Source organism: Podarcis tiliguerta, assembly GCF_965153285.1.
Source record: "Podarcis tiliguerta genome assembly, chromosome: 6".
Classification (NCBI taxonomy): Eukaryota; Metazoa; Chordata; class Lepidosauria; order Squamata; family Lacertidae; genus Podarcis; species Podarcis tiliguerta.
Genome location: NC_139539.1, coordinates 21,998,144 through 22,100,084, shown reverse-complemented (window position 1 = coordinate 22,100,084; position 101,941 = coordinate 21,998,144). Strand labels below are relative to the sequence as shown.

At 44.2% G+C, this 101,941-nt stretch overlaps 3 protein-coding genes and 1 long non-coding RNA gene across 17 annotated transcripts; 2 read left to right on the top strand and 2 right to left on the bottom strand.

Annotated features, from left to right (window-relative positions):
- The first annotated feature begins 9,219 nt into the window (after window positions 1–9,219).
- SERINC3 (serine incorporator 3) lies at window positions 9,220–20,368 on the top strand. 3 transcript variants are annotated; one of them, XM_083446995.1, is made up of 11 exons: window positions 9,522–9,729; window positions 11,834–11,886; window positions 13,291–13,452; window positions 14,244–14,404; window positions 15,092–15,171; window positions 15,761–15,898; window positions 16,485–16,654; window positions 17,077–17,167; window positions 17,521–17,704; window positions 18,278–18,502; window positions 19,553–20,368. In XM_083446995.1, the coding sequence occupies exons 2-11, from the start codon at window positions 11,878–11,880 to the stop codon at window positions 19,689–19,691; spliced, it is 1,359 nt and encodes a 452-aa protein (XP_083303121.1). In that variant the 5' UTR covers window positions 9,522–9,729; window positions 11,834–11,877; the 3' UTR covers window positions 19,692–20,368. The 3 variants fall into 3 exon arrangements, with proteins under 3 accessions (XP_083303120.1, XP_083303121.1, XP_083303122.1); XM_083446996.1 differs by having other exon boundaries at window positions 9,538–9,729; window positions 11,837–11,886; XM_083446994.1 differs by lacking the exon at window positions 11,834–11,886 and having other exon boundaries at window positions 9,220–9,729.
- A 302-nt stretch (window positions 20,369–20,670) lies between these two features.
- On the bottom strand, window positions 20,671–29,911 carry TTPAL (alpha tocopherol transfer protein like). Of its 4 annotated transcripts, none has more exons than XM_083447061.1 (5): window positions 29,773–29,911; window positions 26,622–27,076; window positions 24,814–25,007; window positions 24,159–24,269; window positions 20,671–23,343 (listed from the first exon to the last, which is right to left on the bottom strand). In XM_083447061.1, the coding sequence occupies exons 2-5, from the start codon at window positions 27,058–27,060 to the stop codon at window positions 23,068–23,070; spliced, it is 1,020 nt and encodes a 339-aa protein (XP_083303187.1). In that variant the 5' UTR covers window positions 27,061–27,076; window positions 29,773–29,911; the 3' UTR covers window positions 20,671–23,067. The 4 variants fall into 4 exon arrangements, with proteins under 4 accessions (XP_083303187.1, XP_083303189.1, XP_083303188.1 ...); XM_083447063.1 differs by having other exon boundaries at window positions 29,703–29,800; XM_083447062.1 differs by having other exon boundaries at window positions 29,067–29,790.
- A 13,902-nt stretch (window positions 29,912–43,813) lies between these two features.
- On the bottom strand, window positions 43,814–75,162 carry HNF4A (hepatocyte nuclear factor 4 alpha). Of its 7 annotated transcripts, none has more exons than XM_083446988.1 (12): window positions 74,929–75,162; window positions 67,747–67,921; window positions 65,368–65,462; window positions 62,062–62,168; window positions 58,430–58,588; window positions 56,210–56,297; window positions 53,894–54,049; window positions 52,929–53,165; window positions 51,743–51,868; window positions 49,708–51,153; window positions 46,046–46,115; window positions 43,814–44,647 (listed from the first exon to the last, which is right to left on the bottom strand). In XM_083446988.1, the coding sequence occupies exons 1-10, from the start codon at window positions 75,047–75,049 to the stop codon at window positions 51,011–51,013; spliced, it is 1,407 nt and encodes a 468-aa protein (XP_083303114.1). In that variant the 5' UTR covers window positions 75,050–75,162; the 3' UTR covers window positions 43,814–44,647; window positions 46,046–46,115; window positions 49,708–51,010. The 7 variants fall into 7 exon arrangements, with proteins under 7 accessions (XP_083303114.1, XP_083303115.1, XP_083303116.1 ...); XM_083446989.1 differs by having other exon boundaries at window positions 49,784–51,153; XM_083446990.1 differs by having other exon boundaries at window positions 49,834–51,153.
- A 10,211-nt stretch (window positions 75,163–85,373) lies between these two features.
- Window positions 85,374–99,995, top strand: LOC310680432. 3 transcript variants are annotated; one of them, XR_014512748.1, is made up of 4 exons: window positions 85,374–85,548; window positions 92,736–92,821; window positions 93,835–93,907; window positions 99,920–99,995. It is a non-coding gene; the product is annotated as an uncharacterized lncRNA (long non-coding RNA). The 3 variants fall into 3 exon arrangements; XR_014512747.1 differs by lacking the exon at window positions 92,736–92,821; XR_014512749.1 differs by lacking the exon at window positions 99,920–99,995 and having other exon boundaries at window positions 93,835–95,893.
- Window positions 99,996–101,941: the final 1,946 nt, after the last annotated feature.

The window sequence follows — 101,941 nt, the reverse complement described above, 5'->3', positions numbered from 1 at the left end:
GCAAGCAGGAAAAGATAACGTTAATCAGATTAGTAAGTAGAAACGTTGCCAGGAAAACTCCCAATGGAGAAACAGAATTTCCCCACAAGTGTGGTATTTCCACCCAAACCTGAGATACAGACTCTGCTAACCCAGAAATAGTGCTTCAGGTTAAGAACTTTGCTTCAGGACGAGAACAGAAATTGTGCTCCGGCGGCGTGGCGGCAGCGGGAGGCCCCATTAGCTAAAGTGGTGCTGCAGGTTAAGAACAGTTTCAGGTTAAGAACGGACCTCCAGAACAAATTAAGTACTTAAGCCAAGGTACCACTGTAATGATATTTTAAAATTAACAATACGGGAGATGACTCAAGTCATTTTTTGTGCCTGGGTCAAACAAATCTCAGTGTCACACACACACACACACACACACACACACCGGTGACAACTAACAACAGGTTAACCTCTTAATGGTATCCCACAATCTGTTCTACCCTGTGCTAGACCTGGCCCTACACAGTAGAACTATGGAACCATTGTCCTTTAAGATGTATTTATTTAAAAGACTTATGAGCCACACTTCAGGGAAAGAGTGCAGGAATAATTGTTTTGCAAGACTGCAGCGATAATTGTTTTGCAAGAATTTCTGCACCCCACTTTGATTAAGCAACGTGACCCAGAGGTTCCCAGGTGTCTAAGAAGGAAAGGAATTACTGGTACAAAAGTGCCTTAAGAAACACATCCTATCCATCTTGGGTTTGTAAGTTTTTGTCACCAGGGAAGTGTGGACGTGCAAAGAGAAAAGATGGTCACTTTTGAAACTGCACTAAAGACGACTCCAAAGAGCTCCCCGCCCCCGCCCCAATGTTTACTCTGTCAAATAGTTATTTATAGCTCTAATAATCTGTGTGGAGATAAAACATTTGTGGGCCCAAATGCTTTCCATCTCTGGGGAATTTCATTCCACAACTATATCCCAGCTACTTCCCAAAGAAAACTCACTCCCACACTGCTTAACCAGATTTGTTTTAAAATGTGTGTCTCGGATTATTATTATTATTATTATTGTCACCTAATAAAAGCGGTCTCTAGGCAACTTATTATTACCAATGGTATTATTAATTTGATTTTGAAGACTATAAAGGAGAGAACTTTTAAAATTTATCTGCCACAAAACATGTTTCTCAAATTTTAGTGTTCATCATTCATATCTGGAAGATATGACACTGAATTGTGTTTGTTCTGAAAAAATTGTTCTACTTTAATTTACTTCACACTTTAAAATCAAATACCCCATAAAACACGTTGGTATAACATTTGCTGTAATAGCAAGACTGTAAGGCGATATATGTTTTGTGTGCTTTTTTTGTGTTTTGTCTTAATATCTCACCCAATGGTGTTGAGCACTGGGTAATATCCTTTTGCTTTTAAAATAAAACCTGAAATAATGATTCTGAAATAGACACCATTCTGTATTGATAGAGTCACAGAACTGTGGGGTTGGAGGGGATCCAACCTTCTGCAATGCAGGCTCACTGCATATTTTACTAACCAGGACTTGTATTCAATGCTACTAGTGTTGAGATCAGCATCTTAAAAAGCAGAGACATCAGCTTGCCAACAAAGGTCCGTATAATTAAAGCTATGGTTTTCCCAGTAGTGATGTATGGAAGTGAGAGCTGGACCGTAAAGAAGGCTGATTGCTGAAGAATTGATGCTTTTGAATTATGGTGCTGGAGGAGACTCTTGAGAGTCCCATGGACTGCAAGAAGATCAAACCTATCCATTCTTAAGGAAATCAGCCCTGAGTGCTCACTGGAAGGACAGATCCTGAAGCTGAGACTCCAATACTTTGGCCACCTCATGAGAAGAGAAGACTCCCTGGAAAATACCCTGATGTTGGGAAAGATGGAGAGCACAAGGAGATGGGGACGACAGAGGACGAGATGGTTGGACGGTGTTCTCAAAGCTACCAGCATGAGTTTGACCAAACTGCGGGAGGCAGTGGAAGACAGGAGTGCCTGGCGTGCTCTGGTCCATGGGGTCATGAAAAGTCGGACACGACTAAACGACTAAACGACAACAATTGTTGAGATTTCTATTCCACCTTAAGGAGCAGACGTGTGGAACTGTTACGTGTCACATGTCTGTTTACATTCCAGCACAGCTTGCTGGGAACTTCCGTTGTTTGTATAGCTTTTGCTTTTCCCATTTTCTCTGAGAAAACAAAGAAAGAGAGAGATGACATGTTTCTTTGTCCTGATTTATGATTAATAAATCTGTAGTTGTAGTATGCTTTCACAAGCCTCACGCTTATTCTGTGTGAGCAGTTCTATCTGCTGATAGTGTGCCCTGGCTTTGAAGCCCGGATCACTGATTTACGTCGGAGCAGAGGCCAATGAGTCTTCACAGCAGGATGGCTGGAAGGAGACGGTCCAGCTGGGGCTAGCCAGCTGGCCTCCTGGCCCTCTGCATGTTGACAACAGTTCCCTTGTATAATGGTTATTATTATTGTTGTTGTTGTTATTATTATTATTATTATTATTATTAAAACAGCATTTTCAGAACGGTTATTATATGTGTGTAGATTCCACCTTTGTCATCTCATTATTCATTTCTAGCTCCAGTTCATTCAACATGAACAAGCTAAAAAGCACATGCCCAAATACAGAGCTTTGAGACTGAGTGGGGATTCGAATCCTCTCACTAACCACTACGTGGAATTGGCAAGTAGTTACAGTGACAAGATACATAAAACAGAGCCACAAGCTGAAATGCAGACATGAGCCAGTCTGAATTTTTCTGCGGTGTACTTAGAAGCATTTCTGGAATTTTTGCCTTGGAACCAAGCCAGTTTTGGGTAAACAAGCCCAACCGCAAGAGAAATACTTCATGTTGATATTGTGGTCAGGAGTGTTTGACTGCTAAATTGTTCTGGATTTAGGTTTTGATTTTAATCACTAAGTAAGAGGGATGAGAGAGTAGAGGGTGAGGAATGAGAGAGTCCCCAGATGTTGTTGAACTACAACTCCCATCACCCCTAGCTAGCAAGGCCAGAGCTCAGGGATGATGGGAGTTGTAGTCCAACAACATCTGGGGACCCAAGGTTGAGAAACACTGTTAAATGATTCCCCCTCATCTTAACAAAATCAACAAATTTAGCAAAAATCATGGGAAGAGATGTGACTCCTAAGGAGAGCATGTGAAACTATTTCATGGGGCGGGGGGAGAAGCATCCTCTTTGCAAAAATATAAACAACTCAAAGAAGTGCAACATATTAAGTGCTTCCAAACATTCCTTCAAAATTCTGGAATCTAAAATGTCAGTTGTGATGCCAAGGACAGCGTACATGATTAAATTACTTACAGGGGCAGGGTGACTATTAACTGTTTAAATGGTTCTGTTTGGAAAGATTAGAGTGATCTGAAAAGCAAATGAAAGACCAGCATTGTCAAAGATAAAATGGCCATTGCACTGTAGTTATTTAAAACCCGATGCTAGTTCTACGTTGGTTGTAAACTGGCATAAGTGCAGCCCATGTCATGTATTGCCTCTACACAGAAAACTCTACACATACATATTACTTAAGTGGAGAATTGCATTGCAAACTTTGGAGAATTTTGAAAGATTCTTTGAAAGCTTTGTTTTAGTTCTTCTATTGTTTCACAAAGTGTGAACTAGTTTTTAAATGTGAAATGAATCGAATTTCCCTTCCGTCGCTAATTAGGATTCTTATGAAAGAGTTTTGAATATACCATACTTTAATTAGGGTTGCCATATTTCTAGAAGTAAACACAAAAGTTGTTGAGCTTTTTGGCAGGAAATCACCTAAAAAGTTGTTGAGATGGTTATTTTTAAAATATCCCCCGGATACTATTTTCACCATTTGAATCTCAGGACGTATGGCAACCCTACTTTAATGCAAAAGCATATTATGAAGGAATATAGATCTAAAAGCACTAACAGCAGAAATTCCAAAGCTTTCATTTTTGCATCTTCCCTTCATTCTACAGTTGACTGTGGATTGGAGCTCAGTTCATTCTGTCAAATAGGAATTCCTGTCTGACAAGCTATTTATCACAGGCTTCGTAGATTGGGATAACCTTCTGGCATATTCTGGTTCTTTTCCCACAACAGTCAGAAAGCTGATTTCACCCTTATCTCTTTTTAAACACGTGCAGCTGGAGATGATGCAGAACAGAAGCAGGATGCCTTGTGTTGTTGGGAAAGAGCCATTAGAAGGTTCTCTGATGATGTTATCTTTGGAGGCATTTCCCCATAGCCATTTCCTCCAAGCTTTTGACAGAACCGCTCTTTCACCTTTCCAAGCATGCTGTTCGTCACTACCAAGGTGGAAATCTTATGCACACTTCTCTGGGAGTAAGCTCCATTGAACACATTAATATTTACGGTACTTCTGCTCTGTAATTTGATAACCATGGTGAACTTCATATCAAATCATATCTGATTGCATTTATTAAACCATTTGAATTTTTTTCTTTTTCTTTTTGAATCCATGTCACTTTGTTATGAAAATGCCAGCCCATACTTCTTTTTTACATTTCATTTGGATTTTTTCCTCACTACAGAAAATGCAGTAAGTAAAAATAACCCATTTTATATCAGTAGTCACTGCTGGGTGGAAGCTCTTCAGATGTCAAGGCAATAAACAACTATTTTGCTTTTAAAAGACAACTGAAGGCAGCCCTGTTTAGGGAAGCTTTTAATGTCTGATGCTGTATTGTTTTAAATATTCAGTTGGAAGCCACCCAGAGTGGCTGGGGGAACCCAGCCAGATGGCCAGGGTATAAATAAATTATTATTATTATTATTATTATTATTATTATTATTATTATTATTATCATCATTATTATTACAGTCATACCTCGGGTTAAATAAGCTTCGAGTTGCGCTCCTCAGCAACCCGGAAGTAACGGAACGCATTACTTCCGGGTTTCGCTGTTTGCGCATGCGCAGATGCTCAAAATGACGTCATGTGCATGCGCAGAAGCAGTGAAAAGCAATGTGCACGTGCACAGACATGCCTTAGCTAGCTACGTTTACCTCTAGATGCGAACGGGGCTCCGGAATGGATCCCGTTCATATCTAGAGGTACCACTGTATTATTATTATTATTATTAGTGCTCTGTGAATATGCGGTTTTTCACATGTCAATGGGTGGCCTCTTAACACCATTCGTCTACTTCCCACTTTTTAAAAGAACAGGACTTTTTGTGGTTTGCAAAGTGATGGGAAAATGCACCAGAAAGCGTGGGATGAACAAATGGCTAATGGTAAGCGAATAATTGTTATATAGCTGCCTCACAAATGATTCAGAACAAATGTTCAATAGAGACTGGATATAATCTAACCTGCATAGGCTTTGTGCAAGCAAATCAGGATGAATGCTCAATAACCAGGTCATCTGGAGGGACCCTAAATGGGGAGCACAAATGGGAAACAGTGCTTTTGCACCCAGGTCCTGCTTTCTGGGCTTCCCAGAGACATGTGGCTAGTCACTGTGGTAACAGGATGCTGGATTAGATGGGCCTTAATAGATAGATTGTTCAAGGTGTTTCTTATGACTGCCAATAGTTTAACAAAAGCAACAATGAAAACCCCCCTTTTCTAAAGCAGGTTGCATGATACGAAAGGTGTTTAAGGGAGAAAAGACGAGTGATTTTTGTCTTAAACGCCATTCTGGTGCTGAAAACTATTTTCTCGGCTTGAACATGTTCTTTAGAGGCACACTGTTCTTTAACTGGGTATCCCCCATACACCATGAGCCACTATTTAGCACCTGGCAGGGATGGTTGGATCGCAGGACTCTCAACATATTATGTACAAGCAGTAACAGAAAGGAGATTGTAACTAAGGAGTGTAACCACACATAAAAAAGTGTTGACTTCCTTTTGGTCTAAGATCTTTAACAGTACTGGAGACCTATAGGACCAATTCTCCTGGGGTGTCCCACGGAGGACCTTACATGCTTGCAAATAACAACACCCTGAAGATTCCGGACCCCAGGGAGATTAGACTGGCCTCGATCAGAGCCAGGGCCTTTTTGGCCGTGGCCCTGGCCTGGTGGAACGCTCTCTCACAAGAGACCAGGGCCCTGCAAGATTTGACATCCTTCTGCAGGGCCTGCAAGACGGAGCTATTCCGCCAGGCCTTTGCTCAGGGTTCAGTCTGACTCATTTTCTCTTTGTATAAGAACAAGCACGAAGGAGGTTTCCCAGCCCGCTCACAGGTCCTTATAATATCAGTGGAAACAGTTGGTCCTGGCGAGTATTAACCACTTTCAATTTTAACCTGAGGATTGTCATTTGTCCAGTTTTAACTTTAACTTTAATTCATTTGAATTAATTTTGGGATGTATTTTAATCAACTGATTGCTTGTTTTTATGCATATTGTATTATTTATATGATGTTAGCCACTCTGAGCCCAGCTCCGGCTGGGGAGGGTGGGGTACAAATAAAAATTTATTATTATTATTATTAAGATTTACTAAGCTGCACATATTTCTGAATTACCGTATTTTTCGTCCTATAGGGCGCACCGGCCCATAGGACGCACCTCGTTTTTTGGGGGGGAAATGAATAAAAAAAATTTATTTCCCCCCCTCAGCTGCGGCTGCTGCCCCAAGCCTTGCGGACACCCGCCAGAAGCAAGGGGAGCCCTCTGGAGGGCTCCCTGTGCTTCGGGCGGCAGGCTGCCGCCCCAAGCCTCGCGCGCTCGGCGGGACCTCCCGTCGGGCGCGCCAGGCTTGGGGACACTCGCCCGAAGCACGGGGAGTCCTCCGGAGGGTTCCCCGTGCTTCGGGCAGCAGGCTGCTGCCCACAAGCCTTGTGAGCCTGTGGGAACTCCCACAGGGCTTGCAAGGCTTGCGGATAGCTTCCTGAAGCCTGGACAGCGAGAGGGGTCGGTGCGCACCGATGCCTCTCGCTCTCCCGGCTTCAGCGAAAGCCTGCATTCGCCCCATAGGACGCACACACATTTCCCCTTCATTTTTGGAGGGGAAAAAGTGCGTCCTATGGGGCGAAAAATACGGTACATTCCAGTCATATGGCAGTTATCTGGTGAACACCACAAATGGCTGCTGCAAGCTTATGATAGCATAAAGGGTACTGTTGTAAATGAAATCTGCTCATTTTGCCTTATGGGGTATGCAAGAGCCCATATAGAGTCCTTACACGGGTTCCCTATTGGTAGGAGAAAATAACGGAGGCCAACCAGAGAATATTGAGAAGCAAAGCAGCTAGTAAGCCTGACCTTTATTGATCTGTTGCAACGGGGTCTTCACTCACCACACACAGGAGGGAGGAGGAACCCAGAACAATGGTCTGCAAGCCCTTCTATAGACTTTTGAAATTGCCACAGTGTAGATCAAGACCCCCCCCCCCGAAACATCATACATACATCACAGAAGGGGTGTAGCTCAAGACCCCCCCCCCATACATCATACCTACATCACAGAAAGGGCGGTCTACATGAGAAATCTGAGTGGTTTGTTTACCTCCTGTCTGCCAGGTTACCTGTTTAATGGTCACTTGACTGGATTGCCTGGGGAGCCTGGCCAGTATTTTGTAATGATAAATACTTAGTTCCTGAGCCAGGTCAGGCTCATACCCTTTTCATATCTTAAATGTGCCCTTAAGACAGGATTTGTGAAGGAAAAGACAGTGGGGAGGCTTTTCCATTTTCCTTTGACCTTGCAGAGAAAACATTTGCTCAGTTTGGGAATCAAAATGGTTTCAGGTCGGTCTTCCTGTGCTGATCTATGTACGTGCTTGGTTGGTACACTTATGAACATTTAACATACATCTAAGACCTCAAAATTCCTATCACAGTACTTACTGGCAAATGAATGTTTATTATGGAATCGCTACTGTTCCTGCATGCAAAGGTGTTTGTTTGTTTGTTTGTTTGTTTGTTTTTTGCAGCACCCACACATTTTGCCAGCCCATACTCCTCCACCCACATTTAATCCGGATTTACCATTTCTGTCGGAAATCCAAAAAGGAAAACTGTTGTCATAGACCAGCATTAAATATCTTAACAGACTGCTTGCAAATTGAGGCCACCATTTTAGTGGCTTATGAAACGTTTGACAACTTAGCAACACAAACACATTTTTATATCATAAAAGTTGTTAACGAATTTTGGACACAGTTTGGGTGGAGATCATTTCAAGGGTTTCTGTACCTCCACCGGGCGTTGCATTACAAGTAAGCAGAAATGTGAGAGCAACTTTTTATTTATCTATTTTAAATTTTATGCATTTGGTTCTTGAGATTAAAATTTTACTTTGCTTTTGAGCAAAACTGGCTGAAGCTAAGGAGCAACTGCAAAAACAACATTTAGCCTTGTTAACAGAGAAATCTGAGGGCTCCCTTGGACAAAAAACAAGGACACCAGCCAGGAATACTAGAGCAAAACAGCAGCCAGTAGGCTTGGTCTTTATTGAAGACTGTCGCGACAGGACTCCCACCTGCCACAAGGTGGAACAAGATGGAAGCCTGAACAAAAGAGCACCCAAACTTTTTTTAGCTGCTAATCCCCATGTTACTCCCCCCCCCCAGCAACATCATGGTTACATCATGGTCACATCTTGAAAGGGGAGGTCTGGTGGCAGTAATCTGAGCATCCTGGACCTTGCCCCAGGGTTCTCCTTGCCCTCCACCAAACACCCATCAAGTGTAACAAAAGAGATATTTACATTTCCCTGTTTCCCAGCCAAGTTAATCACACCCTTTTGTCTTCATCTGGGTTTGTTATTTCTGGAATGGCTACCTGTCTGGCACTCAGGTATCATGCCAGGAATTATCACTCAGGCAGAGGGGCTGCTGAGTAGCTGAGCTCACATGTCTATATGAATTTCTGAGTCAGTACATAGATACATTTATCAGTGAATTCTTACATTTGGTATTGTGCAGCAAAGGCCCTTTGAATAGATAGGAAGAAACTGTGATGAACTGTATTGTGCGGACAAATCACAAAAATCACAAAAGTGATTGTGCTGATTTTTGTAGTGGGCTGCATGTGCATGATATCTGCTGGTGGGGCAACCCCCCCCCCCACCTATACATAAATTTCTGCAACAGCCTGCAAAGCAAGGCAGACGACAAAATAACTGCCTGGTCCCGGGTAACGCCATCCTTCAGGCGCAGCCCATCCATCAACCAAGCTCTAAAGAGCCTGTTGCCAAGGCAACCGTTCGCACCAACGACGGCTAATCCCATTGAAGACAGGCGAGGGGGGAAGCACCCTTCTCCTCCGTCCCACCCCCTCGAAGGGACTAAGATCTCTAATAGGCCAACCGCTGACAATAAACGCTTGTCCTTTAAAAACCTTATAGCCAATCACCGTCGCTCATGGTCAGTGCGTCACCGCCAACCCTGCTGGCACATCCCTCCTCTCTTGTTTTGTGTTTTTTCTGTTTTTGTTTTTTCCCCTTTTCCGGCTTCGCGACAGGCTGGGCCTCGCCTTTCCATTGGTCGGCTGCTCAGACCCCACCCCCGATGATCGGGCCTGCGGCGCCCGGCCAATCAGCGCGGCCCGGAAGGGTGGCGGCGGCGACCGCAGAGCCAACAACAACAACGGCGGCGGCAGAAGCGGCTGAGGCGGCGGCAGGCCCGGAGAGGAAGGCGACGGAGTGAGGCGGAAGCGCCCACGCGGGGGAAAGAGAGAGCGGAGGGGCTGCGTTGCCGCCATGGGGGCCGTGCTAGGGGTTTGTTCCTTGGCCAGCTGGGTAAGTACCTGGGGGAAGAAGGTCGGGTAGGGCCCGCCGGGAGGCGGCTTCCGGACTGAGGGAAGTAGGCCTCGTCGTTCCCCACCCCCTGTTTCCGACCTCCGGTGGGTGTCTGGGTTTCCGCCGTTTCCCACGGAGGCTGAGAGGGTGGCCTCGACAGACGTTCCCAGGTGCCTTTTGCGGCTCTGGGGTTCAAAGCGAAGCCTCCATGTCTAGGAGCACTATATCTCTATAAATACCGCGGCAAATAACTCATTGTCCAGGTTTGGGGCCTCGCAAGAGCCCTTGCATGATGGCTGCTGGTCTGAACGGACCTTGAGGCCACATTCCGATGCCCGTTTTACCCGCGAGTAAGCCCCACTCAAGCTCAAGGAGGCTTGCTTCTGTGTAGATAGATGCTTTCGTTTCGCCCTGCTAGGCCGATCCAGTTTCGTTTGTATAATCGTGCCTTTCTTCGCTTCAGGTTTATTTATTTATTTGGGTTTGTATACCACTCTTCCTCCAAAGATCACAAGGTGGTTTGCAACATAGATACAAAGTTCAGCACACAAAATACATAATAAGAAGAAAAACAAACCAGTAACACTTCCCCCTCCCACCAACACATTTATAAGGCCATGTAGAATGTTGGTCAGCCTAAAGATATCGTGAAGGCGCCAGACAAGCCTCCCTTCAGAGAGTATTCCATAAAGGGAGGGGGGAGCCATCCTATTCTTATATTGCCATGCTCCAGAACTCCTGTGGTGAAAAAAGGCCTCAGATGATGATCACAGGATCCAGGGCGTTTTGCAATACTGGGCTTCCCCGGTATTACAAAAATGAATGAAAACTAGTAATGGCAGGTTAACATCAAATCAGAAACGGGATAGGGTATTTGGATCTTCACTCTTGTAATATAGCAGCGGTTCTCAAACTTCTTTTTTGTGGGATACTTTAGAATTGCTCAAATTTCAGTGGATGGCTTAATAAAACACACCTTGCTTAAATGAATTCACCCGCCCCCCTCAGTGCCAGCTTCATTGTGAAAAGCAATGCTATCACTCTCCTTGGACTAGGTTGCTGAAAGAGGCCTGGTATTTTGTTTAGTGGGAAACTGCTAGTCTGCACCAGTGTTGGAGCAAGAAAATCGCAGGTCACAGTTTGAAAACCTCTGATGTGCTACGTTCCTGTACTGTATACAAAGTAGTATTACACTCTTTTTTGGCATATGTTTAATATTTCTTATCTATAGCTTTAAAAAGAATAATTCTGGAAGTGGTTGCTGTCCACTTTTTGGGAGTGGGCTGTGTTTTTTAAAAATTATTTTTGCCTACTGTTTGTCTTTATGGCAAGGAAGGAGAGTTCATTTGGACTGTGGTTCTCTTTCCTCTCTGCGCCAAGACCTGTGATTTCATCTCTAGGAATGATGTTAGTTCCTAATCCAGGAAGTGGTGGCTGAGTCATAGCCTTCTCAGCACATTGACAGCTAACATTTATCCATGAGCTTTTTCCTGTGTAAGCAGGTATTACAAATCCAGTATTAGGTGACTGTCCTTTTTTATCAACTTTTTTGGTCTGGCCCCATTTGGCTGTTTTGGATGGGTTTAGTAGATCACCCTAAATTTGTATTAAAAAATTTTTTTGGGGGAAACTAGGATCTCTACAAGCACAACTGTGGTATGTTCGAATACGGAATGTGTGTTCATCTGCAGTAGCACTGAGGCATTTAGAATAAGCAAGCTTAATTCAGATTAAGTGATGGTAATAGGCAACATCTCTTTAAATAAGGGAGAGCTGTCATAGCCAATTGAACAAAGGATGGTTTCTTATTTCTTATCAGAGAGGGCCTGAAGCTTAACATTAGCAGCTATAACTCCCTCCAAAGTACATCCAAATATTAAGACTTTTTATTACATAAAAGTAAGCTTTTTTGTGCTGCCAAGTTATCAAACATTTCATAATTCACTGAAATGATGGCATCCATTTGCAAAGCGGTTCCTTGCGCTTGAAAGAACAGATAGTTGTACGAAGATATTCCTCAGCGTTTCCATGACCTCTCAGAGTAGTGCAGAAATGAGTTCCCCTCGCCACCACCAGTTTGAGTTGCCTATTTTTCTTTTTCCAGTAGTAGTTTGGAGTTAGTCCCTATCAAGAGAGAGTTATGTGCATATGTGCAAGGTATTGTGTTCCTTTGTTTTCAGGCATGAGTAAATGGAGTGTGCAGTGTGTGTGTGTGCATGAACCTGAGGCATGAGTCGTGGGCATGTGCAACTAACAATAAACATGCAGTACAATAGTTTTACAGCATCCACTTCATTGATTCTTAAAGTGGCTGCTGGGATATTCCAATGTACCTGTGAGAACTGATAACATGCCACTAGAAATAAGTTTACTCAAAAGCTGCTGTAAGACGAAGGCACTCATCTGTTCAGGTAGCAACCCATAGTGTATCTGCATGGTTCACTGGTCTGCCTTTGCTTATTTCCAGCCAGCTTTCCACTAGGAGTAGAATTAGCAATAAAATATATGTTAAGCAGCACATCCAAGGATAAAACAAGATGGATAAACTATAATCAACAATTTAAATTGGAACTAGTGGTTGCTTTTTTCCTCTTAAATCAGCCAAAAAGGCTGCCAGACATTGGCTGCTCTTTTTATGAAACACGAGGCTTAAAGCGCATGTTTGTGGATGAACCAGTTTGAGTTTTCTTTATTTTCTTGTGACTGCCCAGATATATAACTTGTTATAGAATATTTTAATATATTTCAATTTTATTTTTGTATGGCTCTAAGAATTTTCTACAAACCATCTAGTTAGGAGTGCTCCTTGATCCAGTGTGCAGATGGAGTCAGTAGCAAATGGCACCATTTTTTAGCTCTGGCTGGTTCCCCAACTACAACGCTATCTGACAAAGCTACAGTTTGAAAAGCCATTTTAAATTTAGAGAATGGATTATGTGTAGAGAAATAGCACAAACCATTCTGAAAATCTGTCAGCCATTAAGGAACATGTTGTGGTTTATGATTATTTTACGTACACAATTTGGACATAGTGCTAAACCATATACTCTTTCTCTTTCTAAAAACTAACTATACTGGTTTATAAGGTGGTGATCGATTCATGGTGGTGATAGATTGATAGATTTAGTGGGACGCAGGTGGCTCTGTAGTCTAAACCACCAAACCTCTTGGACTTGCAGATCGGAAAGTGGGCAGTTCGAATCCCCATGACAGGGTGAGCTACCTTTGCTCTGTCCCAGCTCCTGCCAACCTAGCAGTTTGAAAGCACTCCAGTGCAAGTATATAAATAGGTACCACTGTGGTGGGAAGGTAAGTGGCATTTCCGTTGCGCCAGAAGCGGTTTCGTCATGCTAGCCACATGACCTGGAAAGCTGTCTGTGGTCAAACACCGGCTCCCTGAGCCTGAAAGCGAGATGAGGGCCACAACCCCATAGTTGCCTTTAACTGGGCTTAACTGTCAAGGGGTCCTTTACCTTTTAGATTCATGTGACTCTATACACAGTATGTACTTTGTATGTAAGAGTTAACACTTAAGATAATATTTTCATTTCCATTCTACAGATACCATGTCTGTGCAGCGGTGCATCATGTTTGCTGTGTCGCTGTTGTCCCAACAGCAAGAACTCTACGGTGACTCGGCTTATTTATGCCTTCTTGCTTCTACTAAGTACAGTTGTTGCTTGTATCATGCTGGCACCAGGAATGGAAATGCAGCTGAAAAAGGTACTGAGACTTTTTGTGACTGTGTTTGTAACACAAGTCACGGTGCACAGATTCACCTACATATCATATGGCATGCAACAGAAACTGAAATACAAGATGATAGCATTTTCATTAGACTCTTACTGTAAGAAGGGAAGGGCAAGTGGATTGTTTGACTGGACTCATATTCCAGTGTCCTATCTCAGCTAATATCGGAAGAATGTTCCATGTATAAGCTGAAGATCTTTAGATTTATTTTGCTAAGCTTCAGTCAGCCGCCTTATGCAATCTCTCTTCAAATGCTATTTCACTAGGATTCTCTGGTTTGCTGCAATAGTAGTCTTTCCCTGCTTAGGTGTGTACCTCTTTTGCATGTTGGTGGTTGGGGGCCCTGGGGCCTTCAGCTGATCCTGCTTTATTGTGTTATGTCACTGCATTAAAATCATACGAGTTGGAACGGTCACCTGGTCCGACCCCTTGCAATGCAGGAATCCCAACTAAAGCATCCATGACTGATGGACATCCAACCTCTGCTTTAAAACCTTCAATGAAGGAGAGTGCACAACCTCCCGAGGGGTTTTGAAACTTCTAGTCTGTCTGCCATAACACAGGGTGATTTATGTGGGCCACCCATTTGGTAGTGCAAAGAGAACATCAGCTTTCATTTTTCATCACCATTTCAAATCTTGTTGAGCAATGGAAGCATATGCCGAAAGTTCACTAAAAGGTTGTGTTGTTATTATTTTGTAAGGTGCCTTCAAAGTCTGCTTCAGCTGAGAAAAATCTTGGGATTTGTTGCTCTCTTCTTTCAGGTGCCTGGATTTTGTGATAAGGTGGTTCACTGTGAAGAATTGGTTGGATACAGAGCAGTCTACCGAGTCAGTTTTGCCATGGCGGTGTTTTTCTTTCTCTTCTCACTAATCATGATACAAGTGAAATCAAGTAAAGATCCAAGGGCTTCTGTACATAATGGGTAGGTTGGGAATGTGGCCTGGTCTCTTCTTTCCTCTGCCCAGAGCATTAAACTTATAAGCATAGAAAATGGCCAAGTGAATATGTTCGTGTTTTACTGAGTGGGAGCTATTGCCCCCGTGAGGCGAAATAGAGGTATAACCCCTAGATTCTACTTTTAAAAAAGATACTCATAGACTAACAGCAAAGTCCAGTTAAATATATTCTAGCATTTGTGGGGCAGGGTGGGCTTTATGTCCACTGGATACTAGGCATTAAATGGGCAGCTTTGATGGGGCTTCCCTTTGAGATGTTAACCTAACACTTCCATTTGGGGCTCATCAGTCCTTGGCTCCTGGGTGCTTCCCCATTCTCCTGTGAGATGGAGCAGGTAGGCAGGCCTTGGTGGAGATCTGGGACCATGTTCTCACTCCTAGGTTAGGGTCTCTAGGAAGGGATCACCAAGGGGTTATTTACCAGGAGCAGGCGAAACGTACAGTATGTAAAAAGACAATACACCATGAATCTCTTGAAGTAGACATGGGGCTTCCTTTTAGCTAAGTGAGATTAAGATTGCAACCCAAGTAACTATGCAGGCATATACATGACCACCTATCTTTATAATACTTTGGCACACCCCTTAAAGGTGCTTGACTTGGTTAGCTTAGGAGAAATTATTCTAATCAGTGTTCTGTTTTTTTACAAACAGGTTTTGGTTCTTCAAAATAGCTGCCATTGTTGGCATCATGGTTGGAGCATTTTACATTCCAGAAGGACCTTTCACAACAGGCAAGCATTGATGGATGAGGAAATAGAATTTCCCTTAGCTGTTGCCATTAAGTGAAGCATTTGGTATTCGATAAAGTGTCTTATTAAGCGTTGATTCAGTTGTGCTCATGCCTTGGGGGGTGACTTACGAGTTCCTAGAGTAGTCACAACTATGGTGACAGCTCGTATTTTGCTGAACTGTTCTTTGTAAAAGAATTGGGTTCTTGAAGAGCTAGGGGTTATTAAATGCAAGAGTTCTTAGGAGCATATACGCTTGCCCACTCAGTTAGCAGATAAAGGGCTGGATTCACCTAATGAGCTCTGTAAGCCAAAGTTTAGACAACAGGACTTTCCTCCTTTTGCCCTGTGTGCCCCTGTTACCCAAAATTGACTCGGAAGGGGGTCAGGAGAACACCAAGAATAGTGTACAGAGGACAGAAAGGGGGGGGGGGATGGTTCTGTCTGGCAAGCTGAAATGCTTGTGGGGAGGAAACATTCATCATAGCAAGATGCTGAATTCCACCCAAAGGCTCTATAACTTCCTTTAAATATATTCATCCAGAGGTTGTTAAAAGTTAAGAGGTTGATAACATTCTCCTTTTCTTTCTAGCATTGTTTGCTATTGGCACTTGTGGTGCCTTCTGCTTCATTTTAATCCAGCTGGTCCTGCTTGTTGATTTTGCGCACTCCTGGAATGAATCCTGGGTTGAACGAATGGAAGAGGGAAACTCCAAATGCTGGTATGCTGGTAAGTGCCTCTTTACTATTGAGTAGCAAAAATCCGCAAGAGGCAAGAAGTTTAGTATGAAACTGTTTATTGGCCAACCTGTCAGCATTGTTGATAAAACAAGTTCATGCCTAGTGAAAAAATGGGATCCACCAACATCTGCTAAACATTGTTGCTTAAATGCTATCACTGTAGCAAGGTGTGTATTGGGTGTTGCATAAGAAGTTGTGACATCCGGAATGAAGGATATGACATTTAAATCTTAACTTTGCCAACGTCTTGCCTGCCTTTGAGCAAACCAGATAATTGCTCTTCTTTCATTATGGAGAAAATACATGAGATGTTGGTGTGATTGCATAGCACTTTTGAATATTAAATATGTTTATTAGTAAAAAGTTGCGAAGGCAGCCATATAAGCTAAGAAAATGCTTTATAACTAATTTGTGGTATTATGTTATGCAAGCCCTGTGGAATGTCAGTATTTCCCATGGATGAGAGGGATAATATTTTCCTATTTGAAACAGAGTCTTAATAGGTGTTCTGATAATCTTTTGAAAAACTGCATTGTAATTTAACAATTCAATGTTTAAATGTGCTTTTTCTTTAGCTCTGTTGGCATGTACTGGTCTTTTCTACACCCTGTCCTTTATTGCCGTTGTGCTCTTCTATGTCTTCTACACAAAACCTGATGCCTGTACTGAGAACAAGTTTTTCATCAGTTTTAATATGCTTGTCTGCATTGCTGTGTCAATCACATCAGTCCTTCCAAAAGTCCAGGTATGATGAATTCTGCATTGGATTATTGTGTGGGATATAGGTTAGGCTGACTTAATGTTTAGCTGACTGCTTTGAGATGCAACATGACAGCAGACATTTTATGCGAGGGCTGGGGAACACAACTAGCAAGATTGCATAGTCATTCATAGAAGAGTTGCTTGCAAGAAACAGATTTGGATATTGAAAGGAGTCTGGAGGCTGAAATGATGTATGTGGGTAGGGGTGGCATGAGAAAAACATCAGTTCCCCAAGTAGTTCTTGTGCCTCTACTCATGCTTCATATTCCCCTCTGTACAGAAGCCTTAAGTTGTAGTGAAAGTGAAATCTTTCCAGTCAAGGCTAACCAACATGGAGTTAAACAAAAAGCAATCTACATGGTTCAGGTACAATTCAGTTATATAAAATTTGCTTGTCTCAAACAGGAACACCAGCCTCGTTCTGGCCTTCTCCAGTCTTCTATCATTACTCTCTACACGATGTACCTCACTTGGTCAGCCATGTCCAATGAGCCTGGTAAGCTTTCATAAGTGCAGATAATTGTGCCTTCAAAACAATAATGGTAGTGGAGACAGTTGCGAAGGAATAAAAATATACTGAATCTTTGAGTGTATTAGGAATTGGAACCCTGCAGGCTTCTAAGAGAGTTTGGTTAAGTATGAAGGCAACAAATAATCTCTTGTCCGGCTACTTCACATCTGGAAATCATATATAATTTGTGAGTTCATGATGGGGGAAGAATTAGATCGAATTCCAAGTTTTTTGTAGAGCATTTTCACTATAACAGGCAAAGAGATTCTGGGTTTATTACTAAGCTATAAACTCTCCTGAGAGCACTATTTTATAAATCTGTGGAATTTATTTTCCAGAACGCATCTGTAACCCAAGTCTTCTGAACCTCATCAGCCAGATAGCTGCTCCTACTTCCATCCCAGCAAATGTAACTGCTATTGTACCTGTTGTTCCTACACCTGGACCACAAAAGCTGCAGTGGTGGGATGCACAGAGCGTTGTTGGACTTACAGTCTTCGTACTTTGTCTCTTGTATTCCAGGTAACATTTGATCTCTGTAGTTTCAAAACTTCAGGCAAATTCTTGAGAATCGCATCTTAGGTTTAGGCGTAATGAACAGTTAGCTGCTGTGTTTTGAATCAAGGGAAACATTAACTGAACAAACAGGCGCATTTCATCAAATTGTTGGAGCAGTAGGGCATCTTATGCCATTAATAAAGTATTTAAGCTAGACTTCAACTGTAATGGAATTCCATGAATTTTTATCTCTTCCCAGCATGGCTGGTGGTCAAGAAAGTTGGGAGTTGTAGTCCATCCATTTCTAAAGGGCCATAGTTTTCCCACCCCTTCTAAGGATTTTCAATGTATTTTTGACACTTGTAATTCATTCCTCCTCCCAGAGTTGAAAGCAGATTATATGGTTTCCAGTGGTCTCGTTTCCAAGCAGTTTAGGTAGCCAGGTCTACTTAGCATCTGTGGTAGAATTGTATTACATACTTAAAGACTCAGGTGTTCTTGGGCACTTTGAATAAGGCTAAACTATTTTCTGGTAGATTTCAACTTTCTTATTCAGTCTGAAACATTTAACACCCTCTTCCTTTAACTGTTTTGCAGTATCCGATCTTCCAACAACAGTCAAGTGAACAAACTGACTCTGTCGACAAGTGACAGCGTCATTTTGGATGATACTACCGGAACTGGTAGCGATGTAGAAGATGGGGAAATTCGCCGGGTCCCTGATAATGAAAAGGATGGTGTCCAGTACAGTTATGCCTTCTTCCACTTCATGCTGTTCCTTGCCTCCTTGTATATCATGATGACTCTTACTAATTGGTACAGGTAAGAATAGCCTAGTGGAGACTTAATCAGATAGTATAATTTTGTTGCTGACAAGTACAGTGAGCTTATCTTAATCATATCAAATATTAACTACTATTTTTAAATTTACTTTCTTAAAAAATGGGAACCTAGGAATCTGCCTTATACCGAGTTGGACATTAGTCCATGTTGCTCAGTATTGTGCACACTGACTGGTAGCATCTTGCCAGGCTTTCAGATTGTCTTTCCCAGCCTTGCCTAGAGATGCAAGGGAAACTATCTGATCTTCCACAATTACTGAACAATAGTATTCTTTGACTGCTTTAATGCCGAGAGCTTTACATGCATTCTCTGTAATCTTGCGACAGCTTTATAATGAAAGTCAGTTACTTGCATGTGTGTGTGTGGCTTACCTAAAGTCACCCTGTGAGTAAAGCCAGAAGCTTCCAGCTCATAACGTGTGCTTTAATATGCTGATTCTAGTTGTGTATCAAAATTGTAGGACTTGCATCTCTATAATAAAGTAGGATAGGTACTTGGTGTATCTGAGCCCTTTTTATAGTTCATAGTTCAAGATCGTTATCTGAATGTAATGAATTCATAAGTATCTAATGAAGTATATTAGTAGTCTCATTTCCCAGCCTTTCTGATTGTTGTAATTAAAAGAATCACTGTCTCTAGAATTCCTGAGTGTACAATAGATATGCACATAGCCAAATTAAGTTTGAAATCAAGGTAGTGGCATAGTACCTGCTTCAGTCTTTATGGCATATCTTGTCATACAGCTGAATCTCTTTTTGTTTTTCCTGTTAAGCCACTGTAATATTCCAGCTATGACTATTAACTCATTAAGCTAGATAGTTCTCTTATGCTTCAAACTGCATGACGTCTTGTCAACTGCTATCCTGCTTGGGCACTGACAGGAAGAAACAGTTGCTTTCATGGGACTTACTTCTGAGTAGACATGGTTACAATGCTCCTGTTAGTCACCCTAACCCCTAGTTTCTTGCATGAATAAATTAGGCTTTAAGTTATGGCTGAATTCATTTTTACCATTTATTCATTCCACAGCCCTGATGCCGAATTCAAAACTCTGACAAGCAAGTGGCCAGCTGTCTGGGTGAAGATCTCCTCCAGCTGGGTTTGTCTCCTCCTGTATCTCTGGACCTTAGTGGCACCTCTTGTCCTTCCTAATCGGGACTTCAATTAAACGATAATTTCTCTGAAAGCATAGAAACATGAAGTTCCTCTCTGCTGAAAGCCAAATGGTCTGTATCGCTTCTTGGAGCAAAGGCTCCAGCCATCTCTCCTGCAACATATACAGATGAATAGAAAGCTGCTAACTTGTATAATGCTTGATGCAAAAATCTAAGCTCTGTACATTTTGATATGTTTAAATGAAAGCTAGTTTTACCATTAGTCTACTACAGCTGTGCTGTTTGATACCGTAAAAAAGCCAGTAGTATAAACAACCGAGTTGAAAGAAAAATTGCTTGAGCTTAAAGTAATATATTTTAAAGTTATTCTAATGCTTCAGTATATGGAAGTGAAAGCCATCCTGCAGGTGTACATTCCACTTCAAGAAAACATGTTCAATGGTGTTTTAACATACAGAATCTGTTTTTCTCAATGGAGCAGCATGTAATGTAGTATGGGAAGTTCAAATCAGCAATTTTTGGATCACTGTAGAAGACCAATTTTATAGAAAAGTTCTACTGAACTTTGGTATTTGTCAGTTAATTCCAAATGAAGTATCTACTATGCTTTAATTAAATTATATTAAAATAATTTGAAGTGCTTTTTTGTCTAATATTTGCGATGTGAGTAAAAGCCAGTGCATCGTTTTGTCAATCTTGGCATTTGCACTATAAACATGTTTGATTAAAATTACCTGTTCAGTGTCTCTTTATTTTGGGTAGAGGTATGAAAAATCCTGTATATATTTTCAAACCAGTTTAGAGAAATCAATTCATGTCTGGAAATTGGGGTAATGAGCACCACAGAATGGAAGATCAGTTGTTCTCTCTTTGAGCTGCTTAAAAAAAAAAAAATCCAACCCCCCCCCCCCCCCCCAAATTTCACATACCTTGATGGCTTCAGAAGGCAGTCAAATCCCATTGTGTTAATTGTATTTACTGATACACTTGGAATTTAAAATGGAAGCAAATATTGTCTTGAAATAATGAGGCTGTCTTAAGGTAGATGGTTTAATATCCACTCATGCATAAAGTTACAATTAAACTATTCCTTTTATAAAATGCAATATAAAAATAAATTCTCACAGGTGTATACTGTAACCAAACACCTGACTTCTACATACATCAAAAGGCAAAACAAATACTGAAACAATTTACTTAGCAAAAATGCCAAAACTGACTGACGGAACAGTAGAAATAAAGCACCTCAACTACTATTCTGGAAAAAACCTCAAAAAATTTAAGTGCCTGTCAAGCCCACTGTATAAATTCAAGTATCCTTCATTTTCTGTTAGACTTAAAGGCAATTTGACAGTTGTGGTAGGTTACCAATGTCTCTTTCTTAAGGCCTGGTACTGTTTCAATACGACCAAATAATTTCTTAAATAAAGGTCGAGGATACATTAGATATATTAGCTGCTAATATCTCTACTTGAAAAATTAGTGCATTAGTATAAACATAATACCTGAACTTTAACTTCTGTAACACTATGCTAGCTGTTTAATTTGCCCCAAACTTAGAGGGACAGTTTAAATTAAAAAATGAGTTTAGATCTTTTTCTGCACAATAATGAACTTCATCATTCAGTATCATGTGTTTTCACACTTCTTACTACCTGTGACTGCCAGAAGAAATATTTACACCTAGTATATCCATTTCAGAACACTTGTAAAAAGCTTTGAGTAATAATAATAAAACCTGTTTCAAATGCCTATGATGGCCTATTTTGATAACATACCACATAGTATAATCAATGGGGCCTCTAGTTCAAGCACACAAAATTGCTTCACCTTTTGGCAATACAGAGGCAGATGGTTATGCTTTTTTTTTTTTTTTTAATGTGAGGGGAAATACAAGTTTGGCACTGACAGTACAAAAAGTCCACCAGCTGAAAACCTTATCTCATATTTACAATAAGCACCAGTTTCTGGTCTGTAGTTGGCACTAAGTAAAAGCCTCCGCAAATAGCTCCAACCATCTAGTTGAAAGTGCTAAAAGATGAGGTGGTAATCAAGTGTTGACCTGCCTCCCTCTAAACATGAAACAGTCAATTCAATCTCCACAAAGGTTTCAGGCTGAAGTGCTGGATGTCACAAATATCTAAGTTAATCTACAACTCAAGACTATGAAAGAAGAGGAAGTTGCGTACATAACTCCAAGACCAAACACACATGAGATAAGCCACGAATAAAAGGAAGACATAAAGCACTAATGCACATTATCAAGGACAACCAGGAAGGACGGACGGAAAGTGACCTTTGTAAAAGGAAGCCAATTTAGCACTGAGGTCCAACTGATAACATCCCCCCCCTCCACACACACACTGAATGGAAAATAGTTACATTTACAAAACAGAAATTGTGCTTGTAAAATACCCTGTCCATTTGGTTTACAGAGACTCAGAAATAAACACATCTAAACACGCATCCTTGCTTTGCTGGACAGACATCTACGACAGTTTCTGTATTACACCCCCCAAGACCTATGGTAATAGAATTCTATAACTAAGGCAGGGTATTAACTGGCAGCTAAGCTAATAAGCAGAATTACCTGTCCCTTTCAGTTGGTCCTGGTACAAATTCAAGTATGGGCATAAAAACGGTGTACAGATTCTTTAATGCTTTCTATTAGGCAGAGTGAACATGTGCTTTCATTGATTTCAGTGGTTTTAATGATACCCACTGCATTTGCAAACCCTGTCTGCAAGATTCAAGTCTAAGGTTTGCATCTCAGTGGCAACACACCCCCTACAAGAGAAGAGAATATGCTTATATGTGGAAATAACTGAATAATGATAGCGATAATCAGAGCATGTTAAACCAAAGGGTATCAGAATGGCAGCCCAACATTTACTCCTAGAAACTAGCCTGCCGTAAAACAGCTACCATTATATCACACAACCAATATTATTTCTTACTTCTCTAGGGAAAGTCAGTATAATGCATTATGATACTTCCGCTTTGTCAAAACTGTTGGCCATTTTAGCTCTTTTCAGCCTGAGAAAGTCTAGCTCTTTGACCCTAAACTTGCCCATTTGGAAGCAGGTCTCATTAATTTCAGAGCTACTTCCAAATAATTGTGCTTAAAACCTTGGCATTAGCAACGTTCCTTAAGTCACATGACACATTTAATTGTAGGAGATGCGGCTGTTTGCAAAGGGTCAAGAAACCACAACGTTTATGGTGCCTCAAAACTGCACCCTTCTCCTGGATTGCGGTAGAACTTCACCTAGCTCCATAGCTTCCCCTTTTTAATTTGCTTTGGTTGCAATGTAAAGTGCCTCCCTCAGCTGTCTCTACCCCTAGGCTACAGTCTACCTAAGAACAAGGCAGCGTTCAGAATCCCTTTGTAAACAGGAAGGTGACCTTTTGGAAGCTTTAACTGCTATGTTAATAGCAGGAATAGAGTTGCGTTTTCAAGCTTCGCAAAGAGTCATCACATTGCTTCTCATCAATCTCCCCAGTCAATAATGGGTCGAGAGGAGAAGAGTCAGTGGAGGGAGCCAGAAGAGAAGCATCATACAGGAAGTCATCCTCTGAGGCCAGCAGCAGCTCATTCCAGGCAGAGATATCCAGTTTCCCTGCAGTGCCCCCATATTCTTCAGGTAGGATCCATGGTGGAAGGTTGTGGTGAAGAGAGCTCAAGTCTGACCCATGAAGAAAAAACTGAAAAAGAAAAACCCAGAAGTTTCAACAACACTCTGAGACAGTATTCTTGAAATAATCATGCGATACCTCAATTTCAAGAAATTCAGAGTATAATTCACATTGTGTATCCAAATAACTGTGGCAACAAGAGACCAGGCTGATCCTAATATTAAATTATGACCCACCCTGGGGCCTGCTGGTGAATGGCAGGAAACAAATTTACAGTATTGAGCTCCCATTGTTTGGTCCCTGCTCCTGCCCACCTAGCAGTCTGAAAGCAAGTCAAAGTGCAAGCAGATAAACAGGTGCCACTCCGGCGGAAAGGTAAATGGTGTTTCTGTGCGCTGCTCTGGTTCACCAGAAGTGGTTTAGTCATGCTGGCCACATGACCTGGAAGCTATCTGTGGACAAATGCAGGTTCCCTCGGCCTATAGAGCGAGATGAGCGCGTAACCCCAGAATCGTCCGCGACTGGACCTAACGGTCAGGGGTACCTTTACCCACCTGGTTGCAACAGCCACTACTCCTCTGCCATTGTAAGCTGTGCAAGGTGGGAGAAGATAAGAGGAGGCCCCTTCCAGCTATGCCAAGTAGAATTCCATTCGTCACAATTACACTACAGATATATGCAACTTGCTAGTCTGACCTCTGTGAATGAACAACAGCCTGTCTGCAATATTAGCCACTTTCGTTGTGTCTTTGGGACTGTAAGCCTTTGGGGCAAGGGTTGTCTTGTGTTTACTGATGTTATGTAAGCTTCTCTGGCAGCATTTTCACCTGACAAGCAAGATTAAAATGCTTTAAATGAATGAATAAATAAAAATAGCCACTTACCCGATTTGCTATTTTCTCTTTCAGAAAGGGTTTGATGATGGCAAAAATGCCCTTGAATATTCGAGGTTCATTTATAATATTGACAGCTTTTATTCTAATAGGAAAGCCATCCTAAAAAAACAACAACAATACCAGTCAGGTTTATAAATACTGGTTACTGGTTACTGAATAGCTTTTACCAGTTTTCAAAAACACACATTTAATTTACTGATGTATGAACTCACAATGGAACAAAAATAGCTCCTTACAAAAGATTTGTAGGCAGCATGCACATTTGTGAAGATTCAATTTTTTTTTAATATATATATATTTGTGAAGATTAAAGCACAAATGTGTGCTGTTCATTCGTCCTTGAGAGGACACCACAAGGTAACACTTTAAAGTACACACACGTCTTATCCGAGGTGAAATATAATATTTTAAGAGACGATACCGATTACACGAACCTTCATAAAGATCTTCATAAAGATCATAAAAATCCAGGTTTCTTTCAATTGAAAATGAAGACTGTTTCAAATACAAACTATGCTCACAAAGATATTCCACTGTTTTGTTGAAACCCACCCAATTCCATAAGCAGCTGTGTCAAGTGAAATGGCTTTTAATATTTTTTGGTTATATAATTATTTTTTCCCTTTATAGGTTCAGATCTTACCTGAAGAATTCCGATCACTTTTTTGCCTATAAAGGGACCAAAATGAGATGCCTTAGACAAGCTGACTCCTTTGTAGTCTGCAAGGATAACAATTCCATTCACCTGGGTCTCTTCAGACTGAATGAGCTTTTCTAATGTTAAGTATATGGCACGAATATTTTCAGTAATTGGGTAGTTACTTGGGATCCATCTGTCTACGGTTATAAGACAGAGATGATAAGTTGCAAAGCTGAATAAACCAACAGTACATTTTATTATTTATATCATTTATTTATTTCACAAAATTTATACACGGCTAGTGTGTAAAAGTGGGACGCGGGTGGCGCTGTGGGTTAAACCACAGAGTCTAGGACTTGCCAATCAGAAGGTCAGCGGTTCGAATCCCGCAACGGGGTGAGCCCCGTTGTTCAGTCCCAGCTTCTGCCAACCTAGCAGTTCTAAAGCACATCAAAGTGCAAGTAGATAAATAGGTACTGCTCTAGCGGGAAGGTAAACGGCGTTTCCGTGCGCTGCTCTGGTTCGCCAGAAGCGGCTTAGTCATGCTGGCTGCATGACCCGGAAGCTGTCTGCGGACAAACGCCAGCTCCCTCGGCTTAAAGAGCGAGATGAGCGCTGCAACCCCAGAGTCGGTCACAACTGGATCTAATGGTCACCTTTACTAGTGTGTAAAAAACCCAAAAAACCCTCAAAACAGTTTACAAAAAGATAAAACAATAAAATCAAGAACCATTCACAACCATAATTCAAAACATAGAAAAGTTAAAATACTTAAACAGATTAAAATTATTTCAACTGGCTAGGTTTATCTAAACAACAATGTTTTTTGCAGGCACCCAAAAGAGCACAGTGAAGGTGCCTGCTTGATCTCAACAGGCAGGGAGTTCCAAAATGGATTGCCTGGTTTTCTCTCTCTGGGCTGTCACCATGCATGGTGTTGGCCAAAGGTCAGGACAAATTGACTGGAGGTTTAATCTACTAGTCCAAATTGTCAGCCTTGATCCATAAAACTGTCGTCACCACATCTTTTCTCCTACGTCAATGAATTGGCATACAGCAGTAGATTAACCAATCAGGGACAAATAAATCCCAGTAACTTTCTTCAGCAGTACACTGTCCAAACCATTCCATTAGAGATCAAAAATATCATACTCCTTTATGGTCTGTTTAAGGCAGGCCTACTCAAAATTGAGTTTCTTTCAAAGATATGTCTGCACCAGTGTTTTAGCTCACAACTGTAATTTGAAATATTTTTGGTGATTTCCTCAATGATAATATATGCCTGAAAATCCTGTATGTATGTACTGAGGATGTTTGTTTTTGTTAGCTCATATATTATGTTACAACATACCATATTAGCATTGAAAACATATTCTGTCTCCTATGTACAATTCAGATTTAAGTAACAATTTAAAGTGTTACTTTAAAAGACTGGTGTAACAAGAAGAAAAAGTAAATATTTATGGAAAGCCTGGAGGGAACAAAAGGAAATGTAGGATTTTAGTCCTCTAGAAATTATATAAGTACAACAAACAACAACATCCCATCTCCTCATACAGAAATTACAGATAAAAAAAATGTGTTCTGAAAACTGAACTCCCTGAAGTAGTGAATTAATGATACAGTTCTCAATTCATTAACAGCATTTCACTGGGTTATGCGGTACTATTAGTAATAGGGGAAAGAAAGCATCAGCATCAAATGAAATATTAGTATCTTTTTTAAAAATAGATTTTGGTAGCAAGACACAAGAAGCAATCCTAAACAGTTAACCAAAGGGGAGGGGGAAGGGGAAGTATTTAAAAAAATACCTGGGCGAATGCAAACAACATGGCGTCCTTCAGTATCTAAGTGAGAAAGCACAGTGACAAAACCAGACTCCAAGGCAGGCTTTATAGCAGACGGTTTCAGGTTAGTAAAAACTTCAGGCCAACTCCTCCTACAGCAGTGATAGTTCACAAGAAGCTGAAGTGCCCGATCATAATCAAACTTCCGGGCTCTAAGGAACCTGAGCAAGAAAGCATCGTCTAAACATGTTCCCAGGTTAGGATAGTCTTTGCACACCATGTCTCTGAGGGCTTGAACATCTCGAAGCCGCCACTCAGGTTTTTCCTGCAGCTCTTCACGTGCCTTGGCGACAAGCTCAGCAGACAATGAGCACACATACTTTGGCTGATCTGGCAGGACCTCAATCTCTGACAGAGATCCCACAGAGGGACTTGGAATGGTGCCATCACCATTTCCTGACATTGGTTAGTGGGAAAATCTGCAAGGAAGATAAAAAACAACAAAAAAATACTATGAACAAACAGCATCTAGGAAAAGTGGTCAGAAGCGTCTACCTAGTCTTCCATATAAGTCTTAAGAATTCCAAAATAAAACACCTATTTATTGGTTCTTTTTGGGCTTAAGAATCACTCTGAAAGATTCTTTAGACAGCTCTGATTCAGAGCAATGCTTGTACAGGAATAGCTCCACCTACCCCAGTATACCTCCACATTGCTTATGACAAGATACTGTTAGATATCACCTACCACTTAAATCTGCATATAAGATTTCATTTCAACTTCAAGGAGAAGGGTGCTTTTCCACTAAGAGCTGCAATATTTTGAAAGCAATGCAGAACTCAATTTGCATGAATGGTAAGCCAAACTATCGCTTAATGCAAACACATGAACTCTTGGAGAGGAGATTGTGGCCTCAAGTCTTTTACTGCTGAGGGTTAAGCGTGTTATAGGAACCTAAGCTCATAGTTTGTCTCATTCAGACAAAGGATGAGCTGTAATCTTGTTCTTGGTTTACAACTGATAAGAACACAAGAGCCATCTAGTCCTGTTTTCACAGTAACCAACCACATGCCTATGGGAAGCCCACAAGGAGGACCTGAGCGCACCACAACAGCATTCTTCTCATGGTTCATCTGGAGCGAGACAAAATATGAGCCTGGGTTCAGACAACACATTAAGCCAAACATCCCTGATGCAAGAGAGAAAGGAAAAGCATGTGCTATTTAAGAGCAGTATCCAATGGCTACCTATGAGTATCATGCCAAAATTTATGGACAAATCTATTGTTATTGTGCTGGGGACCAAAGCTGTAACTATTCCTTGATAATGTGAAGGGTTAAAACTTGTCAAACCTAAGGTTATGAGCTGACGGGAGGAAAGACAGGTGAGGACAAAGGCAGAATTACAACTGCATGTTACAACAGTCCATTAAAAAAACACAAGACAAGCCCTGCCGGAAGAAACCAAAGGTCCATCAAGTCCATTATCCTGTTTTTCATAGTAGCCAACCAGACATTTCCTGGAAGCCCATAAGCAAGGGCATGCAGGCAGCAACCCTCCCACACTGAATCCCAGAATCCAGGCGTCAGAGCTATGCTTCCGCCGAGCATTTAGGTGCCATATACCCACCATAACTCACAGCCAATGACAGGTGTGTGTCCCCCCCCCCCATTAATCTGACTAGCTGCGTATATCTAAAGCACTTGCACCTTAAAAAATCTGGGAACTGTAGCTCACTGAGGGGTAAAAAACTACAGCCCCCAAGGTTCTTTTTCCTGAGGTGGGTAGGTGTTGCTGCTTTAGATGCATGGCGTATCCACCGCCAGTTTCTTTGAAAGCACATCACTCCTCCCAATTTCGTACACATCTGGCTAGATCCAGACCAGGGCCGGATTTAGGTTTGATGAGGCCCTAAGCTACTGAAGGTAATGGGGCCCTTTATATGTCCAGCTGTCCTTTGTCAACAACAAATTGTTGCTGTTTTTTGTGTTGAATATATGCTACATGATAATTTATGGACCTAATAGGTCCATACACAACACAAAACACTGTTGCTGTCTGTAGGCTTTATTTTATTTGTTTTTTATCTTCTATTTTGGAACTGTACATCCAGGTTTTTCCCCCTTTAATTTTTTTTGGGCCCCCCAAGAGAGTGGGGCCCTAAGCTATAGCTTGTTTAGCTTGTACGTAAATCCCGCACTGTTTAGATGTACGGTGTGCCCACCGCCACCTTCTCTGAAAGCACATCACTTCTCCCAATTTCGTACACATCAGGCTGGATCCAAGCCACGCCAGCTGCACTTCCGACCCCACCAAAGGCAAAATGAAGTGAAGAGCAACTCCCAAGCCCCATATGCATAGCTGCCAACGTTTCCCTTTTTTAAAGGGAAAATCCCTTATTCCGTTCCCCCCACCAAATACTTTTTATTGCTTTTTTGTAACAACAACAAATAAAATAAATACTCTTACATTCAAAAATTTCTATGTCTTCTTATGTATCATGCGCCTTATTGCACCTGGACTTCCTTCCATCCCTTCAACGGTTTTCATGTCTCAAATCTTTTCTTACAGTTTCTTATTTACACTCCATCCACATCACAAGATTTACATTAATCCTGCTACAGTTTTTAAATTCTTACAATTACTCCGTATACATTCAACAAATTTACTCCAATCCTTTCGGAACTTTGCTTCTTTTTGGCTCCGAATCTTATAAGTCAATTTCGCCAATTCTATGTATTCAAACATTTTTGTCTGCCACTCCATTAAATTTGGGGTTTCTTGGAAAATCCCTTATTCCGAATAGGATTCCTCGCATGAAAAGGGAAAAGTTGGCAGCTATGCCCATATGTTTCAATGGAACCCAGGTAATTGGCTGGATCCGGGCTAGTTACTGGTCTTGAATCGCCTGCCAGTTTCGCAGGGCGGCCTTTCCCCCGCTCCCACCCGAGGGAAGAAAAACTCTCCCTCCTCACGAGTAACCTTTGGAAGCCTCCAGTTCCCTGGGAAACCGCGCGCGGCTTTTGCCGAAGCGACGTCCAGGAGGCAGCCCAAGTCCCCGGCTGGAGCCCGGCCGCCGCCCGCCAGGCCTCCCCGGGCTCCCGCCTCAGGAGGGGCAGCCGGAAAGCAGACGCCGACACCTCGCTCCCTCCCTCCGGTCTCCCCGTCCCCTCACCGTAGCTCCAGCTCCACTGGAAACTGAAGGGACACTTTCCAGGAAGAAAACCCGCTCGCGACCCGGAAGCACTCGGGTGACATCACAAACCTCGGCCCACCCTGAGTGAACCTAAGAACGCGCGGAGGGTAAACTAGGTGTGTGACTGGGCATGCGCGGAATTCCTGGAAGGCGGCGCAGTTGCGGAGCAAAGGGCCGCAGTCTGTTGGTTCGGAGCCGTAATTCCGGTTCCCGATGTGTGTCAGGGCTTAGAATCCACCTTGCGGAGGGTCAGGGAGGGTAGAGGAAAGGACGGGAATGCAAGCTCTAATAAGGTAGAGTTAAAGAAGAGGTAGGGTTTTGTCTTTTTTTTTTTTAAAAAAAGGATCGCAAGTGCTTTGAAATGACCCTGCTATCTATCTGTCTGTCTGTCTGTCTGTCTATCTATCTATCATTTTATTTTATTTTATTTTATTTTATTTTATTTTATTTTATTTTATTTTATATTTTATTTTATTTTATTTATTTTATATTTTATTTTATTTTATTTTATTTTATTTTATTATTTTTTTAAAAAAAGCAGAAAAGAAACTGGCCAAAGGGCAATTCAGGAAAGACTCCTCCAGAGCACTTTTAGTGTGTTTGCTCGTCTTTGTACTTCACACCTCTAAAAAGTTAATTTAAGGGCAGGATTAGATATGTTGTCCGGATTCTGCGGCAGGGCTTTGAAATGCCCTCACCTGCTCTGCCCCAAACATGACCTAAGGCTTTTAATGTAATCGTGAAATATGCTCTTGTTACATTAAGGCTCAGTGATTGTTTTCATTACTCCTTAAAGCATTCTTCTCCAACCCAGTTGTTTTGGACCACAACTCCAGAACATCTGGTCCATCAGATTGTGGTGTGAAACATCTGGAGTCAGTGGCAGACCTACAATTTTTGGGCCCTGAAGCATGGGCATAGCCAGGATTTATGTTGGGGTGGGGGCAGAACCTCAATTAGTTAAGTATTTTTATTTATTTATTTATTTACTTGACCCCCCTCCCCCTTGGCAATGCCCATGCCCTGAAGCTTGAACTGTTATGGGCAACCAGCAACAAGGTCTGAGTAGCCACTGTTACCTTCAATGGGGCTGTCCCATGTCAGGTTACCACAATTTATTTTTTAAATTAACTACTACATTTCAGATTGTATTGGATTATCTCATACTACATGAAGCACCTTTTACAAAACACTCTTTATTTGGTTTTTCCTAGCAACATATTCAAGTACAGTTTCATCATATGAGAGCTTTCCTGCGATGTCATTTTCTAGAGACAATATACATAAAGAATTTAAGCGCTCTTTAGCAGAACAGCCAACTTACCATGACATCCCACCTTTGCAACATCTGTGCTACTGACTCTCAAACACCGGGGTTGTTGAATTATATACAACCAAAAAATAACCAGTTTGATTTTGTTAAGTGATGTGGACAGTGGATTAAGGCCCCTGGAGCTTAAACTTCCTTAGATAGGGCTGCCATGCATCCGGAAGTTCCCGGACATAGACGGTATTTGGTTGCCGGAAACAGTGTATGGGCGGAAATTGCAGAAAATGTCTAGGAAAATCTGGACCTGTTGTAAGTGTAGAATTTGCCCCCCCCCCCAAAAAAAGAAGCAGCAGCTCAACAATTTCCCCCCTTCAAAAAGGGGGGGGGGAGTTCAACAACTTTTGTGTCTGGATTTTTTGAAACATGGCAAACCTACCTTAGTTTCATACAGTCATACCTTGGGTTGCGAATGTGATCCGTGTGGGAGGCAACCTGCAGCGCTGCATGCGCATGACGCAATTCGGCGCTTCTGCGCATGGCGTCATTTTGTGTCTCTGTGCATGCGCGAGCGCCAAAACCCAGAAGTAACCCATTCCGGTACTTCCAGGTTTGGCGTGGTCCGCAACCTGCAGCATTTGTAGCCTGAGGTATGATGGTAGTAGATTCAGCCCCGTCTGGAGAGCATCATGGGTGGCAACACCAGCTGTAATCTGTTCCAGTTAGTTCACTTAAAACATTTGGCCAGCAGAGGGTGCAAAATGCACGTCACAAATTGAAGCAGGGCTGCAAATGCCTACAATTCTCATACAGTATACAGTAGTACCTCAAGTTAAGTACTTAATTTGTTCCGGAGGTCCGTTCTTAACCTGAAACTGTTCTTAACCTAAAGCGCCACTATAGCTAATGGGGCCGCCGGAGTATGATTTCTGTTCTCATCCTGAAGCAAAGTTCTTAACCCGAGGTACAATTTCTGGGTTAGCGGAGTCTGTAATCTGAAGTGTATGTAACCTGAAGTGTATGTAACCTGAGGTACCACTGTAGTCTTACTTCTTCCTGTAGGATGGATTTAAATTCACTTTTAGGCTCATCCCAAAATACTGAATGAATGACACCATAATGGCAGGCCTAGAAGTAACCCGGAGGCCTGAAGAGCATAACATAAAAATGGTGTTTAGTAGAGCTGGGCGATCCTCCATTTCATTGTCTGTAACCGGTATGGCGTTCACATCACAATAACTGGTTTCAGACTTTTTGAGCTGCTTACATTGCGGCTCCCCAGCTGCTGCCAGCTCAGCGCACTTCCTTCTGCCTGCCTGCGCTGTGATGGCGGCAACCAGGGAGCTGCAATGTACTGGCAGCTCAATTCTCCTTCGCCCAAGCTGGCAGGCTGCATCTTTCCTCTTGGGGCGGTCAGCCACTCCAGGAGGAAAGGAGCAGCCCACCCAAACAGATGCATAGAGAACATGCTTCTCAGGCTCTGTGGCTTGACTGCTACCTGCTTGCCTTCACCTGGGAGGAAAGACTGCATCTTTCCTCCCAGAGCGCCCGACCTCCCCGGAAGGAAAGTTGAAGCCTGCCTGCTTAGGCAAAGGCAGACACCTTTGAGCGAGGCCTGATGCATTTCCGGCTGGAGGGGTATCAAAACATCCTTGAAACGCTCAGCTGAGGAGAGGGAAGCCTCTCGCCCCCCCAGCTGAGCAAAGTTCTGGTGCTGTGCTCCCCTGCATTCACTGTGGCAGGGAATCGTAGAATGGTAGAACTGGAAAGGACCACGAGGGCAATTTAGTCCAACCCCCCGACAATGCAGGAATATTTTTTTGCTCAGTGTGGGGCTCGAACCCAGAACCATGAGAATAAGAGCCCTGTGCTCTACCAGCTGAGCTATAGAAGATCTTTGATGGGAGGGGGAAAACTGGCGAGATCCAGATTGATTGTTGTGGGGGTACTTTGTGATTTTTAAAAGGAGGACTCTCAGATACACACAAGCACACTTTGCAAGGCATGCTTACAAGAGAGGGGTCTTAACTGTGTTTGATGAATGCAGTGGTTACGGAATATAGAGGGCAGAAATGTGATTGTGTGTATGCAATGGCAAACTTTTTATTGTGGCAGCAGGTCAGCAGCACTGAGTGTTGGGGGAGAGAGTCCTTTTTGGGAGTCCTCCTGATGTTCCCCGAAAGAGGAACATGCATGATGGTCATCTGCTAATCACATACTGACTTGTGAACCTTCTGAGTCAGCAGCCAATAGCTCTGCTTAGTGTGGTGTGGCAAATGGTGTCCTTGAGGTCTTCTGATACTGCCCTGGAAACCAGACAGGATCCCAAACGTTTCCAAAACATAGCAGCAGCACTCTGCAGTTTCAGACTCCTTCACTGACCGCACAAAAGTAATCATAAACACCAGGACAGAACTGAAGCCTGACTCCGCAGAAGCGCCACCGCCGCCTCTTAAATAAACAGGAGCATTAATGGGGTTTGGCTGAGTTGCTTTGATTAATTTTTGAACTCAGGCAGACGATTTGGACTTTTTCCTTGGGTGAAATTTTATCACCAAGGTCAGCTTTCTTATATATAAAAAACCCCCTCAAAATATACTTGTAAACGCATTCAAATGATCTTCTGTCTGGTCCCAAAGTAATCACATTTCATTCCATCAGTAAAGACATCCTGTTAAAACATCCATAAAACGTTCAATTACTTTAAACAGATTTGTTTTCTTTCCCCCTGCCACCAAGGTAAATTCAAGCATCTGAACACAATCCAGAAGGAGTTTAGGAGGTTTGGTTCCCATTTAGATCCATGGGGCTTGAAAACCAGGATGTGCACATTTTAGGAGAGGCAAGCCAGTCATTGGTGTGTTCAGCATCATAATTTGCGCACCTGATACCCACAAATCACATACAGAATGTGCCAATCCCCTTGCCAGTTTCCATTTATTGATTATTAACATTAAATTTGCTGTCAGTCCTTTTACCTACAGCTCTTAGGGCAGCTTACAGCAATTTAAAATTCAGAATCAAAAAGCATTTAAAACAGATTAGTCACAGAAATTGAGTGGTCCTTTTTATTTATCATGGTTGTTTATTTCATTTATGGATTGCCTGCAATGAGGCACCCCAAAGCGATTTACGATAATAAAAGTGTGCAGGGCACAATTGCACGTACAAAACCACTGGGCAATCTCCAATGCACTTGTGCCGCTAGCATGAGGATTTATACTTGTGCAACAGATCTTCCCCTCACCACTCTCCTCCTTTTGCGCCTGCCCCAAATCTGCTCTGGAGGAGGGGGGAAGCCCAGAACAGATTTATGGGGTGTACCGTATGTGGAGACCAGGGAAAGCTCCTGTGAGCAAGCATGACTTCTTTCAGTAACAGAAAGAATAATAGATTTAGAGTCTCATGCTCTACCAATTGAGCTATTCCAACTGAGCAAGGGTTACCTAGCGCTCCATTGTTTACAACCAAATTAGAATATTTGCATAAATAAGTGTGTGTGTGTATCTGTAGCGCATTTACAACAACACCACCACACATATAAAATCAATTTAGTTCCAATACAGATGGCAACCAGAACAACTCCTAGTTTCTTTTATTGGACTAAGAATTGGCTATTTCTCTCTCTCATTCTATATGACAAAGAGTTTTGTGAATTCAAAAGTCCGTGTGCCACTTCATTTACCTGAGCCATGAGATTGCCACCAGGCAGTACCATCCTATGGATGCTATGATGAACTTAAATACAGAGCAAGGCTATGCACAAACCACATGTTTCAAGCACATTCTTCCAGCCAAGATGGAAAATGTAATTTGTTAAGGGTGTTTGGAATTGTAGCTCTGTGGGTAAACTACAGTTCGCAGGATTCAGTGAGGTGCCTCAAAAGTATGGTATATTCAGTATGAAATATTATAACGAGAATTATCTTAGTTACAGAAAACCCTGGAAGGCTGCCACCAAACTCGACTTGCCCACCTTAGGAAACAAGAATTCAGGATTGGCCCCTTTGCTCTCTGCAATGCAGGCCAATTATCTTTATTGCTGGACTTGTTATGTTTGTTCAGTTTTGAGATTAAATATCTTCCCCAGGCTTTCTCTGTTTGAAGATATGCCCAGCTTTCAAATCAACCACCTCCCTATGATCATAAAAGGTTTTATTGCTAATGGTGGAGAAGCTTTTGTTTTGTTTTTTAATGAAGAAATGAAAACTGAAGATAATTTTCCCAGGCTGAGAACCTGAAGACCATTACATGGAGCCCATTAAATATAAACCAACTCTGGCTGCCATTTGTTTACAGTGCCATTCATCCATATGTCCCAGGGCTGATGTACAGCTCAGAATGGTGAGCTATATTTTATAAAGGCCTGGCAACAGAACATGAGCGGGAAAGATTTAGAATGGGAAGCTCCCAGAGTCACATCCGTCACGACAGGTCATAAAACAGTGCTTTCAGCCCTAGCAAATGAATTTGGCACAACTGGAAAGATGGTTGTAGCTCAGTGGTAGAGCACATGTTCTGCACCCAAAAGGTCCTGGGGTTCAGTCCCTGGTCTTTCCATTTGAGGCTGGGGAAAAGGGATGCCTGAAATTTAGGTAAGCCGTTGCAAGTGACCGTCAACAATGCTTTGCATACCAAGTGATCCATGCAGGGCGCAAGCGCTGGGAACTGTAATGGGCCATAAACAAAGGAGCTATAATGAGCCATAGACAAAAGCATGGATTAAATAAGGCCACAACTTTATTGCTAAGAGCAGATCTCAGGCTAGGTGTGGCCCAGAGCAAGGATCCATCAATCGGGCGATTCGCCTGCTGGGATAACTGGAGGAGTTGGCAGCAGTTTCTGGGGCTGAAAACAAAGTGTCCATCAACAGTAGCACTTCAATTCAATTCTTCCCCGGCCTCCTCACTGGCTCAAGTAGGACCAATTCAGCCAGCTAGCCCTGGGGATTATCTAATTGATTTTTGATTTTTGAATTTTATTGTTATTCATGTTTTTATACTGTATTTTATGCTGCTTTTATAATTAAGTGCTTTGATTATTAAGTGCTTCCACTCTGCAGCTTTAATCAGAAATGTTTGGTGCAGTACTGTGCCCAGAGCTCAGAAATTGCTTGCACTAACGAATTTCCCTGTCGCAAAATGCGCCTAGAACAATGGGAGTTTAGAACACTGGATTGAAGTGATATAATTTCTTCCACCTCATTCTGTTCCATGGCCACAGTAAGGCTGTGTAGACACAATACATTTAAAACACATTCAAAGCACACACACACAGACACACACAGACAATTCTTGGGAACCCTAGTTTACCCCTCAGAGCTACAATCCCCAGCACCCTTAACAATCTGCACTTCCTAGGATTCTTTGTGTTTATGGGGCAGGTAGGGGAATGTCCTCTGAATGTGCTTTAAAGGTATGGCATGTCCACGGTGCAATTTTTCTAGAAAAAGAGGTGCCGGAACTCACCATGAATGCCTCCTCTGTTCTCTTATAATGGCAACGGTGCCCACCTGAGAGGTGTCGGAACTGAGTTCCGGTGAGTTCCGTCTGGAAAAAAGCCCTCCATATAAACAGGTTCCAGATATGGAAGTACACTGGAGCTGGATTCATGGGTTCAGAGGTGGCCCATCCCTTGCAAATGATAGTTTTGGCCAGCAGCTTTAAACAAATCTAATCCACAAGCTGCTTGGCATGAAGAGCCCATTTTAGTTATCCAATATTTTATGGCCTGCTGCTGTAGCATCAGAGACCAAAACGCAGAGTGTAGGAAAACATCTCGTGAAAGACGCCACAAACACAGCGCTGACAGTTCTGCAGCCCAAAGGCCTCCACAGGCAAACCTAAACACTGCCAGCCTCTGTTTTTACAGTGTTGTCTTGCAATCACATTAATGTTTGGCTTCTTCTCCAAAAGGCAGACCTTTTTTCTTTTTTGTCCTCTGCAAAAACTGGACCTAACAAAACACATCTGGTGAGGGAATGTGCCGTTGAGCTAATGACTTTCCTTCTGCAGTAATTTGCAGAGTGTCAATTGACTTGTTCCCAAAGTTTCCTGGAAGGATTATTAGTTAAAAGGATTGGGGGAGGGGGGGTTAAGTTGAACCAAAATGAACATGTCTTTATTGTCAGCAAAAACGTCTTCCGGTTCTTTTTTCTTTCCATGGTGTCATTTCCAAGAAGCAGTTTGCATTGTATTTCAGAAAATGCCTCCTAGCTTCAAATATTTAGGTAAAGGTAAATGGACCCCTGACCATTAGGTCCAGTTGTGGCTGACTCTGAGGTTGCGGCGCTCATCTCGCTTTATTGGCTGAGGGAGCCGGCGTACAGCTTCCGGATCATGTGACCAGCATGACTAAGCCGCTTTTGGCGAACCAGAGCAGTGCACAGAAACGCCGTTTACCTTCCCGCTGGAGCGGTACCTATTTATCTACTTGCACTTTGACGTGCTTTCGAACTGCTAGGTTGGCAGGAGCAGGGACTGAACAACGGGAGCTCACCCCGTCACAGGGATTCAAACCGCCAACCTTATGATTGGCAAGTCCGAGGCTCTGGTTTAACCCACAGCGCCACCTGCATCTTCAAATATTTAGTGTCACATAAACAAAGTTGCTTAGGACAAAGGGATCCTTCTTCACAAAATACATCATCCTGAAACTAGGTATCAGAATCATCATGTTGTACATATGGACACTCACAGATCTTACAGATGGAACTGAAATGTATCAAAAGACCTTTGTTGACATGGAGCTCTTAGGACTTGTCAGTTAGGGGATGTCAGATAATTCCGACAGAAACGGGGGTGGAAATTGCTGCTGTTTGCTTATTTGTCTCATGTCCAGAATGGAAATCAATCCAGTGACTATGACTGGCATTTGCTGCTGTTTGTTCTTAATCCAGAATTGAGGACACAACCCAATTTGCACGGCATTTCCGTTGCACTGAAATGAATGGTAAGGGATAACATGATAATGCAACTAATTAACTAATTCATTCACGGAAATTCTTCCCACAGCAGACAGCAAGGCAAATAATGTTATTTTGTTGGAAGCCAAACTGCAGCAGAATGGAAACAGCACTGCATGCAACAAACAGGAGCTGGAATGGAAATCAGTACCCTCCTGTCTTCTTATTGTCGGCCAATCTCCATTTCTTTAAGACAACAGTGAAGAAAGGTAGGTCAGGATCTTCTGGTAGATATCTGGGTAATCAAAAATAGATTGGCAAGGAATTCGGACTCCAATTATTTTCAAGTGGCAACAGCAAAATGGCTCCCCTGCCCTAAATCTTTTACACTGTTGAAATTAAAAGAGTTTGGGAGGTGGGACTGGATTTTTACGTGGAAAGTTAGTTTGGTTCTGAGGGTCAAAACAAATTCCCAGGCCCAGAATCCTTTAGTTTTAAGTGTATGTCTTTTGTACCTCGCTCTGACTGGTGGATCTTAAAGGTTCTGTTAAAAAAAGAAAGTCGATCTTGCAAGCAGGGGGTCTGCCCACATCTGATATAGGGCAGACTGGGAATTTCCAGCTGGGGATACTGGCAGCCTGACACAACCACCTCTCTTTCGACATCACTTAACATAAAAAGAAGCCAATGGGGGCTACTTGAGAGCATCCACAGTACCTAATAAGAGCCCTTCTAGCGCAGACCAAAGCCCCATGTGGTCCAGCATCCTGTTCTCACAGTGGCCAACCAGATGCCTGTGGGAAGTCTGCAAGAAGGACCATAGCACTCTGCTCTGTGAGTCTCAGCAACCGGTATTTCGAGGCTAGCTGTCTCTTGACAGCGGAGGTAAAAAGGTAAAGGGTCCAGTCGTGACCGACTCTGGGGTTGCGGCGCTCATCTCGCTTTATTGGCCGAAGGAGCCGGTGTACAGTTTCCGGGTCATGTGGCCAGCATGACTAGCATGCTTCTGGCAAACCAGAGTAGCACACAGAAACGCCGTTTACCTTCCCGCCGGAGCAGTACCTATTTTTCTACTTGCACTTTGACGTGCTTTTGAACTGCTAGGTTGGCAGGAGCAGGGACCGAGCAACAGGAGCTCACCCCATCGCGGGGATTTGAACCGCCAACCTTCTGATCGGCAAGTCCTAGGCTCTGTGGTTTAACCCACAGCGCCCCCCATGTCCCAATAGTGGAGGTAGAACATAGCTATTGTGATTAGAAGTCACAAATAGCCTTATGTACATTTCATCATAGCTGTAAGCTTTAAGTGAATTCTGTGGTGTTCTATGTGAACTCACCCTTAGGTTCAGAAAGTAGCCATGCCCTATCACCGTTGTACAACTCTGGCGGGTCCTTTGCATCTCCCAAGGGATCCTGGGAACTGTAGTTTGGTGAGCCAACGTGAAAGATCTCTAACCCCAGGGTACCGATTTGTCAGTGTCGATATGCCCTATAAATAAGGTTTGTGGTTTAACAGAAGTCACCGTTATTATATACGACGGTGCTGCTGCTGCTGCTGCTTGCAGTGTACACACCCACAACAAAGCTGGGAATCTTGTGCTGTGATTTTATGGGCCTGAATTTTGATTTGCAGTTCTAGCCACAGTGTTTACTCTTGAAGGTGAGTCTCACCTTTCCATAAAATATGAGTTAGACAGGAGCTCCAAAACTCATGCACAGAACTTCCTCCTTAGCGTGGTTCCTCAGAAAGGACGGGACACCTTTCCTTTTTTACAGAAGGCAGCCCATTGTCACCACACGAACTGTACAACAATTGAACTGCATTCAACCTTGAAGGAACTGAGCAGGCTGGCCCACGTAAATGCCTGTCTCAGCAGTGCCACGTCTCTGGGCTGTCCCCAAAGCCTCTCAGTTTTATGGCCATCAGGCCTTGGAATAGGTGTGGGTTTTTATAGCAGTAATAGCTGGTGGATTTTTTTAAAAAGCATAATATATGGGGCTATAAAATGCTCTCAGCGGCACCATATTCCACGAAGAAGTTTTAAACGATCATAGAGGTGGTGGAGAAAGTTCTGAAGCCTTTTAGAGGAGCTCACTCAGGAATACTTAAGGGAGAAAAAGAAGAGAAAAAGAAGAAACGTTGTTCACTCCACAGTAGTGTATAATCTTAAACACCATGAGTGCAATCTACTTGAAATATTACAACTCATAAATTTCAATGCAGGGTCCCCCGGTTTCCCACTGAAATCAGAGAGACTCAAGTGTTTAACTTGACCTGTGCTGTGCCTCATTTTTTCTGATAGGAATTTTTTTTGGATTCCTGGATATATATGATTGCTATTAAAATAAGCTAAAGGACAAATGGTATCAAATGGCAGTGGTCCTTTTAGAGAAGGAAATGTTGTCCCTGGTAAATGGAAGTGGAGAGGTGAGAGTGGGGGTGCTTAAAACTTACTTGAAAGCTTCAGGTGTGTGTGGGTGTGGGTGTGTGTAGCCACTGAGGGGGACAACTTGGAGCCAGGAATTATGGGAAGGGCTACGGTCTCCCTCTTTGGCCACTGCTTCTCCATTCCTGATTGCACACATACCTAAAAGTGTCTTGTCTTCTTCAAGAATGGTTATGGTCACGTCCACACCAGACATTTAAAGCACCATGATTCCACTTTAAACGGTAATGGATTTCTCCTAGAGAATTCTGGAAGTTTGTGAAGCGTACTGAGAGTTGTTAGGAGGCTCTTACTCCCCTCAAAGAGCTACGGGTTTCCTAATAAGAGGGATGGAGTGTTAAAACACTCTGTAGTTCTGTGAAGGGGAATAGGGAGTCTCCTAACTCCTGTCAGCACCTCTGGGACTACAGTTCCCCCAAGGAGTACTTTTAAATATCTGTCCTAATTCTTCCAACATTAATCTTCATTGGATGGATGGCCACCAATTCTAGTGAGAGGGAGGAAAACTCTTCTCTGTCCACTTTTTCCGTGCCAAGCATAGTTTCATCAACTTTACCTCTTACCTTTCTTTTACCTAAGAAGTCCCAAACAAATGCTGTAGCCTTTCCCCCAGAAGGGAGCTGCTTCACCTGCTTGATTATTCTGGACCTAAGTTGAAAATGGACCACCACCACCCCATTGGGTGCCCCTATTCCTTAATGCTTTAGCCCCCATGCTGAGGCTAAGGGGTCATTCCATTTCTTGAAGGGGTCATCCTTCCAACCATCATGCCCAGAAAGACGTCCAACTCCACATGTAGCCCCTCTGTTCCTTTTCAGACACCTCCAGTGAAATTGTAGTCAATCACTGCTGGATCCTAACAGAGGACCAATGGCTGCTAGTCTCTCATGGGCAAACTCCTAGTAGCAGTAGAACCATGCCGGTCAGTGATGCTTTGCCCTTGCGAGTTTGCTCCCTTAACCACCACGTCTGCATCTCTCTTCTGTGGTTCAATGCGCATGTTTTGCCATGTCCGACCGATGGCACACAGAGGTCTTGTGATTGGCGAGGAGGGGGTGAAAACTGTTTACAACCTTTCCTAATCTTCCGTGCGTTTCTTCACTTTTACAACCGGTAACAAATTAACTTTCACTTTATCTTCCTTTTGTGCTTTGTTGGCTCTATCCTGCCTTGGCGTCATGCACTTAACCCAACGAGTTATGCGAAGGATTAAGGCAGGCACAAAACCTACTTGGCTCGGGTTAGTGGTCCCACAGGACGGGTGCTTCTGTCTCAGCCACGCAACTACAGACGTCCTTGGAAAGGGACGCTATCTCGTCACATTTATTCCCCACTTCTCTTCAAGCGAGCTGAAGGTGGTATGCTAGGAGGCTTTCCAGGCGATTTGATCCAGGCCCAGGCTATCTGCCGAGCCCAGTCAATGCTTTTAGACCATTCCCCGGAGCCTCAAAGGTAGAATCCACCAATGTCTTCCAGGATCTCAGCTTTAAGTGAAGAATAAAAATACAGTGGTACCTCTGGTTATGAACTTAATTCGTTCCGGAGGTCCATTCTTAACCTGAAACTGTTCTTAATCTGAGGTACCACTTTAGCTAGTGGGGCTTACCGCTGCCGCTGCACTACCGCAGCGTGATTTCTGTTCTCATCCTGAGGTAAAGTTCTTAATCCGAGATACTACTTCCTTGTTAGCCGAGTCTGTAACCCGAAGTGTTTGTAACCCGAGGTGTTTGTAACCTGAGGTACCACTGTATCTTGTCACACCAAGAACCCTCCTAGGTTGCCCCGTTCTAAGAAACAACAGAGGCGAGGCTGGCCCTACCATTAAACAGAGTGAGGAGGCTGCCTCAGGTGGCAGACACTGGGGTGTGGCCGCAAAGTGTTGGGAGGACACAGCTGTGTGTGCCGTGCATGGCCCTTGCCTGCTGCCCTTGGGTGCAGTGGAGGATGCTGTCCTGATGCAACATACAGAAGAGCTGCCATCTAGTGCTTTGTCTCAAGCAGGAAAATGCCTGAGGAAATGCATGATCGATCCATGTCTGGGTTGGTCTGTAGCACCCATGGTTGAATGCACTTTCATGCAAAATTGTGGGGGGGGGGGGAGAAGGAGGTGTACTCTTCCCTGGCCCCCGATATAAACAGTTGGGGGACAGTCAGTCATATGCGGTTCACCACCCAAAGTGGTGCAGGCCACATCCAAGTTGACTGCCTCTACTGCTGATTTTGAGAGCCAGGCCACAGAAAAAGCATTCCCATTTCCATGAAAGGGAGAGAAAAGAGAAATGTCCCCTCTAAGATGACATCTACTGGCTATGGTTTATGGAGGTGTATTCAAGAGGGGTTTTTTGGGGGGGGAGGGGACTGTTCCCTGATTTAATTGTGGGAGCACCACTTTCTTCGGAACCAATAACTCTGCCTATAATTTTTGTGCACTTATCCTGAAAACTTCTGAGCTCACAGGCTGCACCTCTGGTATTTTGTAGCCTTTTAGCAACACTGCATCCTTACACATACAGATTGACCTGGGAACAAGGCCTGTTGAACCAAATGGAACTTGCTTCTGAGTAGACAGGTATAGGGTTGTGTGTTAAAGATCTGTTTGTCTGTCTATCAATAGCTACATGTCTCTTGTCTTTCTGGTCTAAATCCACTGATTTACTCAGACTTTCCAAGTGTCTTTATTTTCCAGGGGGAGTCCCGGATTTACAGAAGCCGTCCTGGTTTCTAATTTGATCCTGGAACGGCTTGCTTATCCTTAGGCTGTCCCTGTTTTCATCACAGAAATGTTGGAGGGTATGGAGTTATGCAACCCTCTAGCCAAGGAGCCAAGGAGAGCCAGTGTGGTGTAGTGGTTAAGAGCGGTGGACTCGTAATCTGGGGAACCGGGTTCACATCTCTGCTCCTCCACATGCAGCTGCTGGGTGACCTTGGGCCAGTCACACTTCTCTGAAGTCTCTCAGCCCCACTCACCTCACAGAGTGTTTGTTGTGGGGGAGGAAGGGAAAGGAGAATGTTAGCCGCTTTGAGACTCCTGAAAGGGAGTGAAAGGCGGGATATCAAATCCAAACTCTTCTTCTTCTATAAGTAACTACAAATTTAGAAGACATCTGAAGGCAGCCCTGTATAGGGAAGTTTTTTTAAAAAAATGTTTAATGTTTTATGTTTCTATATATGTTGGAAGCTGCTCAGAGTGGCTGGGGGAACCCAGTCAGATGGGTGGGGTATAAATAAAAAATATTATAAATCTTAATATTATTATTAAATAGGATGTCCCTATTTTCATAGGAGAAATGTTGAGAATATGTTTACTTACTGCACTCCACTGACTCACAATTTTGCGGGGGGAGGGGGCGTGGGGGAGGCAGGGAATCAATGTACAAAGTTTCATGTTACGACACCTATCTGTGAAAGGTTAGAAAACATTTTGTATTTATTTTTCTTTAAAACACTAATAAAAGAAATACAGCTCTCTCTTTTCCATTGGAAGGCAGTAGTCAACAAACATTAATGTACCATACTAAAAGATTTCTGGCATGTAGTAAATCTACACCCCAAATACCTTCTTCCAGCTATCCCTACGTATAGGAAATGTTGCTGCAGCTGGAAAAACAATCCTGTAATTTACACTATTCACATTCAATTTTGCAATTACATATAATCAATATGATTTACACAATAATTTAGGGGGGGATGATTTGACCCATCATTACAATAAATTACATAGCACAACACAGTCGTGTCTGGCAAACGTTAGAATACTTTGACACCCGAGGTCTGCTGGAAGGGTGTTTATTTTTGCATATGAAGTAAAGGGACTAATCCCTACGCAGGTGTAAATGAGATGACCTCACTTAATATCCACTGGTCCGTTTATTCCAGTCAAGGATCCTGACTGAGGTCTTTTTTTTTTTTTTGGCAGTTGGAACTATTCTTACAAGGAGACAACTCCACAGAATTTGCAAAACAGCTAATATTTTCCCCGAACTATAATCCCAGTTCTTGAATTCAAAGGGATGGCACTCGCTTATTATCTATCTTCTACAGCAGTGTCTTTCCAATTGTTCCAAGGAACCCCATGATACTTTGACAAAAAAATATGCAGTGATGAACATAACTCCCAGGAAAGAGGGATGGCACCTTTGGTCATAGCTCAGTGGCTTGGGCCCATGCTATGCAATCACACAGAGAGGTCTCAACTTCAATCTTTGGCACTGTCATCTTAAAGAATCTCAGAAGCAGCTGCAGCAGAAAAGCAACTTCATTAGTTCGCCCCTTCTGATCTTTCCCTGTCCTGCACACCGGGGGTGGATATAGGGTATGTTCTCAATCGACATAGGGTGATAGGCACAATAAGGTCTAGTCTGTGGTGAGGAATCTCCAATTTGCGGGGCAGTACAGTGGTACCTCAGGTTAAGAACTTAATTCGTTCCGGAGGTCCGTACTTAACCTGAAACTGTTCTTAAGCTGAAGCACCACTTTAGCTAATGGGGTCTCCTGTTGCTGCCGCGCAGCCGGAGCCCTATTTCTGTTCTCATCCTGAAGCAAAGTTCTTAACCTGAAGCACTATTTCTGGGTTAGTGGAGTCTGTAACCTGAAGCGTGTGTAACCTGAGGTACTACTGTATTGGACCTCCAGGAGTTAAACTTTGGTCTGTGAGACTACTTTTAAAAAACCACACCCACCTGCCAATCAGCTGGCATCACTCTGATGAGGGGTAACACCCAGGGCTTTTTTTCAGCCAAACTCAGTTCCGGCACCTCTCAGGTGGGCGCCATTGCTGTTCTAAAAGAACAAGCAAGGCGTTCATGGTGAGTTCCAGCACCTCTTTTCTAAAAAAATAGCACTGGTGAAATCAGCTAGAACGTGCAGGGGGTGTTGGTTTTAGGAACTGGAGCAAGACTGAAATCCTCAGTTTGGTTGCCTGCAAACCAGAGGTTCAAAGAGCAGCACAGGCTGTTTGCAAAAAGGCTTTCAAGTAGCCTCAAACAGTGCTTTAAAGCCCCAACAGTTCAGGCTAGTGTGTACCCTATTTGATCTGTTTGCACCCTAGGGCATTTCCTCATTCTTCAAACCCTCTGCAATACACAGGGATTCAGTGGCAGATGTACAGAGAGTTCCTTAGCAGAAGGGGTTCCCCAAAGACAGAAAATCTGAAATCCACCAGTGAGTATATAACACAAACAGTTCTATTTCCCAGTCAGTGCCCTTTTTGGAAAGTTGGTCTTTCTTTTCTCAGCCATGACATGCAATAATGAAGCAGATGATCAGCAGAGAGTGCTGTGCTCATCCTTCCAAGGGAACAGAGGAAGGTAACCTTTTATTATTAATAATAATAATAATTTATTATTTATACCCCGCCCATCTGGCTGGGCTTCCCCAGCCACTCTGGGCGGCTTCAAACAAAATATTAAAATACCATAACGCATCAAACATTAAAAGCTTCCCTAAAGAGGGCTGCCTTCCGATGTCTTCTAAAAGTCTGAATAATAATAATAATTTATTGAGTTCAGGTCACTGGTCAATCTGCTTCAGTATTGTCTACACTGACTGACAGCTGTTCTCCAAGCTTTCAGATATGTATCATTTCCATGTCTACCTGGGGAAGTTATGAATGTGCTCTCCCACTGAGCTACATACCTTCAGCCCCAACATTTGAAGATTATTATGGTCTGCCTGCATTCTGGACACATTAAATTGAATGTTTCTTCTGTAAAATTAAGGGACATGTCAGCAAGAGAAAGCAGATGAGCGCAGGACATCATTGGATAATGAATATTGAATTTGGACTTTGGGAAAGATTCTGGTTTACAACTTCTTTCTCAAATCCAACACTTCAGAATATCTGTACACTCAGGCCTTTTTCTCAGCTGGAACTTGCAGGAACTCAGTTCCGGCACCTCTCAGGTGGGCGCCATTGCCGTTATAAAAGAAAAGGGGGGCATTCATGGGGGCACCTCTTTTTCTAGAAAAATAGCACTGTGTACACGTTTGGAGATGGTTATCCCAAGATAAACTTTACTCTGGTCTGCACGTACTCCAAGGAATCCAAATAAGTTTCAGACACCCTTCCTTGCTAGCTGCCTTGGCTCCTAACCTTGAGAGGCATCATATCTGGTGTTGCAGAACGAGACTTTAATTATTCTATTTCCATTAACTTTCTCTGGCTGGAACAGTTTACAGCTGAGGACTCAGGACAGACAAGGACACGGAGTGCAGTCTATTCCCTGGTGCACCATGAGAGATGGAGAGAAAATGGAGGCTCTGGCACTGAAATGTAGCCACACAGAAGTCAGAAAAACAGCTGAAGGGAGAAACTTGATCCTGGATGTTGAGAATAAGGCATTCAATAGAGGAGGCTCTGTTATCTGCATGGCAGGCAGAAGTTCAACTGGTGAACTCCATACCACATACAATGGTAAGGCAAAGAGCCTTCTCTGTGGTGGCACCTTCCTCACCTTGGAGATTAGGCAGGTACCAAGTGTCAGATGCTTCCAGCATGCTTTTAAAAGTCATTGATTTGCTCAGGCATTTCCAGACAATTTTGGCCAGTTTTTAGATTTTAGCACCTTGTTCGTCAAACTCACAGATGACACCAAACTGAGAAGGGTAGCTAATGCTGCAGAAGACAGAATCATAATTCAAAATGACCTTAACAGATCGGAGAACTGGGCTCAAGCTAACAAAATGAATTTCAATAGGGACCAATGTAAGGTTCTGCACTTAGGCAGGAAGAACCAGATATAGGATGAGGGACACCTGGCTTACTAGCAGTACATGTGAAAATGACCTAGGGGTTTTGGTGGACCACAAGCTTAACATGAGTCAACAGTGGGATGCGGCAGGGAAAAAAACTAAGGCTATTCTAGGTTGCGTCAACAGAAATATAGTGTCCAGATTAAGGGAAGTAATATTCTGCCTTGGTCAGACCACACCTGGAATACTGTGTCCAATTCTGGGCACAATTTAAGAAGGATGTTGACAAGCTGGAACGTGCACAGAGGAAGGAAGCCCAGATGATGATCAAGGGTCTGGAAACCAAGCCTTATGAGGAGCGCTTGAAGGAGGTAGGTATGCTTAGGATAAGAGGAGACTGAGAGGAGATACGATAGCCAACTTCAAATATCTTAAGAGCTGTCACATGGAAGAGGGAACAAGCTTGTTTTCTCCTGCTCTGGGGGGTAGGACTCGAACCAATGGCTTCAAGTTACAAGAAAGGATATTCCAACTAAACACCAGGAAGAACTTTCTGGCAGTAAGAGCTGTTCAGCAGTGGAACGGTCTCCCCTGGGAAGCCGTGGACTCTCCATCCTTGGAGGTTTTCAAGCAGAGGTTGGATGGCCATGTGTCTTGGATACTTTAGGTGAGATCCCTGCATTGCAGGGGGTTGGACTAGATGACCCTTGGGGTCCCTTCTAACTCTACAATTCTATGATAGTATTTGACTGATATATTTTATTATTTGTTGCTGTTATTTTTTGTGGTTGCAAATTGCTTTGGTACTCTCTGGAGTGAAATACAGTAAAGAAATAGTTCTATAAAATAAAATAAATAAGTATTTTCAGCAGCCACCCCGGGCTATTTCTGAGATGGAACAACCACCACGAGCCACCAATGTGGTATCTGCATGTACTAGTGTGTCCACCAGAACTTCCTATGGTGTTTTTGGAAGGCCTCAGTGAATATCCCCTCAAAAATCCAGGACACAAAGGACCGTTTGCTCTTCCTGCCTCTCCTACATCGAACACATACCTTTAAACATGGCCACATTTCATTGGATGCCGGGACTAGTCACCCACCCTCCCACTTGTTTGAAATTTAAGAGACTGCAGAGGACTTCCCTCTGTGTCCGAGTGTGGCAATGGAAGATGGAAGTGCATTTTTTCCATTGATGGGGCAGGGACAACATCACATTACTTTGTGGCTCTGCCTCTTTTTCTGCTCTTTTAGCTGTGGGTGCCACTTTGTGTGACATGTCACACCCTTGTGAATTTTGCAATTGGGACCCACAGCGCTTTCTCAAAATTCCCAGTGTGCTCACCAAAGCACCAAAAGGCTGGCAACTCTTAAGTTTCCTTTAAAGAATTTGTAATTTCACCCTATAATTTTCTGGGCAGGGGAAGTCACCTCATCGGGATTCTTGCATCTCTGAAATTGTCTTATGGATGAGGCCTGCCTTCTCCAAGAAACAGGTAATTTTACTCATCAGAGAAGAATTCAACTATTGTTATGCTTATCCTGAGATAAAAGAAGCAAATCACGAGCCCCTGATCTTTTCAGTAGCCTTTGATTCTCTTTCAACTTCAGTTTCTTACTTGCTCCTTGAATGTGCTAAATAAATCAGTTTGAGGAAAAATCAGGGCTTCTTAACTGAGAATAACTGATGGTGTAAACATGCCCCCGGGGTGTGGTTCAGTGTGCAGATAATGGCATTTCTCAGCTGTGTTTTAAATACCAAGGAAATTCCACAGTAGTCAACATACAGTGATACCTCTGGTTAAGAACTTAATTCGTTCTGGAGGTCCATTCTTAACCTGAAACTGTTCTTAACCTGAGGTACCACTTTAGCTAATGGGGCCTCCTGCTGTGCCACTGCCGCACAATTTCTGTTCTCATCCTGAAGCAAAGTTCTTAACCCAAGGTACTATTTCTGGTTTAGCGGAGTCTGTAACCCGAAGCGTCTGTAACCTGAGGTACCACTGTATATCACATGTGGTGTCGGCGTGACTTTGGCCTAACTGCTTAGATTGAATTAAAAAATTATCCTCACACAGAACAAGTCCAAGCCCTCATGCTTGCTGAGGTAAAATTTTAAAATGGGAAAGTAAGTTAATTTCCTTTTGACATCTCATCGGATCTAGGGCATTTTTAAAAGATTGTCAGCTGTATATTCATTGGAATGAGGTCCCCAATTCTTGTATTTAGGGGAGGATCGATGACTCAGTAGCAGAGCACATGCCTTGCATTCAGAGGGTCTCAGGTCCAATTCCCAACATCTCTAATTAAAAGGGTCTCTAGCTGTGGGATTGGGAAATATGTCTGCATCAGGCTTGCAGCATAATACTAGGCTGGAGAGGCCGATGGTCTGACTCTGTATACGGCAGTCTATGTTGCGTTCCTATGAGCTGCCACACACAGTGGGTGCATCAAGATGGCTGCCACTCACAACTGGGAATACTACCCAAGGGGCACGGCAGCAAGGGCTTAAGATCAGGTAGAAACTTTGCATCTAGAGGAGATGGTTTGCATCACAGTGCAGTCAGCGTGAATTCTGGCAAAAAGTGCACTTGGCCCATGCTGACCTGGCTTATCAACCTCCTTGGCAGCGCCTAGGCCTAGGAGAAAGGTTCGCTGGTGCCAGCCCTGAACCTGCGTCACCTTCAGATCTTCCCCTCATTTGTTCTCCATAATTCCCAACAACGTAGCACCTGGAATCATTATGAATAGGGACGAGAAATGGACGAGGCCGGTAGTGGGTCGCTTGATTAGGAGATTCACCGAAGCAGAGGAATCTGGCATCATTAATGCAACTGAATTATCTCTTGAATGAAGGATGACATTGAAATCGACATTTGTGCAGCACTTCCACATACAGGCATCCCCTCAAATAAAGGGACCCTTGGCTCTGTTGCAGCAAGAAGGCAAATCTCACAGTCTCAACAAGGACTAGACAAATTCAAGGAGGACTACTTTATCAGACATGGGACCTCCATGTGCAGAGACAATGCACATGAGTAGCAAGTGAGGAAAAGAAGAGCATAGCCAAGAGAAGACCATCCACTTTCATGCGTCACTTGTGAGTCCAAGAGGCATCTGGCTGACTGCTGTTTGAAGGAGAGAACGCTGGACTGGATGGATCTTGGTCGGATCCAGCAAGCCATTGCTTTGTTCAAACAAGCTGCTACTTCCTCATAGAAATCACCAGTTACCAGGTGGAAAAAGCACCACCAACTACTTTGGCCACTGAATTCTGTTTATTTCTGAAGATCACTGGAAGCATCTAGTCCTGGCTTCTGCTTCTGCTACTGCCCCAGGCAGTGGAACTGTGGGGAAGGCAATGAAGAGGCTGTACTTCTGCAACATCCGGGTCAAACTTTCTGCCTCTTCCGTAGTGTGGACCACCATGCCTGCTTGGGATTGTCACGAGAGGGCTTGCAGCTATTTAGAGATCTTGCAGTGAAGGTGTTCACCCCTCCCTTTCATTCGGATGCCTTTTTTTAAATAAAAAAAGTTAAGATTTGAAGTGAAATAAACACAATAGCATTGTGTAACTCAGTGGCAGTGATGAAACAAGCATGTCAGTGCAATAGTCAGCTACGTATCTGAAATTTGGGATCTGGCTCTATAGGATAAAGACATCCACCAAGGCTAGTTCATTCGTTCTGCAATGCTCGGGTGCAGATGTTCTCCACAGCCACATGAAGAGTCAGCTTTGGGAAGATGGCTTTCTCCCCATCCAATTTCCAAATAACAATTTGATGCGTTTGTGCCCTGGGATGCCTCTGTGAATATTCAACCTCCAGAGTGATCAAAATGGGAACGAGAAAGGGCTTGTCTCCCTCATCATGGTCTTTGTGGCATCTGATACATTCATTTGGTTGGATGCTAGATGACCTCTTGCTTCGTGATGGCGGGTTGAGGGATTGAACTAGGCTGCTTGGCCACAGTTGCAATGGCCCCAGGAAGCAGTTTGTATTGTTCGGCTCCTGAGCCAGCGGGTGGGGAAGGCTGGGGAGTTTCAGGAGTGGCTGTTGAAAGAAAAAAATTGATGTTTTATATTATATATAAAAGGCATTGTACAGGATCAGTCAGAGTATAAAGGATCACATCAAAAGAAGGTTACCAGTGCAACCCAATGCATGTTTACTTTGAGGTAAATCCTACTGGGTTCAATAGCATTTTCAAGAGTCTTTTCTTTACTTTTGATTAGATGTACATGCCAAATGTTGTTATGTACTTGTGCACTCAGGGAGCCTCTTTAAAAGTGGGAAAATAAAACATTACCCCCTTCTGCTCTTGTCCCATCGATATTAGAAGGCTTTTTTAAAAAACATTTCTTCTTATTCAAACGATGTGTGTTCTCCCTCTTCACATACTCATGTAATCATGTACACCATCCTATGGGGTTTTATTGTGTTTTCTAAAAAGTCTGACTGAGGCTCCTTCCTCTTCCTTTCCTACTGGTGTTAGGGAGAGCAGAGCATTATGGGAGATGTTGCTCCCGTTACTCCGGCAAACTGACAAATCTGCATACTAGCTCCACTTACTCGGTTTACCATGACGCAGAACACAAACGGCACGCCTAGAGAGCTGGTTCTCTTGTGCAGAAATACTCACACAGCTGCCCGTTGTGCATCTGAGCAGGCATTGTGTTGGCCACAATCACGTTCGTCCCCAGGTTCTCCTGGATCAGGTGCGGGTGAAGAGCATGGTGATGAGCGTGAGGTGTGTCACTCGATGACCCTAAATTATATAAATTATTCTAAGTATTGCATAATAAATGGATATAGTTCTTTTTTAAAAAAATAAAAAAATAAAAATGCAGTAAAATGGTTACACGCAAAATTCGATGAAACAGAGAATGCAGCGCAAAGCAATACATAGTGTAACGGTACCAGTTCCAAAGTGGCCCAAAACACCAACAACCCAGCCAGTTTAATTGATTAAAAACCTGAGAAAATAATATAGATTTTTTTTTAACCACCTGACTACAGTGGTACCTCAGGTTAAGAACTTAATTCGTTCTGGAGGTCTGTTGTTAACCTGAAACTGTTCTTAACCTGAGACACCACTTTAGCCAATGGGGCCTCCCGCTGCCACCGCGCCGCCACTATGTGATTTCTGTTCTCATCCTGAAGCAAAGTTCTTAACCCAAGGTACTTTTTCTCGGTTAGCAGAGTCTGTAACCTGAAGCATCTGTAACCTGAAGAGTCTGTAATCCAAGGTACCACTGTATATTATATGAAGCAGGCACCAGGCAAATGTCACTTTACATGTTGTAAAAACACTGGCAGTCTGTACAGGTTTTCCACAGACAGGTCTGTGAGGCTCGTGGGAGAGCTTGATTTGGTAGGAGATTGTGACCTCTGAAATGGAGACTCAGCAGATTAACCTGTCTATCCCCTCTACTGCTATTCCCCTGCAACTTCTCGTTGACTTTGTTTTGAGTCATGTCCACCCTCAGCTGTTTGGCAGACCCAGTTCCCTACAGTACATCCATGAGTTAAATGCACAGGATCCCTGTCCTAAATGGAATTGGGCAACACAAAATGCTTGGATTTTCCAAAGACCCTGAAGCCTGTTGAGGAAAGGTCCAGTAAGCATATCAGGATGAATGCTTGTTGTCATATAACGGCCTCATAAATCGATCGTGACCAGTGCTCTATAAAAAAACGGACATATAACCACTGTGTAAGTTTTGTGTATGCTAATCAGGATAGAGGCTGAATAAGATGGTCATCTGGAGGAGCCCCCGAAATTCAATAGGTAAAAAAACCCCACTTCCTGTAGGGTCAACACTCACCTCCTAGCAGCATCTCCTGCAGAAGGTTGTCAATCTTGGCCATGCCAAAGAGCTTGACAAACTGGATCTGCTCAATCATCTGCCAAGTGATGCTCTGGAGGGTGGGCAGGAGGAGGAGGAGTTCCCCAAAGCGTCCCCGTGAATCATACTGCCGGTCATTGATGTAGTCCTCCAGGCTAACTTGAACTTGGTACCGCATTCGCTTGATCTTGATGGGGTCGCTCAGCCCTTTAGCATCTGGGGGAAACCGTAGGAAATTACGGACTATGGCATTTCTCAAGGAAGATGCAGTTTCAAGTGGGCCAGTCTGGGTCTCCTGAAGCACTTGGTTCCTTACTTTGCTCAAACTCCTTTGTTAGGCACTGGGGAAGGTGTGCCAATTTCATTCTCCTCATCCTGCACTAACACAGACTTTGCATGAGTTCCGATTGTGTAAGAGCAAATAGAGGGACGCTGTGACAACTCCAGCTTATGAAACAGGGTGAACAAAAGCAACACAGGACACCTGTGCCTCAACTAGTTATCTATCATCCTTACCTAGTCCCATTTTAGAGCCATCCAAGATGGCAGCCATCACTACATATTCCAGATTTTAACTATATGTTGTGTGAAGAATTATTTCCTTTTGCCTGTCCTGAATTTCTCCCATTCCGCTTCGCCAAATGTTCTGTGTTCTAGGAGAAGAAAAAACACCTCTCTATTCGCTTTCTCTACTTCCCTCACCTGCACTCATGTTGTTGGGAACCTTACTGAATGGTTCTTATTCGTGAACAAACATTATAGGAGGAACTTGGCCGCGAGGAAGGGCATTGCTAGACAATACAGTCTTATATTCTGCGGAACCTTCATTTTAATTTTGTTCCCCACACATTGTAGAAAAGCAATTCCCCAGCCGTGTTAAAGGGGTTGGGGCATGGAAGCAGCCTCAGGTGCCTCTTCCAAGTTACTGAAAAATCAGCACCTACCTGGATCAAAGAAGATGATGGCTTTCAAACATGCGTATTCGTTTTCGTCAATCTGCAGCTCTTGGAACGTGAGCACTAGCTCATCCAGGATGCGTACAGCCACACGGCTGATCTCCAGCAACTCCGGACAATTACGGGGGATTATGTGGTCATTTCCTGCAGGAGAAGTGTTTGTTTTAGTTAAAACCCAATTCTATCAAAAATCGTCACTGTTCACTACACTCATACCTCGGGTTAAAGTTGCTTCGGGTTGAGAGTTTTTAGGTTGTGTTCCACAGTGACCCGGAAGTAACGGAATGGGTTACGTCCGGGTTTCACCGCTAGCGCATGCGCAGATGCTCAAAATAACATCACACGCATGCGCAGAAGCGGCAAATCGTGACCTGTGCAGACGCAGGTTGTGTTCTGCTCAGGATGCGAACGGGGCTCCAGAACGGATCCCATTCGCATCCAGAGGTACCACTGTATTTGAAATCCACAACCCATTCTTCTTCTTCTTCTTCTTCTTCTTCTTCTTCTTCTTCTTCTTCTTCTTCCGATTTATATCCTGCCCTTCCTCCCAAAGGAGCTTTGGGTGGCATACATAGCAATTTTTTAAAAAACCAACCAAAAGAAATTTGAAAACATTCTAAAAACACTTTAAAACATTCTCAGCCAGCATCTCAGGGTTTCCAGGAACAGTGTATTTCAGCCATCAAGTGCCTGGGTAAATAAAATATCTCACTAGGGAGGGTATTGCACAAACAGGGAACCACCACTGAAAAGGCCCCGCACAGGGCACTGCCAATTAGACATCCCCCAGTGATGGCAACATCAACAAGGCCTTGCCTGCCAATTGTACGATCCAAGATGTCTGGAATTGGGGAAGGAATTTGTTGCGCTATGACATTTTTGTACTGCACTACTATTTTCTTTCAGAGGACAAAGAAGCAGAAGTAGACAATTGGTTCCCCAGTCCACAAAAAGGGTGCTCAGGTTCAAAGAGGACAGGACTTCTGCACCTTTGACAGTAGTGTAGAAAAGGGAGTTTCAACAGATCTAACTAGCATGATATGGATCTTCTGCACTGTTTCTGAAAATACAGGAGCCCTGACTTCTTTTGTATCTGGCCATCCTGATTTTTACTTCCTCTCCCACTGCCCAAAAAATGACTCACTGATATACTCAGGAGGAGTAGCAGCGTGTTTTAAGTCTAAACTGGATCCTAAACATGTTTCTCATCAGCAATTCCACCCTATAAATGGCTTGCGTTGAGCAAATGGATTTTCTACTTCCAAAACCCACCGAAAACATTTTTTAAAAGTTGGATGGGGCCTGTGGGGGTGGGGAGAGTCAGTTTTCAGCCAGTTCAGTCATTGTAAAGTCCCACTGCTGCAATGCTGTGTTGCTTTGCGTGGGTAGCTCAGGCTGGAGACAGAGGGGAGATGGTTCTCTATTTTCCAGAGCTGAAGGCAGGAGAAAGGAACCACAACTCAAAATGTCTACCTATGTCCCACTTTTACCTCTGGTGAAAAGTTCTTGCAAAGTTGGACAAAGGAGTGATGCCTGTTGCAACACACATTCAGCTCTTAAATCACCCTGCCTAAATATACCCTCATGTTATAATGTTTGCTTACAGAACTGTAGAGATAACTGAAAGCCATCGAATCAGGTGTTGGGAACTTTTTTGTACTCGAGGGCCATGCTCCTTTTCAGGGGGCCGCATCCCAGTGTTGGGTGGGGTCAGAGGTAACAGTGGGCAAAGCAACAAATGTGCCCTTTACACCTTTGTGTACAGTAGACTAGTTTCCACACAAACAGAAACACACACACAGAAACACCCACACCACCCAAGCAAGCAAGAAGCATTATCAGAGTTCAATGACACATTCCTGCCTGGCAAAAACATCCAAGGGGGTGGTACAAAACAGGGCTGGTGCGGGCTGTGACTCAGGAGGGTGTGTGGCCTGAGGAGAGTTCCAAGGGCCAAACAGAGAGGGCATTTGGCCCCCGAAAATGAGGTTCCCACCCCTGTGGTAGGTGACAAAGAAACCTGACAAATTACCGTATTTTTCTGTGTATAAAACTATATTTTCCCCTACATTTTTGAAGTTTAAAATAAGGGGTCGTCTTATACACAGACAGTGCATAGTGCATTTTCTCAATTTTGAGTCCCCAAAAATTGGGGGTGTCTTATACAAGGGGGCATCTTATACATGGAAAAATACAGTACATTGCCTGCTTCCTTCCAAACCCCCACGCTGAAAAAAAGCAATACAATACAGTATTTTTAACAGGAGGAGATGGGAGGCATGTTGTTATACGATGCACTTTTACCTAGGAGTAAGATGTCTTTGAATACCATCGACCTCTTGGCGGCTCCCAGTAGCAGGTGCTCCCCTGCATGGGCCCGTAGCAAAGCCACCTGGAGGAACAAAGGCCTATTATTAGAGGGCTGATGCAAGAGGAGGACAGATGGCAGGGCAGAGGGAGACAGAGAGATGATCACCTACAGAAGAAGAGCGCAGAAATTGCAGCTTGCTGAACTACTCCTTTGAAGACCACATGATTGAAAGGATCACAATATAAGCCAGGCATCTAACGTCATGACCCATAAGGGAATTTGTTTTCTATAGGCGGGAACACGACACGGAGGAATAGCAATTCCTGTGGAACTGAAGTCTTCTTAGCTCCTTCCCCTTTCTCTGCTGATGTTTGCCTACACAAGCATCCCAGGCATCACTTACAACAGTAGGCTGGTGAGCACTTCCTGTAAATTCCCACATGGGAAGTACTCACCCTTCTGTTTTTCAGGAACTGGCATAGTATGTCTCATTTTCAACAGGATAAGGGGGGGGCCTCTAAATTGCTCAGTAACGTGGCCTGATTTTTCATCAGCTTCTGGGGACTAGTTCTTGTTGGCGCCCGTCTGTCTCAGGCAATGGAGTGCACCTCCAGTGGTGAAGTCCATCTGCTGCATTAGCAGCACTGAAGTGCCCTCCCCTGGGCGTAAGCCTGGGCAGTGTGTATGGAGATCCTAGGCTGCCTAGATGACAAGACACACACACCCCACCTCACTGATATGGTCCAAAGCAAAGCAAAGCAATACGTTTGGCACCAGCTTGGCTGCTGGAGTTGCCAGAAGGAGGCATACAAGGCGCCATCCAACCGTCTTACGGACTCTACTCTGGATTTGTGTAGGGCTTACTCTTTAGCCTTTTCTTCTGCCGGAGATATCCCGCAAGGTAGTGGAGGTTGAAGACAAACATAACAATGATAGATAGCCACCTTCCTCACTCAGTGCTAGGATGTTTGGGGACCAGAGTTCTCAGAGCAGGAATAACTGGTTGGAACAAAGGCCCCCAGAACAGAGCAGCAGGCAGATGCGTAAGTGAGAGGTGCTCAACCACCCCCTTTGCAAGCTTGTTCCCAGGGTCCAGGGAGCCTGAGCCTATTGCAGAGGGGGAAAGAATGCTCTGTTGATCCCTACGCTGATCCTACGCTGAGGGCACACATGTGCAAAGGTGAAGGTGGATTGTGCCTAGTTCGTAAACAAGTAAAATAATGCTGGCCCTCCAATCCAGAGGTTGGGATCCAGCGACATTAGGGCTCTCTAAGGGAGCCATAAGGTCGCTCAAATGGCCACATGTTGGACTACTTTCCCCAAGTCTAGCATTGTAATTAATTTCTCTGCTGACTGTGGACATCTTGCTGTGATGAGCAACCCGTGGTTGTTGTTTTTCTCTTAAACCCTCTACTCTTGCTCTGTTGTTAATGATTGCATTCTGTCACTTTATGCCCTTCAGTGATCCTCAAGAATGTTCTGTATCTCCTGTCCCACTTCTGTTTTTTAAAAGAAGAAATCTGTGGAAACTAAGGTTAATACTAAGACGCAATGTGGCATGGATGCTTCTTAATGTCCAACCGGGACTTCAGCTGTGCCGCAAACAACCACTAAACATTAACCAAAGGATTTGGGAAAGGGTGTCTTTATAGGGATGGGCCCATCTGTATACACTGAACAAACATGAAGAAATATCTTGCGATGAAAGAGCTGGAGGAAAGAGGAGAGAACGTTATTTTCTGGAGGTTTAGATCTCACCACTGGGAAGGAACGAACTTAAGGAAAGGAAATCTGTCCAAACAGAGTTCTGATTTAAAGGTACCCTGATGTTAAATGGACACAGCTTTCAAAACAAAATGGGGGCCCCTATCAACCCACTTTGCTCTGCTGTGCAACTGTAAATGCAGGCGCCGCTGGCAGTAAGGACATAATCCTTGCAGCCCACACACTCGACAACGTCTGCTTGCCTCACAGCTTGTTTGCATCAGTCATTTTCAAGGGCTGGTTCTGCATTAGTTCAGCTTTGACGTGCATGCAGCCCCCGTGAGTCACAGTTCATAAGTATTTTATCAACTTAGGTTGTACAATAGCTGCAGCCTTTCCTGGACACGGATAACTCCGCCACAGTCATTCACAATGGGCCTTGCACTGAATTATTAGAAATGGAACAGGAAAACCAACGTTTAGTTTCAGCTAGGATAAATAGGACTCACCTGGTCATCCAGAGGAAGCTCACAGAAGGCCGGGATGTACTTGGCCCACTCCACTAGCACTAGCAGCTGCTGCTTCATGGACTCGCAGACGTCTGCAATATTCGCGATCTTCTTCCCTCTGATATCACCATTGATCACTGAAATTGGTGACGATGATATCTGCAGGGGGGAGAAAGAGGTTTTACCTAACATTGCTCAGAGGGAGAGGGAGAGGTAAGCTGTAAGGAAGCTGCACAAACAACCAAATAATAATCGAAATCTGTGCGACAAATTTATGTGAGAAACTGTAACACCTTTCTTTTTTGCTGTAGAGTTTGCTATGTTTTTGCTGCAGAATTGCAAAGGCTCTTGCCCTCTCACCAAGGTCAAATCCGCTCTCCATCAAATACCATGATCCACAAACAAGCTAGGTTTTAGATTTCCTCTCCCCCATCTCCCTATTTCTTCAAAATACTCTGCTAGCTAGCCTTGTGGCCAGCAAATAAGAGATGGAAAGGTGGGATGAGGAAGCCGTGGCCTACATGGCCAAGGTGGATGACAGGTGGTTGAAGTTGAAGTCTAGCCAATATCTGGAAGGTCACATCCCTGCTCTAATGCTAAACCCATTTAAACTGAAATGCCGCTGCATTCATCTGTTTGGGATTTGGCTCCGGTTGCAACATCTTAAAGCCAAATGTTCTTGGAGCACTTCTAGATGGTCCTAAAGGGAAGTCCACACAGAAATGTTTCTCAGTTGATGAGCACAGCACAGCATCCAGTGATGATGTGTGTTGTGTTTGTGAAATGGCTGCTGAGGATTGCAGACAGAGCCTGCATAACATTTGTTTGCATCACTGATACACAATGCTTCCCAGCAGAGGCAGTTCACATTCAGCAGGGAACCAGCTGAGCCATAACTGCTACAGTGATGAGCTATAAAGTCATGCATATGATGTACAGATCTGCTTTTATGATGGGAACCAGAAGTGCAATTCAAGTTCTAGACGGATGCTTTGGGCTATGCTTCCTCCCTCTTGGGTGCCTTCCAATCCTGGGTAGTCCTGAGCAGCAAATACCCAGATACGAGCCAATATAGTTCAGTATTTAGAGTAGGGGTGGGTAGAATTCAGGATTGCACAATCTGCTTTGGTTTTCCCTAGAGCCCTGAGATCCATCAGCCGGTGAGAGAAAGAAGGGAGTTAAGTGACAGAGAAAGCACTGTGCAAAGTGGCCATCAGGGGAGTGTGAAGATGCATCTTATGATAAATACATTAAAAAGTGCTGAGTATCGATCTCAGTGAATAATAATGCCCTTTTTCAATGTGTTTGCAACAAAGAGGTCCACCTGCATGCATGGTTTGCAACCCCCACAAAACACACTGAAATCCAAGTCATCCTCCTCAGTCAACTGTTCTCTTCCTGTCAGCTATTTCATTTGCTTGTTCTCTCCTCCTTCCTTGCTCTCCCAGGACCATATTTGTGCTATTCCTTCTCCCATGTTAATGCAAAGATCCCAATTCCATTTGGGAAAGAAATGTGACTCCAAAACAACCAAGAAAGCAATCTCCAGCACCACCTTAATCTGTCCCAAGCAGTTTTATCTGCTGCAATCTTGGCAACTCTAGAAATGTCATCAAATAAGCAATGCTTTACGATGCGATACGATACGATTATCTTTATTGTCATTGTCCCATACAGAACAACGAAATTGAAAAATCTACATCAGACATTCAAAAACCAACAAGCCTGCTATCCCAGCCTGGTTAGCTCCCTCAAAACTCTGATACCCCTTAGTTAATACAATATACTCCCATAGAGACTACCTTAAAAAGGTAAAGGTACCCCTGCCCGTACGGGCCAGTCTTGACAGACTCTAGGGTTGTGCGCTCATCTCACTCTATAGGCCGTGAGCCAGCGCTGTCCGCAGACACTTCTGGGTCACGTGGCCAGCGTGACAAACTGCATCTGGCGAGCCAGCGCAGCACACGGAACGCCGTTTACCTTCCCGCTAATAAGCAGTCCCTATTTATCTACTTGCACCCGAGGGTGCTTTCGAACTGCTAGGTTGGCAGGTGCTGGGACCGAGTGACGGGAGCGCACCCCACCGCGGGGATTCGAACCGCTGACCTTTCGATCGGCAAGTCCTAGGCGCTGAGGCTTTAACCCACAGCACCACCCACGAGAGACTACCTTACACTGTGTTTAAAACCAAAATCGCATTTGAATAGAAACTGTTTCTCAGGAGGCTAGTCCTAGTCTTTATAACCCTGTACCTTCTTCCAGAAGGCAGAAGCTGAAAGAGATCATTTCTGGGGTGCGCACTGTCCTGCACTATCTCTGCAGCTTTCTTATGGCCCCTGGAAGCATAGATTGGATCCAAGGTGGGAAGAGTGCACCCAATTATTCTCTCTTACAGTCTTTACAACAAACAAAAACCTGGCTGCTTAGTATAGTGAACCTGCAAGATTTAATACAATAATACCGATGCTGGATGACCCTAGGCCAATGGGGAAGAAGTCCCACATCAGTATCTGCCCAGTTTGGGGGCCTTTCCCAGAGTTCATATTTTCGGTGCAGTCAATGCACAGTTGTTATTTGTTTCACACGAGCTAAGCGCTTTCCTTCCCTTGAGGCAGCACTTCTGTTACATTTTCTCGGACTCCTCAGGGCAGCATTTTGCACCTAGGAAGCTGCTGACAGCATATGCGATGCTATGACTGAGATGGCAAACGTGGTTGTAGAAGTACTGTGTTGATCTGTTGGGTATTCCCTCTGTCATCTGCAATCCATCAAACTGGAAGCTGTTCGGCCAGAGACTAAACCGTGCAACTCAATACTTTTTTATTAAGAAGTAAACTCAACTGCAGGCATAGGCAAACCCGGCCCTCCAGATGTTTTGGGACTACAATTCCCATCATCCCTGACCACTGGTCAGGGCCGAGCTTGCCTATGCCTGCTCAACTGTATGCAGTGGTGCTTATTCCCAAATAAATGTATACAGTACTGTAGCACAAGAGGCTTATGATGCCTGAAAGTGGCTTTCAATTTACTGGTGTCTGTTGAAGAGACCACAGGCTCCTCCAGACAACCTCTTTAGTCAGCTTTCATCCAGATTTGCTTGCACAAAGCTTACATCAGGCTTTCTCAAACTCGGCCCTCCAGATGTTTTGAGACTACAATTCCCATCATCCCTGACCACTGGTCCTGCTAGCTAGGGATCCTGGGAGTTGTAGGCCAAAAACATCTGGAGGGTCGAGTTTGAGGAAGCCTGGCTTACATGGTGACTAGACTACATCTGGCCTTTATAGAGCACTCATTCCAATTGGTTTTATGAGGAGGTTATATAACAATGAGCACTCATCCTGATTTGTTTACAGGGTGTTTTTACATCTTCCCATTAATCATTCATCCATCCCACAGTTTCCCATGTATTTCCACTCCACTTTCCCAACCAAGAAAACTCCAATTTTTGAAAGCAGGTTTGTTCTGCTGGGGCAACAGAGCCCTTTAATCCACTGTAACTGTGCAAAACTAACATTTGGGTATGTGTTTGAATCCGTCCCACAAAATACTGGTGGTCTGGAGGCACTCCCGAGCTGGAAAGAAGACTAAAATGATTATTATTTCGCTACATTCTAAAACAAAATACGTACCTGTTGTGAGAGGACTTCTGCTTGCAGTAAAACGTTAATGGACGGCAAGCTGCTGTCTTCGTAGCTGGACCTCCGAGTACTGATTCGGTCGCGTTCGTTCTGTACAGCTGCAAAACCAAAACAAACAAAAAAAGATCCCAAAAATGAAAATGCAAAACACTTCGAATTACTATCAAGAAGCACAAGACAAAGCAAGAAGCTGTCATCACCTCATACATTTTTGTCATCACTTTCATACAACATAATAACATTTTAATACAACATAATAACATATTTATTACGCGGGTGGCGCTGTGGGTAAAAGCCTCACCGCCTAGGGCTTGCCGATCAAAAGGTTGGCGGTTCGAATCCCCGCGGTGGGGTGCGCTCCCGTTGTTCGGTCCCAGCGCCTGCCAACCTAGCAGTTCGAAAGCACTCCCGGGTGCAAGCAGATAAATAGGGACCGCTTACTAGCGGGAAGGTAAACGGCGTTTCCGTGTGCAGCTCAGTCTGTCAAGACTGGCCCGTACGGGCAGGGGTACAAAAAAAACAACAAACATAACATGGGATAGCTCAATTGGTAGAGCATAAGACTCTTCATCTCAGGGTTGAATCCCACATTAAGCAAAAGATTCCTGCATTGCAGAGGGTTGGACTAGCTGATCCTGCTGGCCCCTTCCAACTCTACAATTCTATGATTCTAGATTTTAATTTCTGTAGTTTGGAAAAGTGCAAAGGAAACGCAGGGGGTGATGGTGGCGATGCCATCATCTGCCCTATCCCAACTATTTAAAGTGGGTAAAAGTAAAAGAAAGAATGGAATATACGTATGAAACATCCAGATAAATGCATGCCCTTATTCTAAGGAAGTCAACTCAATGGGAATTGTCTTCAGATATTTGAGTTCTTAGTTTAAAAGAGCTGCACGCTATGTTATAAACTTCTGCCATCTCCACGCTACGGTCACTTTCAAGCCATCCACATGGTACCCCAACCAAAGAATCGTGGGAACCATAGTTTACCCCTCACAGAGCTGTTGTTGTTGCTGTTGTTTAGTCGTTTAGTTGTGTCCGACTCTTTGTGCCCCCATGGACCAGAGCACGCCAGGCACTCCTGTCTTCCACTGCCTCCTGCAGTTTGGTCAAACTCATGCTGGTAGCTTCGAGAACACTGTCCAACCATCTCGTCCTCCTTCATCCCCTTCTCCTTGTGCCATCCATCTTTCCCAACATCAGGGTCTTTTCCAGGGAGTCTTCTCTTCTCATGAGGTGGCCAAAGTATTGGAGCCTCAGCTTCACGATCTGTCCTTCCAGTGAGCACTCAGGGCTGATTTCCTTAAGAATGGATAGGTTTGACCTTCTTGCAGTCCATGGGACTCTCAAGAGCTACATCACCCTTAAGAAACTGCAGTTCCTAGGATTCTTTGGGGAAAGCCATGTGCTTTAAATGTGGATGTGACCATAGTCAGCTTTCTTTCCTAAATCAATAAACTCCAAGCACCACTTCCTTTGTAAGTGTTCCAAAATGTTTTGATCATTTTAAGTGCACCAGGGAACTGTGTTCTAGGATCTTTTAAGACACGTAGTCCACTTGCGACTTCCTGGGAGGTTAGCCAAGTTTGCCGAGTCATGGAGTTGCCGAAACTATCACCTATGATAACTCCACAATTAATGGAGATACCAAACAATATCTGATTGTTACTGTTACACCTGTGCCTCTGCAGATTTATTTCCTAGTCATATCATTCTGCTTGATAATACGGCTGTAATGAGGCTGTGCTGAAATTAAAACCCTGCAGTCAGCGGCTGTTAACAGAGGCGCTCAAGGTTACGCCATGCGTTATCGGGATCCACGCAGCTCTGTCACGGCATGATGTATTCTGAATGTTTACTCAGTATTTAGCTGGTCACGGACCTAATGTAACTTCTATTGAATATTAACAGGCAAATACAAGTTGAGTAGGCACTCCATAGAGAAAAGAGAAAATTCCCCTATCCTTTGCACAAACCACAGAAACGCTCAAGCCCACTGATGCAACTATAATAACTAATGTTGTGGAAGGAACATGAATCTCCAGGGTTTGGGGTTAATGACATTAGTCTGTTGCAGCAAAAGTGACAAGAGAGCCTCCTGGCACCTTTAAGACAAGACAGATTTATTCCAGCCTAACCATTTTATGGACTGGGGCCCAATCTAAAGCACAAAAACCATGCCAAAAAAAAAAGCACCTTGTGGCTTATGAAAGAACTAACGTATTTATTACGGCATAAGCTTTTGCAAGGCAGAGCCCCCTTTATCAGGTGTGTTTGGGCCAAAGTCATAACAAAATAAAAAGAGCCCTGTTGGGGCAGACCGAAGACTAACTAGCTCAGCATCCTGTTTCTTGTAGCGGGCAACCAAATGTCTTTGGTGAGGCCACAAGGAGGACATGCGAGGAACAGCAGTCTCCTACTATTGCTCCACAATGGTTGGTAGGAAGAAGCATAAAGGTAAAGGGACCCCTGACCATTAGGTCCAGTCGTGGCAGACTCTGGGGTTGCGGTGCTCATCTCGCTTTATTGGCCGAGGGAGCCGGCTTACAGCTTCCGGGTCATGTGGCCAGCATGACTAGGCCGCTTCTGGTGAACCAGAGCAGCGCACGGAAACGCCGTTTACCTTCCCGCCGGAGTGCTACCTATTTATCTGCTTGCACTTTGACGTGCTTTCGAACTGCTAGGTTGGCAGGAGCAGGGACCGAGCAATGGGAGCTCACCCCGTCGTGGGGATTCGAACCTGCCGACCTTCTGATCGGCAAGTCCTAGGCTCTGTGGTTTAACCCACAGTGCCACCCGCATCCCCAGGAAGAAGCATAGAATCGTCCTTTTAAAGCATCTAAGATGGACTTCATTGCATTTCGTGGGAGCAAATTCTACATCTGAACTATGCACTGTGTGAAGAAGTAGTTTCTTTCTTCCATTCCTAATCTACTGTGAACCGCACTGTGATCTTCAGATGAAGGGCAGTATTAAAAATTTAATAAATAATGAAAAATTATACTTGGAACTTTTTATATAGTAGATATCAAATGTTCAAACCACTTATTCTGCACCATATTAGTAATTCTCACAATAGTCCATTTCCTCTCGAGTTGATATATATCCCAAAATATTGCATGCTCCCCACCCCGCATCCTCAGAAGTTGACAAAGGTTGAAACAGTGATTTGGGGAGCTTCTATTGGAATTGCATAACAATCCCTTCAGGTGCGAACTGGCATGGATGTTATTGTCTCAGTTTGGGCACACAATAAGAGGAAAGCTGCAGTCAGTGACACACAAAGAGACCTCACCTTCTTTCTTCATTCCTGCTCGAAAACATTTCTTTAGCCTGCAGTATCGACATTGGTTTCTTTTGTCCTTGTCTACAACACACTGCCTGTTAAACCTGGTAGGGGTGGGGTGGAGAGAGGAAGGAGATAGAATCATGAGTTTAAAAGGGAAACACCATTCAGAGTCTTAAGAGGGTGAGTTGAATTAGGCGCTATAATTGCCCGAGTACTGATCAGCACCCCAAGGAATGAATATGCAGGAAAACTATAGTAACTCTGGGCTCATCAACACTTTGGCTTGAACTGAATTTTGATCATAAAGGGACCCCTGACCATTAGGTCCAGTCGTGGCCGACTCTGGGGTTGCGGCGCTCATCTCGCTTTATTGGCCGAGGGAGCCGGCATACAGCTTCCAGGTCATGTGGCCAGCATGACTAAGCCGCTTCTGGCGAACCAGAGCAGCACATGGAAACGTCGTTTACCTTCCTTCTGGAGCGGTTCCTATTTATCTACTAGCACTTTGACGTGCTTTTGAACTGCTAGGTTGGCAGGAGCAGGGACCGAGCAATGGGAGCTCACCCCGTCAAGGGGATTCGAACTGCCGACCTTCTGATCGGCAAGCCCTAGGCTCTGTGGTTTAACCCACAGCGCTACCCGTGTCATACTCTGTACTGATTAATTCCCCTGGAGCTGAGAACTTTTCTCATTGTTCCGTGGCTGTGCCTTGCTAAAATCAGATATTGTGTGCCCTTAGAGGGACAAGACAACCGTCTGGGATTGAAAATGGTCATAACTTTATTGATTTCAGATATAGGGAGTCTTGGCATAGGCACTGGGCGTGTATCCCTCTCAGCCCCCCGCCCCCAGTTGCTGGGTCTGAGACATGACAGGGTCTATTTGGGGGTTGATCCACTCCAAAACGCAAGTTTAAGTGGATGGGCCCCAAATGCTGAGGGAAGCTCTATGGCCCACTAGCCCTATGCAACTGGCTTTTTGGACAGAGACTTCCCTCCAGGGAGGGAGAAGGGTGAGTGACGCTCCTGGCTGACTGGATGAGGAGGGCAGGGTCGGCCAGGAATTACAGTTGCCGAGCAGACCTGAGTGAAGCCTGCCTCCCTCAGGTCCGTTCATCAAGCCACGCCCCCCCAAGGCCGCTGCAGTTTGGCTCATTTGAATCAGCAGGTTTGGCGGGAACCTGTGTGCCTCCAATGGCGGTCGAGGGAGACGTGCAGCACTCAAAATGGCGCGTCAGCATCCGAGCAGCCAGGCCATAAGCACCGGTCACTGAGGAGGTATGGTAAGTGGCCATTACCCGCTGAATCGGATCTTATCACATGTGCAAAAAACCCAAGATAATCCCTGCTCCAAAGCATGAAACTTACTAGACCAAGAGTTACCAGGACTAAGGAATCACCCACATGTCTGCTTCCCCCTTGGGGAAACTTGCTGTTTACCAATGAGTCAGAGTAACTGGGGTTTCTCCTGATTGATACTTGCTCTGATTTAGCGCTAAAAAGAGGGTTTTCCGGGAGAAAACGACAGGGCAGAGGCAAAACTGCTTGGACCCAGGCCTAGAAAGCACAGGACAAGTGTGGGCAAGCCCTGACTCTGAAATGATTCCTCTGCTGCAATTTTGTGGAGTGCTCAACACATGTACAAAAAGCAGCATATTAATGCGACATGAAAGGGTAACTGGAATGACAGGCAGGGAGAAAAAACAGTAAGGTTAAGTAGGACAGGTTGCAACCTAAGGAATGAGCCTGTCCCTTTAAATGTATGGATAAAGTGAGAGGTAATGTAGATCCAGCTGCTGCTGCCTCTATTCCTCACCAATCCTTTCAGCCACCTTCCTCTTTTTTCTCCTGCCCTAATGAGCAGGACTCCACTACCTTCTACTGCAAAGAAGAGAGAAGTGGGGAATAAAGGACAGAGGGGGGAACTGGGCATGAACACTAGGAATTAAGGCTGCAGTGCTGCATCCACACATACTGACAGGTCTCTGTTTTACTGTTGCTTTTTTGCCCTGACACTTTACCCGTGAAAACCTGCTCTTTAACACTGAATCGGAACAAATGGCAATTCGAGTTTCTGTAGATTTCCATCTGCTTCAGTTCAGCAGTAGAGAGTGTGTTTTCACAGGGAAAGCGCAATGGCAAAAAACAAGAACACTACGACACGGTGCTTTAAAGCGCCTAGAAACACAGCACAAAAAGTCTGGATGAGCCCTTTTTTCCAAGGAAACGTGTGGGATTGCTCTGTCTCTTGCCTTCCAGTTCCTTGTAGCACTTATAGATAAGTTCTCATTCCCTAGGTTATAACCTTCAACCCAAGCTGAGTTGTATCACATCTTTTAAGGATCTATCCGGTAACATCCCGCTGCCCCCACCTTCCCCCCTTTACCTGCAGGAATACATGTGATTCTTTCTGACGCTTCTCCTGAAAAACCCTTTGCAGCCGTCACAGCTGGAGGCCCCATAGTGTTTCCCCGTTGCACGATCTCCGCAAATGGCACACAACGCACTGGCCCCGATGCTGTTGGACGCATTGAGGTTTGCTGCTTCAGAAGGGGAGGTCTCTGTTTCAAAGGGGAGACAGGGAGGGCAACTGTGAAACAATTGGGGATGGGTTCAGATCAAGGCAGGAAATTACAAGGGCAGGCCCTACAAAGCATTATTTTCCCAACAGGGCAGGCGGTTCAGGCTGACAGAGCAACTTGCCTTGGGCTGCTTGATGAGCAGAGGTGACAACATCTTAATCCAAGTTCAATCTTTGCAGCCCGCTTTTCCTTCCAAAGGGAAGCCCATAGCATACCAAAATAAATACAACAATACCAAAAATCAATACGATAATATCAGGCAGCAAACCAAACAAAAAGCAATGCTGTTACAACGCATAAATAAAATTTCAATTCAGTATCTATGGCAGTGGTTCTCAAAACTTTTTTTCTTCTGGGCCACACTTTCAGAATAAACATTTGCTCGCGCCGCACCAAATTTTTAATTGATGAGAAATGCATTGGAAAACAAAAAGAATCCACTCCTAGCAGCGCTTGATTTATAACATAGAATGCAACTACTTTATAATATGACCGTGGGACATCCAGAAAATACAAAGCAATGCTGCTACGTAAGTACATGAATCATCCTCAAAATATAATATTGATTGTCTTGACTCTTCCTGCCGCACATGCCATCGTCTCCTGCCACACCAGTGTGGCACACTACACCCTTTGAGAGCCACTGATCTATGGGAACAAATCAAGGAATCAGATCAACTGAATCCCTGAAATATGGACATTTCATATTAGTCCTCTTATCCTAGCCTCTGTCGTTCTTCCCTTCCCCTAATTGTCTCTCTCACTGTCAGAACCTATGACTCTAAGGTCCTTGGGGCAGGGCCCTTTAATTTTTATTCAACACTGAAAAACACCACATACACTGGTGGTTCTAGATACACATGAGTTCCAATACTCCCAATAATTTACTCCTTCTGGGACCAATACTTCTCACTAGTTTTGAGTTGGCAGTTCCATTATGATGGCTAACCCAACACTCACTCCTTTCTGTACAGATTTCTTATGGCATATTGGGCTCTTCCAGAAGATTCAACACCCATTCATTTTCCCATGACTACTGTTCTTGAGCTCCTGCTGATCTAGTATCAATAGGTTGTGATGCCATCCCTGTGGCATGGAAAGGGGAGGCGGACCTTGCTGCTTGGGGTGGGGGGATATTTGTCTGTCTCGCCACCCACAACAGCTCATGCAATTTTACATTGGGAAACATTACATTGTTTCCCAATAAGCATCAGGATGGTGAAGATGCAATTGAAGACGGCAGGCAACAGAGGAAGTTAGGAAGGGTTTAGCTGGCAAAACTGAAATCCTGATAGCCAGCTCCATTGCATCTGAACTCCTTAATCTAGAAATTAAGCAACTGATTGCACCAAGTAATCTAATAATACTGTACTGGTACCTTTACCTTTTTACCAGGAAAACACCGAAAGATAAAGGGGTTTGTATAATAAATCATAACATTTCCTCTATTTCCAAAACAGTACCCCACAAAACAAACACGCGCAGCTTTGTGCCGCTTTATTGTTTTGCTAGTATATAATGCATGTTGTACTTATTTGTATGAAACATAATATTTAAAAATATGATATCTAAATGTTAAATAAACATGTCTTCTAGGTGATAGGAAGCTGCACATTTTGAAATTAAAGTTTCTTACAATCTTGCCACTCCATGGCAATCTACGGGAAAAGTTATGTCTTCATGTAATGCATAACAACCAGGGTCCTTATTTTTATCTGACAAAACATTGCCTGGAATGGTTCAAATGATTTCTGTTACTGGACCAACATTTCTGATAGGCAAGCAAGCTTGCGAGGGCCACAAAACGAACTTCTCGCCTGAACAGCAGCTTTGTACAACTTGAGAGCTTGCTGCCATAACAATATCATTTGCCCGTTGTGATACGTTGTATGAATTAGTTCAGATACTTGGTACTGTGGCAATTCCACCCCCTACCTCCAAAAAAACCCCCCCTTCTCTCAAAGAATTTACAATGAGGCTTAGTTTTCTGGCCTGAAAGAGGTTAAGATATGAGCTATTTGCTGATGGGAAGTTTTCAGGCTTCTGCCGGATAAGTTAAGCCAGGAAAAGACAGACTTCAGTCTAGTGGGACTTAGAGCCCCTGAGTAGTCCCTGAGCAAAGGATTTGTTGTAAGTACTGGAACTAAGCTGACCTCACACAAAAACCCATTCCTAGCTTTGTTCATCCCAGCAGCCTAATTTAGAGTGTGCGCATCATTTTGTTGTTGTTACAATTGGGACTGACTGACAAAAATTCCTGCCAGCCTGCTGCAAACTACCTGAAGATCTACTTGTACTTCTTCTGCCCACCCTGACTTAGGCTGTTCTTGGAAAATTATTTCTGAAGCATGTTGGCAGCCACTTTCTTCAAGGCTATTCATTTTCATCCTAATTCTTAATTCCAGCCTGCAATGAATCTGCACAGCGCTTGCGGCCGTTGCTGTTGTGATTGGAAACTGTATTAATCTTGTTTTAGAGCTCCAACATACTCAAACACACATGCACACTTCTCTTCGTGCTTCTAATGACGTGGATCTCACAGTCCTCAAAAGTTTATGTCACAGTAAATCTGCTTGTCGATGTCACAAGGTACTTTGTTGCTTCTAATTACATCAGTTTCCTGGGGGTGGGGAATCCACATAACTGAGAGTGATGGCAGAGGGGTGGGGTGAGGAGGTCGGAAATAACTAGAATCAAGTTCACTTCTGAAAGAAAGTTCAGAAACAAACAAGCAAGCTCCCTGGCTGTTGGTGCATTACTGCGAGAAAGAGAATGTTTCTGCTGCACTGCTTTCCTATTCTTAAAAACACAATTTCATAGAATTTTGGAATTGGGAAGGGACCTTGGATGCCACCTAATCCAGCTGGTCAGTGCAGGAATCTAGGAAGCACAGCAGCAGCTGTAACAACAACAACAACAACAACAACAACAACTAGCTCCATGGTGGGTGGAGGTCTGTGGGTGAGGAGAGGACTGATTTCCTTACCGTAGCTACCTTGCAAAAGCGGCCTCTGACAGTCACTCCAAATGTCAAAATATATTCTGGAGAAACCTGCAAAAGTTTAACCAGAGACCATGCTCTTGTGCTTCATGCTTCCTGGGGGTGGGAAGTGAACATACGTAATAGAAGCTCACTGTATGACTGCTTTTATTTGTCTGAAAAGCTAGTCTGCACACAGTCCTTAAAACACAGTTTTCCCCTTACTCATCTCTACAGATGGACTAGTCTGTCAAGTTCACTTTTTGCAAATTGTTTCTCCCCCAAAAAACTCCTGTACATATTTCTCCAAATACACCCATCTTTGCAATATTTTTTCCACAATGTAATGCATTTTAGTATGTTATTTTAACTAATATATGTTTTTCCCTTATATGTGCAATTCTGTACACACAGAGGACTGCATCTCAAAATACAAAAAAGTGTGAATTTCACAGGATGTCTTTTGGTTTGTGTGCAAATTAGGTAGGTTTGCACAAAACCAAGTTTCTCCCCCATCCTTACTGGTTGTACACCATTAGCTTGTAATATGACAATAAGGGCAAGGGTTAGGAATACAGAATTTTGGAAAATATTAGAATGTTGAAAATTAGGAGCATAGGACAAGAAGAGAAAATTTAGTATTTAATTTAAAAGAGAGTGCAAAGCTCTGTTGTTGTTCTTTTAAAGGATGGATGGCATGTCTTTGCCTACATTGGAATTTTGCTAGGATTGCATAATTTATCATACAGCAGCTTTCTCTGCTGGGTTTTAGAGGGAGCATTTAGAAATGGCTAAGACACCCAAGCTAAGAAAACCCGGTTGGTTATCGCTGAGTGGAAACTGCAGGACAGTAATTTTCTGTGAAACATAAAAATACGCTGTTTGTATATGATGCCTTTAAAATGCATTGTAAACTGCTTGGAGGTTCTCCCACCTCCTAAAATATAAGTGATATATATGATATTGTCTAAGTAAGTAAGTATTATGAGAAACTTCCTAACCGGCAGACGTGGTTGGCAGTGAAACAGCCTCAGGTAGTGGTGTGCTTGTGCTCTCTGTTTAATCAGAGGCTAGACGGACACCTGTCAGAGACACCATAGTTGCATCCTGCATTGTAGTTCTTGCACTGAATGGGGGTTTGCCTTAATGAGCTCTGTGGTGCCTTTCAACTCTGATCCTGCAACAGGGGTGGGGAACAAATAGGAAGTGTGAGGATCAGGATCGCAGTAAGGGGATAGGCAGGGCTGGCACAGGGAGTCTGCACTGCTTGTTATGCCACTGCCACACCACCCAGGGCCAGATTTAGGTTTGATGAGGCCCTAAGCTACTGAAGGTAATGGGGCCCTTTATATGTCCAGCTGTCCTTTGTCAACAACAAATTGTCACTGTTTTTATGTTGAATATATGCTATATGGTAATTTATGGACCTAATAGGTATCTAAAGCCATTTGCACATATCAAATAGGAGCCTATACAACACAAAACACTGTTGCTGTGTGTAGGTTTTATTTTATTTGTTTTTTATCTTATATTTTGGAACTGTACATCCAGTTTCTTTTCCCTTTAATTTTTTTTGGGGGGCCCCAAGAGAGTGGGGCCCTAAGCTATAGCTTGTTTAGCTTATATGTAAATCCGGCACTGCACCCACCCACTTCCTCCTCTTCTCCCCCACTAACAACAACGCTCCTTCTCCCCCCTCTCTTTTTCTCTCCCTCCCTCCACCCCCAGCTTTCTTCTCCTTCTGCCATTGGTTTAACACAGGTGTAAAGAACCCGTGACCCTTCAGGCGCTACTGAACTACAACTCCCATCACCCCAGGCTATTTGTCATGCTGGATGGGGCTGATGGGAGTTGGAGTCCAGCAAGCTCTGGAGGGGCACAAGTAGCTCATCCCATTTTACAATATCCCACAGTATTATGTACAGGTTTGAATTGGCTCATGGCAATTAAATTTCACACAGCAACTGGGGGGAAAGATGCCCCGGTATAATGTTGTTGTCCAAACAGGGTTGGGTTATATTCCAAGGCTATGATATATGATTGTGCATTTCAAGTATTTATATTCTACCATCAGAAGTGAAAATAAAAAATAAAATAAAAAATCCATGATAATATTGCCACCTTCCCAGTGTTAAGGCAATCAAAAATAAAGTATTAAAAAAACCAGACAACCAGGCAAATATTCAATGCACGCACTATAGAGGTGACCTGTACCCATATTCAGAGAATTGGTGTTGTGCTTATTAAATAATGACAAGTGCGAAGTATGAAACCCTTTCTCCTTGTAAAATCACTCAGTAAAGACCTAATAGGTGTCCTTTTTAAGAAAATTTGAGTAGAGAAGATATCTTTCTGAATTTCAGAATTAATGTAAGGCATGCTTCTGAATTACACTAAGATTAGCCATTAGCCTGTTCAGAGAATCCACGGGTAAACATGCCAAAACACAAATCTTGGATCTTGTGAACAAAAAACAAATCCCCAAACGTTTTAGGAGTGGAATAAGCTAATGACTCCTATGGGCTAAAGCAGCTGAAGGAAGCAGAAATGTCAGCCTGCAGTACTTCTTCATTCCTTGCTGTAAAACATGCTGAAGCTGTTTGCAGTTTGAAAAGCTGCAAGGCTATTATTTTGGCCTCACAGTCTGTGCACACACTGGCATAAGGCAGGATGTCATTTTCCACCGCGAAATGTGACTGGCAAAACGCCCCAAAAGGCTACATACACACTTGACATGGTAATCCAGGAATTTGTGAGGTATCTTACGCATTTGATCTGTGAGGAAGGAAGTTTCTGGATCAAATTTGGCCTCGGCCACAAAATCATTAGGTGCACTTCAGCCAGACAATGTTTATTAGCTTCAGCCCTGCTACCTGCAATATGGGAATACTGTAATAATCTGGGCCAACGGTGCAGCGCTGCTCTAAGGATGAGCTCTTTGGCCTCTCAAAAAGCGCTGGATATAAACAGCAAATATTATTATGTGAAATAAGCACACAGTGGCCCATCTCTATAGCACAATTCTGTGTAAATGTACTTGCAATTAAGTTCTAATGTGTTCTGTGGGGCTTACTCCCCGGTTTGTTTGTCTGCATAGGATCAAAGTAGCAGATCTTTTCCAATCCTTCCTGAATTCTGAACCAGTATCCCTCTAAGTCAGTGGTTCCCAACCTTTTTTTGGCCTTGCCCCACCTAAGCATCTCTAAAATCCTGGTGCCCCCTCCCCCCGGGACATTTTATTCAAAAAGTGAACACCTATTCATGTGGAGGAAGCCTAAAAGGCCATTACCTATTAATAACTCACTCTCAAATCCCCCCCCATTCAAATTGCCCCCCTGCACTGGCAACATGAAGAAATGTATTTGGCATAAAGACAAATTCTGTTCCTAATGAGTCCTTGTACCACAGAAGTGCCTCTAGGCAGGGAAAACTATACTGTATTATCTAATCACATCCCTTCGAAGCCAATCCCTTCAGGAGACAATCACAGACACGAGTTGGAAGGGATGCCGATACAGGAGCCCCGCTGCCGAGTTCTTTCCGATTCTAAATTATATTTTTTCTTAGAATTTAAACCTCTTGGTTTGGGTCCTACACTCCGGAGCAATGACCTAGCTCTCTGCTTTGTTTCCTTCACCCTATATGCTCACCATTCATGCAACCTTCTGGGGTTCTTTCTATGCCTTCCTCTGACAGATATGTCATGTGGGAGAAAACCCGTAATACTCTACAAGATTTCTACACCGCACCCATCCCTGGAAAAGTCACCCGGTTCGAGCTAAGCGGAGCCCTGCTCAAACAAAATCTTGCCATAAACAGGCAGGGAGCCTGGAGAAGAGTCTCCGCCGACAGGGAAGGTTTTCCTTGGGACAACAAGGAAACAGACATGCAGTGAAGCCTCCACACCATCTGGCCGCCGCTGCCTGTTTGCAAATGCGCCTCTGAAGGTCAGCTGTCCCTTGCCCAAAATTTAACAGAGAAGAGCAAAGTTCCGAGTCGGACTTACCGTTGCCTATTGCCAAGACTTGCATGTTCTCAAACTCCAGAGTCGTGTATGCCGGGTCTAAAGCCGCACTATAATCTGCCATCTCCATGTCTATCAGGGCTTTGGAAAGGCGCATTATCATCAGCAAACACAGGCCAGATTGCAGTGATTCCGCAGCCAGAGGTTATTGGCCCCTCAACCTCTCCAACTGATTTTGCCGGCGTCCCCTATCTGTTGGCCTTTATTTCAAATATTTCTCTGAAAGGATCTGCTGAGCTTCAAGGCCTATACAACCCAGAGGGGTGGAGGCAGGAGGCAAGGGGGGTTAATCTTTAATCATCTCACTGGTGCGGACTGCTCTGCTCAGCTCCTTCTGTCTTCCTCTCTCACTTCAATTTTGTTTATTATTTCTTATTAGTCAACGGCACAATGCTGTTCAGGTTTGAGACAGGTGTAATAGGTATGCAAGTGATCTATGCCAACCTTTCTCAGGGTCTTCTGTACCTCATGCCCAGCTGTTAGGATCACCCAGTGCTATTTTTCTAGAAAAAGAGGTGCCAGAACTCGCTACGAACACCTCTCTTGTTCTTTTATAATGGCACCTCTACATGAGAGGTGCCAGAACTGAGTTCCAGCTGGCTAAAAAGCCCAGGGATTACCTTACTTGTAGTTAACGTGCCAAAGAATTGGACGAACGGATCTGGAATATTAAAAAAGCACCGATTTCTCTATTCCTCGCTTGCCGCCATTTCACCAGTCTAACTCTTTCTTCTCTCACGCCCTGTTGTCTCTCTGTTTGGTGAAGGTCGGCAGAATTGTAATTCCTGCTCTGTCATACACGGGCCTTTCGTTTTACTTCCCTATAAAACGATGTTTTACAGGCTGTGACTTCACTGTAAACAACTCCCACCCCATGGCCTTTTTTTACCACACATCTTTCAGGGCCAAGCGAGCCCTGAAATGTCAAAGTGGGCCCTCTCCATATTCCATCATGTGATGATACTTCGCTTGGACAAGTAAGATCTTCCTTGTGGTCCCCTCCCACAGGTACTGTTTAGCATTTGGGCCAAATGGCATGTGACACTCAAAATCTACGATTGGATTGCCCAATGTCTTTTTTAGAAGCTTGGAAGCTCCTGCGAGAGGCTTTGAGCAGCAGTGCTGGGGAGGGGGCTCTGCTTAGCCCTTCCCCCTGTGCCATTTTCCTGATTGAAATTCTATCCACCCTCCTCAACCCGACTGCTAATAGCCTTGGCAGGTACAGTGCAGACACCTACACTTTTACTCAAACCAATTAACAACCGATTCAGATTCCAATAAATATGCACAGAAGTTGAGTCGTCTACATACGAGCATGTGTTTTCTATCGTGCAGGGAAACACAGGTTTTGAATATTGGGGTGGGGAGGGCAGGTTATGCCAAAAGAAACTAGAAAGCCCATGCAGTGTGGTACAGTGGTGCCTCGCAAGACAAAAAGAATCCGTTCCGTGAGTCTCTTCGTCTAGCGGATTTTTCGTCTTGCGAAGCAAGCCCATTAGCGGATTAGCACTATTAGCAGTTTAGCGGCTATTAGCGGCTATTAAAGGCTTAAGGGATTAGCGGATTAGCTGCTAAAAGGCTATTAGCAGCTTAGTGCCTTAGAAAAAGGGGGTGGGGAGCGGAAAAAAAACCCCAGGAATCACAAGACATTTTCGTCTTGCGAAGCAAGCCCATAGCAAATTCGTCCTGCGAAGCACCTCCAAAACGGAAAACCCTTTCATCTAGCGGGTTTTCCGTCTTGCGAGGCATTTGTCTTGCGGGGCACCACTGTATTGGACTAGGACGATCTGTGTGCAAATAATTGTTCTGTTTTACATGTTTCTTCTACATTTATGCTTTATTTGCTTTTCTGTTTTTTTATACTGTTTTCTGGTTTTAGGTTGTGCTTTCTAAATATTTTAATTATTATGGGCTGAATTAACTAACTGATGCCACTAGGACCTCCACTAGTGCAACAGGATTCCTCTTGCACTGACGGAGCAATCTCCTTTGCACTATGTTAAATTCCTATCATATTGTTTATTTTTTAGACAGTACACAATGTAGAAATGTTGTCCTCCCCCCAAAATAATAATTAAGTGGTATATAAATGATTTTAAATAAATAAAATATTCTCTCGGAGTCTGCACCACTCAAATCAATCTACCGTACTTTCCCATGTATTAGGCAAGGTTTGCTTCCTTAAAAATCATGCAAAAAAGTGGAGGCCGTCTTATACATGGGTAGTGCATAGGGTGGACGTTTGATTGGCTGCTGCTGCGGCTGTCAGAAACTATTGTGTGTGTTATTGGTTGCGGCGTCAATGGGTGGTGTTGATTGGCTGACGCTGTGGCAATTGGATGGGCGATTGGCAGTTTCTGCCAACGAGGGGACAGCTGGGAAGCAGATTTTGCAATGTGTGCGGGTGAGAGATTTTCGGCATTCCCCCCCCTTAAAAAAGCTCAGCAACCCTCGGTAATGCCCCCCAAAAAAGCTCAACAACTCTGAGCAATCCTCCACAAAAAAAGCTCAACTTACTGTTTTCCATCTCCCCCTATTTTCTGAAATTTCAGTCCCCCAAAACAGGAAGCGTCTTATACATGGGGGTGTCTTATAGATGGAAAAGTACAGCACGTATATTTTAGTTAGAGCTATCCAAAGTCCCATTAAAGGCATTCACAGTTTCTTCACACAGCTGACTGGCCTTGTGCACAAGTTTCTGATTAGCAAGTATGGAGGGAACCCCAAAATTAATTGCCCTTTCTCTGCTACTTGTTTTCATCTCAAGCTTGGAGAGACACCATTATATGCAGTGAGTTGGTTTTCAGTGGCCTCAACTGGGGAGGAGTTTTATGACCCACTGGAAATTCTGTTGTGTAACCACCACAGATTAATAACTGTAAATCAATTTATTGTTTAACAGCATCAGATGAATTGCACTGAAAAGCCAGTAATAATTAATGATTATGGCAGTTTTGTTTATTTTTTTGCAACCATTTTTATGATTTAGTTTCCATGGAATAAATTAATGACCCTTAACTAGTTTTCAGCAACTCTTTGCTAGGTAAACCAGCCACTGATTTAAATCCTTGGATAAATCTGGTTTCCCAAGGGGTATTCTCCAATCTACCAACCCCCCATTTACCAACACCGAATCAAATGGAGAACATGGCAGGACAAGTGGCAGTGGCCATGAGACTGGGGAGGGGGCAGTGAAAGAATCTGAATAAAGCAGCCATATACTAAATGGAGAGAAGCTACCACCTACATCTGTTTGAAATACAAGTTGGTTGGTCTGGGACCGGGACACATATTTAGGGAACAAAGCCCCACCTAGAAATCTGGTGGGGTCAGGTCTGAGACATCATGCTGCGAACCCCTACCTATTCTCAACCTCGATCTATGTGTAAGTAAACCATATACCGTATTGGCCCGAATATAAGCCGCACCTGGAAATAAGTTACACCTTTACAATTGAAGAGGGCAAAAGAAAAAAAGACAATACCCAGGCTGCTTCCTGGGGGAGGAGTTGCGCCGCTTTTCCAGCAGCGTAAGGTCTCAAATATAAGCCACACTTGAACTTTTCAGGGTCTGAATTGGGGGGGGGGAGTGTGGCTTATATTCGGGTCAGTAAGGTAACACAAATTGCCAGTGGCTCTCTCCAGTACAGTACTTGCATTCAAAGGAAACCAAGCCTAGGTAGCCCTCGAACCCTGAAAACGTCTCACCATTTGAAGAAAACGTGTTTGCATAGCACTTGTGTGCAGTGATATATTGGACGCATCCAAACTAAGTGAGTTAAGTAAGTTAGCCACAACTGAGATTGATGGGACAGGTTAATCAAGACTTAAGCCCTGTTGATTTCAGTGAGAACTATGGGCAACTAACGTAATCTGGATCCAAACCATGGGCTGGATGAAGTAGCTCATGGTTCTCAATGAAAACGGGAAGCCTATGATTCAGGGTGAGGGTCCTCCCACCCCCAGACATCCTTTGAAGGTGACCTGGAAACTGCAATTAATTCAGAATGTGGCAGCTAGACTGGTGACTAGGAGTGGCCGCCGGGACCACATAACACCGGTTCTGAGAGATCTGCATTGGCTCCCAGTACGTTTCCGAGCACAATTCAAAGTGTTGGTGCTGACCTTTAAAGCCCTAAACGGCCTCAGTCCTGTATACCTGAAGGAGCGTCTCCACCCCCATCGTTCTGCCCAGACACTGAGATCCAGCGCCGAGGGCCTTCTGGCGGTTCCCTCATTGCGAGAAGTAAGGTTACAAGGAACCAGGCAGAGGGCCTTCTCGGTAGTGGCGCCTGCCCTGTGGAACGCCCTCCCAGCAGATGTCAAAGCAATAAACAACTATTTTACTTTTAAAAGACAACTGAAGGCAGCCCTCTTTAGGGAAGTTTTTAATGTCTGATGCTGTACTGTTTTTAATATTCAGTTGGAAGCCGCCCAGAGTGGCTGGGGAAATATTTATACCCCGCCCCCAGATGGGCGGGGTATAAATAATAAATTATTATTATTTTTATTATTATTATTGGGCATTCAAGAATACTTCTGTTCATGATGCCATTTGGATGGTTCTAGGCCAGGGGTTGTCAACCTGGTCCCTACTGCCCACTAGTGGGCGTTTCAGGATTCTAGGTGGGCAGTAGGGGGTTCCAAGGCACAAGCTGAATCCTCCTTCCATCGAGCACTGGCGGGCCGTAAGGAAATTTTACCATCAAGAAAAGATGCATTAGTGGGCAGTAGGTATGAAAAGGTTGACTACCCCTGTTCTAGGCAAACCTACTTTCAACACTGTTTATGCACAAAAGTACCACAAGGCATAAGCAGCTTGGTTTCCAACCAGTGCATGTTCCATAACTTCCTGCTGAAAACCTGTAACTTTTTACAATACAAATGTTCTTTTGTTATTTCTGCCCCCATTTTCGTTGGGCCATAGCGCAAGAGTGCCCCTCCAGACAGCAACAATGCAGTAACATTAAGAACATAAGAAGAGCCTGCTGAATCAGACCAATGACCCATCTAGTCCAGCATCCTATTCTCACAGTGGCCAACCAGATGCCGGTGGGGAACCAGTGAGCAAGATTCAAGCACAAGAGCACTCTCTGCTCCTGTGGTTTTCGAAAGCATTGCTTCCCTCAACTGTGGATGAGGCAGAGCACAGCCATGAATAGCACTCTCCTCCATGAATTTGTCTCATCTTCTTTTAAAGCCATCCAGGATGTGGTCATCATCACTGTGTCCTGGGGAACTGAGTTCCATTGTATATGCACTACCCGGAAAAGTGCTTTCTTTAACCTGTCCTGAATCTTCCAACATTCATCTCTATTGGATGCCCATGAGTTCTAGAGTTATGAGAGAGGGAGGAAAAACTTCCCCAGTCCAGTTTCTCCATGCCATGCAAACTTTGATAAACTTCTGTCATGTCACCTTGCCTTTTCTCCAAACGAAAATGTCCCAAACGCTGCAACCTTTCTTCATAAGGGAGTCACTGCACTACCTGGATCATTGGGGGGGGGCATCACAAAATTACTAATAAAGCAAAATGATGTGTTGACGGTCTAGTATAAATCCACCACGAATACACTACTATTGTGACAATGGCATGTTGCAGAATACGCCAGCAAAGGAAACAAACAAACAGTGGAGCACAGACTGCCCATGGGAACCACAAACATAAGCCACACTCTTACCACGGTCACATATTTCTTGCATGTAGTTCCTAAACTAAAAGCAGCAATACTGATAGGCCTGGTTCAGAATTACCATCTTGCTCGGGAGGGGATATTAAACAGAATAGCACTGCATGGCCCCTGAGAACGCAGGTCATTTGGAACAAACCAATGCTTTCCGGTGGCTATTTACATGGATCATTTTAATACCACGCACCCTATGAGTGCACTTAATGAGTATGCAAGACTACTGCACAGTTAGGAAGTTCCTGTGTTCCACCCATCCATGCAACCTCACTGAGAAGATAAGAGCCTTGTGGATCAGGATTCATGTAGTCTAGCATCCTGCTTCCTGTAGAGCAAACCAAATACCTGTAGGAAGCCCACGGGTAGGACATTGGGATGAAAGGCTAGGGCTTCTTCCTACTGCTTCTCTCCAGGAGCTGATATTCAGGGGCATATACTGTCTCTAGAAGTTCATAACAACAACAACAACAACAACAACAACTTTATTATTTATATGTCACCCATCTGACTGGGTTGCCCCAGCCACTCAGGGGGGCTTCCAGAAAAATATAAAAACACCACAAAACATCGAACATTAAAAACTTCCCTATTCAGGACTGCCTTCAGATGTTCAGTGGTACCTTGGGTTACAGACGCTTCAGGTTACAGACACTTCAGGTTACAGACTCCGCTAACCCAGAAATAGTACCTCGGGTTAAGAACTTTGCTTCTGGTTGAGAACAGAAATCGTGCGACGGTGGCGCGGCAGCAGCGTGAGGCCCAATTAGATAAAATGGTGCTTCAGGTTAAGAACAGTTTCAGGTTAAGAACGAACCTCGGGAACGAATTAAGTTCTTAACCCAAGGTACCACTGTATTCTAAAGGTTGTGTAGTTGTTTATCTCCTTGACATCTGGTGGGAGGGCGTTCCACAGGGAAGGTGCCAATACCGAGAAGGCCCTCTGCCTGGTTCCCTGTAACCTCACTTCACTCAGTGAGAGAACTGCTAGAAGGCCCTCTGATCTGGACCACATGGCCACTGTGGTTGGTGCAATTGCAGCTCACCATGGTTGCACAAATCATGACTTCTGCCTCTCTGTTGGTGATGGCATCTGGTGGATGACTATCAAGGACATAAAGGTTGCTCCTTGAAATAACATGGCCAGGTTATTTCCCCTTCAGCTAGGAGCCTGCTAAGCCAATAATTCATTTGCTGGATAGAAAGGAACAATGGAGTACGAGATGGTCAGGGAAGTGGAGAAAGAGCTTTAGCAGCCCCATTGAGGGATCTTCCACCTCAATCTGGGCTCGGATAGAGTGATCCCTATGATTAGATAAACGCGTACAGACATCAAGTTAAATATGTGCAGGATTTGCCGTAGTGTCTAGTACAATATCGTAAACCTCTAGCCTATTTTGCTCCGTTCAGCAAAACAAGCCTTTTGCTCAAATAAACTCCTTACGAAGGAAGGCAAAAATAGCTTCTTCGCCCCTACAAGGTCTGCGGGAACCAGCTCCGGAAGGATTAAGGATGCTAGAAATAGCAAACGAAAGAAGTGTATGCACAAGGGTATCGGGGTGGGGAGTTTCTTAAGGGGAACAGAACGATTAAATACCTGGAAATTGCCAAAGGGCCATATTTAGCCTTTCTCCTTTAGTGCTGATGACTCAGGTGTATTATTGCTAGTGTTTTCAGCCTAGCTTCCAGGGAACAGGCAACTTTCCAGAAGTGGAGGCTGCTGGATTAGTGGGAAGGGGGCACAGTGTCCACCAGCCTCAGTTTGTCCTCAGTGACCCCCCTCCCCACCCACCTTCTTACTTAGAACCAGTCCATTGGGGGGCAAAGCCTGCCAGCTTCCCCTTCCTTAGTTGTTGCTCTTGTAGAGCTCAGCAGGGAGGGAGACAAAGCTAGAACTGGTTGGCTCTGACACCACCTACTGTTGATCTCCCTTCTTCCACACTACCAGGTGCAGGAGGGCACCAGCCAGTTAACTTTTCTCAGCTCTATGAGGCAGTTTGATTATCCTCTGTTCCCATACTATGGAAGGGAGCACATAGCTGTACCTCCACTCAAAATGATAACAACAGGGGAGACATCTCAAGAAGGACACTGACAAACTAGAACGTGTCCAGAGGAGGGCAACCAAAATGGTCAAAGGCCTCGAAACAATGCCTTATGAGGATCGGCTAAGGGAGCTGGGCATGTTTAGCCTGGAGAAGAGGAGGTTAAGGGGGGATATGATAGCCATGTTCAAATATATAAAAGGATGTCACATAGAGGAGGGAGAAAGGTTGTTTTCTGCTGCTCCAGAGAAGCGGACACGGAGCAATGGATACAAACTACAAGAAAGAAGATTCCACCTAAACATTAGGAAGAACTTCCTGACAGTAAGAGCTGTTCGACAGTGGAATTTGCTGCCAAGGAGTGTGGTGGAGTCTCCTTCTTTGGAGGTCTTTAAGCAGAGGCTTGACAACCATATGTCAGGAGTGCTCTGATGGTGTTTCCTGCTAGGCAGGGGGTTGGACTCGATGGCCCTTGTGGTCTCTTCCAACTCTATGATTCTATGATTCTATTCTATGACATGCACTGTCTCTAACCTAGATGGAAATGTGTACAATGCATTTCTACAGAGTGGGTAAATGGCTGGCGATCTATAGCCTTGCCTGTGTTTAGTTGTGGTGTGTGCAGTGACATTACAAGTTCTGGTACCAAATAGAGACAGGACAGGAACATGGCAACCCAAGAAAGAATCTTGGGAACTGCAGCTTGTTAAGAGTGCTGTGGTTCTGGTGGTAGCAAACTACAGTTCCCAAGGTACTTTAGGGGAAGTTGTGTGCTTTAAATGTATGGCGTGAATGTGACCTCAGAAGAAGTTCACAGTTCAGTAGCAAGACAGTGAGCAAAGCAGTTTCCGGAGGCCCTGCCCTCTCCTCAAGCTTTTGAAATTTTAACTACCATATAGAGTGGTACCTCAGGTTACTTACGCTTCAGGTTACATACGCTTCAGGTTACAGACTCCGCTAACCCAGAAATATTACCTCGGGTTAAGAAATTTGCTTCAGGATGAGAACAGAAATTGTGCTCCAGTGGCGTGGCAGCAGCAGGAGGCCCCATTAGCTAAAGTGGTGCTTCAGGTTAAGAACAGTTTCAGGTTAAGAACAGACCTCCGGAACGAATTAAGTTCTTAACCTGAGGTACCACTGTATGCAGTTTCCAGACACAGTTTTTAACTGATAGGAAATGGCAAGATGACAGCCCAACTTGGGGGGGACGGGGGACGGGGGGACGGGACAGGAAGCATCCTTGGGAGAAGAAAGAAGCATTTCACTTGCTTTTAAAATGCATTATTTAAAGCTGTCTACCACCAACACTTTAAAAGGGGCAAGACAAATTCATGGAGGAAAGTTATACCAATGACTACGAGCCATGGCAATGTCTATACAGAACTTCTGTATGCTGCCACTGAATATCCAGCTGCTGTGGAGCAACATCAGCACTGGATGGGGGTCTTTGTACTTCTGCTTTGTGGGCTTCTTTGAGGCACTTGGTTCACCATTATGGAAAGCAGGAATATTGCATTACATAGAACTTTGGTTTGACCCAGCAGGGATCTTTTCATAGAATCATAGAAGATACCACAAGTGCCATCGAGTCCAACCCCCTGCCAAGCAGGAAACACCATCAGAGCACTCCTGACATATGGTTGTCAAGCCTCTGCTTAAAGACCTCCAAAGAAGGAGACTCCACCACACTCCTTGGCAGCAAATTCCACTGTTGAACAGCTCTTACTGTCAGGAAGTTCTTCCTAATGTTTAGGTGGAATCTTCTTTCTTGTACTTTGGATCCATTGCTCCGTGTCCGCTTCTCTGGAGCAGCAGAAAACAACCTTTCTCCCTCTTCTATGTGACATCCTTTTATATATTTGAACATGGCTATCATATCACCCCTTAACCTCCTCTTCTCCAGGCTAAACATGCCCAGCTCCCTTAGCCGTTCCTCATAAGGCATCGTTTCCAGGCCTTTGACCATTTTGGTTGCCCTCCTCTGGACACGTTCCAGTTTGTCAGTGTCCTTCTTGAACTGTGGTGCCCAGAACTGGACACAGTACTCCAGGTGAGGTCTGACCAGAGCAGAGTACAGTGGCACTATTTAATGTTTTAATGTTCTAGTGGAGGGGTAGCCAACTTGGTGCCCTCTAGATGTTGTTAGACTACACCTTCCATCCTCCCTGACCATTAGCTATGCTGGCTAGGACTGACTGGAGTTGAAGTCCAATAACTTCTCGAGGGTGCCACGTTGGCTAACCCATTTCTAATAGAAGCCTTGCCATGCAAACTACATGGGTAATGTGGAAGTGGGAGGAGAACTGACCCTTTTCATTAAGGTGGGTGGTGGAGTCTGCTTCAGAGGAGATTGGGAGAAGTTCGTGTCTCTCCCGATGTTCCATAAAGAGGCCTTCCTTGCATTTAAAATCATTTGGATTTTCTCTTGCTTCTGTAGAGATGAATGTTTAAGTGTACATGTGCAAAAGCTGCCTATTTGAGGCTATTCAGTCTTCTGTTTACTAGCCCATGTGGTAAGCCAGTTTGGGCAGGAGTACCTGAGTTACAAGAATCACGCCAGCACAATCATCTCAAACCGTCCCTTCTGCTTTTACACACACACACACCCTTTGAAATTTCAAATTCCAGTTTGTGGACAAAGTCCTATCTATCTGAGAATATAGATCTCCGACCACTGACCAAACTCCATTCCAAGCAACTCCCTAGTTATGCTTCTCCCCAGGCTCTGACATTCAGTGCTTGGAGCTGCAGGGAAGATTTGCGAACCAGCTTTTCATGCCTGAGCAGCTGTGCACCTTTGAAGAGTGGATCTGGGGGCCCATTTTTTTGTGGCTATGGAAGAGGATAACCTTCTGATCACCAGTAACCAACCAGGTAGGAAGATCCTTGTCGCCTGTAGTTCCAAAAAGCCTCTAATTCAAAGGAAAGAGCCGAAAGCGGTCTATTGTGCTTGAAGTATTCATTTTGGGCCACTGGTTAAGATTAAAAAAGGAAAACAATGTAGAAGGGTTTGGCTACTGAAAGCCAAAGAGATAGGAAGGACGGAACTCGAGTTGGAGACATTTGATGTAGTTAACAGATAACTCTCCAGAACAGCTTTCTCGCTCTCATCCCTTCTGATTCTCCCCAGATTAGTTCAAACTTACTTTTGTGCTAATCATTTCTCGGCCTGTTTATCTTGCATTAAAAAATTAACAGAGAATAGTTTACTGCATGACTTGCTAACAACTGCAAGAAATGGCACACAAAGCTGCCAGGCTGAATTCTGAGCCCTTGTGCAAGATCTTGCTTTGGATCTAGGCACCTAAGTTTTCGAAAGTTTTTAAAAAGAATGATTATTCCCACCCCTCTAAAGTCAATATTTTGTTCCTGCCCCTTTTCCATGACCTGAGTATATATTTGCTCTCCGGCTGTTTCCAAATGAAGCAGATAAAGCCCGCAAAGGCTTGTATTTTGTCAGACATTAGTAAACAGGGATCTTCTTTCCACACCATCAAATCCCGTTTGCCTTTTGCCTGAATTCATGTCTTAAATGATTACAGAGCAGTTCGCCCCCTTCCCCCACGTGTTAATAACCACCCCTGTGGAATTCAGCTGAATCAGAAGGATGAAGCACATTTATGGATTACTAGCCAACTGGAAGAAAAGGAAAAAGCAGCAGATATAGGTATCAGGGGGGTACATCCATGCTGCAGCTCAGAAAGGGGTCAGGTATGCAACTGGTGCAGAACCCAGGTAAACAGTTCAGGCAAACAGAGGCTTCAACTGCACTGGTTTTTCACATGACAGACAAGCAGCGCCAGCCCAGCAGAACAAGTTCACTCACCTCAGGCAGCTGCTCTTCAGTGTTATGAAAGGGCAGCAAATCGTTAGTTGTTGAATTCATTTTATTGCGTTTTTACTCCCAGGGTGCTAAAACAACTTGATTAGCACTGGGTAACATGCACCATGACTATTACACTTCCTGCTTTGTTCCCGGCAGCAAAATATATTTGGCTTGTCTTACAGATATGAGCCACTGCAAGGCCAGTGTAGACTCCTCTACAATTTTTATGCCTGGCTTCCAAATGCTAGTGAAAATGCATGTAGAAAATATAGGTCCACCTTTCCTGGTGATGTTCTGGGTTGGCACTCCCAAAGCTGAACCAAGAACTCGGGAATCTGTTTTATTGATGTGCCTAAAATCAGAGAGCACACACAGGAGGTCCCTTTGCACACACACCCAAATATTTGAGGGGTGCGGGGCCCCCCAAATTTTATGGGCATTGCCATTCAAATGATGTGTGCGTGCCACGTTATGCAATCGATTATGTGGGGCGGGGCTTACCTGCCCTCCCCTAGTTTTATTAAAGTTGGCACCCCTGCACACCCCCCCCACACACTCCACCAATGCATTCCCTGCATAGACCTTCCTCTGTCAGAAACAAGCAAGGCTGCCAACTTTTTATCTAGCAGGGCTCCTGTGACTAAAACAACTGCCTGACAAGCAGGAAATCAGCAAGCAAAGCTTTCCCTTTCACTCCAGGGTTGCCTCCAGACTGTCAGCATTTTGCAGGAGGGAGTGAAATGAATACTGGCAATGTAGGTTTGCACAATTCAAGTAGATTCAATCTGTCACCCTAGTGTAACAAATCCCCTTAGAAATAAATGATGAGAAATGATGGGGATATGCACTGAAAAAATTGGGAGGGGGGAATCAATGATTAATAAGTCAGGATGCATGTTCATTGTCAAATAACCTCCCTGGAAACAAACAAATCGGAATGAATGCTCAAGAAAGACCGGACATAATCTAACCTCTGCATAAGCTTTGTGTAAGCAAATCAGGATTGAATGCTCACTAAATAGGTCATCTGGAGGAACCCTGTTAGAAAAAAGCTTCACCAAGTAAATGTTGTGCTTGTCATGTAGTTGTTGAAGAGCAGCCCTGCTAGATAAAAAGAAAACAGCTGGCAGCCATGAGATGGAATTCCCCTCCCCATCTACACTCCATTTCAATGCAAGGTCAACTCGAAAAAGAAAGGAAATCTTTAAGTGTAAATGCATTTCTGATACATGGGACATTAGTTGGTTGCTGGAAACTTGTGGGGAATCCACAGTCAATTATCCTGACGTGGAATTGGATTTGCATAGCCATTTGTCTATGTACACAAACAGCAAAATCATCATACTTTACTCATATGGTTATTTTCTATGGGAAGGATGAAATCACTATTCACAGTCAGCCCCAACAGCTGAGTTGCTGCTGCTTAGCAGGAGGGAGAGTGGCGAGTTCAGTGTGGCGCAAACAGAGCGCTCTTGCTGGTGTGTTTTCACTATGCTGACCTCCCACTAAGCAGCGACTCAACTGTCAGGATGTCAAGTGAGCATTGCTACCTCACAAAACCATCTGTTACTGAGTGTGGTGGCTATGGGGGCTTCCATGCTGTTTCTAGCTGGGATTCTGATGCAAAATTAGCATTTGTTCTATTTGTTCTTTAGATGTCAGTTTGCACTCTACCTGCTCTTTTTATGGTGATAAATATTACAAAAGACATGGTAAATCTACGATGCTCATTTCATCCAAAAGAACTCTCTACTTGAGGAAGACGAATATTTTGGAAGCTTAAGGCATGGCCACATGCATCATCTAACTACAATAACTAGGTAAAGGTAAAGGGACCCCTGACCATTAGGTCCAGTTGTGGCCGACTCTGGGGTTGTGGCGCTCATCTCGCTTTATTGGCCGAGGGAGCCAGCGTACAGCTTCCAGGTCATGTGGCCAGCATGACTAAGCCGCTTCTGGCGAACCAGAGCAGTGCACTGAAACGCTGTTTACCTTCCCGCCAGAGCGGTACCTATTTATCTACTTGCACTTGACGTGCTTTCGAACTGCTAGGTGGGCAGGAGCAGGGACCAAGCAACGGGAGCTCACCCCGTCACGGGGATTTGAACCGCCGACCTGCCGATTGGCAAGTCCTAGGCTCTGTGGTTTAACCCACAGTGCCACCCGCATCCCTAACTACAATAATATAATATAAAATAACTACAGCAACCCTATAAGGCAGGAGTGAGGAGCCTGTTTGGCTTGGCGGACCAGAGCTTTATCTCGCCACCCACACTGATGACATCAGGTGATTGATAGGTAGGCTCACCTGTCATTGTCGACTCACGGGGTGGAGGGAGGGACCTGATTTGCCACTTTGTTCCACACAGGGAACATGCTGGGAAAGCAACTCCCAACAGGATCAAACTCTTGGGTTGTCAGTTGATGAATGAAGACTTCCACCCTGCTTCTGCAGGGGTAGGGTTGCCATATTTCAAAAAGTAAAAACCAGGACACCCCAAAAGTTGACTTGCCTAAGTTCCAGGACAAAGCACCATCAATTCCACCTTTGAAATCCCAGTAACGTCCAGAAAAACCTGGGCATATGGCAGCTCAATGCAAGTGACAGTTTTGCCAGCACCAAGTGGAAGGTGCATCATTCTATTATTAGCCTGCATTTTAGATGGAGGTGAGAGAGACCGGCTTGATGAAGGCTGCATAGCATATTCCCTCCCCACAACATTTCAAGAGGGAAAATTGGGGCAACCCCCCAACACTGTCGCTCCCCCACTTCCTCCCCTCCTTCCCCCCTCCTATCATTATCCTCTGGCCTTCACCGTTGCCGCCTCAGGAGATGCTGTGCTGGTCTGCACAGCCTAGGGGAAGGCACAGCCGCCGTCTCTGCTGCTGGCCCCAGCTTCCAGAAGTGCCGCAACAGAAGGAGGAAGAAAAGTAGCAGGGGCAAGTTTATTCCCCCCCCCCCCCGCTTTTTTCAGTGTTAACTCACTGACTCGTGCCACAGTGTGGAACCAAAAACCACCTGTCTTTTGGCCCCGCGTTCTGGCATGGCCAGAGGACAGGAGCCAAAACAGGACATCCCCGGATTGGAATTAGAAACTGCTAGGGCAGCTTTTATGAATTTGGGGTGTCCCGCTTAGAGGGCATAGCATAGTGAGTTAATGGCAAATGAGAGATTTGAATCTGACGCTTCTCGATTTGTAGCTCAGCCTCTTAGCCATGACATTACACGCCAGCTCTTGCCTCAGTTGCCTTAAGGCTTGCATAAATGAAAATCCTTGGGTAAATTAAATTAAACATCACCCATCTTCTTCAAATAGATGAAAATGGTGTTGTGGTAAGGAGAGAGACCACACTGAACCAATTAATCAGTTTGGTAATTGGCCCGGGCAGCGTATTCTGGAATGGAGCACTGACTCCTTGTGTGATAGTGATTCCCCCCCCACCCTTCAGGTCATATGACTGGTCACTATCCTCTGACATAGTTGTTTGTTCCAGCGTTGAGTTCCTGTGCATTATCTGCTGATCTAGCCTTGGCTGTCTAGACCAATTCTTTCTAGGAGATTCCTGTTTACCTGAAGAGATGTGGTGTTTGCATCTCTTATAAACAGGTGACCAAGGAAGTGTCAGTGCTACCACAATGACCTTAGCACTGTCTCTTGCAGAGGTTACAATGGCATTGCAAACTTAAACCAGTTTTATGCCTCTTTGACCATCACTGCTTGCTGAAAGTAGGGCTGCCAACTTGTGATTTCATCCTTGTTTTCTAAAATACTGATTATGACTTCTCTGGGCTCCTTCAGAGCACAATGCAAATTGAAATATTAATAATAGTAATAATGTCTGCAGGGTCTGGGTTTCTGTAAATGGTTCTCTCATTTTGATGACAGTCTGGTTTTTTCCTTAGAGACCATAATGCTCAGCTGCCATTAGTTATAACTAAAAAAAAAAATCATGCACAGAAAGACCAAGAGTAATTTTAGGTTTTAGCTGAAAGCCATGTGTGGAGAACCTGAATTCTGCCACCAGTCTTTCCCCATAAAATTTGATTTATAGGCCTTTTATAAATCTCATCTGAATCCTTTCTTTCTTGAACTGTTCTGTTTGGAAGTCGAATAAACACACAAAAACTCTTTGGCTGTTCATGACATTATCAGAATCAACCTACGAAAGGGAACTAAAACATCCTCAAAGTGCTGGACGTAATCAAAGGCCCAGTAATAAACAAACACTACCTGAGAAAGGAGAAAGAACGGGAAGTGTCAACCTTGAAAAATATAGGCCCCATTCACACATCACTGTAAGCCATTGTTGATTCTTAATGGTTTATCCTGGAAATGCACAGTGCTGTTTTCTAGAAAAAGAGGTGCCGGAACTCACAATGAACACCTCCCTTGTTCTCTTACAATGGCAGTGGCCCCACCTGAGAGCTGCTGGAACTGAGTTCCTGTGATTTCCAGCTGAAAAAAAGCCCTGGAAATGCAGATGGCTTCTGATCTCCTCACCTTTAGCCAGCAGGAGCAACAAACCACAACTGATGACTTAGCATTTCCCCTGAATCAGAAATTGTGCTTTGCTTTACTCAGACAAACCATGATCAGGAAGCCAAGAGCAAACGTTGGCTTTGCATCATGGTTTGCTTGCGGCAAAACAACCACAACCCATGGTTCAGTCATAACGGTATTCAGGAGTGGGGCATTATTCATGCTGCTTAGAGGGAGACGAACAAAATGGGAGCCATCCATCAACTATGGTTTACTGCAGGGCAGGAGAATCTCACCTAGTGGGGCTGAGCTTACAGCAATAGCCTCCTAGTAGTAGTAGCAGCAGTAGCATTGCTGTCATTTCTCAGCAGGAGTGAGGCAGCAGCAAAGTTGGGGCTCCACTGGCAGGAGTTCCAGATTGGCTCCACCAGAGCATTGAAGAGCCCCCAACCTCACTGCCTCCTTGGTGCCCCCTCTCCCAGTAATCAGCAGCAATGCTGCTGCTAGGAGGTTACTGCTGCAGCTTCACCCCACTGGAGAAACAGTTCTTGCACTGTGGTAGCCAACATGATGCCTTCCACATATTTTGGAATTGAACCCCCATCATCCCGTCCTAGGATGTTGCCTGGTCTCCTTTGTACCGCCCAGGACTCCTGGGAGGAAGGGCAGGATAGAGATCTAATAAGATGAATCTCAAATCATTGGCCATGCTACCTGGGGCTGATGGGAGTTGTGGTCCACTTTGGCTATCCCTGGTTTACCATGAGATAAGGTGGTCACTGTGAACAAGTTGAGCCGCAAACCATCTTTTACAATGGATACACCTTTTCAACACTGCCTTCCAAACAGCTTATTAATGCTCCATTACAGAATTTTGTAATAACGATTACAGAAGTATCTTTGATATGGTTACCTTCTTGCTCAGTTACAAGAACATTTAAATATTCTCTGGTGGCATGTAAATAATAATACTCCTGGTCCCCCCCCCCCACTGAAAAAGTGAAACTGCCAGACTGATTGCAGCTAATGTCACCCAAACCCTTATTTCCAAGGACAGAAGGCCAATGTTGAAATCCCTGTGTTCAGATATTTCATCCAAGCAATTCATTCCTCTCTTAGCCTATCCACCCAATAAAGTTGGGGATGGGGAAAAGAGGAAGGGGATTTGAGGGGTCGTGGAGTGTGGACAGATACAGTGTAGGTTAGGCCACAGAAAAACAGAGGATCAAGTACAGGCACCCCCCAAAAAGCACCCAATACACTCCACAAAAAAGGCAGCTCCACAGACTGAGACAGTCCCCAATGCATTTCAACAGAACCCTTTGTCAATAGAAAATTTCTGTATAAACAAGAACAAAACGATGCTTCCCGGTTTTGGGGAAAATGGCCGTGGCTTATTTCCAATCCAAATCTGACAGGAGCCAAGTTGTGGGCCGTGGGCAGGAGCCACCCCTCATTAACTGCAATGCATCTGTGAAAGGGCCAGTGTGATTACAAATCATTTTGGAACTCTATGAAATTGTTAGCCCTGGGCCGAAGTAAGCCTGCGGGACTTCAACCGTCATTAACCTCCAATGAGGAAGAATAGGAAATAATTATATGTTTATTTCACTGAAGACAGCCCCTTCCTCTGAAGCATTGGCATATGCTGTGAGGTTGTTTAATCTACTTATTGTTCCAGTTTTCTTTCCAGGGTTGCATGGAGGCTGGGATGGTAGATTAAAATCTTCTACCTCTTCTAATTAATCATGCAGGTGTGAATGAGCTCCCCAAACAACTTGCAAGGAAAAAAAAGCCCATGTAACCAAAAGCTGCAGAGCCAACTTGAAAGATCATGTTAGTAGCATAGTATTTTGATCATTCACCACTTGTTTCTCCCAGAAACCATCCTTAGCTAATGCCCCGTTCTGCCATAAAATAATTAAATTATATTACAACCATAAAGTGCATAATTTAAGTCAACCAAGCATTTCAACAAATTGGAATATGGTGGCAAGCTGAAGCCATGAACCTTTATAAATCAATCATCAACTGATAAACACAGCAATGATTAACTCCCAGAACTGGTGTCCCCAAAGTTGGTTTATTGAAAACATGCTGAGGGCGGATGATATTGGGTAAGTTAATTGCGGGAGGCGGAACATTGGTGGGGCATAAACCTAGCATGCGTTTGACGTGATCTGGTGCGCCTGGGGGGGGGGGGAGCCTAGTGTGAACTGTCCAGAGATCTCCAGTGTTTTTCCTTCTTCTTGCATGAGAATAGTGGCTATTACTGGCATCTCTTACACAGCCTTCCCTGACATTACTCAGCAGTGTGGTGGCTACAACATCAGCACAGTTCCTTCCTATACAACTAGGGTGCCATCAAAACCTCTGGATCATGTGGAAAGTGCATCTCCAAAAATTGGAGCACCATTCCCATAGGAAACTGACTCCTTCATGGTGGTCAGGAGCTTCTAAAGCGTGTGGGAAGCAGTCATGCCGTCGTAGTGGCTCCCTCTACCCTCAGGGAATTGCTGTTACGGTACTCAGCACTAGAGCATCTCAGATTCAATTAGAGCGTGGTGCTGATAATGCCAAAGTTGTAGGTTCAGTCCCTGTATGGGACAGCTGTATATTTCTGCATTGCAGGGGGTTGGACTAAATAATCCTCAGGGTCCCTTACAACTCTGCAATTCTATTATCCTACTTGGAACACTAGCACAACAGGCAGAGGTTTAGGTTCAGCTAGACTTATTACCCCTGGCGTCTCTGTTTTCAAACTGCAGGAATGAAACATAAGACATTATTTAAATATGTAGTCTGAAGCAACTATACCATACGAATATTCTAAAGGTGTTTGTCTTCCCTTAGGGCATGCCAGCACATGATTCATTCTGAGGATGATGTGCTAGAATGAAATCCTCACACTCTGCAGGTACAAAAGGTAATTATTACCGGATCGGTACAGGATGCGCAGCTGATGTAGGCCACAGAATTTGGATCCTGAGTCTTCAGAGCAAAGGATTACCTGATCTTTCTAGGGACGTGCCCTGTATTTTTGGGTTGTACACTATGCCAAAAGCACTAAAGAGCAGGAAGGCATCAAGCAGAGATATGTCATGGAATAGGGCCATGGAGAGGGAATCCATTTAAAGAGACAGCAACATAGGGTTTTTTTGTTATTTAAATGAAGGCTCTGGTTCTAAATTTGCAATATTTGGGGTGCATGGGTGAATAACACTTTTGCCCTGAGGACTCACTCATGAAGCCTCTCAGCAGCCTTGCACAAAAGCTGCTGTCATGGGAATACCTCTTACAGAAGAGGTAAATTTAGATCTGCTCCCATGTGGTTTGGGTTCTCGTCCCCCTCAATTGAAACTTTCTAAAAGCTGAGAATTCAGTCACATCCATTATACAAGCAATGATAGCTTAATAACTTTAGGGCAAAGGGAAGATGCTTGTTTCAGTGAGCAGTTCGAAGGGGGTTCTGGGAGATAGAGACAAAATGGGTGAGTAGCTTCTCCACAGTTCCAGGAACCTCAAACATCTAGAAGAATCTGAAGGCCAAATGGGTTATTGTGATATGTTGGCTTCAGAGAATGTTTGCCCAGAAATTACCGGACAATAAAGGAGCAAAGAAAACTTCCTGCTAATCAGGTTTGAAAACTCAAGAGTACTAATCCTCACAAAAAAAAAGCACCAGGCTTGACTCTTCTTTGATAAGTTTAAAGCTGTTAACATGTTTGAAAAAACAATGAATCTGGGTGCTGTTTTCTCCTATGGGCTTTGAGAGGGAACCCCTCCGGGTGTTTCCACATGTAGCATTAAAATGCAAAACATTCCCATGCACTAAATATTTGGGTGCATGTGTGAATGTTGCTGATGTGGGTGGAGAATGAATTTTAAAACTGAAAGATACATTCTAACCAATCAAGATTTTACTTTCACATTTCAGATTCTGGGAGCTTTTCAGTGACACGCACGGAAGTTAGATGTACAACTTCAGGCAACCATTTGTGCAATTTGCTTGGTTAAACTCTGGCAACACTTGAAGGAGGGAAAAACACCCAGTAATACTTTTTCCTCCCCAAACAGGCTGATGGTCAAAATTAAAGTCCTAGTAGGACCCAGTACCTGGTGTTTCCTGAAGGAAATCATAGCCATTCATGTTCCAGATGGACCTGATGGTTCTCCAAAGAGAGAAAGAGAGAGCTAGAGGAGCCTCACACCCCGAGAGGGACTTCTGCCCAGCAAGCAGCATAGGGGTTCTGAGCAGGGAGCCATGTTCTGTCTGACTAAGCAAAAGAGAAGCCAGCTGGAGTGTGGGCTGCAGGGCTAAGATAATCCCCTTAATGCCAGTCACAATGAGATTTGATTGGAGGCAGGAGTTCATGCTGTGGAGTTTAAGGAGTGCTGCTGAGTGCTGGAACAGGTTTCGTAAGGTAGCCCCAAGAGCTGTGCTACTGTGGCCATGTCCCATGACCACTCTGTGCTGAACAGACCACTTTTCCAAAGTGGCTGCTGCTGAATATGCACTCGTGTCTGCATGTGATTCGTCCAGAGTCCAAGAGTTTAAATGTAATAAATACATAGCACTTTATCTCAGAGAACAGCCACACCAAACGTTTAAAGCACAGGGTTTCTCCCAAAGAATCTTGGGTCTGTTAAGGGTGCTGGGAAGGTTAGCTCTGTGAGAGGTAAACGTCAGTTCCCGGGATTCTTGCGGGGGGAGGCATGTGATTTAAATGTCTAGAGTGGATGTGGCCAGCTATATTTACATACCTTCCAACATTTCTCTGATGAAAATAGGGATGTCCTATTCAACGAAAACAAGAAGTTTATTATTTGTACCCTACCCATCTGGCTGGGTTTCTCCAGCCACTCTGGGCAGTTTCCAATATATATAAAAACATGCTAAAACATTAAACTTTTTTTAAAAAAAAAACTTTTTTTAAAAAAAAACCTATACAGGGCTGCCTTCAGATGTCTTATAAAGGTTGTATAGTTACTTATGTGCTTGGCTCGGGGGGTTGCATAACTCCATACCCTCCAACCTTTCTCCAATGAGAATAGGGACATCCTAAGGAAAAGTGAAGGGATGCGGGTGGCGCTGTGGGTTAAACCACAGAGCCTAGGACTTGCTGATCAGAAGGTCAGCGGTTCAAATCCCCGTGACAGGGTGAGCTCCCGTTGCTTGGTCCCTGCTCCTGCCAACCGAGCAGTTTGAAAGCCCATCAAAGTGCAAGTAGATAAATAGGTACCGCTCCGGCGGGAAGGTAAACGGCGTTTCCGTGCGCTGCTCTGGTTCGCCAGAAGTGGCTTAGTCATGCTGGCCACCTGACCCGGAAGCTGTACGCCGGCTCCCTTGGCCAATAAAGCGAGATGAGCGCCACAACCCCAGAGTCGGTCATGACTGGACCTAATGGTCAGGGGTCCCTTTACCTTTAAGGAAAGTGGGATGTTCTGGGATCAAATCAGAAACCAGGATGGCTTCTGTATATCTGGGACTAGAAAATAGGAAAACTTGGAAGGTCTGATACTGCTGTTTGCATGTTCAGTAGGTGTGCAAAGCCACTCTGTTGTTTGTACATAAAGGCTTCTCACATGCTGGCAGAATGAGCCGCAGGTGGGGGAGCTAAACTGTGCAGCTGAATTGCACTGATGCAAAAGGATGCTCTGTTGTGAAAATGACTTAACTGGTGTGTCTTTTAAGGGTTGGGCTGATTTCAAATCCACATCCGTAAGGTTTCCCAGCGCCCACTGCAACCACACTGTATATTATTGTCCCTAGTTTCCCATCCCAAATGCTTTTTGACAAGGGGAAGAATTTGACTTGCGTCTCTCGGGCATCAGCACTTCCAGTTTTTGATGATATACAACAATACCGAGAGCAGATAAGGCAGTTCCTTTCTCGCCTACTGGAAAGCTTTCTGCTGGCATGGAGATGGAGATATGCCACCCAAACCAAACACTTCCTTGCAGGTGTACATGCAGGTGGGGTGTCATCGAGGTTTTTAAGCAAAGGCTGGATGGCCATCAGCCATGGATGCTTTAGTTTAATTGTTATTCCTGCATTGCAGGGGGTTGGACTAGATGACCTATGGGGCCTCTTCCAACTCTACAATTTCATGATCCTATGAACCCTCTTTTTGCACAAGCAAGCTGCAGTCTGCAGAAAGGGGAAATGAATGCTGTTGGAGTATAATGATTTGGAAATGAATAAAATGTGGCTTCTGTACAAGGGGATGAATTGATACTCCAGAAGGTGTGAAAAAGGAATTATTTGACTGAAGACACCAACAGTGCAAACCTATGCACACCTAATCAAAAGTCAATCCAATTGAGTTTAATGGGGCATGCTCCCAGCAGGTATATGGGTTTATGACAGCAGCCCAACACCACAGTTCTTTAAATCCCTATTCAACAGCAAGTCTCACTGAATTCAGTGGGGCTGCTCCCAGGTAGATATATGCACATTCCATGAAGCCACATTGCACTAAATGGGACTTACTTCCCAGTAGGCATGCATAGGATTTTACTGTAAGGCTGCAATGCTTTGCACACTTACCCAGGAGTAAAGGTAAAGGGGCCCCTGACCATTAGGTCCAGTCGTGACCGACTCTGGGGTTGCGGCACTCATCTTGCTTTATTGGCCGAGGGAGCGGCATACAGCATCCGGGTCATGTGGCCATCATGATTAAGCCACTTCTGGCGAACCAGAGCAGCACACAGAAACACTGTTTACCTCCCCCCCCTGGGAGCACTTTGATGTGTTTTTGAACGTTAGGTTGGCAGGAGCTGGGACTGAGCAACGGGAGCTCACCCCGTCGCAGGGATTCGAACTGCCGACCTTCTGATCAGCAAGTCCTAGGCTCTGTGGTTTAACCCATAGCGTCACCTGCATCCAGGAGTAAGCCCTATTAAACATACTCAACTCACGTACAAAGAGGTAAATCCCGCTGAACACAACGTGGCTTCCTTCTGAGTAAACACATTTAGAATTGCAGACAGAAAACTCTTCTTATTCCAGTATGAGCTATGTAACTATGCAAATGCAATTACATTTTTAATATTAGAGTTACTATTTTGCAGTTACCCATGAGTGTGCTTTATTGTATTGTGATTTTATGTTTTACTGTTGCAGAAAGATGGGATAGACATTTTAATAAATAAGGAGTGCAGAAATCCATGGATATTAGTAGGCATGGTCCTTGCCAAATGTACGCAAATATTCATTTAACGTACCTATTGGCAGGAATATGTTTTAAGTTAAATGCTACTAAAAAGTAGCTGCTAGGGTTCGTCTCTCTCAGCTTCCTTTTGTTGACTTCTCATCGCCCCCTAGTGACAAGTCAATGAATCCAAGTAACTTTCCCTTTTCCATGAAAGGCAACTTCAAACTGCAGGTACAATACAGAGCCACCCCACAGTTGCCTCTTATGATAAACTCAGGGATGTACAAAATATGCACAGATATGTCAGGTGCAAAGATGGTCTGCAAGCATGTGAGACTCAATATAGTCCTGAGTCTTTCCTGCTTGTTGCTCACATTTTTATGGCAAACATAGCAGCTTTTTAAAAAGTAAATCCTTAATAGCATGCGTGTTATAAGTGTGTGGTTCTTTCCACTGGATGCCCATGCACAAAAAGCATAAACAAGCTGCTGTCAAGTCCTACTTATTAGTGTTATAAAGTAGTCATGAATTTGCAACCGTAAAGCCTCTTACACTCGTCTTGAGCTGCTGTGATGTCATGGAATGTTCACAAGTATTTAAAGTGCTCAGGAAACAATCTGTTGGAATATTCATTGTCCATTTTGAGGAAGGAAAGGGAATGCCAGTTTTGCCTGGAGAGATTATTTGTGGGCCATGGGGAGGATAGCAAAGAGCCCCCAGACAGTAAGGAATCTAAAAAGTCATTGAATGGTGCTGAATTTTACATATAAATTTTAACTGGCCAGCCAATTCTTTGGCTACAGACTGGTACAACATATTCAGTACTGCTGTTGATTAAGTTTAGGTTTTTTCTGTGAGCACAGGAAGCTGCCAGTGCCCTTTTTCCACATCTAACGCTAAGCCAAAGCATGGCTCAGTGAATGTCTAGGCTCCCACAGAGGAGATTGTGACTGCTTTACTCCTCCTCTGGTCATTCTGCTTCTGCACTGAACTCAGCCATGCTTTGGCTTAGCGTGTTGTCTGAACTTGGCTCTCTCAGACAAACCACAAACTATAAGCCAGGGGTGGGCAACCTAAAGCCCATGGGCCACAAGCAGCCCACGGGGGTCGTTTAACTGGCCCACAAGCCACCCCAAAACCAAGCCACCCACTCAGCAAGTCCCCCACACGCTGCACTAAACTGGCGCAGCGTGGCACGGGGACTCGCTTCCGCAGACGCTGGAAATCGCGGGTGAGCGCAATCTCGCCCACTGAGGGATCTTCACTGGTGTGAACTGGTCCAGGCAAGGTAAACCTTGCCGAGCTCTGCTATAAGCGATAAGACACACCTTGTTTATGACTTGTGGTTTGTCTGGCGAGAGTTAAACCACAAACCCGGGTTCAGATGCCAAACCATGGCTTCACTCAGTGCAGCACAGCAGCAGAGCCACCAGAGAGGAGCAAAACAACCATTATTTCCTCTCTGGGAACCCACATGTTTGCTCATTCACATTGAGCTATGGTTTGGATTCACGTTACACGTAAACCGGGCCAAATACTGTCAACTCTGCTTGATAGTGACACATGGATTTTAAAATAGGTTAGGGCAGATCTACTTGCCTTAATCTTAAATGATCTCCAAAATTGAAAAGGTGAGCAGATATAACTCTCTCAAAACACACTGGGAATAATGTCTTTTCTTACACAGGTGACTGCTTTTTCCTGTATATATTTTTTTACAGCTGTGATGTCTCTCTCTCTCTTGGAGTACCGTCTGCTGTTATGACTCTCAAACGCTCAAGAGAATCAATGCCGTCACCAACAAAGCCAGCCCCACCTATGAGGCAGGGTGAGGTAGCTGCCTCATGAGGTGGAAGCCCCACCTGCAGCCCCACCTGCCCTGCCAACTTTGCTGCCAGGAGAGAAGTGGAAGATAGCGCTGGATGGCTCCATCATTGGTGCTGCCTTGCAGGCACCACTGCACAACCCAGGTAAGGAAGACTGCAGAAGGGCTGCGTGTTCCCATGTTGGCAGAAGAGGACACACTGCCCCCTATTCACCAAGAAAGGAGAAGTTCAGGTTTGACCTGAACTTAACCTGGTGAGACTACCATTATTATTATTATTATTATTATTATTATTATTATTATTATTATTATTATTATTATGGCCTTTGTCTAAAGATCTCAGGGTAGCGTTCAACACATTATGAAACATTCATAATAAAAACCTGTCCATTAGTCTGGAGTCCCAATGGATATTGGAGGTTTAAAAGGTAAAGGGACCCCTGACCAATAGATCCAGTCATGGCCGACTCTGGGGTTGCGGCGCTCGTCTCACTTTATTGGCCGAGGGAGCTGGCGTACAGCTTCCGGGTCATGTGGCCAGCATGACTAAGCCGCTTCTGGCGAACCAGAGCAGAGCACGGAAACGCCGTTTACCTTCCCGCCGGAGTGGTACCTATTTATCTACTTGCACTTTGACGTGCTTTCGAACTGCTAGGTTGGCAGGAGCTGGGCCTGAACAATGGGAGCTCACCCCGTCGTGGGGATTCGAACCGCCGACCTTCTGATTGGCAAGTCCTAGGCTCTGTGGTTTAACCCACAGCGCCACCCACGTCCCTGTTGGAGGTTTACTGCTCTGAAAAGATTTCTTCCCCCAGCAAGCAGAAGTAAAATCAATTATGCAAACACACACACAAAAACAACAACCCGCAAATAAGCTGAAACCTCATTTAGATCACAGAGATGGGCTTTTCTTGGTAAAGAATTTTGGTTTTCCCTCTCCACACATCACTGAATAGCTCCAAACTGCCATTTTCTCTTACATCCTCTGCATCCCAATTCAGGAAAGCAGTTTTGAAAACGGACCAAGGAAGAAAGGGGATTTACAGACCATGAGACTATTCACCCCAGGGTCAATTGTTTTGAGCTCCACGATGTGCAAAAAATTCCTGCGTTGCAGGGGGGGACTAGATGACCCTCGTGCTCCCTTCCAACTCTGCAATTCCACGATTCTATGTGACATCATTCCTCCTCTTTAGAGAGCCAGTGTGGTGTAGTGATTAAGAGTGGTAGTCACGTAATCTGGGTCTCCACTCCTCCACATGCAGCTGCTGGGTGACCTTGGGCCAGTCACAGTCTCTCAGCCCCACTCACCTCACAGAGTGTTTGTTGTGGGGGAGGAAGGGAAAGGAGAATGTTAGCCGCTTTGAGACTCCTTAAAGGGAGTGAAAGGCAGGATATCAAATCCAAACTCTTCTTCTTCTTCTTCTTCTTCTTCTTCTTCTTCTTCTCTTTAATCAGCCCTGCATTTTCAAAGTCTACTCCAAATGACAGCCAATGCCATGGGTATATTTGCTGCGGGAAGAGATTGCAGCTACACCCAACGAGACATGCAAGGCACTCAGACATGACACGTGCTTACAAATCTCTTGTCGTGGAGCTATAATTTTCCAAAGACTGTAAGCAGAAGTTGGTGACTGATTAGCAAATGCACATGGAGTCAGTCTTGGGAAGAAGGAGGCTTGTAGGCCCCAGCCAACAGTCTCCATTAGGAGCTTGGGGCTTTGAGCCATAAACCCGGTGAACCAATCTGTGGCGGGTGTCATTTATGTGTCGGCAAACACTCTTAGCGAGGTCTAGTTATTGATTTGGACAGTATAAAAAGGCTGTTGTGCCACTTGTTCAGGTTTGCGCAGGTTTTATGACTCTTGTTCTGAGGAGTGTCAATCTGTTTGGTTTTGCCTTATTCCCTCAGGTCTCTTGTTGACATTGGCTGAGCTAAGTGGTGTGTATCCACGCCACTCCAGGAAGCCAAATGTTT

What these genes read in the sequence shown, in the direction of transcription:
- SERINC3 (XM_083446994.1), top strand. Translation starts at nt 9,691, where the DNA reads ATGGGGGCCGTGCTAGGGGTTTGTTCCTTGGCCAGCTGG. An exon ending in TGGAAATGCAGCTGAAAAAG is followed by an intron (nt 13,453 to 14,243) that starts GTACTGAGACTT and finishes CTCTTCTTTCAG; the next exon opens with GTGCCTGGATTTTGTGATAA. An exon ending in CTCCAAATGCTGGTATGCTG is followed by an intron (nt 15,899 to 16,484) that starts GTAAGTGCCTCT and finishes CTTTTTCTTTAG; the next exon opens with CTCTGTTGGCATGTACTGGT.
- HNF4A (XM_083446984.1), bottom strand. Translation starts at nt 75,049, where the DNA reads ATGATAATGCGCCTTTCCAAAGCCCTGATAGACATGGAGATGGCAGAT. An exon ending in AATCACATGTATTCCTGCAG is followed by an intron (nt 65,463 to 67,746) that starts GTAAAGGGGGGA and finishes CACCCCTACCAG; the next exon opens with GTTTAACAGGCAGTGTGTTG. An exon ending in CATCATCTTCTTTGATCCAG is followed by an intron (nt 53,166 to 53,893) that starts GTAGGTGCTGAT and finishes GGTTTCCCCCAG; the next exon opens with ATGCTAAAGGGCTGAGCGAC.
- TTPAL (XM_083447061.1), bottom strand. Translation starts at nt 27,060, where the DNA reads ATGTCAGGAAATGGTGATGGCACCATTCCAAGTCCCTCTGTGGGATCT. An exon ending in TGTTGTTTGCATTCGCCCAG is followed by an intron (nt 25,008 to 26,621) that starts GTATTTTTTTAA and finishes TTATAACCGTAG; the next exon opens with ACAGATGGATCCCAAGTAAC. An exon ending in AAGTGATCGGAATTCTTCAG is followed by an intron (nt 24,270 to 24,813) that starts GTAAGATCTGAA and finishes TTGTTTTTTTAG; the next exon opens with GATGGCTTTCCTATTAGAAT.